The 121,896-nt window shown below is 37.4% G+C and overlaps 2 protein-coding genes across 7 annotated transcripts; both read left to right on the top strand.

The window, feature by feature from the left end:
• The first annotated feature begins 45,578 nt into the window (after positions 1 to 45,578).
• On the top strand, positions 45,579 to 87,473 carry tey (teyrha-meyrha). Of its 6 annotated transcripts, none has more exons than XM_073987311.1 (8): positions 45,579 to 46,659; positions 67,332 to 67,595; positions 67,701 to 67,848; positions 81,394 to 81,911; positions 84,315 to 84,915; positions 84,977 to 85,184; positions 85,244 to 85,613; positions 85,739 to 87,473. In XM_073987311.1, exons 1-8 carry the CDS (start codon positions 46,543 to 46,545, stop codon positions 85,742 to 85,744), a joined length of 2,232 nt encoding a protein of 743 aa, XP_073843412.1. In that variant the 5' UTR covers positions 45,579 to 46,542; the 3' UTR covers positions 85,745 to 87,473. The 6 variants fall into 6 exon arrangements, with proteins under 6 accessions (XP_073843412.1, XP_073843410.1, XP_073843413.1 ...); XM_073987309.1 differs by having other exon boundaries at positions 85,244 to 85,550; positions 85,735 to 87,473; XM_073987312.1 differs by having other exon boundaries at positions 67,347 to 67,595.
• A 7,367-nt stretch (positions 87,474 to 94,840) lies between these two features.
• On the top strand, positions 94,841 to 102,694 carry Oat (Ornithine aminotransferase precursor). Its single transcript, XM_073981671.1, has 6 exons — positions 94,841 to 95,151; positions 95,335 to 95,643; positions 96,010 to 96,178; positions 101,619 to 101,759; positions 101,822 to 102,326; positions 102,385 to 102,694. The coding sequence occupies exons 2-6, from the start codon at positions 95,342 to 95,344 to the stop codon at positions 102,543 to 102,545; spliced, it is 1,278 nt and encodes a 425-aa protein (XP_073837772.1). The 5' UTR covers positions 94,841 to 95,151; positions 95,335 to 95,341; the 3' UTR covers positions 102,546 to 102,694.
• The last annotated feature ends 19,202 nt before the right edge of the window (positions 102,695 to 121,896 follow it).

Below are 121,896 nucleotides of genomic sequence, written 5' to 3' on the forward strand. Positions count from 1 at the left end.
GAAAAAAATATTTAAAATCGCTATTTTTTGGTTGGCAATTTTTGGGCTACCCAGATATTGGTGGCTGAGAAGGATTTTTTGGTGAGAATTTTATCAACTCACGCGAAAGAAAACATGGACCGACCATATCAATAAAGCAATAACTTAATGCATTTTTCATTAACCGGGCGAAAACCAAACAACAACAACATTGGTTGGTAAAAAGTCTTTATTCGCCATAACTTCTGTAAGTGGAAATGGAAGATGAGGAAGAAAACAAATATATAAACGATGAATGTATAAATTGTTTGATGACTGTTATTGGCTGATGATGATGATGGTTGAGTTAAGATGACTGTTTGCAGTGAGAGAGAAGAACACGCTTGGTTGGCTGGCATTTGTTTTTCCAGGGATTATGCAAAATATCAAACGCATTATTTTTAGTTCGTTAACTTTTGGAATACATAATAAATTTTGCTCTCGCTTCTATTCCCTATTCCCCACACACAGTCTAACAAAATCTAGCATTTAACACAGGGGGAAAATTGCGGAGAGAATTGGAGGAAGAGAGAAGGTGTAAAATTTGAATATCCATACCAAAGCCGCATTCATTCACCACTGATTTGTAATAGAAATTGCATTCGTGAAATGTTTGGTTTGAGGTAGTGTTTGGCTTTGGTCATCACTTCTTGCACACCCTCTCTTTCGTTCCCCCTCCATTTGCTTGAAATTTAGTTTGTTAGCTTTGCTAATTTAACCAAAGAATTTTAAATTAGTTTTTTGATATGGTCTTTTACACGTTGCCATGTCATCACTCAATTGCAACAAAAACAACTACAGGACTCAAATTTAAATTAATTTAAGTTTTTTTTTCATAGAATAAGTAAAAGAAAAACGCCAGGGAGAAAAAAGTGAAAAACAAAGGAAATTCTTAAAAAAAAATGCCTTAAAAGAGCAACGCAGTTCTTTATGAATCTGATAGAAGGTATGCTAGGAGTGGCAGTTGCTATAAGTATTACTAATTAAGTAAGCGTAACATCACTCTAATTGCCACTAAAAGAAGAAGAAAAAAGCGGCCAAAGCTTTTGAACTTTTTTCATAATTTTTCCTTGAAAAAAATCCTGGTAATCGGCAGCAAAGCGTTTGTTTAAGTTTGATGGAGAAGAAGACACCACTTAACGTTTCACGTCTCAAGGGGGAACGGAGAACAATCAATGTTGATGAAACTTATTCAACCACTTGTCATCAGTTAGCTTATTATCATTATCTCTTTGAGTACCCTACAAAGATGTTCTGAGGATTGGATTGGTTATTTATTTGGTTACAAATGGGAATTAAGAGGAATAAAATTACTTAAAACTTTATTCCGAAAGGTGTATGAAGAAGTGACCCTAAATATTGGGACTTTTCGGGGCCTATATCTCATATATAAAACTTCTCTACAAAAGTGGTGTCTTAGACACGCCATTCGGAATCGGCGATAAACTGTAGGCCCTATAACATTGAGCTAATATGATTCGGGGTGCACTCATTGATATGAGAGAAGTCTGCATTGTCACTTATGGGATGTTTGTGGAACAATTTATATATCTCAGGAAGTATTGGCTTCTCCTAGCAGAAACAAATCAACACAATCCGAGGAGAAGATTTAAACTCAATAGAAGCGCAATGAAGTTGAACTTTTGCTGAGGAGGTGCCTGAAGAAATGGACCGACATAGTCCATCTTGGAACTGGATATATCTTCGTGAGTGGATCATACATATTTATCTGAATCGAAAGGTCTACCTCCAATGAAAATTTCAAAACAATCCTCGATCACCCCTGCACAGAAGCGAATTTCGAACTTTTGTGAGCGATGTACCTGAAGGAATAGTCGGATACAGTCCATCTACAAACTTGATTTAGTTTTGAGATAAACATAAACATGTGCCAAGGTTAGAAAAATGTCAGGCAATCCTTTCAACTGTTATCGTGCCCACCAGTTGGTCACTGTTGGATTTTTAGAGCTTTCGGGATAACTATGTCAAAAAGCATGGACATAGCCACGAAAAAATTATATCGCTTAAATTGCACTTAATCGAAAATTTTGAACTTATAGTTCATGGACTGGCAGACAGGTGAGTGGGTTTAGCTGGGCAGGGTATGTTTTGGGTATTGTGACATCAATTTGATTCAAATACGAATTGGGCGATTGCATCGTCCGGATCTTAACTGATCTAACACCACCCGTGTTTGCCTGGACAGCTGGCGTTCTTGTACTGGAACGGATGGGGAGTGGTCTCCGAGTACGGCATTTACACTGTACATTTGCACTACATCTGTGTGAATGCTATTCAAGCCTTATGGGCTCGTTGATTTAGAGGTTCTCGTCTATACCGTTGAACCTCTCTCTCGATCTTAAAGATCTGTCCTGTCGTGCCTGGGTCAGGGAAGCCTGTCCAGGAGATTGTAACATCTTGTTGTACTGATGCAAGGGTAAAACCTTCTTCTGTTCATGAGGAAGGTCCACTGATGACATGAGGAGTTGTGGTCCTCAGTACGGTATTCCGGAAGGTTTGAATATTCTTCCACTGCGTAGCGCTAACATTTGCACACCACACTGGTGTCGCGTAGCTTACCACAGACCGGCCTATTGTTTTGTAAGAGGCCAACAAGGTTTCGTTGTCAGCACCTCCAGTGCTGCCGTCCAAAGACTTGAGAACCTTGTTCTTATTTCTGCTAGTAAATAGATGTGGCTCTAATGGACTACTTAAACATTCTGTCGAATATCACGCCCAATATCTTGGGTTAGATAGTGGTCGGAATCAGGACACAATCGACTCATACGTTCAGGGGCCTCATTTTAGTGTGGCAATGGATTTAGCAGCGTTTTTTTTTTTCATATTCCTCAGATGGACGAACTGCACTAAGTAAGCTATCTAGACCTTTAACATGTCATTGTCGATAGAACCTGAGGCCAATATCGTAGAATTATCCACATACATTACGACCTCTACGCAATCTTGAGGGTGTGGAATTTAAGAAAAATAGATATTAAGCACTTCCGGAGATATCATCCCTCTTTGGGAAACGCCCAGTTTTACTCTACGGGTCTTAGACTTCTTATTTCTGAATTCCACAAACAACTGGCGTCCACACATATACATATGTAGTTGTCTATTTAACGTTTTAAACACGGCTGGAGGGATAGCTTCTCTATATCCTCGAACAGCTTGGCATGGTTGACGGCATCGAAAGCCTTCGATAGGTCAAGAGCCATGACTATTAGGTCGCACGGCCTGTTCTAGTTCAGTCCTCGACTGTTATGCGTGGATATGACGTGTAATAATGTTGTGGTACTGTGAATTTTCCCGAATTTCTTGCTGATGTTGGGATGCTGTTTCTCATCATGAGGAGAAATAGTGCCTCTAGAGTCTTCGCTACTGGCAACGGGAGACAGATCGGCCTGCCTCTATCCTTGCGTGGCTTCAGTAACGGGGCCACTCTATCAACTTTACAGGCTTCAAATACAACATGGATGGGTAACGATAGATTGTGGACAATTGTCAAGTACTCAACTTCGGGTTCATCCAGTTGCTTAAGCATTATCATTGAGATTATGCGTGGGCACAACGCTTTGGATGATTTCGCGTTTCGGATGGCATCGCTCATCGTAATTTGTGGCGGTATCTCCTCAGCTGACTGGGCTCTTATACGGCGTAGTTCACTCCTCTTCGCCATGTCACTCTCGGAGTGCTCTATAAATTGCCGGTTAAAATAACCTGCGAGTTAAAATCACTGTCACGCCGTTTAAAGTAAGAGCCGTTCTATCATCCTTCATTCCCGAATTCGAGAGTGATTTTACTGTTACCCACAATTTAATTAGTCCTGTACCAATGTTGCATTGCTTCAAGCGGTCTAGCCATTTTTTCGTTTATGTTCGTCCACTAGACTGTTGACTTCAAGTGTATGTTCCGTACCTTTTGGGTCTTCAGGGTTCATACAAGAAAGCTAGTCACGCTCATTTGCTATTCAGGTCGCCTTAGGTCGGTTATTCGACTAGCTGGTGGCTGTAGCTGTGATGATGTTCTCTCAGCTACCCGAGGATCTGAGGGAATTTAGAGCTGTTTGAAGTGGAGATTATTGAATTCTCTGAACTTTTGCCAATCAGTTTCCATGGTTTCTTTCTGTTAACGGAGGCGATGATGGTCTGAACCAAGGGAAATTTCGGGTAACCACGATACTTCATTTATCAGACCGGGTGCCACAATGGTGATATCTGGCTCGCTGTGGCAGTCCCATGTTAACCCAGTAGGAACGTCTTCGTTCACCGTGCAAAATGTGGAGCTATCTTCTGGTCATTGCCAAGGACGGAATGCCAAAGCTCATGATAGGCATTGAAGTCCCACAGCACCAGACCGTTATTGCTCCTCCCAATGCGAACTAAAATCAGGCATATAACACAGGGCACAACTATTCATCGGCGGTTTGTAGAACTTCTGACCTTTATCTGAAGAAGTATGGATTAGAACCCGACATCGTAATAGGCAAAATTTTGATCTGTGTTTGGAAAAAATATTACAATGTTCAAAGATTAAAACAAATGGGTTAATCCGTTCGAGATTTATCCCGCAGACCTCGTTAGCTTAAAGACTTATATGCACACAGAAAAATAAATGCCGTAAATGCTTTTTTTCTCCGTGTGGGTAGTGGTAGTGTACCCTCTAGTCTACCAAAGTCATTATCGTAATTACCAAGCATCTCACAATATCAAGTGTAAATTTCTTGAAAAAAAATTACACAAAAAACACAACAAATCCAATTTGAATTTAACCTAAAATGTTTACAATATCAAATGGCCAATTCCCTCTCCCCACTAGAAGAAAAGAAGTGCTTTGGCAGGACATCAAGCATTTAAAGATTCTCTGTTCATTTACAATTAACGATGTTTAAGGCGACTCAGCAGCATGGCAACACCTGTGGGATTTTTTTCAACAGATTTTATTGGAATCATTCATCCACCCAACCGGCAATTACGCGGCAAACTTGGCAAAGGAAACGGAAATTATTTTACGGATCAAACTTCAAAGTGTGAAATTAACACGAATCTTGTTAATCTACTAAGTGAGAGAGCGCCGAAAAAAATATTCAATCCTCTACAAATAAAAAAGCAAAAAAGCTGTGAAAATTAAGAACAAAATGTAATTGAAAATGCCAGAAAAAAACTTCAAAACATTTTACGCTTTACCAACAAAAAACAGATAAAAAGTGAAAAAAGAAAGCAAAAATTGTATCTGTTACAATTTCAGAAAAAAGGAAGAAAAGGGTGGCAAACATAATCCTTAAACTGTTCGAAATGGAATTTGAGTACCCTCTCATTCTCAATGAAGGGTGAGGGTTGTTTTAAGTTGGCAATATTTTATAAGTAAAAAGGAAATTCCTTGCAAGTTGTAAATTATGAATCAATACTACATTTTTCTCTGCTGCTTCTGCTTCTTCATGTTTATCAGTTATTGCTCTCGTAGTTGTTGTTGCTGCTGTTCATTCTTATTGAGAAAAATTTGCATAAAAAATGTTCAAAATGCAAATATTTTTATTGTCATTGTTGAAGTATTTGTTGACCAGCGTAAGCTTAACGCTTTATTCCCAGCTCTCAATGAAGAAGCCAAGCAGCAAGCAGTAGCACCAGCTAAGAAAAAGGGATTGTTGACTTGCATAAATAACCAAGTACATGAAACCAGACAAACTGGAGCACAATGTTCAAAATCAACCTAAGCTTCTGGTATCAAAGCAAAAAAGAAAAAGAAAACTACAATATTATCTTCCTAGCAGAACAATGGATATTGAAGGAAGTAAGTGCAAAAAGATGATAGCTTAGGCAAACTGGAATCTTAGATACCCTTCATTATGGGAATATCTCTAAACTTAAGTTGCCTAGATATTTCACAGAACGAAGGTCTCACCCGAAATTCTTGCAAAAGAAATAACAATTTTCAATTTTTCCTATAGAAGATCAAAAGGTCAAGGGTCTATAGAAGCATCCTTTCTTTCAAAAAAGCTCCTCTAGAAAGGGTGTATAGAAGGACCATTTCTTCTAGAAAGGGCGTATAGAAGCACCCTTCCTTCTAGAAAGGGTGTATAAAATCACTCTTTCTTCTAGAAAGGGTGTATAGAAGCACCCTTTCTTCTAGAAGTGGTGTATAGAAGCACCCTTTCTTCTAGAAAGGGTCTATAGAAGCATCCTTTCTTTCAGAAAGCGTGCAGAAAAGCTCTATAGAAGCGCATTTTCTTTCAAAAAGGGCCTATCTAAGCACCCTTTCTTTTAGAAGGGAGACCAATAGGACACCTTGCAGGTCATGGAAAGTTCTGTTTATTGCGGACCAATAGGTCTTCTGATGGATGTCCTACAGATCGTTGGATAGAGGTCCCGTATAAAAAAGAACTACTCAAAGAAGACCTAGTAGGTCTTCCTCCCACGGAAGAAGATTTACCTAGAGTTATTCTCTGATTTATAATCTATCAGAATTGCAATTCTTTGTGGTGTTACACACAGACCAACAAGCTCAACATACCCTTCATATTCTTTCTGATGGTAAGGTCTATAATAACCCCTCCCCCCAGCTCCTTTCATATTTGGTTACTCGAATAAAAATGTATTTTCTCTCAATTCCAGTGTAAAGTCGGTTTGGGATGAAAGATGTTAGTAAGAAATTGTTTCCTACTGAGGCAATGGCTACTGTCTGACCAACTACCAAACAAGCAGCAACAACTACTGTGTTGCTGGTACTTAAGTTACAAGCTACCATGTTACCGCAAGCAAGCAAAACAACACCCCAAACTGTGCGGCAGGCAAATAGACGTGGCAACAACATCATGTTGAAATTGTTGCTCCTACCTACTCCTCTTTCAATGGCTGGCTGTTGGTTTGAAAAATTATTATCGAACACCTGTATAGGATCATGACCAGCTCCAGTTGAACAATCGATCGATTGATCGAGCCATCTTCGGCCATAGAAAGCCTTGCCTTCTCGTCGTTGTTGTTTGAACGTTTCCAAGAATAATTCAAATGGATTTGCATATAAATAGCTTTTGATGCTCTGAAGACAAGGCGAACTTACAAACACTCACACAGACACACACTGTTTTGGAACGTATGAACTTACAATAAATACGACCACCATATATTTTACCGGTTAAAAGAATTTTCCTTGTTGTTTGCCACTGAAACTTGTCACTTCTTTGGTTTTTTTCTTTGAGTCCACAAGACAATAAGAAAAGCCTAGCCAAGCAGTCAGAGGAACTACATAGTACTAGAAAACAAGAAGAAGACAACGAAGAAGTAGCCGTTTACTGACCACAGACAACATGGACGATTTTTACATACAATGGACTACAAAGTGACAGTGGTAACATGTCTAAACACACCAAAAATATTCCCTTTTTCTACTTCGACTTCTTCCTTTCCCTTATACCACCTTTTGAAGGAGATGCTATAGTTGCCAATGTGTGTGCGTGTGTGTGTGTGCAATATGTAAAAATTTATTAAGATTTGCTTCCTTGTGTGATCATCAAAAAACATGAGAAAATATTTGGATTTCCATTGCTGCAGAACAGTAGATATCCCCAGTTGGTTTAAAGGAACTTCAGCAGTTCCTGGTAACGTTTTTCGGTGTTCCTTTCTTCATCATCATCACACAAAATGTGAGACATCAAAAAGTGTCGACCATGGGGAATTAATTATTTTAAATAACAAAAACAACGACGACAACCACATGTCATTGTTGCCTACTAGTTTGAAAATTTAAAGACTATCGGTTACTATAACTCATTTGAATAGCTGGAAAGTTCAGACGAAAAATAAATGGAAATAAGAACAAAAAAGATGAGAGAAAAAAGGTGGCACAAGAAGAGACGATTTTGTGGTCTTCCATGAGAAGACAATGTAATTTTCCTATGTGAAAGCTTTGTGGTCCTCCATGAGAAGAGTCTTTCAGTAAGGGTCTATAGAGTCACCCATTCTTTCAGAAAAGGTCTATAGAGGCACCATTTCCTTCAGAAAGGGTCCATGAAGGCACCATCTCTTTCGGAAAGAGTTCATAAAGGCACCCTTTCGTTCAGAAAGGGCTTGTAGAAGCACCCTTTCTTTCAGATCCCTTCTTTTCGAAAGTGTCTTTAGAGGCAGACTTTCTTTCACAAAGGGTCCATAGAGACACCCTTTAAGAAGGGTCTATATAAGCACCCTTGTTTTCAGATAGAATCTATAGAAGCACCCTTTCAGAAAGGGAGTCTTATATATGCATCCTTGTTTTTAGAAAGGGTCTATAGGACACCCTCTCCTTCAGAAAGGGCCTACAGAGGCACCATTTCTCTCAGAAAGTGTCTATAGAGGCACCATTTCTTCTGGAAGGATCTATACAAGCACCATTTCTTTCAAAAAGGGTCTATAGAGGCACCCTTTCTTTCAGAAAAGGTCTATCGTAGCACTGTTTCATTGAGAAAGGGTCTATAGAGGCACCATTTTTTTCAAAAAGGGTCTATCGTAGCACACATTCATTGAGAAAGGGAATATCGAAGCACCCTTTCTTTGAGAAAGGGTCTATAGAAGCACCCTTTCATTCAGAAAGGGCCTATAGAGGCCCAATTTTTTCAGAAAGGGTCTATAGAGGCATATTTTCTTTAAGAAAGGGTCTATAGAGGTACCATTTCTTTCAGAAAGGGTCTATAGAGGCACTATTTCGTTTAGAGGGGGTCTATAAAGACACCATTTCTTTCAGAGAGCCTTTATAGAGGTTCCCCTTCTTTCAGAAAGGATTTTTAGAGGCATCCTTTCTTTCAGAAAGGGCGTATAGAGGCACCATGTCTTTCAGAAAGGGTCTATCGAAGCACCCTTTCATTGAGAAAGGGTCTATCGAAGCACCCTTTCATTGAGAAAGGGTCTATCGAAGCACCCTTTCATTGAGAAAGGGTCTATAGAAGCATCCTTTCATTCAAAAAGGGCGTATAAAGGCACAATTTTTTCAGAAAGGGTCTATAGAGGCACCTTTTCTTTCAGAAATTGTCTATACCGGCACCATTTCTTTCCGAAAGGGTGTATAGAGGTACCCTTTCTCTCAGAAAGGGTCTATAGAGGCACCATTTCGTTCAGAAAGGCTATATATCGAAGCACCCTTTCATTGAGAAAGGGTCAAAGGAAGCACCTTTTCATTGAGAAAGGGTCTATAGAAGCACCCTTTCATTGAGAAAGGGTCTATAAAAGCACCCTTTCATTGAGAAAGGGTCTATAGAAGCACCCTTTCTTTGAGAAAGGTCCATCGAAGCATCCCTTCTTTTAGAAAGGGTCTATCGAAGCACCCTTTCATTGAGAAAGGGTCTATAGAGGCACCTTTTCTTTCAGAAATTGTCTATACCGGCACCATTTCTTTCCGAAAGGGTCTATAGAGGTACCCTTTCTCTCAGAAAGGGTCTAAAGAGGCACCATTTCTTTCAGAAAGGGTCTAAAGAGGCACCATTTCTTTCTGGAAGGCTCTATGGAGGCACCATTTCTTTCAGGAAGGCTCTAGAGAGGCATCCTTTCTTACAGAAAGGGGCTATAGAGGAACCATTTCTTTCAGAAAGGGTCTAAAGATGCACCATTTCTTTCAGAAAGGGTCTAAAGAGGCACCATTTCTTTCAGGAAGGCTCTATAGAGGCACCATTTCTTTCAGGAAGGCTCTAGAGAGGCACCCTTTCTTACAGAAAGGGGCTATAGAGGCACCCTTTCATTGAGAAAGGGTCTATAAAAGCACCCTTTCATTGAGAAAGGGTCTATAGAAGCACCCTTTCTTTGAGAAAGGTCCATCGAAGCATCCCTTCTTTTAGAAAGGGTCTATCGAAGCACCCTTTCCTCGAGAAAGGGTCTATCGAAGCACCCTTTCCTAGAGAAAGGGTCTATCTAAGCACCCTTACCTAGATAAAGGGTCTATCGAAGCACCCTTTCCTAGAGAAAGGGTCTATCGAAGCACCCTTTCCTAGAGAAAGGGTCTATCGAAGCACCCTTTCCTAGAGAAAGGGTCTATCGAAGCACCCTTTCCTAGAGAAAGGGTCTATCGAAGCACCCTTTCCTAGAGAAAGGGTCTATCGAAGCAACCTTTCCTAGAGAAAGGGTATATCGAAGCACCCTTTCCTCGAGAAAGGGTCTATCGGAGCACCCTTTCATTGAGAAAGGGTCTATAGAAGCATCCTTCCTTTTAGAAAGGGTCTGCCGAAGCATCCTTTCTTTTAGAAAGGGTCTATCGAAGCACACTTTCATTCTGAAAGTGCCTATTGAGGCGCCATTTCTTTCAGAAAGGGTCTAAAGAGGCACCATTTCTTTCAGAAAGGGTCTAAAGAGGCACCATTTCTTTCAGGAAGGCTTTATAGAGGCACCATTTCTTTCAGGAAGGCTCTAGAGAGGCACCCTTTCTTACAGAAAGGGGCTATAGAGGCACCATTTCTTTCAGAAAGGGTCTAAAGAGGCACCATTTCTTTCAGAAAGGGTCTAAAGAGGCACCATTTCTTTCAGAAAGGGTCTAAAGAGGCAACATTTCTTTAAGAAAGGGTCTAAAGAGGCACCATTTCTTTCAGTAGTAGGATTCTGTAACTCATTTTTGCTCTTACCGACAAAAATCGGCAAAATTAAATCGCAAAATTATGACTAAAACCATAAAGAAAAATTGGCATCACTGTTTGTGTCGGTAGAGGCTAGCGACTACTTTTTATTCATCGTTAACTTACCGAAAAATTTCGTTAATTATCGAAATTATAAGCATTTTAATTTTACCGACAATTATCGATAACAGCAAAAATGAGTTACAGAATCCCACTACAGGAAGGCTCTAGAGAGGCACCCTTTCAGAAAGGGTCTATAGAGGCACCATTTCTTTCAGAAAGGGTCTATAGAGGCACCATTTCTTTCAGAAAGGGTCCATAGAGGCACCATTTCTTGCAGAAAAGGTCTATAGAGGCACCATTTCTTTCTAAAAGGGTCTATCGAAGCACCCCTTCATTGAGAAAGGGTCTATTGATGCACCATTTCTTTCAGAAAGGGCTTATAGAGACACCATTTCATTCAAAAAAGATCTATAGAGCCACTTTTTCTTTCAGAAAGCGTCTATAGAAGCACCCTTTCTTCCAGAAAGGGTCAATAGGAGCACCTTTTTTCTAAAAAGGGCCTATAGAAGCGCTATTTCGTTCAGAAATACCGGAAAATACCTTGTTGTATTGAAGAAAAAGACCATCTGGTCTTCTACTTGTGGTTTTTTATGAGAAAACTTTGTGGTCTTCTATGAGAAGATCTTGTTGTCTTTTAGGAGAATACCTTGTTGTCTTCTGGGAGAACAACTTGAGCTCTTCAATGAGAAGACCTTGCTGTCGTTCGTAAATTGTGTTTAATTACGACCATCATATCTGCCAAATGTAAATCTCAATTTTTGGTTTACAAAATAGTTTATGGTGGTCTTAAAAACCACCATGGGAGAATGTCACTTAAGCCCTTTCCTCCAGAAAAAATAACCCCCCCACAAACTGAAGATTCTTTTCTTGTCCTTTCGACCACAACCACATTGTTTGGTATTAGAAAAAAAATGTGTAAATTTTGGCAAGTAACCACACCAACAACAATAGACAACGTTAAGAAGAAGACGATAGTTTAATGATAAGCATAGTTTTGGGCAATTTGCAAGGATAGTGTGTGAAGCCAAGATAGGATGGCAAGTGCGGGCATTGTTTGCATTTTTCTTCTTGTGTAACCTAAGTAAGTTTATTGAGGTCGAACTAATCGAGATGACTTCGATAAATACTTTTCGACCACAAATGATTATAAATTGCCAAAACACACGGTTGTACAGGACAACAAGGATATAAGAAGAGATAATTTGGCGTTAAATTGCTTTACCAAAAACAAAGAAATGATAAATAACCCAAAAGTGACAGAAGAATGGCGAGATGTGGCAAAGGATAAACTGGGATAATATCATGTCAATTAGTAAGTCATTTAGTTAATTTTAAAGGATTTGCAAAATCCTTACAAAGGGCATAGAATGATATTTGCGAGGGAAAACAATGAGAGGAGGGCAGAAAACAAGTCACAAAATCCCCATCAATGACATGTGTCGGAATGAGTGTGAGTTTTGAACTGTTTAATAAACAAAACATGTGTTGTGTTGTTTTGTTTTGGCCAATACATTTCCCTCATTCTAATGCAATCGACTAACCGAACAACTAAACTTTGTTAGTATTTTTGTAACATGTTTGGGAGAAAAAACACAAACATAAAGTTTTATAATAAAGTGTAAATGAGTGATATGTAAAACTTTGCAATGACGAAAATCAAAAAATATGATGTTCTTCACATGTCACCACCACCAACTTCAATGATGTTGACGACGATGATGATGAGGTGATGTATTTCACCCATAGTTTTGAAAACACATCTAGACAATGTGTCTCAAACATTGTTTTTGCAAAATTAAGGATAATGACCCTCACATGGTGACACTATTCCTTGTTTTTGTGGGAAGTAGATGTGCAACACAAAGCTGAGAATGTATTGAGCGGCCAGCGTCACATGTGTTTACAATGACAACTGCTCGCTCTTCTGTATTGTAGCAATGTCAATGATGTTGTTTCTCAACTAACTTTATTAATATATTTTTAATAGGTCTTTGACGCGTGGCACAGTGGAGGGGAAGGTAGCAAAAATTGCCACTATTCTCCCCACAAAAAAAAAAAAAACAGGTACATAGAAGGGACTATGACAGAGACTATATTTCTGCATGCCGCGGGAACACTGCCCTAAATTAAATCATCGTCGTCAGTGTTATCAGAATAGGAGACTCCAACCCAGTCCCCCAACAGCGAAATCATCATTTTTGCAATTTAATCACAATGGACTCCGAGGAAAGATCGAGGAAATGGTGGACAAGAAACCAAGCTCAACAACAACTGCATATGTTTGTATTTGTTTCGTTTTTCTGTGTTGGGAGCAGCATATCACGGAATGCTTGCTCCGAATTCTTTTGGTCCCTGCCGGGACGTAGGGAAACCCAGGACCAATATATCTGTGCTCAGTTTGTCACATCCGCATCTTCTCCCACATCCAACCTTCGGTGAGATGCAGTAGATGTCAGGAGTGGGTGCATCTAAGGGGTTGCTCTGCACTTGTCCACGTGAGGGACTACGACAGGGACTATGTTGCTGCATGCTGCGTGAACACAGTCCCCAGTGAGTCGTCGGATTACGAAACTCCCTCGTCGTCTGACTACGAAATTCCCTTGCAGTCCCCTCGACAACAACCGCACGCGCAGCCTCTAACACCAGCCGTTGTTGTCCCAATCCCAGAGAATGCATCCTTTTTGCAATTTAATTGCAATGGACTCCGAGGTAAGATCGAGGAAATAGTAGATTTCATGAGTCGGAAGAACATCAAGGTCGCTGCGGTGCAACAAATCAAGCTCAACAATAACTGTAGCTTACAACATTGTGATGGTTTCAATGTGCTAAAGAAAGATCGCACTAGAAGTGGTGGTGGGGGATTAGCTTTCCTATTTCACCAATCTGTCCAATACAGACCTATCTCGCTTGATCGTGTCTCTAATGACCCGTACATGGAATGTATGGGGGTAGCAGTCAGGTGTGAAACTGCCAAGATAGAGTTGCTGAACGTATACATCCCGCCGAAAAATAGCTGTATCTCGGATTACGTGCCTAACATTAGCCCGCTTTTGGAAGGTCATAATCGTCTGGTCCTGGGGGACTTAAATGCGCACCATGAGATGTGGCATTCGGCCCTCGGAAACTACCAGAGAGGTACAGCGCTGGCTGAGCAGATTGACAGCTCTACGTTTTGCACGGTCAATGAGGACGCCCCTACCAGAATTAGAGGAGAGTGCCACAGCTCGCCAGACATAACCATCGCGTCACCTGGTCTGACAAATGACGTTACCTGGCAACCTGTCATTTCCCGTGGATCAGACCATCTGCCCATAATTGTCTCCATTAGCAGACCACCCGATTTCATTACCTCCGAATGCCGCACATGCGTCAATCATAAGAAAGCTGATTGGCCGGGTTTCAGAGAGTTCACCAATCACCGCTTCAGAGAACTGCCCAATACTTCTGATGTTCGGGTAGCGGAACGGACGTTCCGAGACATCATCACTGCTGCAGCCGCTCGCCATATCCCTGCTGGTCGAATACCCGAAGTAAGACCAAACTTCCCAGCAGAGGCGACGGCATTAGCAAATGAGCGTGATGAGCTTCGCCGAACCAACCCCAATGACCCCAGAGTCAGGGAGCTGACACTGGAAGTTAACAGGCCGGTCGGCGAGCACAAGCGGAACAAGTGGTTAAATCATCTGAAGAGTTGCAACATTGGAGCCGGTATAGGTGAATTGTGGGCAACGGTTAAGTCACTCTCGAACCCTGGAAGAAGGGAAGGTAGGACCTCAGTCACGTTTGTCGACGTTACGTTGACTGACCCGAAGAGGTGCGCAAGTTATTTCAATCGACAGTTTGTCGAGCACCCCGAGAGAGACAGGGCGAAGAGAAGAGTATTACGTCGCATCAGATCTCTTCCTGCCGAGGAGGAACCACCACAGTTTACAATGGATGATGTTTCCAATGCCATCAGGAACGCTAAAACATCCAAAGCGTTGGGCCCTGATGGAATCTCCATGGTAATGCTGAAGCAGCTGGATGAGTCGGGAGTGGAGTATCTCACTAAAGTTCTCAACTTGTCGCTATCCACCCTCATTGTTCCCGAAGTCTGGAAAATGGGCAGGGTGGTCCCACTACGGAAACCCGGCAAGGATGCCAGCAAAAGTGAATCGTACAGGCCGATTTCGCTTTTGTCGCCCGTAGCAAAGACCCTTGAGGCCTTAGTCCTCCCCAGTATCAGAACTAGCTATCGAGTTGCCGATCATCAGCATGGATTCCGTAAGCAGCACAGCACGACAACTGCTCTGCACGCCATTACCACACATATTTGTCAAGGACTAAACCAGATACGGCCGTGCGATAGAACAGTGATGGTGGCGCTTGACTTATCAAAAGCCTTTGATACAGTCAGGCACTCCACGCTGTTTGAGCACATTGAGCAGACAACCCTCCGGCCAAGCTTGAAACGTTGGATAGTCAACTATATGTGTGGACGCCAGTCGTACGTGGAATTCAGGAACAAGAAGTCCAAACCCCGTAGAGTGAAACAGGGAGTTCCCCAAGGTGGGGTGAAATCTCCGGAACTGTTTAACCTCTACCTCTCCTGTATTCCGCCCCCTCCAGATGGCATCGAGATCGTAACGTATGCGGATGATTGCACGATCCTGGCGTCGGGTACCTATCCTGATGACATCTGTGAGAGACTGAACAACTATTTAACCGATCTTACCACATTTTTCCATTCGAGGAATATGCAGATTTCCGCCACAAAATCAACATCACTCCGTTCACGGCTATCTATAGCAAGCTGAGATGTAGGAACAAGCACCTATTCGATAGCACTTGCGGTGCTGATATAGAAATCTTGTTGAGCACACATAAAACGATAGGTCCATCTGTGGTAAGGTATGCGGCGCCAGGTACCACCTCTCTGAGCAATATTCCGAATATTCCTCAAGTACGGCAACACAATGACATGCCCTCCTCATGTCAGCAAGCCTATCAAGCAGCATTCACACATCCCCCATCTATCGAAGCTGCAGAATGTCATCTGTCATGACAAACACGAGTAGTTTTGGCTCAACTACGTTCCAGCTTGCGATACAGGTCTCCAGTAACATATTCCTAAAATCCTCGATTTATAATCAAAAAATCCAGGATCAAGGTTAATCGATAACATATTTTGTTTTCTTGGATTTTACAATTTCCCCCACTGTTGCAAACAAGGACTTCCTACTACACGAAATGGTTCCCGTACACCCACAATGAAAGATGTGTGAATGACCACTACATCATTGGCATATCAGCACAGAAGGAGTGACCTAATGTCTTGTTGACAGATTATCATCTTTATTATCAGTTAAAGGACAATGGATGATTAACATTTGTCAGGGTACGTGTGGGTGTGCGTGTGTGTTTATAAGGAACGTGTGCGTATTCTAGGGACATTTCAACTTCGAATCGTGTTCAATATTACCACAACCTCTACTAATTGTTATGCAAGTGCAAACGTCTTGTGCAAAAATAAAGATTCATTATTAAAATTCTACTCCGAGCGTTGGCATGGACGGATGGATGATGTGGCATGTCAATTGATGACAAGAGGCAGCAATCTCACAACTTTTAGTAGGCAACAAAAAAGTTATGCTTCCTTCATGTGTGTGGTGCATAACTCAAAATGACAAAGTGACCACCACACGAGGAGTTGGCGTGACAAAATAGAAAAACCAACAAAACAAAAACACACTTATGGCCAGGCCAGGATGTTTTGAATGAGCACAGCAAGTGTGACCAAAGTCAAAATCACAAATATTATGCATGACAAGATAAGCCCGTTTAAGTCCAACAACAGAGTTTTTAGTATTAGAAAGATGAAACCATGACCCAACCACCGCATAACACAAACATTGGTTAGGGGTTGCTGTGTGTTTTGTCTACAAAAATACTCATCTTAACCTCAACTCATTTCACCTAACTTTCCTGGAACAGTCGTCATTCATTCATACACCCAATGTGACAGTGTTAAAAAATAAGTGTAAATCCCGTTAAAATTGCATTTTGTGTAACTTGTCATACATACTGTCATATGTTGTAAAACACAAAAGCGAACAAACATACCAGCCCTCCGCCACCACCATCAATTCAGCAAATCAAGGAAGTCCAATCCATTTCATTGAAATTGTTTTACTGTCCTTCGTTCCACCCAGCCTCCCTCCTGGCGTTCACCGTCGTAAAAACAATGAAGAAATCATCGACGATGTTCATTCTTCATTGCCAAAAAGCGTTTTGTTGGTGGTTTTGTCGATGAATTGTGGTTTTCCGAATTGCTGTTTTTTGTGGTAGTAATTTCCTCTTTGTTACTTTCTTTGTTGCCTTTCACAGTTTAGCAGCGGTAATTCATTTTATTTTCGGTTCGGTTTATTGTCCTTTTTTGTGTGTTCGCTTTGTTTTCCATTTGTTGTGGATTATGTGGGTATTTGGTTGTTGTTGTTGTGTTCGTGTGTTTTTTAGCAAATTGTTGCCATTGTTTGGCAATTATTCATATATTGGCATAAAAGCCCAAATAATACCCAAAGATCAGGAGAAGGAAGGTTCGGGGGAGTGGTAGTGGTGTTAATTTAACACATGATGTTATTTTCGAACAACTACACTTGTTTTACAAGAACATTACAAGTGTTGGGCATTCTTTACTACTTCGCATAATTTTTTATGGAATTGACAGAAATTTTATGCGAAAAAATGAGAAAAATGAGGGGGAAATATATTCGGATGGATTGTTTTGTGTGCATAGCTTGACTGTCAGTTTTTCGGTGACTTGCAATTATTTAAAGCTATAATATGATAATGATACTATGAAGCTATAAAATAATGTTCTTTAAACGGGTTTATATAAAAATGAACTTCAAATGGGTTCAAAAATGTGGTGCAAGTCTTCTTAAAATTGGCCAAAATATCATCATATCATAAAACGAAATCGAAAATATTGTTGTGGATAGAGTTGCGTCGTTCATGAACGAACCGGCTCAAAGGAACGATTCCGTGAAAAGAACGAACGGATCCGTATCCAGCTCATTCTTTTATATCGTACATTTAGAATCTAAATTTTAGATCCACGGACGAGTCATTGCTGCTTACAAAATTAGCAGCATTGGTTTTGCAGTCAAACTCTAAACAAACGCTGCGTTAGCGCAAGCAGCACACATTTCCACACAAAACAAACAATGATTCAGAGAGCTACTCCCGCTCAGTAACTCACCTCATTCAGTAGCACATCTCGGTCATATCTTTCTTTTGCATCATTCGTTCATCTGGTTCTTTCATATCAAACCACCACGACTACGTTCAGAAACAAAACCACCCCCATTAGCACACAATCAAGCAAGTAACACAACAGTTGTGTCATTCGTGAACGAACATTTTCAAAAGAACGATTCGGTGAAAAGAACGACGGAGTCGTATGCAGCAGAGAACGAACGACTTCAAAAGAAAATAATACAGTCAAATGTATTGTTGAACGAAAAAGAGCCAACGAACGAAGTAAACGACCCGGATCTTTTTGGTGAACGGAATGAAAAAGATCGATCAGCTCAATGAACGAGATTGCCCAACACTAGTTGTGGATAGCGACAGCTGGAAAGCATTTATGACGGCTCTATGCTTCAGTCGGAATTAAGATGGTATATAAATATAAGTGTATGCCTAAACCTAATTTTATCATGCGATTTGTACAATCCGGTGACAAGAAATTATGTCCGGATGACTGAGAATGTGACTAAAATCTCAATATGAGGCTGTTGTCAGGCGCCATTTCAAAATTTCTTTGGAAAGTTTGACAGTTTTTAGCTTAGACGTACTCAGGACAGTCTGTCGTAGGACCATGTGATGTGTTGTTTATAGTGACTTAAAAAAATCACTTTGCAAAAAATGGAATTCACTCGTAAACATTTTCGTCCAAGCATTTTTGACAACTTTCAAAGTGGATAATCACGACAAGAATGCATCGATCAAATTAAATCTTTGTATGCCGTGCGTGAACGTATAATGCGATATCGCCTAGTTATATACCGTGAGATAGAGGCATATTTGGGCATTTCCTCCACCAACTAATATTTCATATTGCATAAACACCTGGCCGCAAAAATGGATTTTTCTCGTTAGATCCAGCAAAATGGGACAATCGCTCAAAAAAGGATCTTGTGGATTGTTTCAAAGAAATTGTGCATAAAATCGATCGCGGTGCTTCGAACGACTTTTATAAGATCGTCACAGACGACGAATCTAGGATCTATGCTGAGGAGCCCGAAACCAAGCAGGAATCGGCCGTCTGGGTCTTCGAAAACGAGGCAAATCCAACGAAAGTTGTTCATGTAAGAAGCACTTCGAAGCAAAAAGTCGCCTGTTTCTTCGGCTAAACTGACCGTGTGGCGATAATACGGCTTGAAAAATTTTAGGACGGTTAATTCTGAGTGTTACACTACAATTCGTTTGCCTGAAGTCTCCTGAGAAATTAAAAAAACGAGCAAGAGAAGACGAATCGTTCTGCATCATGACAATGCGAGCTCTCACACATCGATTCAAATCAGCGCATGTTTGACCTTGATGGGCCATTCGCAGTACAACCCTGACTGGGGATCCAATGACTTCATTTGGATTCAGCACATCAAGAAAAACAGGCGGGGTCAACGATTTTTGTCGCCGGAAGATGCTGTAAAAGGGTTCAAAAACCATGTTTTGGAGGTGTCTCAATCCGTGTAGAAAAAGTGCATCGCCAATAGGTTTGAGCGCACTTAAAAGTGTATAAATCATGCTGGAGACTACTTAAGAATCCAATTGTTTTCATTGTTAGGCCAGATAGTTATCGTTCAGCCCGCGTACTCGTTTATACAAGAGAATAAATCGAACACTGCGAACTTACTTACCATCTTTGAAAAGATTCTAGAAGGGATCTGAAAAATAGTTCTTGAAATAAACGGCAGAAAATTGCATGTTTTTTTTTTTGAGCTTTTGTGCCATTATCTCAGGAAGTATGGACCCAGTTAAATTTTTTTCCTAATTCGGCCCGAATCTCTGCACAAGTTTTCGATTCTGATGCCGAATTCTTACCAAATTCTGTATGGGCGTGTCCAACGAAATCGGAAAGTTTTGTCGAAGAAAATTCGAAAAGAACATTCGAGTTTCTTAACGAATTCTGACTCTTTATCGGAAAAAAGGAACAAATTAACTAAGAACGTCTTTATTTAAATCGGTAAATTTTCAGAAAAAAACTGTAATCCGAGCCCTCGGCGAGAATTTCTATCTGGGGACGTACTTCGGAAAAAAATTGTACCGTTGTGGTAGAGACAGTGAAAACAACCTTATGCAAAAAATTTCAAATACCTTTAAAGCACTTTTCCCAAATTTTGTGTGGGAGGTACCTAAAGGACGGGAGCAATATATTTCAACCTGAGACATGACTGGCAACATACAGTGGAAGTCCACAGCTTGTTTGGTATACGCGGATAAAATTTTAAATAAGTTAAATTGTTGCAATATTGGAACCGGATCTAGTAATTTGTGTACAACGTTCAAGTCATTCTCGAACTCTGAGAAAAGATTGATAGGACTTAAGAAATATTTGAATAAATTATATTGACTGATCGGAAAAGGCCCACGAGACGTTTTAATCAACAATTTATCGAACATCAGGGAACAGCAATTCAGTTGCCGATTATATGCATGCACACCATCTCAACACATATTTGTCGGGGACTCAACTAGAACAGACTAGAAAGCTAGAACTAGAAGCCATGCGATAGTACTGTGTTGGTGGTGCATGACATATCAAAACCCTTTTATACTGTCAAGCACACTCTCCGCTGTTTGAGGACATCGACCAGACTATAGAGCTGGCAAACTATCTATAGTCTGACTATCGTGTTGATTGCTGTCGAAAAACAAAGTTGACGTCGGCCACCAAAACATTTTTTTTAATATATTTGTCACGAATTATTTGAAAAATAATTTGTTTGGAATCCGACATAAACGAAGCTTTCCGACAGCGATCCAAACGATAGTCAGACAATCGATAGTTTGCCAGCTCTACCAGACTACCCTTCGGCCAAGTTTGAAACGTTAGATAACACTGCTCAACAAAATTGAAAATGTTGAATGTTTCAACCGAAGTTGTTGTTGTTTCTAAATAAAATTGGCGAGCTATTTTCAAATCCGGTCACGACTTTTCTCCATGAGCTCTTGTTCTTGAGATATAGCTCAAAATCCATTTTTACGAGTTTTACTTAGAATTTCGTTATTTTCGGATACAAACAAATATTTTTTTACGGGCTTTTCGACACTAATATATTAAGAAGATGCTGTACGCTCGATACAAAATGTTTTTTGAAATAATTATGGCTAATATATATCAAAAAATATAGAAAACATACGATGGATCTTGTAAAAATTGCATATTTTGAGTACTTTAAGCTGTAATTACGTCATCGGGGGAAATCATAGGAGCTTCATATGGCACTCCGGATATGCTCAGGGTGTTTACTATATAGTCCTGTATTCAAATATATAATATAAAGTTCATAGCGCCTACGATTCGCCCATAACCTTAAAATCGTATTGAAAACTGCCATTGAAAAGTAAATGGCATATTTGGTAATGATATCACTGGTAAATGATTTTCCTTTAGCAGTCTTCAATACGATTTTAAGGTCATGGGCGAATCGTGGGCGCTATGAACTTTATATTACATATTTGAATACAGGACTATATAGTAGACACCCTGAGCATATCCGGAGTGCCATATGAAGCTTCTATGACTTCCCCCGATAACGTAATTACAGCTTAAAGAACTCAACATATGCAATTTTTACAAGATCCAACGTATGTTTTCTATATTTTTTGATATATATTCGCCATAATTATTTCAAAAAACATTTTGTATCGAGCGTACAATATCTTCTTAATATACTAGCGCCGAAAAAACCGCAAAAAATATTTGTTTGTATCCGAAAATAACGAAATTCTGGATAAAACTCGTAAAAACCGATTTTGAGCTATATCTCAAGAACAAGAGCTGATAGAGGAAAACCGTGACCGGATTTGAAAATAACTCGCCGATATAATTTAGAAACAACAACAACTTCGGTTGAAACAAAAGTCGTGTTGACCAGTGTAATCAATTATATGTTTGGGCGCCAATCATACGTGGATTTCATGACCAAGAAGTCGAAGCCACGTCGAGTGAAACAGGGAGTTCGTCAAAGTGGGGTGATATCTCCGGAACTGTTAAACCTCTACTCCTGTATTCCACTCCCTCCAGACGGCATTGAGATCGTTACGTATGCGGATGATTGTACGATCTTGACGTCCTGATCGATGGTAGTAGAATAGCGACCACCAGCTAAACCAAGATTCAAGAGTAACAATCGACAGCATGTTCACGTCGTTCGCGTAGGCCACAGCTCTCTGCGACAAGCTTAAATGCAGACAAAGAAACCTTGTTGGCAGTAAATATAATGCGATAGGTCGTTCTGTGGTGGATAGGACTCCCCTCACAGGCATGTCATTAGCGATCTTCATGAAGATCCGTGAAGAACGTCAGCTGCCACGACAAACCAGAGTAGTTTTGACTTAAATACGTTCTGAATGATACAGCCGCCTATTTCCTATTGTATAAGGATTGCTGACATCAGCTTACGGTACGGGTCTACTCAACACCCTGCACCTTTTCAACTGCCATATCAAACATTCTCAGCTAACTCCAGTAGCTATGTGGTTATGGATGGTATTGTAAATGACATCAGGAATTCTAAAGCAGTGTCGAATAAGAAAAGAGCAGATCTAAATTTGAATGTGTTGAAAACAATGGCAGCTTATGACACTGTGTTAGAGAGGTAGGGCTATAATAAACCTACAGACCTACATTAGGGTTATGACTTTTTTACAACCTCATATCCCTGTATCATAGCGTGATTAGTTTTGCAATAAGATTACATAAAATCGTATTTATAAGGTGATTCGGTGAAAAAACCTCACGCACAAAATGATTTTAAAATTTGAATTTATCAAAATTATGGAGAATTTTTTGAAGTCACTGAAAACAGATATATAATTGAAAATAAACTTTAGAGCCACATGAGATAATTAAAATTACATAAAATTTATTTCTCACTATTTTTCTTCAATTCTCAGAATCGTAAAAATTTCGTAAACGCTTTAATTCAAAAATATAATTTTTTAATAAAAAACAAAAAATTTAAAAAGTGACTTTTTTCGCGACTTTTTTAATATTTGAATGAAATAAACGTTATTATAGTTATAAGTAGACTTATAATTATTCATTCGTGCAACAAAAAATAATTTTTTGAAAAATTATTTTTTTTCATTTCATATATTTTTTCAAAAAATAATTTTTTTTTTAATTCGATTTGTGCGTGAACTTTTTTTATATTTCAATGGAATAAACGATAGCATACTGATTAATAAGCAAAAGTTCATTCATCCCTGCTACAGGAAATCATTTTTGTGGAAAAATGTCAAAAAGTCATAACCCTAACCTACATATATCCAACATTACAGTCAATTTAGACTGAACAAGTAAAAAAGTATCAGTCGGCTTTGCCGACAGAGATATATCCACAGCCTATGTGAATTGGAACTTTTATCTATGGACAGATCGAATGTATTTAGGGTCTTTTCAGAACTTTGTGGCCTTTTTTGGGACATTTGAACTTGCCGACAAAAATGTGGATTAGGATTAAAGTTCAAAAGTGTTGCGGAGGAGGAAATGAACCGACATAGTGCATTACGGAAGTGGATCTTATTTTCAGAGTCATACCTTTTTGATAGATATCGCGCACACTAGTCATTTCAGTGGGTTACACTGTGCAACACTGAAAATGCAAACAACTTCTAGTATGAATTTTTTGAAAGTACATGTTTAGACTACAAAAACCCTAGTTGGGTTTTGTCCTGTCAGATCCAGTTCGGATTTTATGGCCTCATCTAAACCGGGCTAAATCTACACTTTTTTGCATTTATCAGGCTTTTATCTCAGAAACGGATAGGAATTTGGACTTGCTGTCGTTAGCAATATTGTAGCCCTAAACTAGTAGAACTTATCTTTTGAAGAAACCACATAAGAAAAACTCTATATAGGGCATCAAAATCTATAAAATATAGAAAATTTTACATAATTGCTGAAATTCTGGTCGGTATCGGCTAAACTATTGGGAGTTGAACCAAGTAACCTTTTGCAAAAATTTTCCAAATAAAGTTCTCAACAATTCTTTAGAATATTCTGAAACTCTAAAAGGCATACTTCATGTTGTTTCAGCGGTATTTTGCATCATATCTTTTACAACACGTATTTCAAACACAGTTCACACCAACAGTTTATTCTCGCATTTCGGATTTCACTACATTATTAACATTTTTATTAAATCGTCGTTGAAAAATGTACTGAAAACAACGGCATAGAGGCATTTTACAACAATGGCATGTTCTGAAGAGTTGTGTACTACATTCCAGGGAATAATTTTTCAAAAGAAAATATTCAGAAAAAAGTGACGGTTTTGGAGATACGGTGCGAAATGTATAAAAATTGTGGAATTTTTGCATATATTTTGAAATTTGAGGCAATAAATGTAGTTTTTCGAGTTCATTATTTCTCCATATATTTTATTCTTGCCCTTACCTACAAATTTGCTTCAGAGGTCAGAAGAAGATTCGCATTGGTTTCGGAGATATAGCCCCGAATTTTTTTAAAAACTCAATATTTAACCATGTTTAGATGGGGCCATAAAATCCGAGCTGGATCTGAGACAACAAAACCCAACTAGGGTTTCCTGTCGTTTGGGTCTGTACTTTCAAAAAATCCACAGTTCGAATTGTTTGCACAAGATCACCTTAAAAATGTTGCACAGTGTTATCGTACAACTGTTGCACTAGTATGCCAGGAAGCATGGACTTGTCCAAGGAAACCATAATACGGCTGTAAACAGGACCAAAAAGAACATTATCGGTATAAATTTCCAAAGGATCTTCAAACAGACCCTAAACTGCACTTGGACACAAATGTTGAAGTTTTGGGGGGAGGTATCGTAAGGAGAGGTCCGATATGGGCCATTTTAGAATTTAAACTAAGTTTGGACAAAATATGACGAAGGCCAAATTTTGGACCAAATTCGTTGATCAGTTCGAGAGTTATTTTGCTCTTCAGCTACTATATATGGTGCCATAGGGGTTTCTACAACTTTCGGGCTGTTTTCCCAAGAAGTATGGACTTGCCACTGAAAAAACTTTTACCGTCGTAATTGAGAGGGTGATTGCAAGTTGCTTCAACAGAAATCAAAGTTAGTCAAGAGCAGGTTTTAAAGTGAACTTATCCGAAATTTTGTGTCGGAGGTACCCGAAGGAATGGACAAATATAGTCCATATTCGAACCTGATCTATATCTGGTAGATATATTAGGATGTGTAAAGTATGGACCAGATCGGTCAATCCCATCAAGAGTTATCGTGCGCACAATTTTTCCGAAAATTTTTGAACTATTATGGGGGAGGTACCTGAAGGAGTGGACCGATATGGCTTATCTTCGAACTTAAACTAAGTTTGCACAACATATTACGAAGGCCACATTTTGGACCGAGTCGGCAGATCCGCTCGAGAGTTATCTTGCGCTCCAACCACTACACACGGTGTCATAGGGGTTTTTTTTGCACCTTTCAGGCTATTTTCTCTGGAACTATGGACTTGCGCCTGATGAAACTTGTACCGTCATATGGGGGGGGCAGTGAATACAAGTTCATGCAACAAAAATCAAAGCGATTCGAGAGCAGGTCCTAAACTGAAATTTTCCGAAATTTTGTGTGGGAGGTACCCGAAGGAGTGGACAGATTGAGTCCATATTTGAACCTCATCTAAGTCTGGTAGAAATTTCACGATCGCAAAGTATGGGCCAAGTCGGTTACTCCCTTCAAGAGTTATCGTGCGGACACATTTTCAACTTTTTCCTAGAGAGGAATATATAAATATCCGCCACCAGAATCTGACAAAGAATATACAGATCAAACTAATTCCAGAAGGAGGAACAAGATCTTCAAGTACCTAGGTAGCATCACTTGGGGTCCAGATAAAATACAGCTAATTGACCTCTTAGAAAGGGTCGGTCTTAGCTTAATATCTATGCGACACCAGAGTACTCCGCATAAGGAATAGGGATAGGCAAGTCGACTAATCGATTAGTCGACTTTTTGGTTTGAAAAGTCTAAAAATCGAAGTCGACCATTGGTTATAGAGAAGTCGAAAAGTCGACCTTTCATGGTCGACTTTCGATTTTCTTACCCAACATTTTTTATATGACAAATATTGTAATAACACCCTCTGTTGACAGCGATATGTATCAAAAAAGCTATAAAATCGATTTTAGTCGACTTTGATCATAATCGAAATATCGAAAAGTCGACGTTTTTGTTAAAGTTGAAAATCGAATGATCGAAAAGTCGACTTTTCCGTTGAAGGTAAAAATCGAAAGATCTCAAAGTCGATTTTTGACTTCGATTTCGAATCCCTAATAAGGAAGAAGCTTTGTGAAATTGACATACTGCTACAAAAGCAACAAAAACAGCAATAGCTCGTCTTTAAACCATTATAAAAAGTAAACATAATTCTTGATGCAAACGACATGGCCTATAAACGCGGGCTGTCTGACGACCAATTAATCTATGCCTAGCACTGGTATAGTAGACTATCTTAAAGCACAGCCTCTCTAAAATAGTTTTATTTCAAAAAAGTTATGCAAAACTTACAACAAACTTTTAAATCATATTTATTGTGGCAACTTATTTATGGCTTCCATATGTTTTGGCATTTGACAAATTTCGAAAAATGCACTGCACAAACTTTATTATTTTAAATTATAGCAGGCTATTGTAAAAGTTATAGGTTGTGTTTACCACCAATTAATCAGAAGCGATTTAAACAACATATTGTTTTTAATCACCTCTTACCCTTTCCTTCCGTTCTTCCTTCATCACATGATACAACAAACATACTGTCGAGATCAGTATGTTTGTTGTATTTGTTCTTTATTCGGAAATTTGTCTCCCCACCATGAAAAATTGTAAACTAGTTCTCGAGATTACAACAATTGTATGGAACATTTGTTGCAGGATTAATTGGCCATTTTGAAATTGTGAATAATCACAATTTAATTAGCTTTGAAATGTATTCGTGTACATAAAATTCGGAAGTAGTAGTAATGATAGGTGGTAGGCAGTAGAGTACGATGCTATTAAGTATGACATAAATTGTGAGGTTTTGTTGTAACATTTGCAAGCAGGATTATGAGAGTATGTGGAGTGGAGTTGGTGTAATGAATTGAATGTGTGTGAACGAATGTAGAGAGTTGACAAAAATTGAAAAAAAAATAAAGAAAAAGATTAAATATCATTTTTCCCATTTACATCAAAACTCAATTAAAGACTTCAAAAACATCTTAATAATTGTCTAGGGCCATAAAATATCAACAATTTATTAAACCCCTTTCCAATAACTTTCGCCTTTCACGCAGTTTAAAATTTTGTTGTAACAGCAAATATAAATGTTATCGTTTTCGATTTGCCGCATACTTTAACAAACAGTTACGGATTCTGTTTTAATTAAAAGGGTTAACAATACAAACATTAAACTAAAGAGCGACAGACCGACAGACAAATGGCCAATAAACATTTACCACACTCGGTTTAAATTGAAAGTGTAAAATTCTCTCTCGATGTGTTTACAACAATTTGACACGCAGGATGCTGCCGTCAAATATCGCAATGTAAACCAACAAAACCGGAAGGATGTCAAAGCCAGTAACAAACAGTGTTATACTCTACTGTCATTAAACAGTGTAGCGGACAGACATACATACATACAGAAAAACAGTCACAGTACTTCAAATGCTAACATTTTAATGATGGTAATCAAGTGATATCATTTGAAATTAGGTTAAATTACATTCAGCCAAAACACCACAGCCTGGTACGTGAGCCAGCCAGCCAGACATAGCCTCATCCAAAGCAACAAATTAGTATCATGGATATACAAAAAAAGGGGTATTTTCTTTATACCGACCCGTGCCATATGCTTGGCATCTTGAACTCTGACAATTGCCATTGTAAATGTCACATAAATATTTTGTGTTAAGGAGAATCATTACACCTTTTGGAAACAAACAATACCACCACCAATAAGACCAGCGATTTTGATTTTCCCCCACACAAATACCTCTCCCCATCACTCTTCCATTTATCACACTAAATGTTATACTAAACGAAATGTCTGTTTATGGCTGAACATTTATGTTGAAAATTAAAACATTTTATTGCCGTTTTGCTGCCTAGCACCAACCTCCACCCTTTCCCCCTCTTTAGTTTAGGGAAATTCCACAATATCAATGTCGATGATTATAAATTTCAGCGGGTTATGCAGAGTGAAAGACAAAATCAATTTGTCGGTTGTTTGAAAAAGCCATCATCCAATATGACAGGGCACAGTGGGATGGAAACAACGCACAAAGATTTTTTTTAAGAATATTTTAAAGGACGTAATAACCATAAAACGCGATTTTTTAAAAAATATTTTCAAGTGTTTGAAGATGTTTATAGAAGAATAGCAAGCAGCACCCTTTCTTTCAGAAAAGGTCAATCGAAGCACCCTTTCTTTCAGAAAAGGTCAATCGAAGCACCCTTTCTTTCAGAAAAGGTCAATCGAAGCACCCTTTCTTTTAGAAAAGGTCAATCGAAGCACCCTTTCTTTCAGAAAAGGTCAATCGAAGCACCCTTTCTTTCAGAAAAGGTCACTCGAAGCACCCTTTCTTTCAGAAAAAGGTCAATCGAAGCACCCTTTCTTTCAGAAAAGGTCAATCGAAGTACCCTTTCTTTCAGAAAAGGTCAATCGAAGCACCCTTTCTTTCAGAAAAGGTCAATCGAAGCACCCTTTCTTTCAGAAAAGGTCAATCGAAGCACCCTTTCTTTCAGAAAAGGTCAATCGAAGCACCCTTTCTTTCAGAAAAGGTCAATCGAAGGACTCTTTCTTTCAGAAAAGGTCAATCGAAGCACCCTTTCTTTCAGAAAAGGTCAATCGAAGCACCCTTTCTTTCAGAAAAGGTCAATCGAAGCACCCTTTCTTTCAGAAAAGGTCAATCGAAGCACTCTTTCTTTCAGAAAAGGTCAATCGAAGCACCCTTTCTTTCAGAAAAGGTCAATCGAAGCACCCTTTCTTTTAGAAAAGGTCAATCGAAGCACCCTTTCTTTCAGAAAAGGTCAATCGAAGCACCCTTTCTTTCAGAAAAAGGTCAATCGAAGCACCCTTTCTTTCAGAAAAAGGTCAATCGAAGCACCCTTTCTTTCAGAAAAGGTCAATCGAAGCACCCTTTCTTTTAGAAAAGGTCAATCGAAGCACCATTTCTTTCAGAAAAAGTCAATCGAAGCACCCTTTCGTTTAGAAAAGGTCAATCGAAGCACCCTTTCTTTCAGAAAAGGTCAATCGAAGCACCCTTTCTTTCAGAAAAGGTCAATCGAAACACCCTTTCTTTCAGAAAAGGTCAATCGAAGCACCCTTTCTTTCAGAAAGGTCAATCGAAGCACCCTTTTTTTTCAGAAAAGGTCAATCGAAGCACACTTTCTTTCAGAAAAGGTCAATCGAAGCACCCTTTCTTTCAGAAAAGGTCAATCGAAGCACCCTTTCTTTCAGAAAAGGTCAATTGAAGCACCCTTTCTTTCAGAAAAGGTCAATCGAAGCACCCTTTCTTTCAGAAAAGGTCAATCGAAGCACCCTTCTTTAAGAAAGCGCCTAAAGCAGCAGCCTGTTCTTCAGAAAATGTCTATAGAAACACCCTTTCATCCATAAAGCGACAATAGAAGCACCCTTTCTTTCGTAAAGGGTCTTTACAAAACACCCTTTCTTTCCTAAAGGGTCTTTACAAAACACCCTTTCTTTCCTAAAGGGTCTTTACAAAACACCCTTTCTCCATAAAGGGCCTATAGAAGCGCCCTTTCTTTCACAGAGGGTCTATAGAAGCGCCCTTTCTTTCATAGAGGGTCTATAGAAGCAATCTTTCTTTTAGAAAGGGTCCACATTAGTACACTTACTTTTAGAAAAGGTCCGTAGAAGCACCCTTTCTTTTAGAAAGGGTCCGTAGAAGCACCCTTTCTTTTAGAAAGGGTCCGTAGAATCATCCTTTCTTTTAGAAAGGGTCCGTAGAAGCACCCTTTCTTTTAGAAAGGGTCCGTAGAAGCACCCTTTCTTTGAAAAAGGGCTAAAAGAAGCACCCTTTCTATGAGATAGCGTCAATAAAAGCGCCTTTTCTTTGAGAAAGGGTCTATAGAAGCACCCTTTCTTTGAGAAATGGTCTATAGAAGCACCCTTTCTTTGAGGAAGGGTCTATAGAAGACCCTTTCTTTGAGAAATGTTCTATAGAAGAACCCTTTCTTTAACAAAGGGTCTATAGAAGCACCCTTTCTTTAACAAAGGGTCTATAGAAGCACACTTTCTTTGAGAAATGGTCTATAGAAGCACCCTTTCTTTGAGAAAGGGTCTATAGAAGCACCCTTTCTTTGAGAAATGGTCTATAGAAGCACCCTTTCATTGAGAAAGGGTCTATAGAAACACCCTTTCTTTGAGAAAGGGTCAATATAAGCACCCTTTCTTTGAGAAAGGGTCTATAGAAGCACCCTTTCATTGAGAAAGGGTCTATAGAAGCACCCTTTCTTTGAGAAAGGGTCTATAGAAGCACCCTTTCTTTGAGAAAGGGTCTATAGAAGCACCCTTTCTTTGAGAAAGGGTCTATAGAAGCACCCTTTCTTTGAGAAAGGGTCTATAGAAGCACCCTTTCTTTGAGAAAGGGTCTATAGAAGCACCCTTTCTTTGAGAAAGGGTCTATAGAAGCATCCTTTCTTTGAGAAAGGGTCTATAGAAGCACCCTTTCTTTGAGAAAGGGTCTATAGAAGCACCCTTTCTTTGAGAAAGGGTCTATAGAAGCACCCTTTTATTGAGAAAGGGTCTACAGAAGCACCCTTTCTTTGAGAAAGGGTCTATAGAAGCACCCTTTCTTTGAGAAAGGGTCTATAGAAGCACCCTTTCTTTGAGAAAGGGTCTATAGAAGCACCCTTTCTTTGAGAAAGAGTCTATAGAAGCACCCTTTCTTTGAGAAAGGGTCTATAGAAGCACCCTTTCTTTGAAAAAGGGTCTATAGAAGCACCCTTTCTTTGAAAAAGGGTCTATAGAAGCACCCTTTCTTTGAAAAAGGGTCTATAGAAGCACCATTTCTTTGAAAAAGAGTCTATAGAAGCACCATTTCTTTGAAAAAGAGTCTATAGAAGCACCCTTTCTTTGAAAAAGGGTCTATAGAAGCACCCTTTCTTTGAAAAAGGGTCTATAGAAGCACCCTTTCTTTGAAAAAGGGCCTATAGAAACACCCCTTCTTTGAAAAAGAGTCTATAGAAGCACCCTTTCTTTGAGAAAGGGTCTATAGAAGCACCCTTTCTTAGGGAAAGGGTCTATAGAAGCACCCTTTCTTTGAGAAAGGGTCTATAGGGGCACCCTTTCTTTCAAAAAGGGTCTATAGGAGCACCCTTTCTTTGAAAAAGGGTCTATAGAAGCACCCTTTCTTTTAAAAAGGGTCTATAGAAGCACCCTTTCTTTGAAAAAGGGTCTATAGAAGCACCCTTTCTTTGAAAAAGGGTCTATAGAAGCACCCTTTCTTCCAGAAAGGGTCTATAGAAGCACCCTTTCTTCGAGAAAGTGTCTATAGAAGCACCCTTTCTTTGAGAAAAGGTCAGTAGAAGCACTCTTTCTTTCCGAAATGGTCTATAGAAGCACAATTTGTTTGAGAAAGGATCTCAAATGTCATCTACATGGCATTAGATGAGCTCAAATGTCATCTACCGGGCAGTAGATGAGCTCAAATGGCATCTACTGGGCAGTAGATGAACTCAAATGTCATGTACTGGGAAGTAGATGAACTCAAATGTCATCTACTGGGCAGTAGATGAGCTGAAATGTCATCTACTGGACAATAGATGAGCTGAAAAGTCATCACTGAACAATAGATGAGCTCAAATGTCACCTATGTGGCAGTAGATGAGCTCAAATTGTATCTACTGGGCAGTAGATGAACTCAAATCTCATCTACTGGACAATAGATGAGCTGAAATGTCATCTACTTGGCAGTAGATGAGCTCAAATGTCATCTACTGGGCAGTAGATGAACTCAAATCTCATCTACTGGACAATAGATGAGCTGAAATGTCATCTACTTGGCAGTAGATGAGCTCAAATGCCATCTACTGGGCAGTAGATGAGCTCAAATGCCATCTACTGGGAGGTAGAAGTTATCAAATGTCATCCACTGGCCAGTAGATGATATCAAATGCAGGGATGCCAACTATTCTGAAATCGCTACAGCCACATACGCACCATAGGTCTGTAGCGATTTTTACCTTAAAACAGTTGAAATTCCTGCTTAAACAGTGGTTTTTGTACGTCAAAAATCACCACAAGTAGTGGGAAAACCACCACCTTGGCTCCCCTGATCAAATATCATCCGCTGGGCAGTAAATAAGCTCTTAGGTGACGTATTATGTTTTCATCTATAGAGATGTAGATGATTTCTTAGGTTATCTACTGCAAATTAGACGAGTAATCCTCCAAAGTTGAATATGTTCAACTTATCAGTCCCACTGTGTCTGTTACCATTTATCATAATGCAAACTAAGCGGAGTAAGTGGTTCACTTCGGAAATTACACGCATGTTCTCTGAAGAACATATTCCTTCTATTCAGAAAAAACAGAAGACAAGAAGTAAAAATATTGGATAATAAAGGGGTTAAGCTGTATTCCACTCTTTTCTTTCCTCCTCCATGCTAGCCTTCCTGCCTGCTTGCATCCATCCATGCTTGCCACAACTGTCTGTCTAACCAATTCCGTTGTGTTACGAGGAGTGTGGTTGTTTGGCATCTTAATCTTTCTCTTCTGACTTGCTGAGATATTGGCTGATGTGTGTGTTTTGAAATGTGGAGATGTTATTCTAACATTTTAACATTTGGGGTTAAGCAGCAGAGCGTGTGTGTGGCACGACGACGACGATACTGTTTACATATCAAATCATGGCATTTAGCGAAAAGGGGGAGCGAGCGTATTGTTTATTATTGTGAATTTGAGGCGGAAGGAACAAGGTGTTACCATATGTTGCCAGCCACTTAGTTTCGATTTCATTTAAACCGTAATGATGTTTATAATGACTGTGATATATTTTTATGATTGCTGGCGAGGTTGGATGCTAGCTAGACACAAGGAGTATTTATACATACCACTCCAGATTCGGTGTTTATAAATGTTGTGTGTCAAAAATAAAGCAATCAATAAAACAATACAAAAGCAAAGTGAACTCTTGATTAAAATCGCATCCATGCCCATACTGAATGACCACCAACCACGCGGCTCTGAAGTGAAAAACAAAATTGCCACAGCATCATTGGCAATGATGACTCTGTAAAAAGTCAAGTAAATGTTGTGCAGCAGGCAAATGTTTATAAAGCGTAAAAACGTTCAACTTCAACATTGGCTAATTGGATTGCTGGCTGCGGATAGTTGGAGAGAGGAAGAGCTGACTGACTGACAATTATTGTTGAAAAGTCATCATCGTCATCATGAAGAGCGCATTTGAAATGCAAAATGTTCCATATGGTGTATATTGTTATGACGTTAATTTTAGCTGCTACTAATGTCATGCATTGGGCTTGAAGTTTCATACCTCTCCTGCATTAGTGTTAATATTGTTCGTAGAAGAATTTAGCTGTAACTGTTGTTGCAATGATTCTGTTATTGCTGTCATTTTTTACAATGACTTTAAACGACAAAAGTCAGGTGGAAAAGAAAGAATTATCGTCGTGGGTACGCATTATTAAAAAGAGTGTCGATGCCTGCGTTCTTGAAACATTTTAAATGGAATATTGATGTCCTTCAATCTCATAATTTCTTCAGAATAAATAAGAAATAGTAATAGGTTATTTCAATGATGGCTGCATATTCGAATGTTATATGTTTTTTTCATGGAAACTGTTAACAACCCGCTTATCCAAAATATGTTCTTTTTTGCTAGTCTGTCCAGTGAATAGTCTCATGTGTTCCCTGAGTTTCAATAAATAATATAACTATTTATACTATAAAGGACCTTAATCTGGAAGGATTCCATTTTAAAAAATATATAAAGACTTTCTACTTCGTGGTTTCTAACTCAGCTGAACCAAGAGTTCCGATCACATTTTCCACATCCCGCAAAGCCCCAAATAGTATGACCTACATTGTTTGCTACTTGTATCAACATAATTTCATTTTCTTTAAATAATTTATCATCTCACTTGCTGATGATGAGAATATTGGAATTTGCGGCTATATCACTTTTGTTCAAAAGAATTATCTTCTCTTCTACTTTTGACCAGAATAAAATAACCACTCTATAAATTATCTTTGCTTTGTTATAAACCTTGGATAATACTGTGATGATGATGATGTTGACGAGTGTGTTCGTCTTTACTGTCGGACAGTTTGTTATTTATCAGGAAAAATATAATAAAACCACTTGGCAAAAATATTTTCTTCGATGTTGGTCTTTTTTATTGTTAAGTAGCTAACACCCACTCACTGATGAATGAGCAACCTCATATGTTTTGAGAGTCATGTACATACATATTTACTATATTGTGTTCTATATACACAACAGAGAAATGTCTACTTAAAACATTTTTGCTAAAAAAATAGGGATTTCAATGGCGGAATGAAAACAGTTTCCATTTCAATTAAATTTGGTTTGAACATATGGATCCCATTTGAGGGAAGATGATCTGATAGGAAAACTACCTGAAATAATATCCAAATATTCCTGACGATCGGACTCAACCACCCGAGAAACGTAGCATAACGGTGGGATGTGTGGGACTTCTGTAGACTCCTAATTTTTCAGTGTACCTCTTAAGTCATTACAGCTCGTCTCGAAAGAGATTAAAGCCTTCATTTTTCTAGTTATGAAAATTCCTCTAAATCGCAAGGGCTGCCAAATATTTTGGTTATAATATTGGTAAAAATGAAATTATTTAATATAGATGTATGGATTTCCTTAAACTTTTAGTCACTTTCAACAAATTCGAACAAATGGCCACTAGTGCCAAATTGTAGCCTAGCGCCTGTTGATTTCAAAACTGTATAGACTTTTTGCGGAAATTTGCGGTTTTGGCAGTTAGTGGCCAAAAGTCTAACTCCCTTTTTTAGCTGCTGTATTCATATTTTTTGAATTTTTAAAATTATTTTTATTATCCTTTATTATATTTATATTTATGTTTAATGTAATGTTTTTGTGCTATTAGTGATTTCTTTTACATGGTAACTTGGAGCCGCTCTGAAAACTCGCGATTGAAAAATAAAAGGTTTTGGGGGTATACACTTTAATAAATATTTTTTCTTGCTTGGGACACCCTAATGTTGCAACGCGTCAAAACTTGGAAATTTCCCCGCACTGAGAACCAAAAATACGTTACTACAGGTAATACTGCAGAAAAAAGGAGATTAAATCTTAAAAAGAACAGAAAAATATATGGTAACCCTATGGAGGCTGTGGCCAAAAGTGGACCAATGTCACATTTATTTACAAAATCCTGTTCTAAACTCTGACTTAACTATTAAAGCATAATCCGTTTAGAATCTTTTAAATATCTGTAAAATACATAAAATCGAGATAGAAATCATATATGGGGGTATAGCAAATCATGGACCAATATTGACAGTTTCTCGCGGAGAGGTTTGCTATGCAATAACAACGCCTAGCACCGGATTACAGCGAATTCGGTTAAACAATATGTTGGCAACAGTAAAATACTTCAATTCAGAATGACTCTCTACATGGGAACCACGCGAAATTCTGGACCTAGGACTCCAATATGGACCCTTTCTGAAAGAAAAGGTTCTCCTATGGACCCTTTCTGAAAGAAAAGTTGTTTCCCTTTCTGCAAGAATGAGCGCTTCTATGGACACTTTCTGAAAAAGGTTGCTTCTATGGTCTTTCTGAGAGAAAGGGTGCTTCAATGGACCCCTTCTGAAAAAAGGGCGATTCTATGGACCCCTTCTGAAAAAAGGGCGATTCTATGGACCCTTTCTAAAAGTCAGGGTGCTTCTATGGACCCTTCCTGAAAAAAAAAGGTTCTCATATGGACTTTTTCTGAAAGAAAGGGTGCTTCTTTTGACCCTTTCTGAAAAAGGGTGCTTCTATAGACCCTTTCTGAAAGAAAGGTTGCTTCTATAGATCAGATACACCAAAGAATGCTTCTTTAGACATTTTCTGAAAGAAATGCTTCTTCTATAGACCCTTTGTTAAAGAAAGGGTGCTTCTATGGACCCTTTCTGAAAGAAAGGATTCTTCTATAGACCCTTTCTGAACGAAAGAAGAAAGGGTGCTTCTATACACCCTTTCTGGAAGAAAGGGTGCTTCTATACACCCTTTATAAAAAAAGGGTGCTTCTATACACCCTTTCTGGAAGAAAGGGTGCTTCTATACACCCTTTATAAAAAAGGGTGCTTCTATACACCCTTTATAAAAAAGGGTGCTTCTATACACCCTTTATAAAAAAGGGTGCTTCTATACACCCTTTATAAAAAAGGGTGCTTCTATACACCCTTTATAAAAAAGGGTGCTTCTATACACCCTTTCTGAAAGAAAGAATGCTTCTATACACCCTTTCTGAAAGAAAGAATGCTTCTTTAGACATTTTCTGAAATAAATGATTCTTCTATAGACCCTATCTGAAAGACTGGGTGCTTCTATGGACCCTTTCTGAAAGAAAGAGAGCTTCTATGGACACTTTCTGAAAAAAGGTGCTTTTATGGAACCTTTCTGAAAAAGGGTAATTCTATGGACCCTTTCTGAAAGAAAGGTGCTTCTATGGACCCTTTCTGAAAAAGGTGATTCTATGGACCCTTTCTAAAAGACTGGGTGCTTCTATGAACCCTTTCTGAAAGAAAGAGAGCTTCTATGGACACTTTCTGAAAAAAGGTGCTTTTATGGAACCTTTCTGAAAAAGGGTGATTCTGTGGACCCTTTCTGAAAGAAAGGTGCTTCTATGGACCCTTTCTGAAAAAGGTGATTCTATGGACCCTTTCTAAAAGACAGGGTGCTTCTATGGACCCTTTCTGAAAGAAAGGATGCTTCTATGGACCCTTTCTGAAAGAAAAGGTTCTTCTTAGGATCGTTTATTTAAGGGAATTCTTGTATTCCTGTTTACAGCCATATCGAGTTCTACAAAAGAACTATATGGAACTATCTCGTTCATTTCGCAGTTCCAATGGCCCACATTTTTTCTTTGAACATTTTTTCTTGCGTATACTTACTACCACACGTCACATTTCATGATGTTACTCATACGCTTTGGAACTAGTACAAGGAACTAGATTACCCAACTCTACAGCTATATAATGTTGTTCGTGAGCTAGTCCATGCTACCTGACTTAATGGTCCGAAAGCTCTACAAATCATACAGTGACCAACAAAATGGTTTGTTGGAGCCATAAAGAGTGAGTGATATTGATTCAACCTTTGCACATGGTATAATATAGACAAGGTTTATCGTTCAAATCCTTCCGGTACCACCCTCACAAAGTGCACAAGTTCATGTGCAGTTTACGGGTTGTTTTGTAATTTTCAACGAAGGTAGCCCTTGTGATTCTAATTACAACGATATAATGTTTGTTGAGGGCAAATTTCCTACAGTGACTTAATTGGTTTGTTGGAACGGTAAATATCGAAAATTCAAAAAAAGTACTATATCAGTCCATTCCTTCATGTACCTTCTCCACAACACTTTTGCGCTTAAATCCAAAACAAATTTATAAGCAAAAATTGACTACGGTTATTTTGCCCTTTCAACTAAAAAGAGAAAGTGAGAAAACACACGGGGAATTTCTGTTCAGAATAACCCTCTATATTTTTGTCGGAAAGTTTGTGTGTTTTAAAAAAGCCAACAAATTATGAAAACCCGCTAAATATATCATTTTTGGGGAAAAGGATTTCGTTTGTGTAGCGTTATTCGATCCGACCACACATGAAATAAAAAAATAAATAATAATAACAATATTCATTTGCCTCATATGCAAAATAAATCATTTGAAACGCTATTGAAAGTCACACTTATTTTCTGTCGGCTAAATTCGAATCAGTGCAAATTGTTATTTTGTTTGTGTGTTTCAAAAACCTAAGGTTTCACAATCGATAGTGAAAGGTAACAAAGGGCATTTGGAGATTCTATAGAAATCAAAAAAAGCATGAAATGATTGGAAATTAGAGCTTCCTTACAATAGTTTCCATAAACTATTTTTTTTTTTTTTGCTTGGGATTTTGAAAATTTTGAGGTGCGTATTTTTATCAAATTCTTTGAAAAGTAACATCCACAAGAACCTAAACATCTACAATTCAAAATAAAAAAGAAAGCTTATGCGTTTTATAAAACCTATCCTTTCATTATATTTGCTGAAGGCCTCTTATATTGAGGCGTTGGTTCTACCATGGTTAGGTCAATGTCATCTTTGATATGGTCCAAGGAGTTATAGGAGTTTACATTTTCATTTAAAATATTTCAATTTCATCTTTAATCTCCAATAATTATAGATGTTCAAATTTCTCCCTATTGGATACCCTATAAATATGCCTTCAACATATTTAACCGGAAAAGAACTTAACGAAATAACCAGAATTTATTTTATAATATAGACAAAGAAATAAGAATTTAATTTTGTGGCAAACCAACAACAACAAAATACATTCTTTTGAAGTTGTTGTTGGAAAGTATTTTTCACAAAAAGAAAATGCTACAACAACAACTATGTATTGTTAACAAAAAGTTTATAAATAAAGCATATCTAGTAAAATGCCATGATATTTTGGCTTCAAAGTTCAGTTCAGTCAGTTGAGGCCAGCCAGCAAGTCCAGTACAGTGTAGTAGTAGTCAGTCATCATATACGACCGTGTATGGGACTCACTCACTCACCCAATGGATGTTTCTTAACTCCCTACCGTTTTGCCGTATTCCTCCAACATTTTAGGTACTGTTATTTACTTTTTTACTTATGTACTGCTGAGAAGTAAATAAAGTTCCAACTCAACTCTCCGTTGGTGTATGTTATTGCAACAAAAAGGCAGACATTGTTAGATAGGGCGTAACTTGAAAATGATGATGATGTTGATTATGATTTTGTGTAAGGAAAAAAATGCTCCTAGTCTCCGCTCTTAGGTAAGTCTATACAACAAAGCCTAAACATGCGCAGTTGCCATATGAATGGCAGGCACCTCCCTTCCTACTGCCCACCCATATCAAACACACATCTTATACACATAACAGTTAAAGAGGAAGAAACAATAAATGTTGTTGTTGTAACTTTTCAAACAAAACGGCAAAGAAATGACACCACAACAACAAAGTGAAGTGTAAATCTCACTTCAATTTAGCCAACAATCCGAAACATTATAAATCTTTTTGAGAATGTCGACTTCTAATGAGCAAAAACTTTGCCAAAGAATGTTGTTGTACATTGTTGTAAAATTTACTAACAAACCAATTAAATGGCCACGAAAAAGAAGAAGACTATTACAGCAACTCTGCCCAAAGCAACTGTTTTCTCTGCTGCTGCAGTTGGTACTTGTAAAGCGGCTGTAATAACGACGATGAGACTTTATTCACTTTACTTCGGGAACTTCGATGTGATTTAAGCTTGCTTGTTGTCCTCTTTCTGTTTTTTTTTTTCATTTCTGCCTTCACATTTCAAGATGGCCATCATTTATGGCGTCTTGACAAGTTACAACTCTTTTTTTTGTTTTCCTTTCTCACTACGGACACCAGCATTTCTTTGCCATTTCGAAATGGCTGGCACCATTTTTTGTGTATTTAAGAGAGTTTATGTATGTATATATGAGCATGTATGTGTTTGGAAGAATAATGCTTTATTTACTTTTGAACCATGGACTTGTTAACAAACTAACTAACTCTGTACTAGCATTTCGAATGGTTATGGGGGGCTACCATTTTAGTAAAGACGTTGGCCCAAAAAAACTCATTTCCCAACAAAATCATAAACAGCAAAGACATGATGAACAACAACAACAGCACATAACCTAAACTAGGAGCCCCAAAGATAAATGTTGGTTATTATCGACTGACCAAATAGGACAAGTAGCAGTAGCTGTATTTTCTTGCCACATATGTACATACGTACGAATCTCAAGCTATGTCTTGATTAACTGCGTTCGAAATGATGGTCAATTTAAGTATCGCTTGTTTGGTAGAAACACGATGACTGACCACAGCATTTAAATGGTGTTTCAAGTGGGATAATTGAAAGAAACTGGTTGTAATTGGAAAAGTAAATTAAATCTTTAATATCCTCTTCGAAGTTTTCTTTAAGTAAGTTACATTTTCATAGCGTGAGCGACTTGTGCTCCAATGTATTGCTGTATCCTTGATGAAAATCTCATCTTTATGGAGTAGCCGAATATTTGGTGTTTAATATTAGGGAAATAAAATATAGTTCTTTGGTAAAAGTGGAGTTAGATTACTCTATTGTCTTTTCAGAAATACATTCTACATTCTAGAGAAGTATCGTGTCCTCGGACGCACTCGAAGAAACACTATTCACCATGGCGGACTGAATTCTGTGGATAGCACAAAAGATACACTCATACTAAGAAAAGTTATGTAAAGGGACACTCAAAACCCACTTATATAAAGAGAAATAAAATATAATTCTTTGGTAAAAGTGGAGTTAGATGACTCTATTGTCTTTCTCTGATCAGAAAGATCAAGTTGATACTACGTCAGATATAGAAAAAGCTGTATACTTTCTATAGAAGTATCGGGTCCCCGGACGCGCTCGAAGAAACACTATTCACCATGGCGGACTGTATTCTGTGGATAGCACCAAAGATACACTCATACTATGAAAAGTTATGTAAAGGGACACTCAAAACCCACAAATCTCCCTACAAATCTCCGGGGCCAGATGGTATTATTCCAAAAATGCTACGAAGCGCGGAGAGCATAATTAAACCTTGGCTAGTGCACATCTACATTAGATATCCCTATCCCTTAACTACGTAGCAACGAGTTGGAGAAAGGTAAGGGTTTTTTGTTGTTCTTAGAGCACAAACAATACACCTTAGACGCCTTTCTGGCTGTAGAAGCTGCCTTCAACAAAGGGGTCGATTATGCACTGCCACTAAACTTGAGTTGCGTTGTCAATTGTCAGCACAACTGAGATGAAATGTTGTATTATTGATGTCAACCCAACTGGGTTGTCGATAAACGTGTTATCGATCAGTTTTTTTTTTCAAACTTGTGAACTCTATATTAATCCAAAAGGCACAATTCGCACAAGTCGAATCCATTGGAATTGCCATCTGCACTGTAAGTTGAAGCTCATGTTGGAAAGATCTGTATAATCAGTAAATTATTTTAGGTTTAAGGCGTATTTTCGATTGAAAAGGATGTTAACATTGTGGAAACGTTAAAGGATGACTTCAAAGTAAATTACAGATCAACAGCAATACCCCCACTTTTAAAAATATGCGCTGCGTTGTGATTTTTTGTGGAGGGAAGTTTCCAAAAGTCCCATGACAATGATTACAACAATTGCATTGTTCGATCTATATTGTCGAACGTATTGAAGGAAGTTGTCCACATGATAGAGGACAAATTGCGCCAAATTTAGATCGTTTCGGAGGAGAAACAAAGACAAAACAAAATAATTTTTATTCAAAAACGAAATTCCCTGGTGTTGTCGGCTGTATAGGTGGAACCATCTTCAGTTGAAGGTTGCCATACATAAAGTAATTTTGACAACTGACAACTCCACTCAACGATAATTGCTATCGATAATCGACCCGAATGTTAGCACATCAGCAATAGAAAAAGTTGTAGGTAACTTCGGCAATTCCTCAGTAGCTGGAAAATCACCATGCTGCATAGTAGAGTTACTAATGCCATACTGGGAAATAGCATGCGGTCAGACCACACAAACGAGAAGGGGTGATTTCGCTACTGATTTGGCTCTTTGTCATTAACGAAAACCTAACCAAACTTGACCACATGGGGATTGAGGTGGTTGCTTATGCGGACGATATTTTAACACTTGTCTGTGGGTTGTTTCCGCCCGTGCTGGGTTATATCATGAAGAGAGAGCTGAAATCACTGGAAGAAGTGGCCTGGATTGAATCCAGAGCAAACTGAAATGGTGCTATACTTACAAAATCCAAACATGCAATCCCCAATGTACAAAATACTTAGGCGTTATCCTAGGCACAAAACTGTCATGAAAACGCAACATGGAATATCGTGCTCATAAAGCAATCATTGCATATTACGCATGCATGAAAGCAAATGCGCCTTGTAATGCTACAAGACCACGTGATCTAGGAATGTGGAGAAATAGAGCGTGCTTCACAAAGTACTGAAAGAAATATCAACTAATGCCGATTACTGCACTTTTAATAAGCCTTTTGAAGTTAAATTTCCGAGCAGGAATAACGGATCACCACTGACGAGATGCGCCTTGTAATGCTATAAGACTACGTGCTCTAGGAATGTGGAGAAAAACGGCATACGGGAGTGTATCTCTGCTTCACAAAGTACTGAAAGAAATATCAACTAATGCCGATTACTGCACATTTAATCAGCCTTTTGAATATAAATTTCCGAGCAGGAAAGAATGGAATAACGGATCACCACTGACGAGATGCGAAATCAAGGTATACATAGACGACTCTAATACTATGTTTACATTTGCGAAATCCACTCGATTTCAAATGTCAATTCCATAGCCCTAACGTCAAATGAAATCCAATCGATTTCAAATGAGTTTTCATTTGACGTATAAGCAAAGGAATTGACAGTTGAAATCGAGTGGATTTCATAAATGTAAACATAGCATAAAGTGAATTGTGGAGTCGGCCCTGGTATCTTCTCGGAAGAAGCAAACGTAGCTACATCCACAAAGCAACCTGAGGACTGCAGCGTTTTTCAGGAGGAGATAATGGCTATAAAGGAAACCTGTAATACACTTCAATCTCAAATGGAATTATTGTTGACAGTCAAGCGACGCTCCTACCGTTAAAATCAAACACTGTCACATTAAAGTTAGTGTTGTGTAGTTCCGGAACGAACTAGTTCGACGGAACTATTCTGGAATAGGAACTATTGGAAATACACATATGAAGCTCTTGCATTCATATAGTTCGTTTCATTCTCTTTCTCAATTCCACACTCACTTCGATCTTTCTCGTTCGTTTCGTTCATAATTCAGATGCTGCTACATTGCTACATAAACGTAAATCACTATCGCCGCAATTTGTTCATTTTTATGTCAATTTGTTTATTTCAATTAATCCACCAAACGATAAAAACAAAAGGATCGATGGAAAAGCAAGATTCGTTGAACTATTATGATCTCGAAAAAACTGGAACGAAGAAAGCAAAAAGAACGATGAAAGATATAGATTCCGTGAACTTTATCGCTCTCGGAACTATATTAAGAACTTAGCTCCTTTTGGGAAAAGGAACTAGAAAGATCGATCCACGTCGAAACTAGATTGCTCAACTCTAATTTAAGCTACTGCAGGAACTTGAAGAAGAACTTGCCAAGTTAGGGCTTCTGACCAGACTAGTTCCTACTTGGATCCCAGGTGATAAAGTAACGAAAAAACAGACAAACTAGCCAGTGCAGGATCTAACAAACTTCCAAAGGCATCAGTCAGGCGTCTTCCAATACTATTTAACAAGCAGAGATCAGAGGGGACAAGACTGAAACATGTATGATATCAAAAACTACATGGACACATTACAACATAAAACGTACAAAGTTCCTGATTAGACAAAATCGACGGAAGACTAATTGCGGCGCTAAACGGTGAATGGGCTATTGGTAAGCATGTCCCTACCTACCACGATTACTGCCGCATCTGCGGAAACGAAGAAGGGGAAGAAGCTGTTAAACATCTCCTCTGTTCTTATCCTACACAAATGTAACGATGATAAAAACTACCGTCCCTACACAATCTCGCTGAAGCAACCGATGTAAGTCTGGGAGACCTTCTGAGGTTTCTCAATTCATTGGGCTGGATATAATTGTCAATATACTATAATTGTTATCATTACCCGAGTGGTGTGGTTTTCGAAAACGGTAAACATACTAATTTAGGTATTGAAGGCTATAGCCACCACGTAAACCAACCTTGATTCGAATAATATTCAAATAATTCCTATAATTTTTTTGGATATGGCTCTGGCTTGATCATATTCCAAAATCGATCGGTATGGTATAGTTACAGTTGTCTTTACAGAGATCTACAAGGATATAGAATCCACCACCATGATCAGAACTTGAAAACTAAAACTGTTACCCCAGATTACTTTCTTCTACATAACTCAAAAAACCCTGAACTGCTAAGGGAATATTAATATGGCTTTATTAATATTTTTATTTGCTATATGTGGTTCTAATTTGAACACTATCCCCCATTATTACAAGTCTTCTTTTATTATATTTTGGATTTACCGAACAGATTTAAAGCGTTCTGCTTAACTTAAAGTTAAAAGTGATGATTGAATTTCAAGGAGGAGCTTCTTGACATAAACTTTCAATGTAAAAATTATATTTTTAATGCCTCAAAATTGGTTTATTTTGCGTTTTCAAATGCATCAGATAGTAAAAGAACACATATAATAATGGCCCTATATTCATCAGACGTGAAGATTTTAGAGATTCAAAAAGAATCAATGGAAACAAAAATAGACAATTTAATTTCTCCATTCACCAAAAAGAATGCCTTTGTTTTCGCAGCTGTAAAAATATTTATGAGCTTTAAAGTTCAAAATTGTTGTAGAAATATCCAAAAAGTGTACACCAGGTGGTGACATACATGGCCAACAAAACAGAGAACAGAACAGAAATGGCCTAGGCACAACTATCAACCAACCAAACAGTTAAGGGTATAAACAAAGATTTCGAAACTACAACTGTCAGATAAATGCAGAAGAGCCAACCAACAGAAATGGAAGAAGAAAAAAACGCTACACAAAGAATTACCAACAAAACCATAGTAGATATGGCGATGGACATGAACATGGTAAACGACACGTTTTGTAGTTTACAGCAACAGAAGCAAAAAAAAGCCAACAAGGCAACAATACCAAAAAATGGCAAAGTATTCGCAACAGTAACAACAAAAAATGAACAACGACGACAACAACCATCTGTGCAACCATTTTGGAATAGGACACAAAGAGTTAGTTGTGAACATGTTGTAAATTACTAAAGTGTACTTAACTCACTCGAAGGCAACAACAAACAGCAACAACGACGACTTTCATATACCTACATCTGGTTGCCAGGACTGTCATTTGGTTTAGTCGAAAGAACAACAACCAGCACAATCTACTTTGGACAGAACAAACAACAACAACAACGAAGACAATCAGCCTCAGCCACAGAACCATTTCAATGTACCAGAGTCGAGTCCATAATACAAATGAGTGTGAGTGAGAGTAACTAAGTGATAGCAGTAGCAATCCACTAGTACTGCCTGTGCTGCTGGTAGTCATCAGTAGTAGTCGTCAGTCTATATACCACTTGAGTTTACCAAAAACAAAGCAACAACAACAAAAAGGAAACATAGCAACACACAAACGTATGTTCACACGGGCAATAGCTCACTACTACTCACTCACTTTTCCATCCATAGTGATATACATTAATATAAACCAGCAGCGGCAAGCTACCATATGTTTACAATAAACCGGTTCACTGAGCACCAATCAGCGATACTCACCAGCCATGAGGGGCGTAGACAAAAACACCACACACCAGACCAATGGCCCAAGTCAGTCAGTGTGTGTACATGCTGCTTACTCCTGCTTGCCCTGGCGGCAATGCTGTGCGCAAGTATCTAAAAATGGAACTGGTTTTTTATGTACTGACTCAATAACAAGTCCTACTCGTGCCATACACAAGGCTGGCTGCTGCTGACTGACTGACTGGGCAGCAAAATACAAAAGTCAATTTAGTTCCAAGCAGATTTTACGTACGTGCGGGTGTATCACTCTGTGTCGGAGTCAATGAAAAATTAATCACACTCAACAACAAAAAAAAGAGATTCATAATTACAACTGAAGCTCACTCACGCACATACACAAACGAACGAATACGAGTTGAAAAAAACAACAGCGATTAAAGTAATTGCAAATTTAATTAACTTAACTAGACAACGAACGAACGACACTGTCAGTCGTCAGTCAGTTAATGGCAGTAGCTTCAAATAGTGAGCGGTAGCAGCAACAGTAGTAGTCAGTGAGTGATAGGAAACTACAGGCAGTGTAACCCAACCAAGTGCTTAACAAATTGAATGAATGAAGTGAAGTTAAGTGTGATGCAGTGTGACTGAACGTCCCAACCAACCAGCCAACAACTACTACCAATCGACGGTATAATTATTGTTTGGTAGTTAAGTAATTACATGCATTGTTGGTTACATTCATATGTGCAGTAATTTGAGTTTGTGAATGTGCGCGGCGGTTCGTATTATTGTGACAGGTCACGTGAATACAAAACAACAACAACAAATAATTAGCAATAAATTAAAACAAGAAACATAATTAGTGCCAGTGTTTAAATTTAAGTATTTTGTGCAATAATAGCAAATTTGCAAAAACAAACAAATGCCTCCTAGCCTAACCTTGTGATTAGTTTACATGTTTGAGGTCACAGTTCAGCCTTAAACTTATCCCCGTAAAAGTTCTTTTGAAACCACGTTCCCTTGAATTGGAACATTTTGGTTTTTGTTCTGTATTATGGAAAGTAACGCCTTTGGAAGCAGTCACATACCGTCACAAGCATTGGTCGTTTTATCGGAGGCTGCTTCCGGTTTGCATGAAGCACTAAGAGGACAACGTCCATTTCCTTCACGGGTAAGTTCGCAAAATACAAACAATGATAAGCCTAGAATTTTTGTTATGATGCCGTCGGTTGAGGAAAGATATTCTTATCAACGACTATTATGGAATTTCCCATCACAGATTTACACCGAAGGTATAAGCGTTTTGAGACTAATGGTTCTAGGTTTAATGCGACTTGGACAATCGCTTATAACGACATACTGATAATAACGGCGAAATTGAAACGTCAAAATTTCTGTCCGCCCTATAAAATTTAAACGAATGTCAACTACAGAGATGATCGCTTATACCGACCGAATTTCGTGGATTTTTGACCGTTATTATAGACGAAGTCTACTGTAGGTTAAAAACCAAAATGAAACAGAAACGTGTTTTTCGCCTTAAAATTAAAATTTATTAATGCTATCATTCTGGTGCTTTCGTCTTAACTTTAGGTTCAACCAACATCTATGTATGTGAATAAGTTTATTGCAATTAACATGAAACAGATGTTATCTGCATTTAAACATGAACGAATCAGCGTGAATTTGGCTTTTTCTAAAAACTTTGACCGTAACTCTTCTTCTCTTTCTTCATGGCGCCGCGACCATTATTTCTGAAATTTTTCTCCTCTCGCCAATACGGTACCAATTATATGCGCCATTCTACATTAAGACGCTTGCACGTAAGCAGTTCTTGTTTCATTGCAACGCATTTACACTTACGTAGAATACACTGGACTTTCACTCGAAGAGTTTATTCAACTTAGTTTTATAACAAGTAGGAAATGCGTTAAGTTCGGTCACGCCGAAGTTTTTATACTCTCCAATACAAATTTCAGCCATTTCGGTGGATGAATGTGGCCACAACCTTCAAAATACCGAAAATCGGAAGGTACCGTTCTATGGGGGCTATATGATGGCGTGGACCTATACCTACAAATTTCTGGAGGAAAGTTTTATAACCCCAACGAAGACTTAATACCAAATTTCAGCCATCTCTGTGTGATAAAGAGGCCAAAACCTTCAAAATACGGAAAATCGGGAGATATTGTCCTATGGGGGCTATATCAAAACGTGGACCTATATAAAAATGTTATGATAGAAATGTTTCTTAGCCTCTGGAAACACAAAATACAAAGTTACAACCGATTCTGTTGTCAAATGGGACTAATACATTCAAAATATATTAAAATGACGCGTACTTTATATGGGACGTTATATGGGGGCTATACCAAAACGTGGACCTATATAAACCAACTTTGGTAGGAATATTTTTTGGCCTCCGGAGACACAAAATATCAAATTACAACCAATTCGGTGGTAAAATGGGACAAATATCTTAAAAATTCCTTAAAACAACGATGCGTCACGCGTCATTTTTTATGGGGGCTATACGAAAGCGTGGACCTACATAGCCCGCTTTCAATACCAAAAGTCCTACGTACATACATATAATAGAGTTTTCCAAAATTTCATCCACCTGTATATCGTATCGTGTATCGATGTATAATTGCACGCTGATCAAGAATATATAGTTTGTGGGGTCTACAATGATTATTTCGAGTAGTTACAAACGGAATGACGAACTTAATATACTCCCATCCTATGGTGGAGGGTATAAAACTGCGTAATTTTCGTGGGATATACGTTTTTTTATATTTTTCATTTCTTCATTTTTGACAACAACAATTTCCAGAGATACCATTTTAAAATATTTATTTTTGCTAGTATTTTAACATAAGTTACTGAATAACACCATCGTTAGTGCAAACCCCAAAACCTGGCGATAAAAATAACAACTCGACTGTCGTTAAAAAGTTACAGAATAGGCCCACTGAGCTATATCTCGAAAACAAGAGCTGATAGAGAAAAAATGCTTCCGAAATTAAAAATAAATCGACAATTTGAGTTAGAAACATGACACTTTTTCATACAACTGGCAAATGTTAAGCCATATATCGTCACCTGAAATGCCCAAAGACGTAACCCTCAAAGGGTTACGTCTTTGAGCATTTCAGGGGACAATTTGTATTTCTAAGTACACACGAATTAAAAATGAAATGACAAACGGCTCATTAAATCCTTCGATCGCTAATAGTTACTAGGATAACTGTGGTAATACATGCATTAAAACTACGGACCTTTTCATGTATTGACTTCAAAGCGGGGATCTTTATCATCCCAGCAAAATGTTCGATGCCAAAGATGCCATTCAATCATGTGTGCAACTGGTCTGGCATGTCATCTTTTTAGCATCGATGAATTTTATATGAGCGTGGACCCCAAAAGATGCTATTCATTTTTGAATCCAAAGCATGTCATTCGCACCAATGCTTTGACATGCCATTTTCACCAATGCTTTGGCATGTCATTTTCACGAATGCTTTGGCATGTCATTTTCACCAACCCTTTCCAATGACATTATCTTTACGGCAAGAGTTTTAACAACGTTGGTTGTGATTTCGAGTCTCCGACAACATCAAGCCTATTGTAAATAATTAACCTTATATATTTGGAAAAATGTGTATAAATAAAAACACAAAATTCATCTCTATTGGATCGATGGAATGGGTCCAAATGCTGATGAAAAGATCGGATCTTTCACGACTTCCTTTGCATGGGTTCAAATGCTGCTGAAAAGATCGGATCGTTCACGACTTCGTTTGAACCAACGCAAAAGATGCCATGAAATCACATCATCGCATGGAACCCCTTCCTTCAAATTTTGCTGGGATCTTGTGGTAAAGGTATTATTCATCGACAATGCTACAAATTCGATTGCTGGAATTATTTGTACTTACTTTAATGATGGAATGGGTGGACCAAAATATCTACAATTATTTGTAAACATAGCTTTCTGTGTATGGCTTCGTTACATTAAACGCTGAGCAAAAAGTCTATATAAATAACTTTTCGATTTGTAAATATCACCATTTTCAAAAAGCACGTTTTTATATTAAATTCCATGAAATGCCAGTTCAGATCCCAAAAGAAATATGGGGTTGTTACAGTTATTAGAATAAATACCTGAAATAAAGAAGAAATATGTTATTATTCAATACTAAACTTTTTCCTTAAAATAAAAAAAAAATAGTTCGCAATATAATTAAATCAAGTCCACGTTAAAACGGATATCTTTAATAGTCATTGTTGTTTTATTGTACAGTATAAAATTCGACTCAAAAACGCTACTGAATCTTCCAATATAAGTAAAACTGAGTCCCTAATTTTGAATCCTAAATATTTCGGGAAAAGGAAATATGAAAATATATTAGATTTTGACTACAAAAAAATTAATATTTATTACCAGAATACTGCTTTCCTATTGAATATAGTCCGTCATCTACGTAAAAAGTGGACACATATGGAAACCCGATATCAATTTTCGTAATATGAAAATGAAACGAAAATTCTTGTAAAAGAAGCAAATGTGAAATGAATTTTTTTAATTTCAAATTATCATAGAAACAGAAACCAGCCCCAGCTCTATTTGAAGTAAAAAGAAAAATGTTGAGCTCCTAAAGATAGTACGACATAGCATGTGGCGAGGTTTTGTGTAGTGGAAATACTCAGGAAATGTATTCAACAATGGTAGATTTAACGATCGTTGATTTTGAACTTGCCTGGGAGTATTTTGAAATCCCAGACTGTCTGCGTTCAAAGTAGGCATTCTAAAATCTGCACTATGACCTAAACTGGCAAATTATTCAGTAAGAGAAGTCTTCAAAATATAGACCGATACGGAAAATTGCGTTGTGTTGTTTAAACTTCATCAAAATATTTCAGTTGCACACTCATAAATTGTTCCTCGAAAATGCATCTAAATGTATCAGAAATAAAAATGATACATGTTTGCTTTTTACCTGCGCTAAAAATGCGTATTTTTAACGTTTCGAAACACGTAGCTTCGCAGTTGTTAAGTACAACGGCGTTAAGAAACATAATACTTCGCAGATTTTCAGTAATTTGTAAAGCAACTCAAATTCCCTTCAATGACATACAAACTTCGTATTTAGTATTCCACGATTTCCTTCCAAGTGGGTTCCGACTTATCATACGCTGAAGGCCCAATCAATCGGAAGTTGTTCAAATTTGTAAAAATTAATTAATACTAAAATACCGCCAGATGAATAACAAATTATCTGTAAATCATAAATTATCCATAGATGGAGTTTAAGTTATCTATAAAACGTTGATAAATTATTTCCAAATGGATGTCAACTTATATCAAAACGAAGAACTGGTCCTCTGCTAATTTCGTCATTGCCACAACTTATATATCCATTGATGAGTTCATAACAAATGCTTAGCGTCGGCGGCATTATTTTTTAAAGTAAGAAACTCAAATATTCTGAACATTTGCCACCAAATCAACTCTTCTTCATACCTTTAAGTAAATTTCCAAAACAACGGCGGAGTTAATTCAATTTAAGGCAAAACAATCGAAAACATTTTGTCTACCACAAGAGAGGAACTGACACAACTTTGACAAAGTTCCAATGAAATTGGTCAAACAAACAGATGTACCAAGCCGCAGATACACTAAGCTTAGCTTATAAAATAAACTGAACTGGCTGGTATTTTGTATTTATGATAACTCTACAAATTTCACCTTGCAATGGACAATCAATAGGTTAGCAGCCACCACCAGCAAGTCTTTGTTATGGGGGCCATAAACTCAGTCGGTTGAATACTAAAAAGAACAACGGAGTTAACAACAATGCTTGTTGACTGAGTTCTACACTCAATCGATGGTCCGATGGATGGGATAGATGGATGAATGTATTTTAGTTTTGAATTTAAAATTTCGCGCTTATGGTAGCAGTTTATTTGACCGCAATAAATCAGCACACCCAAAGAGGTTGGCTGATATGTTCCTCTAAACAAAGCCACTGGATTTGTATAACCCACATTCTTGTGTACACACGGCAATAGCAACGCCAGCCACTAAGCACTTTCAAGTTGAAGTCTTGCCACAGATCTGACAGTAAACGGTTTCACAATCAATAGTCTGCGGTGATCCCCAATATTCCTGTATTCTACATCCACAGTTTAGTATGTTTGGTTGCACCATCCATCCGTTGTTTTCTTCGTCTGTCCACTACTGGCCGTCTATTGTGTGTAGATTTTTGTATTGACAATTTATGATTGTGTCCAAGTTTGCCACATGAATGTGTGATTGTTTTTGATACTCTAAAACTGTTTCCCCCTCAACTCCTCTGAATTGCTTCCAAAAGCAGCAATGGCATTGTGGCTCTTCCAAGTCTGTCATCATAAACATGAGCAATGATCATGACGCTGATGCTACAAATGATGAAAAATATTTTAAAACTTTGATCAGATTCGGATGGCCATGATCTCTTTTAAAGGACTAGCAGCAGCAACAACAACAAAGAAACAAACAAGTTTCGCGCCACAATTTGTTGTTGGAAATTTAAAATACGATCTTAAATAGCGGAGTATGTTAAACAACGAATCAATATGTCCACCAAAAGTGTAGATGGAAGCGAGATATTCGACAAACAACAATAAGTTTATCACACATTACATTTTGTTGCCAGCATGATATCCTGTAGGGATTTGCCAAGAAAATCAACAAAAGTTATCTCAGCATGTCTTCTGCCAATTAGCTTTCCTTAATGAGCCCTGCTAAGGAGAAGTACTTTTGTTTCCACTAAATAGTTAAAATGTGTCAACAATTAAAAATATTGAGTTGTTAACCATTTTATGGTCCTCCTCTGTTCTTCTGTACTTAATTGTCTCCTTTAGCGTAGTTGTTAATAGGATTGACGTTTGTTTTTATTTTCTAGAGAACCTAGGCAAACACTAACTTTAAATGGGAAATAAGCAGGAATATCTTAACACCTCAGACTAAACACAAATCGAAAGTTTGCGAATTCAAGAGAGAATACACAACTCTATTAACACCAAAGTGGATAAAGACAATACCAAATTGCGATATGCAGTTGCAATCATTTAAGTTTATACAGTTCTGTAATTACATTACTAGTAATTATTTTTCTTAATTATAAAATCTGTGTTGTGAAGTCCCGTTTTTACATATTAAGAATAATATTTATTGGAAATGCGATAGAAAACTAATTGTAACTAAACATAAACGCAGAATCAAAAAGCTGTATAACACAAATATTGTATTTTTGTCCTTAGAATTTTCAAATAAAAACTCCTGAAAAATACATCATGAACTTGCCAAGATTAGCACTTATCCCATAAAAATATTATCCGAAGCACTCCAATATTGTATACATGATATCCAAGTTCCCTAAATGACGTGGATAGTCATCCATCGAATGTTGTCTAGGTCCAGGGCTGCCAGATTATTTTTATGAAAAATCGTCAAAATTACGATATTTAAAATAAAAATCGTCAAATCTTTTTTATAAAACTATGTAGATATTTTATTCAACATTCTCAATCTTGTAGATAAGATAACTGGATCATCTAAATGACGTCCATTTCTTTCCCGAATAAGTGTCTACTCTGGTGGACTAATTGATTGCTTACTTCATTTGTATCAATCATAACCCGAATAGAATTGCTTGTCCGCTTTTCTTTTTTCGCTTTTAGTAGCAGAACATTGCTTTTTGCTGTTGTAAAAGCAAACATGATGAATATAAAGAGAATTCATAAACTGCAACACAATTGCAACCATATATAAACAGTGTTTTTGACACACATGTTACCGCGAATAAGGCAACATTTACATGCCATAATTTTAACAAACCATTTGAACGGTTTTGATGGACAACATTTGCTTATAAAACCATTCAATAAATCAAAATGAATCATAAGAATATGAGAGGAAATTGAATGCAGTAAATAATTTACAGGTTTGTGGGAAGGAAGCAATATACAAATTGACCTGATTTTTCAATATTGGCAAATATTATTGTTTCTTAGGCTCTGAATGATGCTGAATAGTTATTTGAGAAATGCAGATAACTTTGGCTAAACAACTGAGGCAAATTTATTAATTGGAAAAGTGAATCTAGTCATCTCAATAACGGGTATATGATCTTTGGTTAATTATTTGAGGGATTGGAGTGTTATAGATAAGTGATCTGAGGCACTCAATACGTTATTTAATTATCTGAGCCATTTAATTAAAGTGAATAATTTATCAGATTAGTTTAATTGACGTGGATAAGTTGTATAAGTGGTTTGACTTGGATAATTTATCTGAGTAGTCCAATTGAAGTGGATAAGTTATTTGAGTTGTAGAAATGGAGTGGATAAGTTATCTGAGCCGTAGAAATGACGTGGATAATTTATCTTAGTATAAATAACATATATATGTAGTCCAATTGACGTGGATAAGTTATCTGAGTCTTCTAATGAACGTGGATAAGTTATCTGAGTCTTCTATTTGAAATGAATAATTTATCTGAGTCTTCTTATTGACATGAGTTATTTATCTGAGTCTTCTAATTGATGTTTATTGAGCCGTAGAAATGACGTGGATAATTTATCTTAGTATAAATAACATATATATGTAGTCCAATTGACGTGGATAAGTTATCTGAGTCTTGTAATGAACGTGGATAAGTTATCTGAGTCTTCTATTTGAAATGAATAATTTATCTGAGTCTTCTTATTGACATGAGTTATTTATCTGAGTCTTCTAATTGATGTTTATAAGATACCTGAGTAGTCCAATTGACTTGAATAAGTTATCTGAGTCTTCTAATTGGCATGGATAATTTATTTGAGTCTTCTAATTGGCGTGGATAAGTTGTATAAGTGATTTAGTTGACGCGGATAATTAATCTGAGTAGTTTAAATGAAGTGAATAAGTTATCTAAGTTGTAGAAATGACATGGATAAGTTATCTGAGTTGTAGAAATGACGTGGATAAGTTATCTGAGTATACATAACATATATATGTAGTCCAATTGATGTGGATAAGTTATCTGAGTCTTCTAATTGACATGAATAAGTTATCTGAGTCTTCTAATTGACATGAATAATTTATCTGAGTCTTCTAATTGACATTGATAAGATACCTGAGTTGTCCAATTGACTTGAATAATTTATCTTAGTCTTCTAATTGGCGTGGATAATTTATCTGAGTCTTCTAATTGGCGTTGATCACTTATTTGAGTCTTATAATTGACGTGGATAAGTAGTATAAGCGGTCTAATTGACTTGGATAATTTATGTGAGTAGTCATAACAAAAACCAAAAAACTGAAAGTCATCGAGGTCTATTTTGTCAATACCAAAGTCTAGCTGAATAATTACTTCCTAACCTCTTTACATATTTTGTATTTTTAGTTGCCAGAAAATTGTCTTGTCTGTCAGTTTTGAATGATGGTGTGTACCCCGCTTAAGTTATCTGAGTCTCCTGATTGGCGTGAATTAGTTATCTGAGTAGTATAATTGGCGTGGATAACTTATCAGAGTCTTCTAATTAAGGTGGACAAGCTATTAAATCTTCTAATAGATGTGGATAAGCTGTTGAAGTCGTCTAAGTAACGTGGATAAGTTATCTTAGTCTCACAATTTACGTGAATATGTTATCTAAGTCTTCTAATTGAAGTGAATAAGTTATCTGAGTCTTCTAATTGACAAGGATAAGTTATCTCAGCCATCTAGTTGACGTAGATAGGTTATCTGAGCCATGTAAATGACGAGGAGAAGTTATAAGTTATCTGAGTCTTCTAATTACAGTGGATAAGTTATTGAATCTACTAATTGCGGTGGATAAGTTATCGGAGTCTTTTAATTGACGTGGATAACTTCTCTGAGTAGTCCAACAGACGTAGACAAGTTATCTGAGTCTTTCAATTGACGTGAATAAGTTATCTGAGACTTTTAATTGACATTGCAAAGTCAACAAGACTGAAATAATCTAAGTTATCTGGGTCATAGAAATGACTAGGAGAAGTTATAAAAGTTTTCAATGATGCGAATTGATTATTCAAGCCACACAATAGGTCTGTACGATAACCCAAAAAAATTTTATAAATTCGTACAAAGTTTTACTGAAGGCTGTTGGATAACAAAATTGTCCACTAAAAGAGAACGAGTTGAGAGAGATTTTTTTGACAGTTGTGTGATAGGGATAGGCAAGTCGATTTTCGATTTATCGATTATCGGATATATGCAGTCAAAATTCTAAAAATCGTAGCCGACTTTTGTCTGGAGGGAAAATATTGTAATCGATTATCTTGTGCTCGATTTTCCAGTTTGCCCATAGATTGTTAACTTGGCGGTTTTACAGTTTTGGCGGATTTACAGTTTCGAAAGAAAACTCAAAAATCGAGGAATAATCGATTATAATCGATTTGTGAGCGGTTATGAAAGGACGAATGTCGAGTTTTAGGCCAACTGAAATAACTGCCAGACCATTTTTAGTTTTAAACCAAAATCGAAAAGTAGAAAATCGATTACTGCTTTCCATTACGTATTCCGTATTCTGTGACTGAGAACTTGCAAATTTTTTCTGGGAAAATGTGTCCCGTAAAAATTTTTAAGTTTGGTAAATCATGATATTTGGAATTATTTACCATAGTTTTAATTTCAACATTGCCCGGAATTGATTTCACTTTTCCTTCAGGATCTATGATTCTGCACCGTTTCATGCATTAGAACGCTTCAATAAAGCTAAATAAGCTATTTGAGTTCTTCGATTAACCTAGATAAGCGATCATTATCATCCACGTATCGTGAATAATATACCCGAGCTTTTTATTCCCCTGTATAAAATATCTTATTATTCCTAATAGCGAGGATAATCTACCAGATTTCTCAGAACGGCCTCTAAGAATTGTACAAAGCTTCCAAATAACCCGAAAAAGTCATCCTTATTATGAAAATATAATTCGAATTAAAAAGTAGATTTTATAACCACCAGCTGCACAATCTCTCTCCTCCTCTCCCTTCCGTGATAATTTGTCCAAATTCAATTTACATCAATATTTTCGAGGATAATTCAAATTGTCTCTTTGTTTTTCTGCAATGTTACGAAATATTAGAGTCATAATTCATTTGTGGAATAATTCATAAAAGTTAACAGAAAGAAAAAACAGGGCAACAATAATATGGTGGTTAGCAGGTGTCCTTACAAAGGGCTTTCCCTCTCTAAATCTAATTTGGCCGCTCCTCCTCTTCCTTTTTTCGTACGCTTAGACCTGTTCAGTTTCAGTGATTTAGCTACGGTGTGCGTGTTTGTTCGCCACATCGTTATGTTTGCCTATCTATTTAGTGTTAAATTGTCAACACTTGGGAGTTGAGGAATTGGCGAAGCCCGGGGTGGTTTTATCACCCCAAGGCAATTGGAAATATTTGCATTATTATCTGTGTTCATCGTTTTTATGACAAATATTTGGCTATTGTTTACTTTTGCTATTATTAGTTGTCTCAATAATACCAACTGTGTCTGTCTGTCTGTCGGTCTGTCGCTTGTTACTTGTCTTTGCCATTGACTGAGGGTTGTTTGATTTTATGTGACGGTGATATGCATCATTTGTAATGAAAAACCGCTAAAACAAACTGCTGATCCTTGCGAGCCAAGTGTTAAACCACTTGCTCTCTTCCATTAGAACAAGTGTGATTTGCATATTATTCATTTCAAATTTAAGCTTTACACAAATAATCCTCATTGCATTGTCGTCTACTAATGGAAGGCACACCAACCAGCCAAGCCAGCCCAACCCAGCTGTGTTTGGCTATCATTAGCCATGTAAATTTTGCAAACTTATCTTAAAACTGGGGTAAGTTTTTTTGTTCGCCTTTTACTGAAATCAGATTAAAATCAATTTGGAATCAAGACATTGTTGTCATTTTTTATTAGCATTTTTTGTATGGACAGACTTGAACGACCATTCGATCAATGCTTGTTTGCTGGGTAGCAGCATGAAGCGGTAACGTTTGTTGTTAGAGGAATTTATTAGCAATGAATGCTTGTAAATCTATTTGCTATTCAATGGATTTGTAATAATTGAATGGAACTTGTAGTTGGGTTTCAATTGTCTCTTGTCGACCGGAGCGGCAGAGCGTAACAAAGTTTGTTTTAACAAGATTTATGGCTTTTTATTATTACAAAAGACATTTTAAATTAAAAGACAGTAAAAAACATGCTTTTAATTTATATTTTTTAATTCAATAAAACAATTGAGGGGTTTCGTTTTAAATAGCTGTGGATCTTGTTAAGTCATGTTATATTAGTAATGAGGTCTCGGAGGGTATTTTTTCTATTGAATCTGAACGTTAAAGAAACATGAAGTATCAAGTTTAATTGAAGACCTTGTCAAAGGTGAGCAGATTCAAGATTTTACACATACGGGGATTTATAAGTTTGTACATAAGTAAATCCTAAAGTGCCTAGATAATTTATTATAAGCGGTGAATATATAAAGGAACAGCAACGAATAACTTGTACCCAAAGCTTATGAAATAACCTGTTACAAATTGTTGTCCAGTTAAAATTATGTTTACATTGATGAATGAATTTACTCAAAGTTTTAGTTACATTCTGAAGGTTGAAAAACGTTAAGTTATTTTAAATGAATATCACCATTTCAAAAAGTACGTTTTTTCATAGAGAAATGTAATACGAAAATCCCAGAAATAACATCTCCATACGAAATTTCTTATAACAGTCCAGATCTATAAAAAAGTATAGAATTTTAATTACTTAAATTAATTGATCTATAAAAAAGTATAATTTTTTTTATATATATGTTGTCTGTTCCTTTACTTTTGAAAATGGTAAAACCGACAAAAGTAGTAAAAATTGTAAACTGCTCTCATATGAATTATATGGTGTCTAAAGGAACGCTTTTCGAATAAAAAGTGGTAAAACTGGAAAATTCTTGCACGTAAAGGAACAGACCTATTGAAAATAAGATATAAATAATTTTTGAACACAGCCCTATATATAATTATTAAAAAAAAATAATAATACCGGTTCGGAGTCGGTGGTCGTAACTTTTAAAGCAATAACTCCAAAAAGCTCATTTTTTGCTGACGAAGCTCATTTTTGGTTCAATGAGTTCGTCAGTAAGCAAAATACACTTCACTAGAGTTGTGTAGTTCCGGAACGAACTATTTCCAAGGAACTATTCCGGACAAGGAACTATTGGAACTATATCCAGCTCTTGCATTCACATAGTCCCTTTAGTTCATATAGTTCCTTTCGTTTTTCTCGTTCCTTCAGTTTAACGCCTACGTCGATCTTTCGTTGTTGCTGTTTGTTCGCTGCAATTTATTTTTATGTCAATTCATCCACCAAACAATGAAAACATTTCGGTCTCGGAACTATTTGGAACGAAAAAAAAAAAACAAAAAGAGCGACGATGAGAAAGATTCGTGGAACTATTTAGATCTCGGAACTATTTGGAGCGAAAAGATCGATGAAAGAGAAAGTTTAGTTGAACTATTTCGGTCTCGGAACTATTTGGAATGAAAAGAACGATGAAAGAGAAAAATTCGTTGAACTATATCGATGTCGGAACTATGGAACTACTTTAAGGAACTAGTTCCTTTTGGGAAAATGAACTAGAAAGATCGATCCCCTCCGGGAACTAGATTGCCCAACTCTACACTTCACCCCGGTTATCTACCTCTCTACTTAACTACCTTTCCCGTTTAATTGCCTCACAACCTAAATCCCCAAAGTTTTTCATATATGAGTTCAAACTGTCCCGGTTAACTACTTTTCTATAAGTACCCAATTCGGATATTTGCCCGTCAAATATTTTATCCAAAATGAACATTTAATAACACTTTTATCGGTTTATTACCCGCACTGGTGTACCTGAATTGTGATGAAGATGTCCAATGCTATGTTATGCTCACTGATGGTATTGGTCAGATGAAAGTCCACCTGTGTTTCATGAATTAACACCTAATGCAAAAAATAACTGTTTATGCAGTTGACATGCCGCCGACGCTACCTGCATGGGAAGCTATGGACCTGGACGACATGTGTGGACGTTGCCACAAGCCACACAGCACACGTTACAATTGATTTATTGAAGAGTAAGTTTGATGAGAGTACTATCTCAAGAAATGGCCCAATCGATTGGCGGACTCATTAGAGCGATTTGACGCCTCTAAACTATTTTCTTGGGGATAAGTTAAGTCATTAGTCTTTGCCGACAAGCCGATGACGCTGGAAGAACTCAGAGCCAACATTGAATGGGAAACAACGACAGCTCCTGCTGGATGTGTGGCCGGGTCATCGAAAATTGGGTCCAACGTATTGACAAATGTAAACGTGTTTGTGGCGTCAGTCGAGTTCCTTTCATAAATGTTTCAATTGTACTTCAAGGCTAAAAAATGTTGTAGAAATATCTCGAATGGTTGGCGTTGTACTTAAGTAAACGAGCCGTCATGTCCTTTTTAGAAACCCTGTATTATAACAATAAATCTGTTACAAAAAAGGGCACTGTTATCGTTTTGCCGTATTTATAACCCAACTGTTCCGCTAACGAAGTAGCGGGCACTTGCTAATTCTCTTTTATTTTCGACCTGGTCTCAGAACTTTTTCTACATAAAGTTTCCCTAAAGATGTATAATTGAATTTGCAGTATACGTTCCAACGGACACCTGTTCGATTCCAATACTGTTATCGTTTTGCCGTATTTAAACCCCAACTGTTTCCGCTAACGAAGTAGCGGACACTTGCTAATTCTCTTTTATTTTCGAATAATGGAAAAGTATCTGATCTCAGAACTTTTTCTACATAGATGTATAATTGAATTTGCAGAATACGTTCTAACGGACACCTGTACCCAACCATGGATATCCACATATTATAAACATTTATCATATTTATTATTTTCCTAATGCTCTTCTTTCCAATGGGTAGAGAGAGAGGGTAGATTTTCCCGTATAATAGATGCTTTCATGCCAAATTATGGGGACATTTATTGTGTGACCATACAAAATAATTGTGCTCAGGTTGAAGAATATTAAAAGCCATAACTTTGTTGTTATGGCTTAAATGAATAATGTTGTCCATACAGAATGGAAATTTAGGAGAAAATATACCGGAGCAATTGAATTAGAGCCAATGAGAATTATTTCTAACAATTTGGTAAGCCTTAACAGTTCCGTATAAATGGAAATGGGGAGAACAAAAGAAGGAGAATTTTAAAAAAAAATTTAGGATCTGTATGAAAGTTAGATAAGTTCAAAATATGTCCAGTTTTGTTAGCAATTTCTTTCCAGATTGCTTTGGATTTATATTTCAAGAAATTAGAGTGCAAGTATTTTGCAGAAGTTTATATTGGAAAATTTTATACATTTATGAATATTGTAACCTTGAGTTTGTATCCAATATCGATGTTTGTTTGATAACAAATCCAATGAAATACTATCAGCCCAAATATGAATATAACTCTCTGTGAGATTTCTCACTTTCTCATTTAAGTTAAAGGGCCTGCTTCACTATGTCGAAAAAAAAAATGAATTCGAACGAAAAAGACCTAAACTTTGACTTTGTTTTTGCTTCGAAACAACTACAAAATTTATAAATCATACACAAGTTAAGTAGTTTTTCTTTCGATTTCATTTTCGTTAGACATTGTGAAACAGGCTGTAAACGGCAGAATGAAAAAACTCACGGGTAGTTTACATTCGTATGCATCCACCTCTATACAATGAGTTTTAAGATTTTAACTCTGTTTCCTCACCCTTACCCACCCGCAACAACCCATAGTCGATTTTTAAACATCATTGTAATTTTCAGTTAAATATTTTATGGTCTAAAAAACTAGCTAAAATATTTTGCACATGTTTAAGTACAATTGTGTTATTTATGGCAAAGGATTTAAATATTGTCATTATTTCAAACGACCCATCACCAAACGATTATCATCATCATCGTCGTCATCATCACGACATGAGTAAATCGTTTAAAACTGGAAAAAATCACAAATTTCCTCAAACAATCCAAGTTACAGAAGATGTTGTTTATGCCTATATGGTGGGTAAAAGTGTTGTTGTTTTCATTAAAAATGACAGCAAGGGGGTTGTTATTGCTCCGTGTGTGTGTGTTTTTGTTACAAACTTGTAATGGGTGTTATCCTTAAAAGGATGTAACTGATGATGTTTGGAAAGTAATTTCTTACGGATATGTGGGTATGACAATAACCCACTAAACATATCGTTTACAAGTTAAACATACATACATATGTATCTATATACGATATTGGTATGCTACATATATGGGGTGAGGAGAGAAGTGTGCCTTGGCAGGGTGGCAAAGGAAGTTGTTTTTTTTTTGCGAATTTCCCTTTGTAGTGAAATTGCTTTTCTTTCATGCATGAATGACACTTGATGTGCTGCTGGAAGATGTTGATGGGAAAAGTCTGTTATGTGGAAAATTTGCATAAAAAAACTACTTGTGTTATAGCTTTTGGTGTTTTTCTTTCGTTTCCCATTTTCACATCCTCCCCTTCTATCGATTACAATTTATGTGTGTGTTTTATTTAAGAAACTCATAAAAATCGTGACATAATTTATTTTAAACATCATATTAAAATGATTTTACGCTTTACCCACAATAACCAATTTCCCGACTTTATTGTAAATGCAAAGTGTTATAATTTTATTAAAGTCTTCAGTAGAAACACAAAGTGAGGCGACTTACGATGTGTAAATTTATGGCAACAAATTAACACTTATCAAATCTGTATCAGCAGCAGGCTCCGCAATGTCAATGTTCGTCCCCAACCTCCTCGGTATTATACGTTGTGAATGTACATATCACCAACATAGACATCAATTACTCTCAGTTGGTGGGGATTTTTGTGTTGACAAACATACTGGTCCTGTGATTTAGATGAGTAGAAGTTTAACTGCTTTGTAAAGCCTTGGTAGCATGGTTGGCATGACTTGTCACAACCAAACAACATACACAACAACACTTCCCCAACTCGTAACCACCTCTAATGAAAAGTATTTAAATGATAACCATTAACACTTGGCTTTGTTTTCGTCATTCCAGGAATACCCGTATGAAGCCAAAGACTTAAAACCACAAAATAAATGGGGTTTTAGTCGAACTGTCGTCTGGATGCGATATACCGTTGTATCCTTCGGATTGTATTAACTCATTATCAGAGGGGGTTTGAGCTATAATTACCGAGTATTTGTCACTGTTAACGTGGCTTAGGAATTCAGTTACCAAGTGGTCAACCACTTGGAGAATTATTTTCATTCTCCTCTAGCAAGACCAAATGCATGGTATGAACATCCGAGAAAATATATGTTGGAGGTAGAGAAACGACAAAAAATCCAGGATTGTGGCTCTGTATGTCCTTTATTATTTGAAAATTTTATTATTATCGATCGTCGGATTTTTGTAGATATTTCCTTAAAAATTTATATAATACGTTCTAAAGAGACTATTTTGGGTGAAAATTCCTATTTTTGGTCTATTAGACAATACGCTGTAGAGAATTATTCCTTATAAGGATGTTCTTTGTAAAGAAGGTCCAATGTACTTCTAGGTCTCCCCTGGATTAATATATGTCCCTAGGACCTTTGCCGATATTTTCCTCCCTTATATCAACCTAATCTTAGCAAAACGATTGCATCAGAATTTTTACCTAAGTTTTGTGTAGCAAGAAAGCTAAGGCCTTGTAATGTTTCAGCCCCTTTCTTCAAAAAATCTAGTCTAAACTACTCTGTCTTATGTATATGTATGTCCACCAGGACATATTGTGATTCCTCTACACTCTTTTTAACCTAGTCTACAAAAAATTCAAGTCCTATCAAGAGGCAATGACCTATCATCTCAGTCTTGGATCACTCTCTATAATCTTCCACAATAAATAAGGAGTTTTTCAATAGGAACTTGACAACTTTGAATTTAATTCACACCTTACACTAATCATTGAACTGTCGCTGTCAATTAAACTCAATATTTTCATCGTAAACTCAATATTTTCATCGTGGTAAAGTACACGAACGAACAACATCAGCAAATTATAAAAATTTACTACATAAATTTAGAGTTCGTGACCGCGCTACTTTATGAGCATTAACTCCAAATCTCATTTTTAGCTCAATGGGTTCGCGAATAAGCAAATAATGCGCTATAGATCTGATGAAAATCCACATTTCATCCACAAAAAAAACTGTTGGGTGCAGTTTGCATGCCGGCGGCCTCATTGGGCCATACTTCTTCGCCACCGATGTCAGTAGTCACGTTACCGTGAATTGACAACGCTACTGCACCATGCTCACTTTGGCCTGAATTGGAAGATATGGACCTGGACGACATGTGGTTTCAAGTAGACGGTTTCGCAAACCACACAGCATACATTACAATAACATACATTACAATAATTGAAGATAACCTGTGATGAGCTTGTTTTCTCAAGAAATGACCCTGCAGATTTTCCGCTTCGTTTGTGAGATTTGTTGCCTCTAGACTATTTTATTTGGGGCTACATCAAGTCATTGGTCTGTGGCAAGAAGCCAACGTCGATGGAAGAGCTCATAGCTAATATTGAACGGAAACTAGCCACAGTTTCGCTTGAAAAGTGAGGCCGAGTCATCGAAAATTGGGTCAAAAATATTGACAGATGGAAAGCAGCCCGCGGCGTACGTATGAAGGAAGTCGAGTTCCATTCGTAAAAGTTTTTATTGTACTTCAAGTCGATAATAAAGGTTTTGAAATATCTTTATTATTGTAAATTAATAAAATGTCTCAAATTGTTTCTGTATTACACTATGCAACACTGAAAATGCAAACAACTTTTAGTATGAATTTTTTGAAAGTACATATTTAGACTACAAAAACCCTAGTAGGGTTTTGTCCTGTCAGATCCAGTTCCGATTTGATGGCCTCATCTAAACCGGGCTAAATCTACGCTTTTTTGAATTTATCAGGCCTTTATCTCAGAAACGAATAGGAATTTGTCCTTATTGTCTTTAGTAATATTGTAGACCTAAACTAGTAGAACTTATCTCTTGAAAACACCATATAAGAAAAACTCCATCTAGGGCATCAAAATCTATAAAATATAGAAAATTTTACGTAATTGCTGAAATTCTGGTCAGTATCGGCTAAACTATTGGGAGTTGAACCAAGTAACTTATTCTCGCATTTCGGATTTCACTACATTATTGACAATTTTTTAAATCGTCGTTGAAAAATGTACTGAAAACAACGGGATAGAGGCATTCTACGGCATGTTCTGAAGAGTTGTGTATTACATTCCAGGGAATATTTTTGCAAAAGAAAATATTCAGAAAAAATTAACGGTTTTGGAGATACGATGCGAGATATATAAAAATTGTGGAATTTTTGCATATATTTTGAAATTTGAGGCAATAAATGCAGTTTTTCGAGTTCATTATTTCTCCAAATATTTTATTCTTGTCCTTATCTAAAAATTTGCTTCAGAGGTCAGAAGAAGATTCGCATTGGTTTCAGAGATAAAGCCCCGAATTTATTAAAAAACTCAATATTTAACCATGTTTAGATAGGGCCATAAAATCCAAGCTGGATCTGACACAACAAAACCCAACTAGTGTTTCTTGTCGTTTGGGTCTGTACTTTCAAAAAATCCTCAGTTCGAATTGTTTGCACAAGATCACCTTAAAAATGTTGCACAGTGTTATTAATAAAGTTGCCAAGTTTAATGAGCGTTAACTCAGGAAATAGTCCATTCGATTGGCCGCCTCGTTCGTGCGATTTGAGATTTGATGCCTCTAGACTATTTTTTTTTTTTGGCTACGTCAAGTCATTGGTCTATGCCAACAAGCCGACAAGGATGGGAGTGCTCAGCGCCCCACATTGAACTTGAAAAAGGTTTCATAGGGCCCGCGGTGGCCATATGAAGCAAGTCGAATTCAATTCATAACGTTTTGATTGCACCTCAAGCCGATAATAAAGGTTTTGAAATGTCTCAAATGGTTTGCATTTTATAAAAAAAAGTTCGCCAGTCCTTGTTGGCAATGAGAAGCATGCAGAAAGAGAATCCTCACAGTTTCTGTTTCAAACGATTTATAGAAGAGAAAGTTTGGTGAGCGTATTTTCTCAAAGAACGGCCCCAGTCGGTTTGCCGCCTCTAGACTTTTTTTATTGGGGCTTAGTCCTGTCATTGGTCCATGCAAACAAGCCAATCACGTTGGAGAAACTCAGAGTCAAGATTGAACGAAAAATAGCGCGGTTTCGGCTTAAATGTGAGGCCTAGTTATCGAAAATTGGGTTCAACGTACCTCGACTTCGTACATTCCATTCATATGTAAATGTTTTGGCAATACTTCAAGCCGATAATAAAGTTATTGAAATATCTCAAATGGTTTGCGTTATACTAACAAAAGATGTCAAGTCCTTATTGGAAACCCCTATAATCTTCTTCAAAAATGATGATCAGTAATATGTAGAAGTAGAATTGTCACATTTTCGGTATATAAACACATCATTTTAGCAGTCACTTTTCTAGAAATTCTTTACCTTTCCGCCGTACACAGGATGGAAGTTGGTTCTGGGACCTAATAACTTTACTCCAAGTTTGAAGTATCGTATTGAGATTCGAAATCACTGAATATATTTTGTACGATTATCACAGTACGTTTTCACATTTCATTTTGGTTGAGCAGCTGATAATGCTTAATCCTACATTTCATAGATGGCTTTTAATGTGAAGATGGATATGAGTACTTGAAATTAATATCACCATTTCAACAAGTACGTTTTTAACAAACTTTTTGTCATCAATTCGAAAGTACGTCTTCACACATTCCTAGTAAAAGTTATTTTTCCGCATTCAGGGCATTCTCATAGCAAAGTTTCAGCGACAACAATTTACTGAGGATATACATAAGTATGTATGTATAATGAGTTGCAAGACATCTCCATCTGAAAATTCGTATCGGCAGTGCTACAAAAGGAAATTAATAAATTATTTCAGTAAAATTTTGGTTGTAGTAAATTTTACAAATATTAAGGTTTGAATTTTTTTTTTTTTTGCATTTTTTTGGTTCTTATTCGATCTTGTTCCTTATTCAAAACATGTAAAGTAAAGTTTTATTAGACATATAAGTCAATTGAATTGACAATTTAAATGACGTGTTCTAATAAAAACCCATTTGATATAAGTATGTCCTTATTGGCAAAATTACAGGCTGTAGATACTCCAAAAAATATTCATGCCTTCCTCGAACACTAAAACATTCTCGTTCAGTGGCACCAAAAAATATTTCAGATAGTCTTTAGGAACTTGTGTTGAAACTAAAGACGAGATTATCCGTGAAAAAATCATTAGACCGATTATTGCATGGTCATCTTTTAGATGAAGGGAGGGTGAGGCAGATTGGATGTGGTCATAGAAGTAAAGGGATATATTTTTTATTATGTAACACATCTCAAATCGACACCCTTTTTATCTCCCCTTCAACAACAATGTATTAATGATTATTGCCAATATTTACTTTTTTATTATTTTTCAACCCCTTACCCTTATCAACAGTCCGAAGAAGGGGATTATCTTCAAACTGACCATATGAATATTTTGCTATAGTTTTAGTCTTTTGCATAATTTACCATTTTTCATCTTTACATCACACTTGACCCATGGCTTATGTTGTCAATTGAACTACAAACCAATCAATATCACACGAAAAAAGTATAAAAGTGATGGTGAGGGGAAATTCCTAATAATTCTTGTAATCTTTGCCTCAACATAGAAATTCGCCCAACTCTACTCATTTACAGTACCCTTTTTTGCAGTTACCTGACGCCAAAGATCTCCACAACATGTCACTAGTCGGCAGTTATGGCTCCCACTTGCTGCACAGTTTCCATCCACATCTCCTGCAAACCCTCAATCACAATATGCTGGCGGCAAATGGTACAGCGGCGGCGGCCAGTTATTTTGCCAGTGAAAGAGCCGCTTTGGGCAAGCCGTCGGTTTTGGGTAATTTTCAATTACCATCGGCATTTTCACCACCCAAATACATAGGAATTTCATTGGATCAGGTGAGTGAGTGGTGTTTGTTAACGAGCAGAGACTTTTTCTCAAATTGTTATTTTATATAAATTTAATTTTAACTTTGATTTTCTCTTTTCATTTTTTTCTTGTAGAATCTTTTTAATGGCAGCGATTCTTTTCGCACTGATTCTGCCAGTCCCACATGCACATCCCACGAGTCGCTGGAAGGTTCGAATGATTATGATGGCGAAAAGGGTGAAAGTCCACGCAGCAATACATCCGATCCCAGGGATTTAAGGCGTAAGTGAAATGTACATGAAACCAATTTGACAGTTTTAGACAGTAAATACTTTTAGGAGGTGGGGAAGAGCACACCCCCTTTAGAAATTTGCATGTTGCCAAATATTTGCTGATAAATATTATTTAAATCTCTTGCAAAAAAGTGGCTCGTGTGGAAGGATAGATAAAAATCTTTGATAAAAATGTTTTTATTTATATAAGCAATTTTGTTTTCTATTTTTCGCAAAAAACAAAATTAAACGCTTCACTTGTTAGCCATCATCAGTCGGTCTTTAAAAGCCAACCAACCAACCAGCCACTTGTCTGCTGAGGACTCTTTAAATTGTTTCGTGATTTGCAAATTTAATGAAATGTTGTTCTGCAATACTTTGGCTTCTGCCTGTCAGACCTTCCATCTCGCCTTTTTGCATATCGAAGATAAGGTTGGCGTTTTGGCTGATTTTTTAAACGAAATTTTAATAAAAACTTCTGATGGAAATCTTGACTGAAATTGTGACAAAGTACTCATGCCTGACTTGAAGACGGCTGGGAAGGCAAGTGCATGATATTTCGTGACAAATTGGCATTATGTTTTCTTCAACTACAATTTTTTGTTAAGACATAATCAAGAATATCAAGAAAACAGCCAATACGGGGTGTGGGAAATTTAATTTTTAAGAGGAGGTGATAGTTTTCGGCTAGTAGATCAAAACGGCTGAGGTTTTGGATCCTCAGACCAAACTTTTTTATTACCCATTATATAAACTAAGGGTGGCCCTATAGACATACCCTTTCCGCATGAACGGGAGGTTCTGCAGAATCTTTCTGAAAGAAAGGCTGCTTCTGTGGACCCTTTCTGAAAGAAAGTCTGCTTCCATGGACCCTCTCTGAAAGAAAGGGTGCTTCTATAGACACTTTCTGAAAGAAAGGAATTTCCCATAGATAATTTCTGAAAGAAAGGATGCTTCTGCAGACCCTTTCTGAAAGAATGGATGCTTCTATAGACCCTTTCTGTAGAAAGGGTGCTTATGCATACCCTTTTTGTAAGAAAGGGTGCTTATACAGTCCCTTTTTGTAAGAAAGGGTGCTTATAAAGTCCCTTTTTGTAAGAAAGGGTGCTTATACAGTCCCTTTTTGTAAGAAAGGGTGCTTATACAGTCCCTTTTTGTAAGAAAGGTGCTTCTATAGAACCTTTCTGAAAGATAGGAAAGACGGATGCTTCTGCAGACCCTTCCTGAAAGAAATAGTGCTTCTAAAGGCCCTTTCAGAAAGAAAGGTTGCTTCCATAGCCCCTTTCTGAAAAAGGGTGCTTCTATAGACCCTTTCCGTAAGAAAGGGTTCTTCTACAGACCCTTTTCTAAAAGAAAGGGTGCTTCTATAGACTCTTTCTGTATGAAAGGGTACTTATATAGACCCTTTATGCAAGAAAGGGTGCTTCTATAGTCCCATTCTCCAAAAAAGAGTGCTTCTGCGGACCCCTTCTGCAAGAAAGGGTGCTTCTGTAGTCCCCTTCTGCAAGAAAGGGTGCTTCTGCAGACCCTTTCTGCAAGAAAGTGTGCTTCTATAGTCCCTTTCTACAAAAAGGGTGCTACTAAAATCTCTTTCTACAAAAAAGGTGCTTCTATAGTCCCTTTCTGAAACAAAGGGTGCTTCTAAAATCTCTTTCTAAAAAAAAGGGTGCTTCTATAGTCCCTTTCTTGAAGAAAGGGTGCTTCTATAGTCCCTTTCTTGAAGAAAAGGTGCTTCTATAGTCCCTTTCTTGAAGAAAGGGTGCTTCTATAGTCCCTTTCTTGAAGAAAGGGTGCTTCTATAGTCCCTTTCTTAAAGAAAGGGTGCTTCTATAGTCCCTTTCTTGAAGAAAGGGTGCTTCTATAGTCCCTTTCTTGAAGAAAGGGTGCTTCTATAGTCCCTTTCTTGAAGAAAGGGTGCTTCTATAGTCCCTTTCTTGAAGAAAGGGTGCTTCTATAGTCCCTTTCTTGAAGAAAGGGTGCTTCTATAATCCCTTTCTTGAAGAAAGGGTGCTTCTATAGTCCCTTTCTTGAAGAAAGGGTGCTTCTATAGTCCCTTTCTTGAAGAAAGGGTGCTTCTATAGTCTCTTTCTTGAAGAAAGGGTGCTTCTATAGTCCCTTTCTTGAAGAAAGGGTGCTTCTATAGTCCCTTTCTTGAAGAAAGGTTGCTTCTATAGTCCCTTTTTGTAAGAAAGGGTGCTTCTATAGTCCCTTTCTTGAAGAAAGGGTGCTTCTATAGTCCCTTTCTTGAAGAAAGGGTGCTTCTATAGTCCCTTTCTTGAAGAAAGGGTGCCTCTATAGTCCCTTTCTTGAAGAAAGGGTGCTTCTATAGTCCCTTTCTTGAAGAAAGGGTGCTTCTATAGTCCTCTTCTTGAAGAAAGGGTACTTCTATAGTCCCTTTCTTGAAGAAAGGGTGCTTCTATAGTCCCTTTCTTGAAGAAAGGGCGCTTCTATAGTCCCTTTCTTGAAGAAAGGGTGCTTCTATATTCCCTTTCTTCAAGAAAGGGTGCTTCTATAGTCCTCTTCTTGAAGAAAGGGTGCTTCTATAGTCCCTTTCTTGAAGAAAGGGTGCTTCTATAGTCCCTTTCTTGAAGAAAGGGTGCTTCTATAGTCCCTTTCTTGAAGAAAGGGTGCTTCTATAGTCCCTTTCTTGAAGAAAGGGTGCTTTTATATTCCCTTTCTTGAAGAAAGGGTGCTTCTATAGTCCTCTTCTTGAAGAAAGGGTGCTTCTATAGTCCCTTTCTTGAAGAAAGGGTGCTTCTATAGTCCCTTTCTTGAAGAAAGGGTGCTTCTATAGTCCCTTTCTTGAAGAAAGGGCGCTTCTATAGTCCCTTTCTTGAAGAAAGGGTGCTTCTATATTCCCTTTCTTCAAGAAAGGGTGCTTCTATAGTCCTCTTCTTGAAGAAAGGGTGCTTCTATAGTCCCTTTCTTGAAGAAAGGGTGCTTCTATAGTCCCTTTCTTGAAGAAAGGGTGCTTCTATAGTCCCTTTCTTGAAGAAAGGGTGCTTCTATAGTCCCTTTCTTGAAGAAAGGGTGCTTCTATATTCCCTTTCTTCAAGAAAGGGTGCTTCTATAGTCCTCTTCTTGAAGAAAGGGTGCTTCTATAGTCCCTTTCTTGAAGAAAGGGTGCTTCTATAGTCCCTTTCTTGAAGAAAGGGTGCTTCTATAGTCCCTTTCTTGAAGAAAGGGTGCTTCTATAGTCCCTTTCTTGAAGAAAGGGTGCTTTTATATTCCCTTTCTTGAAGAAAGGGTGCTTCTATAGTCCTCTTCTTGAAGAAAGGGTGCTTCTATAGTCCCTTTCTTGAAGAAAGGGTGCTTCTATAGTCCCTTTCTTGAAGAAAGGGTGCTTCTACAGTCCCTTTCTTGAAGAAAGGGCGCTTCTATAGTCCCTTTCTTGAAGAAAGGGTGCTTCTATATTCCCTTTCTTCAAGAAAGGGTGCTTCTATAGTCCTCTTCTTGAAGAAAGGGTGCTTCTATAGTCCCTTTTTTGAAGAAAGGGTACTTCTATAGTCCCTTTCTTGAAGAAAGGGTGCTTCTATAGTCCCTTTCTTGAAGAAAGGGCGCTTCTATAGTCCCTTTCTTGAAGAAAGGGTGCTTCTATATTCCCTTTCTTCAAGAAAGGGTGCTTCTATAGTCCTCTTCTTGAAGAAAGGGTGCTTCTATAGTCCCTTTCTTGAAGAAAGGGTGCTTCTATAGTCCCTTTCTTGAAGAAAGGGTGCTTCTATAGTCCCTTTCTTGAAGAAAGGGTGCTTCTATAGTCCCTTTCTTAAAGAAAGGGTGCTTCTATAGTCCCTTTCTTGAAGAAAGGGTGCTTCTATAGTCCCTTTCTTGAAGAAAGGGTGCTTCTATAGTCCCTTTCTTCTAGAAAGGGTGCTTCTATAGTCCCTTTCTTCTAGAAAGGGTGCTTCTATAGTCCCTTTCTTGAAGAAAGGGTGCTTCTATAGTCCCTTTCTTGAAGAAAGGGTGCTTCTATAGTCCCTTTCTTGAAGAAAAGGTGCTTCTATAGTCCCTTTCTTGAAGAAAGGGTGCTTCTATAGTCCCTTTCTTGAAGAAAGGGTGCTTCTATAGTCCCTTTCTTGAAGAAATTGTGCTTCTATAGTCCCTTTCTTGAAGAAAGGGTGCTTCTATAGTCCCTTTCTTGAAGAAAGGGTGCTTCTATAGTCCCTTTCTTGAAGAAAGGGTGCTTCTATAGTCCCTTTCTTGAAGAAAGGGTGCTTCTATAGTCCCTTTCTTGAAGAAAGGGTGCTTCTATAATCCCTTTCTTGAAGAAAGGGTGCTTCTATAGTCCCTTTCTTGAAGAAAGGGTGCTTCTATAGTCTCTTTCTTGAAGAAAGGGTGCTTCTATAGTCCCTTTCTTGAAGAAAGGGTGCTTCTATAGTCCCTTCTTGAAGAAAGGGTGCTTCTATAGTCCCTTTTTGTAAGAAAGGGTGCTTCTATAGTCCTCTTCTTGAAGAAAGGGTACTTCTATAGTCCCTTTCTTGAAGAAAGGGTGCTTCTATAGTCCCTTTCTTGAAGAAAGGGTGCTTCTATAGTCCCTTTCTTGAAGAAAGGGTGCTTCTATAGTCCCTTTCTTGAAGAAAGGGTGCTTCTATAGTCCCTTTCTTGAAGAAAGGGTGCTTCTATAGTCCCTTTCTTGAAGAAAGGGTGCTTCATAGTCCTCTTCTTGAAGAAAGGGTGCTTCTATAGTCCCTTTCTTGAAGAAAGGGTGCTTCTATAGTCCCTTTCTTCTAGAAAGGGTGCTTCTATAGTCCCTTTCTTCTAGAAAGGGTGCTTCTATAGTCCCTTTCTTCTAGAAAGGGTGCTTCTATAGTCCCTTTCTTCTAGAAAGGGTGCTTCTATAGTCCATTTCTTCTAGAAAGGGTGCTTCTATAGTCCCTTTCTTCTAGAAAGGGTGCTTCTATAGTCCCTTTCTTCTAGATCCTTCCTGCAAGAAAGGGTGCTTCTTTAGATCCTTTCTAGAAGAAAGGGTGCTTCTATAGACCCTTTCTGCAGAAAGGGTGCTTCTATAGACCCTGTCTGCACGAAAGGGTGCTTCTATGGGCCCATTCTGAAAAAAAGTGTGCTTCTATGGGCCCATTCTGAAAGAAAGTGTGCTTCTATGGACCCTTTCTGAAAGAACATGGAAGCCATTTTTTGGGCTTGGAAGTTGAGAAGTCTATTTAGCCTACTTAAAATTACAGCTAATTAAATGAGAATAGCCAGACGAGGTCACTACAAAAAGTAAACACTCGATTGGCAACATTTGTATTTGAATTATTTGCTGTAATTAATATTGAAAACTTATTTCAGTAGTTGTTTTTGTTGTCGACGATTACAACTAATAACAAACTCAAACTAGCAAAGGAACATTTGCTCTACGTCCTTTCGTACTCTTAAAATAACAACATAATTCATAAGATTTACACAACAACAATCATAAACCGCGCTGAGTGGGTGGAGGTGGTGTGATGCCTGCGAACATATGGAGGGTGCTGTGAATGAATGGGTTGAATGGAAAATCGAAACTCCCTCTCGAACTGAACACACAAACAGAACATGAGAAGCAATAAACAAAAAATGTTGCCAAAGCTGCTGCCATACAGGCAGTCAGTCAGCCAGTAACAACAACAAATGTACAAAACCACCAAAGAGTGGTTGTTGTTGGTTGGTTGTTTGGTCGGCCGGCCGGGTTTACTCACACTGTTCCCACTGGCATAGAATTCAGAGGATAAAGACACTTCAACAAAGTGCGATGATGATGATGACGGCGTCTATTATTGTTGTTTTGTTGTTGTTTGTGTGTGGCATGGCATGGAATGCACAAATATCCATACAAAGCGCCAAAAGTCAAAAGTCTTTGACGCCACACAAGGCACAAGTAGCAGCATACTCGGGGAAAATGAAATTGTTTCAATGTAACCCTTTACCAATGGGAGAATGGGGAAGGGGCCCAGCATAATACCTTTAATGTATCAGTAGAAGTTGTGGAGAACTAGAGAAAGGTATGGTTACATTTGTCAGGAGAAGTGTGGGGTATATGGTTTAGAATTGGCTTAAGAATTGTTGGTCGAGAAAGGGTTAGAAACAATATTTTTTATTGCCTCCCCTCTCCCCAAACATTTTATCATTGCGTTGTTATTGTTTTGTTGTAGCAAAGTGTTTTAAATGTCGCGTGCTGGCTTTGCTGTAATGAATTTATGAAATTTTCAAAAGGATTTTCGAAAAATACTCAACAAGCAGTTTGTTTTTTTATTATTAGACCATCAGCAACAACATGCAACATGTTGCAAGTACGTGCAGAACAGATATCCCACCAAGAAAAAGCTGAAAAGCTGGCGCTGACATCAATGACGTCAAAGACAAAAACATTGTACGCTTACTTAATTACGTTATAATTGCAATTGTTCGCCACAAGAAGCGAGCGAGTGAAGATGTTCTTTTCTTTTGCTGGGACAAAACCACTTCATCACATTATCCCCGTTTGACAAGAGAGCCAATTTGTGTTCTTAAGTGGCATAAATATGAATATTTCAAAGCATATTTACCGGCGGCATTTCTTTTTTGTTTTTGGAGGATGTATCAAGGCAAAGAAAGATACAGACATGATTGTTAATTAGCTAGACATTAGGGAGGTATAATCCAACAACAAATGACAAAGTTCCAAATTTTGCATTGAAAAGGGAATATGTGTACTAAACAAGGATACATTGAAGATGAAGGCGAATTCACCTTATGTCTATTTGGAATAATTTATATCACATTGTCCCTATGTTATCTATCTTTCCCCAACATCAAATAACACTATTTCTGTTGGCCCTAAACGTTGTGGTAATCACATTTGGTCAATGAAAACGCCTAAAACAAACATGTAAAACGTTGTATTGTACCAATTTGTTGTAATATTATACACCTCCTTGGCAGCTAATTGTGAAACGTTCACCCTGGACATACTGCACCCTCCTTCCATATATGTTAGAGTATGCCAATCTGTCTAAGTCCAATAATAATTTGATGGATGATGGGTTTGTGGAATTTTTATATTAAAATTCATGCATACACCAACCAACCAACCCACCAGCAAACAGCCGCAACAACAACAAAATAACTTTAATATGTAATCGCATAGAAGTTAGACTAGCAGTCGTTGTTGGTATCCGCAGCAGCTTCAGCGATGTATGAAATTATTATGATTTCTAAACATGTAATCTAAAATCGCATTCCAGCCATGGTGTGTTGTATTGTGTTCTGTTCTGTTTCGTTTTTTGGTTGGTATATCCATTGCAATTTCGAACAAGTTTATCGCCCACATTCCCCTGAGGGTAGGGGTGGTGACATGCCATTCATTGCCTTTGTTTTTATTTTTGCGGCCATTTAACCAACAATAAACGGCCAATCAGTCGGGCAGTCATGTGTGTAAACAACAAATTGCCATTTCAGTTTCCACAACAACAGCAGCAACAACAGTGATGATGTTTGTTGTTGTTCTTCTTGTTGCATTTTTAATGCACCGGGGTGTTGCCATTGTCAACAACGACAACAATTTATTTATTTTTATATATAAAAAATATTGGTTTGTTTAAATGGTTAACCAAATGAAATAAACGGTCACAGACAATGTCATGGTCCAAATACAAAAAATATTAGGGTGGTCGAAAGAAATATTACAATAATAAATGTGATCGAAAATAAAAAAGACGATTAAATTCAAGCTCAGATGTGCGAAACTTTTTGTTCACTTTTGTCTTCTCCGATGAACTTGAAACAGTTCCTTTTTTGGCTGCTCTGTGAGAACTACGTTCAAAGCCAGACCCGTATAAAACAGGACAAGCCTAGACCTTCACATCCATTTTGGTGGCGACAGAATTGAGAACGTTCCCCAAGACTTTCTAGGTTTTAATAGGACGGATGCAGGTGCAGTATAAGCCTAAAAGTCATATAAAAAAAAATCCACTTACCCAGGTTCCAAACAACAACTGTCAGGCCAGGGAATCAATAAATAAAAAGTATCGATCTTATTGCTAATAAGGGCGAAAAAAAACTGGAGTCAAAATAGGATTTTTACTATGGCATGGGTAATTACAAAAGCAGACGGGAAGAGTTATCCTGAGGTTTTACATGTTTATCGTCTTGGCGGCTCAAACCATGGTGCACCATTGTGATTACTGAGAGAGCTCCTAGAGGGTGGTTGCCCTCCATAGAACTTACAGGTGTGTGTTGCAGATACACATTTAAATATTCACTGCATGCGCTTCACTTACCTCGTAATAGGGGAGATGATGACCTCTATCTTTCACCAGAAAAAAATCTCCGGTCAGACTTCGTAGTTGACACTACTACCAGTTTTAGTTTCTTACAATTCGTGACTTGTCGCCCAGTGCATGACCAGTTGTTGTTGTTGTTGTAACAGTGTTTGCTATTATGTTTGTATGTTCGTTCTTTTGTTCAATCTTGCTCTGGGTCTATCTCCAGTTCCAGGAAAGTGGCTGCTTCGATGGTATGTAACCACAGATCCACTGGAGTTAGATGAGTAGGGTTGGCTGGGCAATTGAAAAGGTGTTTTGTGTCGTGCGGGCCCATGCCACATACTGGGCAGATGGCTTGCACGGCGCGGTCGATTTCCGCTTAATAAGAACTTAGGCGACTGCAATATCCCGAGCGTAGTTGAGCCAAAACTACTCTAGTTTGTCGTGGCAGCTGACGCTCCTCAGCTGCAACAGATGGGGGATGTATTTCGAGGACTTTATTCACACTATAACTACTTAAGGCCTTGGCAACTGCATCCGTGTGAATCCTATTTAAACCTGCTTGATACGCTTCTCTCCTGTATCGTTGGACTTCTCCCTCTAGAGCATGGATATCCATCCTGATCTGCCTGTATCTGCCGGGCCTATCCACAGGATGGTGATTGGGATGGCTCACACGGTAACATCCAAGCAGGTACTGCAACGAAAGCATCTCATTGTGTTGCTTTACTGGAAGAATCTTTGCCTCCTCATGTAGATGGTCCACTGAAGATTTGAGGAGGCACCCTGTTGCTGTTCTCAGGGCGGCATTCTGGCAAGTTTGAATCTTTTTCCAATTCGTATCACATAATCTCGGGGACCAGAGTGGCGCCGCATAGCTTACCACAGACCGACCTATCGCGTTATATGTGATCAACAAGGTTTCTTTATCTGCACTCCAAGTGCTGCCGGCTAGGGACTTGAGGACCTTGTTCCTACTTTTCAAATTGTCGCAGATAGCTGTGGCGTGCGCGCACGACGTGAAAGTAGTGTCGAATGTGACCCCTAAAATTTTGGGGCAGTTTGTGGTCGGAATTCTACGGGGTTTAGACTTCTTGTTCCTGAATTCCACGTACGAATGGCGTCCACACATATAATTGACTATTCAACGTTTCAAGCTTGACCGGAGGGTTGTCTGCTCAATGTCTTCAAACAACGTGGAGTGCCTGACTGTATCAAAGGCTTTTGATAAGTCAAGCGCCACCATCACTGTTCTATCACACGGCCGCTCCTGGTTGAGTCCTCGACAAATATGTGTGGAGATGGCGTGCTGTGCTGCTTACGGAATCCATGCTGATGATCGGCAACTTGATAGCTATTTCCGATGCTGGGGAGGACTAAGGCCTCAAGGGTCTTTGCTACAGGCGACAAAAGCGAAATCAGCCTGTACGATTCACTTTTGCTGGCACCCTTGCCGGGCTTCCGTAGTGGGACCACCCTCCCCATTTTCCAGGCTTCGGGAATAATGAGTGGTGGAACAATGAGTGGTGGATAGCGACAGGTTGAGAACTTTAGTGAGATGCTCCACTCCCAGCTCATCCAGCTGTTTCAACATTGCCATGGAAATTCCGTCAGGGCCCAACGCTTTGGTTGATTTAGCGTTCCTGATGGCATTCGCAACATCATCCATTGTAAACTGTGGTGGTTCATCCTCGGCAGGAAGAGATCTAATGCGACGTAACACTCTTCTCTTCGCCCTGTCACTCTCGGGGTGCTCGACAAACAGTCGATTGAAGTAACTTGCACACCTCTTCGGGTCAGTCAACGTAACGTCGCCAAACGTGACTGATGTCCTGTCATCCCTCCTTCCGGGGTTCGAGAGTGACTTAACCGTTGTCCACAATTTGCTTATACCGGCTCCAATGTTGCAACTCTTCAGATGATTTAACCACTTGTTCCGCTTATATTCGCCGACCAGCCTGTTAACAGTGTCAGCTCCCTGACTCTGGGGTCGTCGGGGTTGGTTCGTCGAAACCCATCACGCTCATTTGCTAATCCCGTTGCCTCTGCTAGGAAATTTGGTCTTACTTCGGGTATTCGACCAGCAGGTATATGGCGAGCGGCTGCAGCATTGATGATGTCTCGGAACGTCCTTTCCGCTACCCGAACATCAAAAGGATTGGATAGGTCTTACTTCGGGTATTCGACCAGCAGGTATATGACGAGCGTCTGCAGCATTGATGATGTCTCGGAACGTCCTTTCCGCTACCCGGACATCGGAAGGATTGGGCAATTCTCTAAATCGGTGATTGGTGAACTCTCTGAAACTCAGCCAATCAGCTTTCCCATGATTGACGAATGTGCGGCGTTCAGAGGTGATGAAATCGGGTGGTCTGCTGATGGAGAAAATTATGGGGAGATGGTCTGATCCAAGAGAAATGACGGGTTGCCAGGTAACGTCATTTGTCAGACCAGGTGACACGATGGTTATGTCTGGCGAACTGTGACACGCTCCTCTAATTCTGGTAGGGGAGTCCTCAGTGACCGAGCAAAACGTAGAGCTATCAATCTGCTCAGCCAGCGCTATACCTCTCTGATCGTTTCCGAGGGCCGAATGCCACATCACATGATGCGCATTAAAGTCCCCCAGGACCAGACGATTATGACCTTCCAAAAGCGGGCTAATGTCAGGCTTATAATCTGAGATACAGCTATTTCTCGGCGGGATGTATACGTTCAGTATACTCTATCTCGGCAGTTCCACACCTGACTGCTACCCCCATACTTTCCATGTACGGGTCATTAAAGGCAGGCTCAAGCGAGATAGGTCTGTATTGAACAGACTGGTGCAAAAGGAAAGCTAATCCCCCACCTCCTCATCTGGTGCGATCCTTCTTTATTACGTTGTAACCATCACAACTTACTGAGCTGTGGTCGTTCAGCATGGTTTCCTCCACCGCCGCGGCCTTGGTTTTCTTCCGATTCATAAAGTCCACTATTTCATCGATCTTACCTCGGAGCCCATTGCAATTAAATTGCAGAAAGGATGAATTTTCTGGGATTGGAACAACAACGGCTGGTGTTAAATGCTGCGCGTGCGGCTGCTGTTGGGGAGACTGCGGGGGAGTTTCGCAATCCGACGACGAAGGAGTTTCGTAATCTGACGACGACTCACTGGGGCTGTGTTCGAGCAGCATGCAGCAACATAGTCCCTATCGTAGTCCCTCGCGTGGGCAAGTCCAGAGCAACCCCTTAAATGCACCCACTCCTGACATCTATTGCATCTCACCGAAGATTGGATATGGGTAAAGATGCGGATGTGACAAACCGAACACAAATATATTGGTCCTGGGTTTTCCACCGTCCCGGCACGGACTAAAAAAATCCGGAGCAGACATTCCGGGATATGCCGCTCCCAGCACAGAAAAACGAAACAAATACAAACACATGTACACTGAGGTGGCAGCCGCTGGCCGGAACGCTGATGTTGTGTGGTCGCGGGTCAATCCGGTACAGAGAAACCGCTGCCGTGGGATTGAGTGCTGATATCCTCTGTTGTAATAAGGGCGGTGTATCAAATATTACAGTAACATGCATTAAAATATCTTTAACGGGTTATGGCCACTAGCGAATTTTACGAAATTGAAAAAAGTACAGGTGGAATAGAATATGCTGCAAAAGATTTCGAGTCGATCCCACAAAAATTGGCTGAGATATGAGCGTTAGAAATGAAAATTGTGATTTGAATGTAATATCGAAGTTTTAAACACACTTTTCTCGAAATGGAAATTTTGACAGCGGTGCCCACAATATTCCACAAATATTTTAATTTATATTTCAATAACAATATCCCTAATATTTCTGACGAGTCCATTTAACTTTGTTACCCATCATTACAGACATGTACATATGTATATAATAATTGTCCTGCATAATAATATGAAATAAATATTAAAGCTTAAAACCCAAATGGATTAACTCACATTTTTTGGCCAAACGATCAAGGAGATTCTACGTACAACGAACAAGTCCTATAAAAATATTTTATTGGCCATATAATATTGTCTTCTATTGATCATGGACAAAATCTGGTGGTTTTCTACTGATCAAAGAAGTCCTCTGATTATCTCCCTTTGATCTCAATAGACCTCTGAAGGATCTATTATTGTCCATAAAAGAGATCTGATCATCTTCTATTTAAAAACAGAGTTTTTTCGGAAAAATGTCCCCCAAAAGAATAAAAATTCATATGGCTATGTATCACTGGATTTGAGGTTCTAAGTTTCAGCGGTCATGTGCAAAGAAAATTGACAAAATTAAGGGGTTTTAACACTAAAATTGATTTTTCCTTATGGGAAAAATTCAAATACTTGAATTTTCAAATGTTTGAATTTTAAACAAGTGACAGTTAACCCCTTTCTCTTAACAAAGTCTTTAAATTAATATCTGGTAATGCCATGAATATTCGTGTAACTGTCTGTCTGGCTGAATGATTGTGGTTGTTGTTGGTTTTGGCATACGTGTTGACTGCTACTCTGTTTCGTTTTTTTTTTTTTTCTTTACATCGTGGTGTTGAAATCACGTCTATGACAAGCTATATGGCTGGATGACTGGTCTATTTTTTAACTGACCTTTTAGCCTGTCCTCCTGCCACACTGTGGTCATTGTTGGCAGGGGCGCGAAAGCGTAACAACAAACAAAATAAGTTTTTTTGACTGCAAATGTCAGTTGTCAGTTGCCAATTATATAATTTGGATGTGCAACAGTAACAACAACAACAACGGCAATAACCTATCCTGCTGTGATTTATTTTAAAACAAAATTAAATCATGGCATTCCCTTGGAATTTTAAAGTTGCCGTTAAGCCATCATGAGTTATCACACATTTACACAACTGATAGAAAAGGAGAAATGGGGGGAGGGAGAGCGTGCAAAACAGTCTCTTATAGAAAATACGTGTTGAAAATATTTAGAAAGCAATTAAAATTGTAATATTTTTTGTTCGCATTCAAAAACAAAAACATAAAAATCCATTCAAAATTCTTGCATAAATTCGAACAAAATTTATGGTCATTGCACACAGAGACAGACAAATCGTTATTCGGTGATATGTGGCATAGAAAATGTTACATTCCCCCCGCACCCTTAATTTGTGTTACAAACATTTGAAATATTTATTTCATTTGAATGCCGCCACACCAGAAGAAGAAGAAGAAGAAGAAGGTCGTTTCAATTTGTAAAACATTAATTTAAAGATTTATTATTTTTGTTGTTGTTGTAGTTATTGTACAGATCAAACCTAAACTCACCTTTCGAATTTTTGTTTTGTTTTGTTTTCTTTTGCTTTCCCTCAATAGATAACCATCGCAGCGACAAACCCTCTACATCATGTGCCTCTTCGATGGCCGCTGTATCGGCAGCAGCAGCCGCAGCTGTGGCCTCCATAGCATCATCACAAGCAGCAGCGGCCGCTTCATCAGCCACCGTATCATCGCACATGGCCGCCCATCACCCTCATCATCCCCATGCCCCACCGCCACATCATGTCCCCCACCATTTACCGCCCTTAAGTGCTCATCATCATCACCATCATCCGAATAGCAGTTTGTTGGCAGCCGCAAGTATGAGCCATAGTTTGGGTTTAGGCGGTCCACCGGGCCTAAGGCCACCACCTGGCCATGTACCCGATATGTGTCCCGTTTGTGGTATTAAGTTATCGGCTGATGAATGGAATTCACATTTTCTCACGGAATTGGATCGTTTGTATAAGTTGAGTTCTGGTATGGAGAGGACGAATTTACAGGCCACTTATATGTTTGCCCAACCCTGCCCATCACAAGAGAATGCCATAAGGACCAGCCATAATCGCTGGGAGGTAAGTGAAAATATGTGATAGATATGATTTAACCTTGCAAAATGTTTCAAATTTTTGATTCAACATTCTAAAATATTGTTCAACATTTGAAAAGTGGATTCAACATTCGAAAATTTTGTATCAACATTCCAAAAAGCGGATTCAACATTGAAAAATGTCGATTCAAAATTGAAAATTGTCGATTCAGCATACTAAAATGTTGATTCAACATTCCAAACGGTTGATTCAACATTTTAAAAATTGGATTCAACATTTTGAAGTTTAAACATACGAAAATGTTGATTCAACATACCGAAATCTTGATTCAACATTCCAAAAACTTGATTCAACATTCCCAAATGTTGATTCAACATTGACACATTTTTAATCAACATACCAAAATTTTGGTTCAACATTCCAAAAGGTGTATCCAACATTCCAAAACATTAATGCATTACAAAATGGTATTTCAACATTCTTAAATGTTGATTTTACATTCCAATGTGGACTCGACTTTTAATAATGTTGAATAGTCAAATATATTGGCTCTACTGTACAAAATTTAGACTTCAGGCCTAACATTACAGAAATGCATGATATACATTACTAAATTTGTTCAACGTTCAAACTTTAATTCAACATTTAAAAATTTTGATTCAACATACCAAAATGTTGATTCAACATTCCAAAATGTGGTTCAAGATTCGAAAAGTGGATTCACTATTCCAAAATGTTGATCCAACATTGAAAAATGTTGACTCTACATATCAAAATGTTGGTTCAACATTCCAAAAGCTTATTCAACATTCCGAAGTTTAACGTTCCGAAATCTTGATTCAACATTCCACAAATATGATTTAACATTCCCAATTGTTGATTCAACATTGAAATACAGTGAAAAATGTTGATTCATAATATCAAAATGTTGGTTCAACATTCCAAAAAGTTGATTCAACATTCCGAAGTTTAAAAATTCGAAAATGTTGATTCAACGTTCCGAAATCTTGATTCAACATTCCACAAATATGATTTAACATTCCCAATTGTTGATTCAACATTGAAATACAGTGAAAAATGTTGATTCATAATATCAAAATCTTGATTCAACATTCCACAAAGATGATTGAACATTCCCAAATGTTGATTTAACATTGAAATACAGTGAAAAATGTTGATTCATCATATCAAAATGTTGGTTCCAAAAAGTTGATTCAACATTCCGAAGTTTAAACATTCGATAATGTTGATTCAACATTCCGAAATCTCGATTCAACATTCCACAAAATTTAGACTTCCCAGGCCTAACATTACACAAATGCATGATATACATTACTAAACTTTGTGCAATGTTCAAACTTTAATTCAACATTTCAAAATTTTGATTCAACATGCCAAAATGTTGATTCAAGATTCCAAAATGTTGTTCAAGATTCGAAAAGTGGATTCAATATTCCAAAATTTTGATCCAACATTGAAAAATGTTGACTCTACATATCAAAATGTTGATTCAACATTCCAAAAGGTTGTTTCAACATTCCGAAGTTTAAACATTCAAAAATGTTGATTCAACATTCCGAAATCTCGATTCAACATTCCACAAAGATGATTGAACATTCCTAAATGTTGATTCAACATTGAAATACAGTGAAAAATGTTGATTCATAATATCAAAATGTTGGTTCAACATTCCAAAAAGTTGATTCAACATTCCGAAGTTTAAACATTCGATAATGTTGATTCACCATTCCGAAATCTCGATTCAACATTCCACAAAGTCGATTTAACATTCTCAAATGTTGATTCAACACTGAAATATGTTGATTCAACTTACCAAAATGTTGGTTCAACATTCCAAATGGTTGATTCAACATTCCAAGTGTGTACTAAACATTACAAAATGTCATTTCAACATTCCAAGGTTGACACGCTTTTGGAAAATTTTGGACAGTCCAATATATTGGTTGGTTCTACTGTACAACATTTTGACTTCCCAAGCCTTAATGTTGACTCAAACATTACAGAAATGGATGATATATGTGCACTAAACTTTGTTCAATATTCAATCGACATTGGAGAATGTTGCCTCAACATTCAAATATGTTGACTCTACATTACAAAATGTTGACTTCCCACGTCATTATGTTCTACATTTGACTCTACACTGCAAAATGTTGGTCGACATTACTAAATGTTGATTCAAAATTACAAAATGTTTAATGAACATTACAACGTGTTGACCAAATGTTTAATCAACATTCAAAACTGTTGCCTCAACATAGGAAATGTTCCTCAACATAAAATCCATCGGCTCAAATTTAATGAAAGAGAATCTATCTTCTTCGCTCTCATTTATTTTAATTAAATTCTAAAGTAAATCCAATCAAATTAATCCTTTTTCTTCCCACATTTCTCTGCCCCACACAGACCTTCCAAAGAATCCGCAATAATCGCCAAAATCGCTTACGCATTAAGGTGCGCAAGCGTAAATACGGCGATATGTATTTCATGGAGAATATGTTCTGCAATTCTTGTCCGATTTGCAAAAGGAAATACGCCTTGGAGACTGGAGGCAAGCTACCGGATGAGGATAACAAACAACAGGATGAAATTGAAACCGTCGATGTGGAATCTTGCAATGATGATGTACCTGATTCAAATTCGGAAATGTCACAGGTACATCATGCCCACATGCCGGCGCTTAGTGGGAGTAGCAGCCATAGTAGTAGCCATAGCAGTTCAAATGGAGGTGGTTCCAATACTCCTGGGGGAGCAAATCTACACAACAGCAATAGCCAGCCTGGGAAATTGGATGGTATATTGTATAGGACTGCAAATTGTGTCATAAGTAAGGATAATGTTCACCAGGCGGCAGAGGAGGATGTTAGCACAAATGTGGCCACAACCACTACGGCCAGTGGTAGTAACAGCAGTAATAGCAGCAGTGCTGGTAGTACCACCAACTGGACCGAGGTTCATAATCAAGGCAATAATAATCATGGAAATGCAAGTCAGGGTCACATATCAGGTAACTAAACTTTGAGGAAATTTTCTCAACAATTTTCTAAACAAACTTCTTTGGGTTTTAGTGAAAAATGTCAGCGAGTTATCCTCGACCACCCATCATTACTACAATGCCGATTCTTGTAATGAGGAGAGGACCGCCAAGGACATGTCCATGGATACATGCAATAATGATAGTGATGAAGATGTTATTGTGGATGATGATGACTCCATTAAAATGTCGAGTTATAACAAGAAACGGAAATATGAAGAGGCCATGGTGGGCAGCAGCAGGTGGGTAAATAAAACAGAAATGTAAAAAATGGAAGATTATGACAATAAATAAAATTTAGAATTTCAGATAATCCCTCGCCGGTGGAAGAAAGACCACGTTCTGAGCCTCAAGTTACCAGTACCGAATCGTCTGTGGAAAATCCCCATAATAATAACAACAACACAAAATACACAGCATTTGAAGATTTGAGAAGTAAACATCTGTCACATCACAGCCAACAGCAGCAACAACATCAGATGACAACTCACCATCAACTTGAAAGAGATTCCCCCAATGGCCATGGCCAGGGAGTGCCACCGCCTTTGCCGCCATCTTCACATGCCGGTTTGATGCCAGGTCTAACACAACAACATCTGGACTCAAAGGTGGGAAATAGTTCCGATATTAAACCGGACATTGATGATGATAACAAATGTTTCATTTGTAAGGTAATTTTTTCAGTTTTGTTAGGGCCCTCCTACTTTGTATTTTTTTTATTTGAAATCGTTTTTAACAAAAAATATTGTCAATATAGTTGTTTTAACTTGTAAACCGTTTTTTATCTTCAAGACAGGTATAAAGGATTTCGCCTCGGATACATTGTTAAGGGGACGTAATTTTTATTTCCATCAAAGTTGTGCCAATGTCATGAGTAGCTATCGTTTAAATAAGGAGATGCAACAACAACAACAGCAGCAGCAACATCAGCAACAAACCGAGGTGGGTAGTACAGATAAATCACCATCATCCCAAAACCAACAGCCGCAGCCAACTTCCCAGCAACAGCAACATGTTGACAATAGCATGGCAACACATAAGGAAAGTTAAGGTATCGATGCTGCAGTGAAGTCTATAATGTGGAAACCAAATCTCTGAATTTAATCACTATCTCAATCTGAGATAAAATACTAAAGCCTATAGCAAAAGGTTACCAGAATATTCACCATACATGCAACATTCACACTGAGTCTATAAACGTAATAACAGCAACAGCTCACTTGATAAAATCGGCAACATGTTGATTACAATGGCAACACACAAGGAAAGTGAAGGTAACACTAATTAGTCCATCAAAGTTACTTATTGGAGAAGATAGGCGGGTGATCACCGCCAATTGTAGAACGGCAACATGTTGTTAAAGCCTTAGCAATACACGTGGGGAAGTTAAGGTAACAATAGCATTATGCCAATATCTCAGCAGTTTTAGCTAATAAGTGTGTCCACCCGATATTTTTAATAATTATTAAAAAAATGTTACTGAATGTTGTCTCTTTACTCAAATTTTGACAATTGTATAATTGAAAAGTTGCCAGGGGTTACGGAGGAAATGTTTCAGCAACATTTAGTCAGAACGCCGACGCACTTAATTGGTGTGTCTTTTTACTTACTAAATGTTGCTGAAACAAAATTTTCAGCAACTTTTCCTTTATACAACTGTCAAAATCTGCAACAGAAGTAATAATTATTACAAATTATTACGTAAAAAGACACAGCTAATATCAACATAGCAGCATGTTGCCAGATTAGATATCATACCTGCAACATTCAAAACGATTCTGTACACTTTTCTAATTTATAAGCAAAATGGTTGATGATGTATGAGAATGGGTTCTCCACGTGAGAACACAAAGTGCAACATGTTGCCAAAGACGAATGTTGCTGACATTTTTATCGAAATGTTATCTTCAAAATGGCCATAAAAAGAAGAATTATAAACATAAGAATTTATTCATTTATGTAATGCCACAAAACCCCCTAGAATCCCCTTATCCCAACCAACACAGAAAAAAATTAAGAATTTATTAGAAGAAGAAAAACAAAGCAAGAATAAACAAATAAATTAAATGTAGTTAAACAAAGAATTAAGTTAAGAAATCACACCCATTTTAAACATGACAACAATATTAATTTAGTGTATAAAGTTAAAAAAAAACTCCCTAAAAAATCAATGTAAATTTTGTTTTTGCCTAGTGACTAAGTATAGATTGGATTGTAAAATAATTTGAATAGATTCTCTCCCCTTTTTTAACTTTATTGTGTAGTTTTTTTTATATAATAATTTTGTATGTTTCCTGACATTTTTGTTAGATAAATTTTCTCTTTAAAAAATGCTTAAAATCAATTATAAACGTATTTAATAATGTATGTGTAATTGTTATTTATATAATTTTAAATTTATCTACAATAAGTGTAATTAAAAAAACATTTTAAATTAATGCAAAAAAAAAACAAAATCATTAGAAATACACGTATTTTAAAACAAACAAACAAAAAAATAAATAACAAAATACTAACGATGAAAAAAGAAATCCAAATTGTCCTGTTTTATTTATTGGGGTTCTGATGTGGTAAGTAATAACCCAGCAAAAAAAGTCCTCCCAAAATCATGGGTTTTGTAGTTATTTTATGACCACTAGAATAACTAGTTATTCTGTGGCCACTAGAAGTTGAAAAGTAAGTTGAAAAAAATTCTATTTTTAGAACAGTTGATGTAGAGATTTTTTTTAATTTCATCACACTTCTTATTTTTATTTTACTTTATTTTATTTCGCTCGCTGTGCGAGTTGAACACACGAACCCTCTGATTTCTAGCCAATACACTACATACTATGCCACGCACACGAACATTAAGGGTTGCTTAAGAACTTAAATGTGCAGTGCACATGTGCACCACGAACTGTTATTTTTTAATTAAAAAAACTTGCGTGCCGACAGTGAGCGTTGAGCACACAACCCTAGGATTTATAGTCGGACACACACTCACTGTGCCACCGTCCTCATTACTTAGTGAGGAGTAAAGTAAGTAGGTTTGCCTTGTAATTTTTTTAAGAAGTATCCCATTATTTTTCAGATTACTTGTAATGGGAAAAGAAGCTTGTTTACATTACTTTGTAATGGGTTACGTAATGACTAATGGATCCGAATTTTTGCTGGGAAGTAGTTTAATAAATGGTTACTGCTGCCATTTATAAAGGCTCTCCATATTCATTCACTTGTTTTTTGTTTTAATATATAAAGCAAGGGTCTTCTGCTGACCCAAAGGGGTTCTTTGGGTCTTTTTTGCCTTCCTTTGACCAAAACCTTCAAAGTGTTTGAATTCAAGGGTAAAGCTTCCAAATACCGTAAATTGTAGCGTATCTATTTATGGGAACTGCGACGAAAGCTCAATTACCCATTACGAAGCTATGGCACCTTCCTGTAGCAGCAAAGATTTAGATATTGTCTGGCGGACATTGAAAAAATATCTCCATTCGTCAAAAAGCCACTAAAACGATTCGTGTTGGGAAGCATAGGCTTGGTAATCTTCGGGTAAATTCACCGCGGAATTAGGGACACAAATGACTGACTTTATTTTACAATATAATTCAAGAATATGTACCCCTATTACATACTCCAACTTTCAAAACAGATTAAGGGGTAAGTAATCGATATAATCCTCGCCAACACGGATGACTCTGATATGAAGAATTGGAGGGTTTCTGAAAAGTTTTCCTTCTCGAATCACAGAAAGATCATTTTCCAAATCTTTATACTTGAAGTTTATCACTTCTCGTAGATATCCTGGAAGAACGGATCGGGGTAAATGCAGAGGCCTGACGGCTTAAAAATTTTGCGAAAAAAATAGTTCTTACATGGTCGAGGGTGCTGTGTTTTCCCTAACCAATACTACCCAGACTTGTTAAGAGAAATTCGGTCCAATCATCTATTTTGGGAAGAAATCCCAACCGGTTTGGTGGAATAAACAGTTAGCCAATTTACGTAAATCAGCTTGGAGAACCTACAATAAAACCAGTAAGGCGAAACTCAGTACTGATTAGGAAGCCTACAAAATTAATTTCAATAAGTAAAAGAGTGAAATCAAGAGAGCTATGCGGTCAGTTTTAGGGAGTCTATGAAGCGGCTTGGTTTTGCGAGAAATTATCTAATTATCTAAATCCATAGATAATATTAAGCGGAACGATGGTTCCGGGACTAACTCTGAAGTAGAGACCTTCAACGCTATAAGAAGTTCACTTCCTGGCGGCGCGGACTTTGACTTGGTCCTGCCAGAATAACTAGTCTCTCAAGACCTCAATGGACGTTTAAAGGGTTATGTCCACTTACAAATTTTACAAAATCGAAAACATTTTTATTGGCTCATTTTAAAGAACAGGTAGAAAATAATATGTGGCAAAAAATCGAGTCGATCGGACAAAAATTATATTTATATCCTCAGCATTTAGCATAAATGGTATATACACTTTCATACGGGCAAAATGTGTCTCATCGAAATAATGGTTTTAGACCCCAAGTATGTTTGGACGAAATGTGTTTCAGACAATTTGGAGTTGATTTAGCACAGTCAATCCGTCTGTCTGTCTGGCTGGCTGGAACGCCCGATAACTTTCGAACGGATCAACCGATTCGGTCCAATGTTTGGGTTTCGTAATATTTTGTCCAAACTTAGTTTAAGTTCGAAGATGGGTTATATCGGTCCACTCCTTCCGGTACCTCCCCCACAAAAGTTCAGAAAAGTGCGGAAAATTTGTGCGCACGATAACTCTTGAAAGAAGTAACCAATTTGGTCCATACTTTGCAAATCGTGAAATTTCTACCAGCCTTAGATGATATTCCAATATGGACTCAATCGGTCTACTCCTTCGGGTACCTCCGGAAATGTTCAGTTTAGGACCTGCTCTCGAATCGCTTTGATTTTTGTTGTAGCAACCTGTATTCACCGCCCCTTATACGGCGGTATATGTTTCATCAGGGGCAAGTCCATACTTGCTGAGAAAAAGGCCTGAAAGGTACAAAAAACCACCCGTGTGTAGTGGTTGGAGCGCAAGATAACTCTCGAACGGATCCGCCGATTTGGTCCAAAATGTGGCCTTCGTAATATTTTGTGCAAACTAAGTTTAAGCTTGAAGATAAGCCATATCGGTCCACTCCTTCAGGTACCTCCCCCACAAAAGTTCAAAAATGTTCGGAAAAATTTTACACACGATAACTCTTGAAGGGAGTAATCGATGTGGTCCATATTTGTGGTCCAAATTTCTACCAGACTTAGATGAGGTTCCAATATGGATTCAATCGGACCACTCCTTCAGGTACCTCCCACACAAAATTTCGGAAAAGTTCAGTTTAGGACCTGGTCTCGAATCACTTTGATTTTTGTTGTAATAACTTGTATTAGCGCCCCCCATACGACGGTACAAGTTTCATCTGGGACAAGTGCATACTTCCTGAGAAAATAGCCTGAAAGTTGCAAAAAAAACCCTATGACACCGTGTGTAGTGGTTGGAGCGCAAGATAACTCTCGAACGGATCTGCCGATTCGGTCCAAAATTTGGTTTAAGTTCGAATATAAGCCATATCGGTCCACTTTTTCAGGTACCTCCCCCACAAAAGCTCAAAAATGTTCGAAAAAATTGTGCCCACGACAACTCTTGAAGGGAGTGACCGATTTGGTCCATACTTTACACATCCTAATATATCTACCAGATATACTGGTATGTTCTGAGACACACTTCACCTCTCACTTCACGCCTCAAGCATTTTATTCACCCCATTTACTCCTATTTTTTGATGGACTAGTATGTACTCTTCTTTTTAAATACCCTAATGCATCTTAGCCCACAGAAATTCGCAAAAAATAGGAGTAAACGGGGTAACAAACCGCTTGAGGTGTGAAGTGAGAAGTGAAGTGTGTCTCAGAACATACCCGATAGATTAGGTTAGAATATGGACTATATTCGTTCACTCCTTCGGGTACCTCCCACACAAAATTTCGGATAAGTTCGCTTTAAAACCTGCTCTCGAATCACTATGATTTTTGTTGATACAACTTGCATTCGCCGCCGCAATTACGACTGTAAAAGCTTTTTCAGGGGCAAGTCCATACATCTTGAGAAAGCAGCCCAAAAGGTGTAGAAACCCCTATAGCACCATATGTAGTCGCTGGAGAGCACTATAACTCTTGAACTGATCAACCGATTTGGTCCAAAATATGGCATTCGTCATATTTTGACCAAACTTAGTTTCAGTTCGAAGATGGGCAACAACTTCCGGTACTCCTAATATGTTGTCCAAATTTAGTTTAACTTCTAAAATGACCAATATCGATCTTCTCCTTATGGTACCTCGCCCACAAAAGTTCAACAATTGTGTCGATCTGTCGGTAGATTAAAGTTTAAATTGACATAGGCTGAGGGTATATCTCTGTCGGCAAAGCCGACTGATAGTTTTAAACTTGTTTTAATTCCATTTCGCTTAAGGACAAGATTACTTAGTTCTTAATGATCCCACACAAACATACGCTGATCGGTTTATTCATTTTCGAGCTACAGTGGGCACCGCAAACTGCTTTAGTAAAAACAGTGTTTCGTAGGCGCCTATTTGCCAGAACACTATGCAATATTTATCAACAAAAAATTTCGGCAAGTAGCTCAATGACAAAAGAAACAAAATTTTCTAAAAAAAATTTGGGTAAATTTCTTTTAAAAAGTTAATGAATAATGTTTTTTCATGCTCAATAAGTGGTCATAACCCGTTAACAGCTTTCAGCTTTACAAATCACATAATTAAGTTCCAAAAAGATCAGTAGATCTCAGCATGCTTACATCAAGGGCAAATCAGTAGAAACCACCTTGTATGAGGTGGTCGGACACGTTGAGAAGAAAATAGAGAATTAAACTTCACTTTAGCGGCCTTTCTCGATATAGTTAATAATGTAAAGCTTGAATTCATCCATAGCACTCTCTGCAACACAGGAATTTCCTCTACCCTAGTGCAATGGAGAGTGTGTATGTTGTCTATAGAAGACGTCTTCTTGCGGTGTATACAAGACCTTATGAAATCTTCTGTTGTTTGCAGAAGACCCAAGAGGTATTCAGTTATGTATGGAAGACCTCAAGAAACCTTTTTTGTCTTTAGAATGCCTCAAGAGGTTATTTTTTCTATAGAAGAAACCCAGTAGTCTTCTGTTGTCGATAGAGGACTTCAAGAGGTCTTTTGTTGTTTGAAGAAGACCTCAAGAAGTCTTTTGTTTTCTAATGAAGGATTTGTTTTGTCTAAAGAATACCTCAAGAGGTCTTCTGCTATCTATGGAAGACATCAAGAGGGCTTTTGTTAACTATTGGAGATCTCATGGAGTCTTCTCTTGTCTACAGAAAAACTGATTCTTCTTTTGTCTATAAAAGATTTCAAGGAGTTTTGTTTTGTCAAAAGATATCCTCAAGAGGTCTTACATTGTTCGTAGAAGACCTCAGGAGTTTTTCTAAAAATCTTCTGTTCTCTATAGGATACCTCAAGATATTGGCTTATATTGTTTATAGAAGACTTCAATAAGTAATTTGTTGGTCCACGATCTCATCCGCTGTCTATCGATCGATCGATGAGATGCTGCAAAGTAGGATCATTGATTCATGCATAGGAAAACTGTAAACAGAGGCATCTAATGGTAACAGAGACATCTTGTATGTTTCGACCAGCTGAAAACCAGGGTAGTGGCCTATACTGATGATGTAGTAGTGGTAATAAGTGGTAAAGTTTTGCCAACCGTAACTAACCTAATGCAAGGTGGTCTTGGAATCGACCCAGAGAACTTGTACTATTCACTAGAAAACGCAAAATTGGCAATTTTCAGCCTCAGCCTCCATTTTGATTTTAAATCATTGTACCCTGCTATCGTTACTGCATGCCCAGACATTTGTAGTGCAATTGTAATGAATCGGACAGATCTGTATTGGAATTCTGTAACACACTTTTTGAGTTACCAACAAAATATCAACAAAAGCTGAAAACAATGTTGCTATTAGTAGGACATAGCGACAGCTTTATTTTGGTTGCTCACTTACCGAAATTATTAGCATTTTAATTTTAGCGATTTTTGTCGGTAAATCGAAAAATGAGTTACAGAATTCCACTACTGATCTAAAGAATGTTCATGGGGTCGTCCATGGTTTTAAAAATATCGCCGACATCTTAAACCAATATTCTAAGGAAAAATTTGACGTGGATATAGGCCTCAAACAACTTCTGAGAAATACTACTACTGTAAAGAAGACATCAATGAGCTTCTACTGATTTAAAGAAAACCCCAACCTCTGCTTTTAACCTAAAGACAACTTCTGTTTTATTGACGACGAGATTTTGCGATCAAATAATAATTATGGGCTTGTCCATGGTTGTAAAGAAATATCCAAAAAGCTTCTGCGTATTTCCGAGTTTTATGAAATTTTTAATGACCTAAAGAAGTCTTCTGAAAACTTCCACTGACGTCAGAACTACCTCTGGGAACATCTGCTGACCAGAACATGACCTCAGCCCCATGTTTCCATTTATTGGCCTAAGAAGACCTACCTAATGACTTTAAGATTTTACAGAATTTAGGCTATAGAAGACTTTTGAAATATTTTAATGTCTCAGAGAATAGAAGAATCCTTTAAAGACCTTAAAGGATATTAGTAGTCCTAAAGAAAGCATCAGGCGTCCTTTGAAGTACTCTGAATTATATGAAATCTTTTAAGGGTCTAAAGAATCTATCTGCAGATTTATATTGTCATAAAGAAGGTTCCAGGTCACTTTATCTAATCTAATAAAAGACAATATCAGAGGTTTCTGATTTAGTATAGAATACCTATGACTTAAACCTCTGGTTTATAAAAGACGTTCCACGCTGTTAGACTTTTTAAAAGCCCTATCGGATTGTTAACAATTAAAATAAACAAATTCTGATTGAACAAAACTTCAGTTTTTTAATAGAATTGGAAGCCCCTGTTTATAGTTTCGCTTAGACTAATATGAGATCTATGAATGAAGACATCTGACGGTTTCTATAGTCCCTATGGAGAACTGTAACAAACTCTAGTCTAAAGAAAACCTCTGACCACCTGACCCAAGAAGTCCTCTGAAGTTAGTGGACTAAATAAAGCCCACAGGCGCATGTGCAGAACCTACAAACCTCTATTGAGATATTTTTTAGAGAAGTTCTAATGACTTGTTGTAACCGACAAATGTTGGTTTTGTTGCTATGTGGGACTTTCGAGGTCCCCTCCTGATATGTTGAAACTCTGAAGGTTTAACGCCACACTTAAAAATGTTCGATGCTGTCTTACCCGATTCCGAGTCCAGACATTCAACGTGCAGGGCGGGCATACAAACTACTGCGGAGAAACTTCGGCAATCTCTAGGGACTCTGGGGCCTTCTACTTGAAGCGAAAACAGTTTTTATATTGATGTCTGGAATACCTCCGTATAGTTCAACTGATTAAATTAATGTATTCGTTTCCCCTATCAGACGCCTTATGTATTATATAAACATAAAACACATTTCTGAAGTCTTACTGAAAATTTCTGAGGTATTCCAGGGATATCAATGGATATTACAATCTTATGCTAATGCTAAGATCGTAGATAATATATCTTAAGAGATTTCAATTTTCCACACATTGTAGCTCATAATAACATTTTACTTTGAGTAGATTATTAATAGAACAACAAATAGGGAATCTCTTACTTAAATTATTATCAGAGGTTATTAAAGTCTCTTTGGAAAAACAAACAACATAATTATTTATGGAATTCCAAATCTCTTCTCTTCCATACAAGAGAATGTTAGGTAGCATTGAGGTTTATTCTTAATCTCTTTGTAGATTCTCCAACTGATAAGAAAAATCAAACAAGCACTTTAATGTTAATTACTATGTTTCGCAGATTGTTGGCGTCTGTCCAACCGGCTGATTACTGGCTGAGTGGCAGCGATCAATTGCCTTAACGCTCTGAGCGGTTCTATCCAGTTGTCGATTGAATTAGTCTTGAGCAAGCAGTCACTTCGAACACTACAAATTGCATTGGCCCGCTGATATCGCACGCTAAGAGAATTATTAGTGACGTCAAGTTTTATTAATTTCATTCAGTTCGCCCCGAGATTGTTTTCAAACGATTGCCGCCGCATCGTAAATTTTGCGTTATTGAAAATTATTTGTTGTCTGTTAAATTTCTGTTAAGGTAAGCATAAACAAATAAGTGTCAAGTGTTTTCCATTTCGGATATTTTTCCTATTAAAAAGTTCCCAGGTGAAGAAGGAATCAATGTCAAGTTTAAAGTGAAGCTGAAATAAAGAATTCATTTTAGCTATGCAAATGACACTAATGAACGCATTTTTTCTTTCTATGTTTTCTATTGTCGCAGTCGCAATATGTTTTCAAAATTAACAACCAGATTGGCACCCCGCCTCTGCACACCCGGCACAACAATTGCTGCCAGTCGTCAATTGACTTCGCAACAAGTTTTTGAACGTGAAGATAAATACGGCGCTCACAATTATCATCCCCTACCCGTGGCACTCACCAAAGCCAAGGGAGTCTTTGTTTGGGATGTGGAGGGTAAGCGGTATTTTGATTACTTGAGCGCTTATTCGGCTGTCAATCAAGGCCATGGTCATCCTAAAATTATAAAAGCGCTCACAGAACAAGCCCAAGTATTGGCCTTGACTTCACGGTAAGTTAAAATAAAAAGAAGAAGAAAAAACCAGGAGCAATGGAAAGTTTCCTATGGAAGCCAAGCAAGAAGTGGAGATAAGCAAATAATTACTAACTGAATTTCTAAATTTAAAAATACAATTATCAATCCGATGGAGTATTATTGACGAGCATTACAGTCTTATCAGAGTAGTACACCATAAAATCATTGAACTACAGCTGATAGTGTTTTTTTCGGATGAATGGTGTGGGCCAACAATATTCCAGCAATCACATAGGTCAGGCCTTATCTCACTTCTTGCTGTTGTTTTTGATTTGAAATTTTAAGCATATTACTTGCAACTTGTTGTGATTATTATTTGTGCCGTATTTTTTCATTTAACAGAGCTTTCTATTCGGATGTTTTGGGAGAATACGAGGAATATGTCACCAAATTGTTCGGCTATGACAAGGTTTTGCCCATGAATACTGGTGTGGAAGGTGGAGAAACTGCCTGCAAATTGGCCAGAAAATGGGCCTACACTAAGAAGAATATACCCAAGAATCAAGCTAAGGTAAGAAAGTTAAGATATTCAAAATGCAAAGATAACAAGATATAATTTAAAAGAAGATTTCGGAAGCAGCGTCTGTAGAATTCTACTAACTTCCGGAAGGTCTAAAAATGTTCAGGAGATTTGAATTACAGCTAAATTACAGCTACAGACCTAAATAATACTTCTCTTTTTCGATACTAAGCAGAGGCAAAGTTATAGGATGTTACACTGACCTAAAGAAACGCTCTTTGATATTCTGCGAACCTTAAAGGTCCTCTACTATGGTCTTCTACAAATCTCTGAGGTCTTTGATATTCTACGAAACTAAAAATATGGTCTTCTACAGATTTAGAACAAAATCTGAGGTCTTTATCTGACATATATAACGCTTCCAACCTCTCCTTAAGGCCTACGGAAACTTTAAGGTGGTTTTTGTCAAAGTTTAGCGCTTAAAAATCTACCTGGAAATTGGTAAAAATAAGCCAAAACTCTGAAGAAGACTATCAAGAATCAGAAGAAGCCAAGAAACTGCCATCCTTTGAATCGGAAGAACTACAGAACATAAATTGCTTAAAAGAAGGCCTCTGAGGACTTTTAAAATCTTTACTGATCCCTAGAAGGCATATCTAGACTTCTACACCTTTTTCAAACATTTTAGTTGTAATTCGTAACATTCCATTTGTACTTCGAATTACTCAATTTGTAATTCGAATTATTCCATTTGTATAATAATTCCAATTATTCCCTTTGTATAATGATTCGAATTATTACATTTATAATTCGAAATATTCCATTTGTAATTCGAATTATTTTATTTGAAATTGCATATAAAATGATTCGAACTACAAATGGAATAATTCGAATTTCAAATAGAATAATTCGAATTACAAATGGAATAGTTCGAATTACAAATGGAATAATTCGAATTACGAGTGGAATAATTCGAATTACCAATGAATGATATGAATTAAGAATACAATTCTCGAATTACAATTAAAATAATTCGAATTACAACTGAAAAAGGTGTACAGATCAAGAAGAATTTAAAGTTGTTCCGCCGAGGAATACCACTGGTAAAAATTATTTAAAGGACCTTTACCGACCACCAAGGATTTCTACTGACTTCAATTTTTTCCGCTGATCACAGGTATTATTTCTATTGCAAGTCTATATAGCACCTTTGAGTTTTGGTAATGACCTATGTCTTCTAATGACCTAAAGAAAGATTCTTAGGCCTTCGACTTCCCTAAAGAATACAGCTAAGCAAATTGATCAGGTTGAGTCATATCCGATAAATTTTTGCAAAGTTCTGATTATTAAAGGGCTCCCACTGACCTATACAATATCTCAAAGGATTTCTACTGATCTATGAAAAACCTTTGAGGTTTTCACATTGTCTTTGGGTAGTTGTCAGGGACCTTCCACTGATCTCAATTGCAGCCATTAGTTCTTCCACGGCCCTAAATAGCACCTTTGAGGATTACTAATAACCTATGAAAAGTAAAGAAGGTCATTTTGCCATTCTAAAAAATCTTGAGGTCATCTGCAAATCTAAAGAAAGATTTTTGTACCTTGTACTGAATTTGGAAAAATAATCCAAGATTTCTTCTGACCTTTAAAGGACTCACACTGACCTACATAATATCCCAGAGGATTTTTGCTGTTCTTTGTAAGATTTATAGACTTTGATTGATCTATGAAAGGACTTTTAGGACTTGTTATAGAGCTGCGGAACATTTGTAAGCCTGTATAACAACTTTTGGGTTTTCCACCGGCTTAAACAATATTTCTGAAATTTTGTATTTATTGTGTAAGGTCTCCACAGCCCTATAGAGAACTTCCAATATATCCTACTGAACATAACAAGACCTGTGAGGTCTCCTATTAACTTTTGGCAGTACATAAAGGCGACCTCTTAGGACTTTTAGTGATCTATGAAAGGTCTCCTAGGTTTCCTAGGACTTCTTACAGAGCTACGAAACATTTGTAAAAACGATTTTTAGCCTGCAGAACATCTTTTGGAGTTACCACTGGCGTCCACAGTCTTATAGAGGACTTCTAAGCTCTCCTACTGAACCGTAGTAGATCTGTGATGAGGTTTTCCGTTTACTTTTAGAAGTAAAGACAAGCTCTTGGGATTTTGATTGATTTTTAAAGGTCTCCTAGGACTTCTTAAAGTGGTACGGAACATTTCTAAGAACTATTTGAAGCCTTTAGAACATATTTTGGAGTTTCCTTTGATACCGATATGAAACGCTTCCTATGACTTCTTACAGAGCTACGGAACACTTGTAGAACTACTTGTAGCCTGAAGAACATATTTTGGGGTTTCCACTCGCTTAAGGCCGTATAAGACTGGTAAAGGCTTCTATTGAATTTTAGAAGTAAAGACAACCTTTTGGGATTTCGATTGAACTACGGAACATTTGTAAGATCTACTTGTAGCCTTAGAGCAACTTTTGGGTTTTACACTGGCTTATAGAAGGTTTCTGAGATTTCCTATTGACTTATGAAGTCTCCGCAGTTATACAGATGACTACTATATTCTCCTACTAAACGGTAAGTGGCAAATGAGGCCTTTACGGAGGTACGGAACATTTGTAAGAACTACTTGTAGTTTATAGAACATCCTTTGTGGTTTCCGCTTGCTTATAGAAAATTCTTACGGTGGACTTCTGAGCTCTCCTACTGAACCGTGAAAGTAAAGACGACTTCTTAGGATTTTGAGTGGTTTACGAAAGGTCTCCTAGGACTTCTTACAGCGCCACGGAAAGTATGTAAGGACCTGTATAACATCATTTCGGGTTTCTATTGGTTCATAGATGATTTCTGAGATTTTCTATTGAATTATGGGATTACCAAACTCTTATAAAGGACTTCTAAGCTCTCCCACTAAACTGTAGAAGACCTATGAGGCCATCCATTGAGTTTTGGAAATAAAGACGACTTCTTGGGATTTTGATTGAACTACCACTGGCTTATAAAAGATTTCTGAGATTTTCTATTGATTTTTCGGTCTCCACAGTGCTACCATAGAAGGCGTTTGAGGCCCCCCATTGACTGTTAGAAGTAAAGACAACTTCTTATAACATTGATTGATCTATGAAAGGCCTCCTAGGATTTCTTTCTGAGATTTTCTATTGATTTATGAGCTCTCCACAGCCCTATAGAAGACTTCTAAGAACTCTTACTGAACCGCAGAAGGACATAGAAACATTATGCAGAAATTAAAACTCTTAAGACATTTTACTTATCTGTTTTTTAAAAATAGTCTGGCTTAATCCCATTGTTGTTGTTTTAATATTTTAAAACAACTATTTTATTAGTGGAAACGATTTGGCATTGTTCGCCAAGGGGTAAGGCAGGGAATACTATAGTTTCGATCCACGCCACTGGATCTCATCAGTTCCCTTGTTTCTTGTTTGTGGATATTCTCCACCGAAGTTATTTTTCAATAACTTCTTCAACAAGAAACGTTTTATACCCAAACATCAATCGTCAGCTCGAAGTATAAAGGTAAGCAAAGAAAAAAGTTCAATGAGAAGTTTTTCCTTGGCAACCTCATACAACTCCGACGAAAGTGTCTGCGAAACAATTCAAATCTCTTCCACTTGTGTGTGTTGTCGAATTTCGACAAATGCACACACCAAAATTTGGTTGGTCTGCTTTACAGCAAAAACAACACACGTCGTGCCAGTGTCTTCAATTTGAAGCATTGTGGCGTTTTTTTTTTTTTTATTGGGATAGCGTTTGCAATTTTGTTTTTTAAAAATAGTCTGGCTTAATCCCATTGTTGTTGTTTTAATATTTTAAAACAACTATTTTATTAGTGGAAACGATTTGGCATTGTTCGCCAAGGGGTAAGGCAGGGAATACTATAGTTTCGATCCACGCCACTGGATCTCATCAGTTCCCTTGTTTCTTGTTTGTGGATATTCTCCACCGAAGTTATTTTTCAATAACTTCTTCAACAAGAAACGTTTTATACCCAAACATCAATCGTCAGCTCGAAGTATAAAGGTAAGCAAAGAAAAAAGTTCAATGAGAAGTTTTTCCTTGGCAACCTCATACAACTCCGACGAAAGTGTCTGCGAAACAATTCAAATCTCTTCCACTTGTGTGTGTTGTCGAATTTCGACAAATGCACACACCAAAATTTGGTTGGTCTGCTTTACAGCAAAAACAACACACGTCGTGCCAGTGTCTTCAATTTGAAGCATTGTGGCGTTTTTTTTTTTTTTTTTTTTTTTTTTTTTTTTTTTTTTTTTTTTTTATTGGGATAGCGTTTGCAATTTTGTTTTTTAAAAATAGTCTGGCTTAATCCCATTGTTGTTGTTTTAATATTTTAAAACAACTATTTTATTAGTGGAAACGATTTGGCATTGTTCGCCAAGGGGTAAGGCAGGGAATACTATAGTTTCGATCCACGCCACTGGATCTCATCAGTTCCCTTGTTTCTTGTTTGTGGATATTCTCCACCGAAGTTATTTTTCAATAACTTCTTCAACAAGAAACGTTTTATACCCAAACATCAATCGTCAGCTCGAAGTATAAAGGTAAGCAAAGAAAAAAGTTCAATGAGAAGTTTTTCCTTGGCAACCTCATACAACTCCGACGAAAGTGTCTGCGAAACAATTCAAATCTCTTCCACTTGTGTGTGTTGTCGAATTTCGACAAATGCACACACCAAAATTTGGTTGGTCTGCTTTACAGCAAAAACAACACACGTCGTGCCAGTGTCTTCAATTTGAAGCATTGTGGCGTTTTTTTTTTTTTTTTTTTTTTTTTTTCTTTTTCTTTGCTTACCTTTATACTTCGAGCTGACGATTGATGTTTGGGTATAAAACGTTTCTTGTTGAAGAAGTTATTGAAAAATAACTTCGGTGGAGAATATCCACAAACAAGAAACAAGGGAACTGATGAGATCCAGTGGCGTGGATCGAAACTATAGTATTCCCTGCCTTACCCCTTGGCGAACAATGCCAAATCGTTTCCACTAATAAAATAGTTGTTTTAAAATATTAAAACAACAACAATGGGATTAAGCCAGACTATTTTTAAAAAACAAAATTGCAAACGCTATCCCAATAAAAAAAAAAAAAAAAAAAAAAAAAAAAAAAACGCCACAATGCTTCATTTTACTTATCTATAGAAGGCATGTGAAAAATATATGGGGCCTCCATCATATTTAACCGACTTCCAAGAACGTCTATTTATTAACCCATAGTGAAGTCGTTTACAGGTTAATGAAGACCTCTGGTAGGTTATTAAGAAGAAATATGAGGAATCTCAGTATCCTTCTATGATACAAAACGCTTCCTTAATATGTAACGGAAATATTTAGGAAATGTCGCCTACATCACTGAGGGGTATTTTGCCACCGTTGAAAAATTTTGATGTTTCCTGGCCTGGGAATCGAACCCAAAATATACAAACATTTATTCCTTTATTTTGTTTTTAGATTGTCTTTGCCGAAAATAACTTCTGGGGCAGAACACTATCAGCCGTTTCAGCTTCTACTGATCCAAGCAGTTACGAAGGCTTTGGACCATTTATGCCTGGTTTTGAAATAATCAAATACAATGATGTGCAAGCTTTAGAGGTATAGTTACATAACAACTACTTTATGTGAAGTGTGAAAATAAAAATGGTTTTTACTTTCAGAAAGCTCTTCAAGACCCCCACGTTTGTGCCTTTATGGTTGAACCCATTCAAGGTGAAGCTGGCGTTGTGGTGCCCGATGATGGCTACCTAAAACAAGTACGTGATTTATGTACCAAAAACAATGTTTTGTGGATTGCTGATGAGGTACAGACAGGCTTGGCCCGTACCGGTCGCATGTTAGCTGTTGACCATGAAGGCGTAAAGCCCGACATTTTAATCTTGGGCAAAGCCTTGTCTGGTGGTATGTACCCTGTATCGGCTGTCTTGGCCAATGATGATATTATGTTGTGCATTAAACCCGGCGAGCATGGTTCAACATATGGTGGTAATCCCTTGGGTTGTAAAGTGGCCATGGCTGCCTTGGAAGTGTTGCAAGAAGAGAAATTGGCAGAAAATGCCGAGAAAATGGGTCAATTGTTGAGAAGCGAATTGAATAAGTTGCCCAAGGAGGTGGTGTCAGTTGTGAGAGGAAAGGGTCTACTCAATGCCATTGTTATCAATTCAAGTAAGTTGCAAGAGCAATGATGTTTGAACAAACATAAATTTTATGTTTTTTTTTATAGAACACGATGCCTGGGATGTTTGCTTGAAGTTAAAGGAAAATGGTTTATTGGCCAAGCCCACCCATGGTGATATCATACGCTTTGCTCCTCCCTTGGTGATCAACGAAGAGCAAATGTTGGAAAGTGTAGATATTATTAAGAAGACCATCATGTCGATGTAAAATGAAGCCTCGCCCAAAGACAATATCAATACCCTAACTGAATCCATGAATCTGAAGTCTGAATATTAAGTAAAAAACGCATTTAAATGTAGATATCTAAGTGCATCTTTTTGTACAATAAAAAAACGTCTATATTTTTTAATAAAAAACCTAATTTCCCTTTTGTTGGAAAGTAAAAAAACGAAAGAACGCATTACGGCAATGACAAAAGTGTGTCAAACAAAGCCATTGACAGACGTCGTTGGACCATCAAAACCCAAAAAATAATTGAATCATAAAATTACCACTCATTTAGTTGCGGCCTTGAAGGAAATGGCCAAAAACATTAAGATAAAAAACGCCTCAAATAATATAAAACGAAATTATTACCAAAAAACCGCGCTGTGAAAAAATCTCTCAATTTTTAATAAAAATTGTCATATTCTTCGTCGCTTTTTTTCAGGCGAAAAAATGTTTTAATTAAATCACGGCTACTTCATTTAAATGATGGGGATGGTCTTGAGACAAATCAAGTGACATGCGGTCGTTAAGCAATAAATTGGCTACAAGAAAGGACATTTTGTGACAACACAATGGCAGTGGCAGCAACGGCAACAGCAAGGATACATGAAAATGTCAAAGTTGTCTTCTTGCATTGTGTTCTTTCTGTCGCATTATCTCTTGGCCAAGTAGTTAAGAAAACAAATACTTTCATTTATTTTCTGTCAGGAATTTCGAGGCAGTAAAAACCGTTAACAAGAGAATCTTAAAAAAAGGTAATTATTGTTCTGTAAAAAAAAAAATACCAAAAAAGATTTGGAGTGGGGGACTTTTTTCGGGGTGATGAAATGAATGGTGGTGGTGGTGGAGGAAAGGTGCTAGAAATTCTATTCAAATTACAACCAGCCAAATATAAACAAAGATTGTCGCTACAAAAGGATTACAAACATTTGGCAATAAAGACAAATAATGAGTTTCGCGATCCAGAATGGTGGGAAACAATGGTCATAAAAATTGCAACAAGACTCGTCAAGGTATTTAAGCAAATATTCATTTTGAGACTTTGAATATGAAATTGATATTAAAAAATTATGTATCAAATATATGAGAAGGTGTATATGTATATATACAGCATAAATAATATAAAGTTAACAAGTTGAAGGCGAAACATTTTTATTGGTTTTAAATATCACACATGTCGAACAAGCTTTTGATTTTGTAATTGAATATGACCATTTCAAAAGTACGTTTTTAAAAAAATCGTAGAAATTCCAGTTCAATAGCCAATCAAAATGTGGAAATCATGTTTCAGCTATAGTAATTAGATTCTCTGGGAAATAAATGCTAAATTTTAATACAAAACATAAAAATGGTAAGGGAGGTGCTACAATGCAACCTTTCTAAAAGAAGGGTTACTTCTGTAGACCCTTTCTGATAGAAAGTGTGCTTCTATAGATCCTTTCTAAAAGAAAGGAAAGTGTTCTTCTATTGACCCATTTTCAGAGAAAGGGTGCATCTATAGATCCATCCTGAAAGAGAGGGTGCTTCTATAGATCCATCCTGAAAGAGAGGGTGCTTCTATAGACCTTTTCTGAAAGAAAGGGTGCTTTTACAGACCCTGTTTTGAAAGAAAGGGTGCTTCTATAGACCATTTTTTGAAAGAAAGAGTGCTTCTATTGACCATTTCATAAAGAAAGGGGTGCTTCTATAGACCCTTTCATAAAGAAAGGGTGCTTCTATAGACCCTTTCATAAGGAAAGGGTGCTTCTATAGAGCCTTTCATAAAGAAAGGGGTGCTTCTATAGACCCTTTCATAAAGAAAGGGTGCTTCTATAGACCCTTTCATAAAGAAAGGGTGCTTCTATAGACCCTTTCATAAAGAAAGGGTGCTTCTATAGACCCTTTCATAAAGAAATGGTGCTTCTATAGACCCTTTCATAAAGAAAGGGTGCTCCTATAGACCCTTTCATAAAGAAAGGGTTCTTCTATAGACCCTTTCATAAAGAAAGGGTGCTTCTATAGACCCTTTCATAAAGAAAGGGTGCTCCTATAGACCCTTTCATAAAGAAAGGGTGCTTCGATAGACCCTTTCATAAAGAAAGGGTGCTTCTATAGACCCTTTCATAAAGAAAGGGTGCTCCTATAGACCCTTTCTTAAAGGAAGGGTGCTTCTATAGACCCTTTCTTAAAAGAAGGGTGCTTCTATAGGCCCTTTCTTAAAGGAAAGGTGCTTCTATAGACCCTTTCATAAAGAAAGGGTGCTTCTATGGACACTTTCTGAAAGAAAAGGTGCTTCAATGGACACTTTCTGAAAAAAAAGGTCCTTCTATGGACACTTTCTGAAAGAAAAGGTCCTTCTATGGACACTTTCTGAAAGAAAAGGTCCTTCTATGGACACTTTCTGAAAGAAAAGGTCATTCTATTGACCATTTCATAAAGAAATGGTGCTTCTACAGACACTTTCATAAAGGAAAGGTGCTTCTATAGACCCTTTCATAAAGGAAGGGTGCTTCTATAGACCCTTTCTTAAAGGAAGGGTGCTTCTATAGGCCCTCATAAGCTCGAAATTATATAAACCCACAAAGAGAAACTTCCATAAAATTTAATGGAAAATTTCGAACTTGAAATGAAGGTGTTGCCCGCTTCCTTGAAAACTTGAAGGAATGGTTATTGGCTTCAAGATAGCTAACATACATTGGCTAGCTAACATTGATAGGTCAAAACGCAATTTGTTGCTCCATAAGAATCAGAGATGTGAGCTCTGCTTAGACTTCCAACAGCTTTGGCTTTCTGATTCAAAACAAGTTGGATGAATGGGTTACACCGGTGCTAGGCATTAACATATTCAAGTACGATTAAAGTGGCTAGACAAAGCTTATTAAATGTAATTTCCTGTCAAAAGAAATATTCAAATCTTTTCTTAACCTCCCAAAAAGAAAAAAAATTGAGAATTGAAACCTTTTTTCTAGGCATTGTTCAACTTACAAATAAAGACATTTTAAGGTTATTACCGACGACTTAGAGTAAAGTTCAAGCAAGTGGCGATAAAACCATCAGATTATGTGTGGCCTCTAACGCCCTTTGTTCTACTCAGTAGCAGCAGCAAACAACAGTAGCAAGATTTGCAACAACTTCCACCCACCCTCAGTGGTCAGCAAGGCGGCAACAGCTAAGTATCTTAACATGGACTTGACTTTAGTTCAAAAGGACTCTAAGAATGTTTTTTCTTGGTGATTTTCCTGTGTGTCCTTTTCTGCCTTTTTAAGGAAGATTTTTTTGTTTCGTAACGAGATGGCGTGTGTTGATAAACAACACAGCTTGGTAAAATTTCTATGAAAATGAGCGAAAAAATCTAATAAAAAACCAGTCAAGACATCCTGTTGCAATAAAGTCATCAGGCAGGCAGGCAACAGGACACAACAATACAACCTTTGCAAGTGTTGAAGTGTTAAAGACTTTTTTAAGGATTTTATTACTTTACAGATAAGATTTGAATGACCCATCTGAACACCAAGAAGAAAAAAGATACCAAAATTCCCCAAAAAAAGTCGACGAATTTATGGAAAATATGTCTAGAAAAAGAAATTAAGAGGGTGTTAAAACGGAACACACAAAAAAGTTAATTAAAAAAATGACCAAATATTGCCCTGTCTTCCCCAGCAAAAAAAATTGGAGAAGAAACATTTAAGAATTACATTTAACTGCTTTAAGATTATCCAATAAAAACTGAAATAAGAATTCAATAACAATCAATACCGTCTCTTTCCAGGAGATTTTTATCAATAACTGATTTTCCATTACCGAAATTGATATTGGTAAATTGTTTACAAATTCATAACAAGTACTAATTTCAGGGAGATAACATTTAAAAGAAGTTTGCCGAAGTTGTTAAACCTCAACCCCCTAAACAAATCCCCTTGTCAAGTATTTACACAGAAAATAACCGTGTTAAATTTTTAAGCATCTTTTACAGGTAAGTTGGCACAGCAAACACACACACCATCATCACTGCTCTTGGGAAAAACATTTACAAAGGCGAAAGAGAATCACCGGAATACAAATATTTGTGCTAACTGTTGATGGTTCTCCGGCCTCTGTTCCAGTCAACAACAAAGGAAGTGAAGTGTAAATATTAGCAATTAAAGAAACAGAGTCTAAAATTCTGGAGCCAAATGATGCTTGTTTATTGATAGATAGATATATTGCAATAAATATGTTCGTGATGAAGGCAGATATGGTTATGGCTGAAAGAAGATTGTGCTAAATCAGATTGTGCTTGGGGTTTGGTGAATATATTTTTATGGGCAAAATCATTGCAAACAAATAAAATAAGTTAGGTTAGGTTGAAGAACGCGAAACCACTAAAAACCTGGAACAGAGCAAAGTGTCTAATGAAACACCCTTTCTTTCAGAAAGGGTCGAAAGGAGCATCCTTTCGTTCTGAAATGGTCTACGGCAGCACCCTTTCTTTCAGAAAGGGGCTCAGGCAGCAATCTTTCATTCAGAAAGGGTCTAAAGCAGTTCCCTTACTTTCAAAAATTATCCATAGAAGCATCCTTTCTATCAGAAATTGTCTAAAGAAACACCCTTTCATTCAGAAAGGATCTATAGAATCACCCCTTTCTATCAGAATGGAACTAAGGCAGCATCATTTCTTTTAAAAAGAGTCTAGGACAGCACCCTCTCTTTCAGAAAGGGTCTATAGAAGCATCCTTTCTTTCGAACCTCCCTTTGTTTCAGAAATGATCTACAGCAGCACCATTTCTTTCAGAAAGGGTCTAAAGCAGCATCCTTACCTTCAAAAATGGTCTATAGAAGCACCCTTTCTTTCAGAAAGGATCTTTAGAACCACCATTTTCTATCAGAAAGGAACTAAGGCAGCACCATTTTTTTTCAAAAAGGATATAGGACAGCACTCTCTGTTTCAGAAAGGGTTCATAGAAGCATCCTTTCTTTCAGGCAGCAATCTTTCTTTCAGAAAGGGTCTAAAGCAGCAATCTTCCTTTCAGAGAGGGTCTTTAGAAGCACCCTTCCTTACAGAAAGTGTCTAATGAAACACCCTTTCTTTCAGAAAGGGTCTAAAGCAGCACCCTTACTTTCAAAAATGGTCTATAGAAGCACCCTTTCTTTCAGAAAATGTCTAAAGAAACCCCTTTTCTTTCAGAAAGGATCTATAGAACCACCCCGTTCTATCAGAAAGGATCTAAAGCAGAACAATTTCTTGCAAAAAGGGTCTAGGACAGCACCCTCTCTTTGAGAAAGGGTCTAGAACAGCACCCTCTCTTTGAGAAAGGGTCTAGAACAGCACCCTCTCTTTGAGAAATGGTCTAGAACAGCACTTTTTCTTCAAAAAAGGGTCTAAGGCAGCACCCTTCCTTTCAGAAAGGGTCCAAAGCCGCACCCTTCCTTTCAGAAAGTGTCCAAAGCAGCACCCTTCCTTTCAGAAAGGGTCTAAGGCAGCACCCTTTCTTTCAGAAAGGGTCAAAGGCAGCACCCTCTCTTTCAGAAAGGGTCAAAGGCAGCACCCTCTCTTTCAGAAAGGGTCAAAGGCAGCACCCTTTCTTTCATAAATTTTGTAAGGCAGCACCTTTTCTTTCAGAATGCGTTTAGGGCAGCACCCTCTTTTTCAGAAAGTGTCTAAGGCAGTACCCTTTCTTTCAGAAAGGTTCTAAGCCAGCATCCTTTCTTTTAGAAAGTGTCTAAAGTACCCATTCTTTTAGAAAGGGTCTATAAAGGCATTCTTTCTCTCAGAAAGGCAGGTTAACTTCGAAAATGGGCTGTATTGATCCACGTTTTGGTATAGCTCCATAGAACGATAACTCCGAATTTCGGGTATTTTCACAATTTTAGCTGCATTTTTGTCCGAACTAGCTGTAATTTGTCATTTGAGGTTTACCGTGGTCAAGAAGCTTCTCCAACAAAAACTTTTTAGGATAGGTCCACGTTTTGTTATGTCCCCATAAAACGATACCCCCGATTTCAGATGTTTCGGGGCGGACGATTACTCGATATTCTCTTCAGGCGTTAATTTAGGAATTTAGACGACTGCACTATCCTGAACATAGTTGAGCCAAAACTACTCTGGTTTGTCCGGGCAGCTACCTTTCTCCAGCTGCGATAGATGGGGTTGTACTCTTCGACTCCTGATGCGGATGGTTCATTGATGACATGAGAAGTCGCCCTGTTGCAGCATTCTGACAGGTTTCAATATTGTTCAAGCGCGTTGCACTTATGTTCGGACAGCATAGATTACCACAGACCGACCTATCGCGTTATATGTGGTCAACATGCTTTCTTTGTCTGTGCTACCGGCGATGTACTTGAAGACATTGTTCCTACATCTCAGCTTGTCGCAGATAGCTGTGGTAGGTGCGAACGATGCGACCATGTAGTTGAATGTTATCCTTGGGTCAGACCACCTCTCATAATCGTCTCCATCAGCAGATCGCCCGATTTCATCTCCTCTGATTGTCGCACTTTGATCAATCATGGGAGAACAACTTTTCCAATTTTCAGAGAGTTCACTAATCACCGCGTTCCGGGACATCACAGCTGCAGTCACTCGCGATATACCCGAAATCAGACCAAATTTCCCAGCAGAGACGGCGGGACGCAATCCTACTGACACCAGAGTTGGGATTCTGACACTAGGGGTTAATAGGCTGATCGGTGAAGGCGAGCGAAACAAGTGGTGGGTAGATCATGTAAAGATTTGTAACATTTGTGCCGGAATTAGTGAATTGTGGATAATGGTTTAGTCACTCTCAAACCCTGGTAAGAAGGACGATAGTACCATAGTCACGTTTGGCGACGTTACCCTGACCGATCCGAAAAGGTGTGCAAGTTATTCTAATCGACAATTTGTCGAGCACCCCGGTAGTGACAGGGCGAAGAGGAAGAGATCTCTTCCTACCGAGGAGGAACAATCTCAATTTACAATAGATGGTGTTACAAATGCTATCAGGAACGTTAGGTCCTGGTTGAGCCGAGAGTTGAATATCTTCCGAAAGTTCTTAACCTGTCGCTAGCCACTCACATCGTGCCAGAAGCATGGAAAATTTCAAGGTGATCCCGCTACTGAAACCATGCAAGTATGCCAGCAAAGGTGAATCGTGCATGCCGATTTCGACTTTCGACTCTTGAGCCTTTATACCTCCCCAGAGTCAGAAATAGCTATCCAGTTATGGATCATCAGGTTTCCGTAAGCTGCACTGCAGGCAGACAGTGGTGGTAGCTTTCGTCTCATCAAAAGCTTTTGATACTGTAAAACACACTCCCCGCTGTTAGAAGACATCGAGCCAAGTTTGAAAAGTGGGATAATTAATTGTGGGGGTTATTCTGAACGTAAATTCCCGTGAGTTTTCTCACTTACTTCTTAAAGTTGAATCGACGGCGAATTTTCGTTCAGCATTTTGTTTGAACGCCAGTCGTACGTGGAATTCAGTTGAAACCACGTTGAGTGAAACAGGGATACCTAAGATGGACTGATGTCTTTGGAACTGTATAACCTCTATCTTTCATGTAGTCCACCCCTCCAGATGGCATTGAAATCGTTACGTATGGGGATGATTGTACGATCTTAGCGTAAGAAAACTTTGGGAGGAGCTATGCTCGCCCATGCAATGGGTGCCACCGTGGTGCAATGGTATGCACGTCCGCCTTGCACGCAGAAGGTCGGGGGTTCGATTCCCCGGCCAGCCAACATCAAACATTTTTCAACGGTGGCAAAATACCCCTCAGTAATGTTGGCGACATTGCCTGAGTATTTCAGCCTTGAAAAACTTCTCCACAAGTGGTGTCTTATGACACGCCGTTCGGACTCGGCGATAAACAGTAGGTCCCATGTCATTGAGCTAAATATGAATCGGGGTGCACTCATTGATATGAGAGAAGTCTCCCTTGTCCCGTATGGGATGTTGTGGAACAATGTTTTGTGTTATGCTCGCCCATATATGTTATCGGATCTACAACAAAATGCGCTCTCTTTATTCTCATCTGCCGTTGTTTAGCAAAGGAAAGATTCTCTCAGAGATGCTAATGCAGTGTCAGCAACGGCCGAATGGTGTTTTAAAGCGATAAACAGGAAAACGACAAACTTTCAACGCATTTAAAATTGCAGTGGGTTGTGTCAAAATTAGGCCGAGGCGATTTAAAATCCTTAATGAGCCCTTCGCGTTTCTTATTCCTAGGATTGAACTGAGCAAAAAAGTCTACTAGACCATAGGTCTATCGTGAAAATCGAGCCTCCAGATTTTCACTTTAAGTTTTTTATCCACGTTTTTTGGACATTTTGGCATATAACAACCAAACCATTGAGATTTTCGATCGAACACTAGGACAACAATTGTAGCCAAGACAGTAGTTAAGAGCTCTCTAATACATCGCAAAAGCATTGGAACGCTCCTTCAGGCAGTTTTGGCTTTGAGAAGGTGCAAACTTTTCAAAAAATTTCGATAAATGGCACTGTGCTACAAAAGATGACCAGAAAAATATTCAAGCATTCTGATGCAAAATTATATCGTGTTGGGATCCATGGACAACGACAATGCCTTTAGTTCGTTTGTATCACTTCGTTTAATTTTTTTATAACGGTACTAGTAGTAAAAATCTGGGTTTCTTACATTTTCATATTTAAACGGACATATCTTCTTTTTTTCACAACGGATTTCTATTGATTCCACTTCCTTTTAAAGGGGCGAATAATGTCTTTCGAACAAGTTATTATTTTTTTTAAATCGGTTAACAAATGGCTAAGATATAGTGGCTTATGTCTGAAAACCCCAACAAAAAATTTATAACAATTTTCAAAATAAATATTGAACACAACAAAAAAACATTATATTTTTAAAAATTATGAGAAATTCAGTTATAGTTTATTTGTGGGGGTTTTCAGACATAAAGCACTATATCTTAGCCATTTGTTAACCGATTTAAAAAAAATAATAATTTGTTCGAAAGACATTATTCGCCCCTTTAAAAGGAAGAAGGATCAATAGAAGTCCGTTGTGAAAAAAGAAGATATGTCCGTTTAAATTTGAAAATGTAAGAAACCCAGATTTTCACTACTATTACCGTTATAAAAAATAAAACGAAGTGATACAAACGAACTAAAGGCATTGTCGTTGTCCATGGATCCCAACACGATATAATTTTGCATTAGAAAGCTTGATTATTTTCTGGTCAACTTTTGTAGCACAGTGCCATTTATCAAAATTTTTCGAAAAGTTTGCACCTTCTCAAGGCCAAAACTGCCTGAAGGAGCGTTCCAATGCTTTTGCGATGTATTAGAGAGTTGTTAACTACTGTCTTGGCTACAATTGTTGTCCTTGTATTCGATCGAAAATCTCAATGGTTTGGCTGTTATATACCTAAATGTCCAAAAAACGTGGATAAAAAATTTAAAGTCAAAATCGGGAGGCTCGATTTTTACGATAGACCTATGGTCTAATGCACTTTTTTGCTGAGTTCAATCCTAGGAATAAGAAACGCGAAGGGCCCATTAAGGTTTTTTCCTTCTATACAAATCGCCCCGTCCTAATCAAAATACCAAAAGTCGATGCCCTCCACGAGCAACATTCAGCATGAATATTGTTTTACTGACTAGAATGTCCCCGTTGGCATGTTACCCTCCCTAACATCTCCGTAATCACTCAGTTGTACAAGGACCTCCTTTACGACACATCAGACAAATCATGTGATATAGTGAAAGTTCATATATATACGTAATACCATCTATAATCAAAAGTATATCACCATTTTGAAAAGTACGTTTTCCTTACAAAATATCAGCTCCAAGCCACGAAATTGTTTATTCCATCTTAAATATTAAAATGTCATCGAATGTTAAACTAAGTTCGTCGCACAGTGTAATAATTTTATTTAAATCTCAGCAGTGATGTATGCAACCGAAGAAATCTCTTTTTGATAATGACGATTTGTTTGAGTTTCGCATCATCTTTCAGTTAAATAACATTTCATTACATCCAATAGATTTTTTTCCTTTCTTTAAAAATATAAAAAAATATTATTTCCTTTACTTGGTTAAGGACTGTCTAGAAAAAAAAAACTAAAATAACCACATCAACAAACTAGACGATATCTACAACTATCACTGCCTTAATGCTCGGGGTAACAGACATTTCTCAAATTATGTTTCACCCAATTTCCAACCAAGATTGCATTACTTACTGCAGTTTACACAGTGTTTATCAACCTGTCATCAAGAGACACTTTTATCACTTGGCACTTGCCGGTTTACACTCCCTGACTCCCGAATGTTATCCTGCAGCTAACATGTGCAAAATAAATAGAAAACATATTTCATGGCCCATGATTTTGCAGCAAAGCACAAATTCGCATTAAACAACAAATTGACGGCGGCTCAAGACGAAAGTCATAACGCGAAAGAGAAAAAACGAAATGAAATCATGTAAATTTATGCAGCGGATTAGCACACGAATATTGCACGCAAAAAATAACAAATCACTGCCAAAATGAAGAAGGCAAGCCAAACACATATACGCAAATCCATGAAAACGCCCCCTTTTACTGCCAACCCATATGTGGAGGTTTTTTTAGCAGGGATGTACTCGTATATGTATGTGAGAATATAGGCAAATACTAATTGTGTCCTATATGCGTATGGGTGGTATTGCCTCAAAAAAAGGCACAAAGCCGCCTTAAGCGTTTATTGCCAGGATTTGCAAACAATCTTTAATAAAATTACGGAAAAAAACAACAGAACAAAACACATGATGATAATCAGGACATTGCCAGGTCTGTGTAAGGGGGGAAACGACAACGTTAAAAAAAAAACATTGTAAATACCAGGGTTAGATAGGTGTTGCCTTTGCTTTAACGAAATTATAATTTCTTGCCATTTGTTTTTTAGCCCAGACTTGTAGACTTTGTCTGTTGCATCCCCCTGTTCTTGCTCCCTTTTTTTGTAACAAGGTGGTGTGGAACGAATAACCACAAAATGTACATTTCAGTAGCTAATAAACATTTTTTGATCTTTTTGTTGTTCTTTTTTGCCACTTCTGTTGTCATAATTATAAGTATCTATTGCAAGCATCATCGTTGTCTTGGTGCTTACTTTGTGCCATAATCTCATTACAATGACTTGGGTTTGTTTTTTAGGGTAATTTTTACCACTTTATGATTTTCGTTTTGTTATGCTGGTGTCCTTTGCTGATAGGTATTAATGTTTTTTTTTTTTTTTTTTTTTTTTAATGGGAGGAAATAACAAGAATGAAGAATGGAAAATTATAAGATTTCTTAAAAAAAATAAATTTACAGGATAGGAGGACTTGTGAGCAGAAGATATTCTATAGAATTATCTGCAATTATCCAGGATATTGCGAAGAACGTCCCAAAAAACCAAATACATGCTGAAAGATACTAAATATGATCAAGTTCCGAATCCAGGAAATCATCTATTAGCCAGACAAACATCGTGGCCTTTATTCTGGCTGGAGCATCATTGATCAGATAGGTAAATCGTATGATAAACGGCCACAGTAGTAGTTAGACCTACTACAACCTTTCGGATTTTCCGAAGAGACGTACACATGGAGAGATCTATATATATGTACATAACTATTTTTTAGGAGTAAGATTAAAAACCGTAATACCCGAAGACAGACTTACATATCGACACCTCCAAATAATAGTATGCTAAGTCTAAAAAGTGAGTTTTGCAGGAGAAGCTCTCAAAGTTTGGATTTTTTTTTTTTTTTGAACTTCAGTACTATGCTAAGTCAATATTTGTTTATAATTTCTGTTCGGATTGACCGATCATTACCAAAATTAGACAGAATTTAATTTAAAGGACGTTCGATACCTCCAAATAATAGTTTGCTAATTCTGAAAAGCGAGTTTTGCAGGACAAGCTCTAAAAGTTTGGAAATTTCTTTGACCTTCAGTACTATGCTAAGGAAATATTTGTTTATAACTTTTGTTCGGATTATCCGATCATTACCAAAATTTGACAGAATTTAAGTTAAAGGACGTTAAATATAAAAATGTAAAGAACTTGAAAACATGCTAAGTCGACTTAGCATACTATTGTTTGGAGGCGTCGATATGTACTTCGAGTTAAGTTCGTATAAATCCAATGCTCCACTAATTATTTTGCTTTCTGCAATTCGCAGCGAGGTTTAAAAGGACAAAATGGAAGTTTCCACTATATAAAAATGGAATTTGCAATCTAGAATCAAAAACACCATGATACGTGGAATCACGTTTGACAATCTATATCATTAAAACCAGAACGAAATTCCAAAGACATTTTTGTCAACAACAGGCAACAACAACATGGGCCAAAAAATCAAGGAGATTAAATTCAACATCAATCGATTCTTCCTTGAAAAGTTTATTGGTAACAGTAAGCTATATATAAAGAGGTAAACGTGGATTTTATTCAAAATGCAAGCATGTAACGTCAGAAATTCCGGAATATGGAACGTCACTTTTGACAAGCTAAAATACAAATACGATTGTGACAACTTTTCAGACTCCTTATCGACTTTGTAGATCAAGTTAGGTTCCAAACCACTGTCTTCCAAATCCGCTCTAATTATAACTTAAAGGCCGTAAAAATCTAAATGTTGTGGGTCATATCAACGAATTGGTCTAAGAGCGTTAACCTATCTTAGCTTAACAAAACCTTTCTCAAATTCAGGTTGGAGCACAGTAAATATCTTTTGATCGAATACCTGAAGTGACATAAAATTTCCCTGTAGAGCTTTGACAATTCCAACAAAGTGATCTCATCTCATACAAAATTTTGAAAAAAAGCAATTCTTCTCTTGCAACAACTTTTATTCGCTGCCCCCATTACGAAGGTACAATTTTTTTCAGAGGCAAGTCCATATTTCCGGAGAAAATGACCCGAAAGCTGTGAAAAGCGCTACGACACCAAGTGTTGTGGCTGTAGCGCACGGCAACTCTGGAAAGGGTCAACCGATTCGTAATAGTTTGTCTAAACTTAGTTTAAGTTCGAAGAAGAACCAAAATTGGTATCAAAAGTGCAAAAAATTCACTAAAATAGTACGCACGATTATCTTGAAAGGAGCAACTGATTTGGTCCCAACTTTGGATCTCCTAATATTTTGTTCAAAATTAGTTTAACTTCGGAAATAGTCCATATCGGTCTTCTCTATACCGATGCTACTCCTTGTGGTCCTGATTATAGCGATAGTATTTTTTTCGTCGGCAAGTCCATGCTTCCTAACATAGATAGTGGTCTAAAATCTCTAAGTTATACGGTGACCAACTACACCTTTTTCAGATGTAATTCTACACCTTTTCAGATTCGTAATTCGTAACATTTCATTTGTAATTCGAGAATTCCGTTTGAAGTTCGAATTATTCTATTTGTAATTCGAACTATTACATTTGTAATTCGAATTATTCCATTTGTAATTCAAATTATTCCATTTGTAATTCGAATTATTCCATTTGTAATCACAATGATTCGAATTGAAAATGTAATTCAAATTATTCCATTTGAAATTCGATTTTTTTTTTTGAAATTACAAATAAAACGCTTCAAATTACAAATAAAATGATTCGAATTACAAATGAAATAATTCGAATTACAAATAGAATAATTTGAATTACAAATGGAATAATTCGATTTAGAGGTGGAATAATTCGAATTACAAATGAAATGTTACGAATTACAAATAAAATTCTCGAATTGCAATTAATTCGAATTACATCTGACAAAGGTGTAAAAAGACTGGTGGCAGCGATATCTATCGAAAAGAAATGCCTCCCAAAATAAGATCCACTTCCAAATTGGACTCTGTCGATCCATACCTTCTTCGCAACACTTTAGAGCTTTAATCCAAATATATATTTTTGTCGTCATATACCCAAAACGGCCGCAAAGTCTGAAAATCACCTGAATACATAATTTTTGGGGAAAAGTATTTTGGTTGCGTAGTCGGATTTCGATATTGTTAATAGATGAAAGTTTCAATTAACCGGCTGAGGGCATATCTCTGTCGGCAAAACAAGTTACGATGATTGATGTTGTAAATGTCATCCAAACCGCTAGGTCATTAAAATTATTGAAAATGGAATGAAATCTATGATAGTATTGAATCAACTGGTATGACAACGAAGCACTCATATTACGAATGTCCTAAATGGTGAAACCATTTCCGCCACTTAAGCCAGCGAAGGATAAAGTCGATGTAGAGGTGATGTGTATTTCTGTTTTTTCGCCACTAGCAAAAAAATCGGAAAAAACGCCCTCAATTGGTTTTGAAAATCTATAGGACGTAGATTTGTTGGGATAGATGTGAGGGATTTGAAGGCAACAAGGACGCCTGCAATAATTAAGAATGGCTCACTTCCGAAACGTATTTTAAAATGCACACAATTGTAAAATCTACGTAATGCTTACGTTTTTTACCTGCTGCTTATTTTGAATGTGTTATGCGTTTCAAATGGGCAACAGCGACGTTTTGGATTACAATACTTCGCATTAATTCTGTATCACTGCGATATGGAACAGGATGATTAAGGAGTCGATTATCGACAGCAATTATCGTTGAGTGGGGTTGCCAGTTGTCAAAATTACTTTATGTGTGGCAACCTTCAACTGAAGTTGCGAATGTCAGTTGACGAACCGGCTATTTTTCAGCAACTAGTTATTTTCAGTTGTAGTGAATATTTTCGAAGAAACAAGAAGTAAAATTGAAAGGGAAAAACATTTTCTTAACAATTGTTGATTATTTGAATGATTTTGTGTATCAAAAATATGGTGAAAATAACAACAAAACAACAGTTTGAAATATTAATTGATAAATTGAGTGCAAATCCAATGTGCATATGGGTTCCACCTATACAGCCGAATTTCGTTTTTGAATAAAAATTATTTTTGTTTTGTCTTTTTTCCTCCTACGTCAGCTTCGAGACGATTCAATTTGTCCTCTATCAAGTGGACAACTTCCTTCAATACGTTCGACAATGTAGATTGAGCCATGCAATTGTTGTAATCATTGCCATGGGACTTTTGGAAACTTCCCTCCGCAAAAAATCTCAACGCAGCGCACACTTTTAAAAGCGGGAGTATTGATGTTGATCTGTAACTTATGTAACTTACTTTGAAGTCATCCTTTAACGTTTCCACAATGTAAACTGCAGCATCCTTTGGCAATCGAAAATACGCCTTAACCTAAAATAATTTACTGATTATACAGATCTTTCCAACATGAGCTTCAACTTACAGTACAGATGGCAATTCTAATGGATTCGACTTGTCCCTCAAATTTCTTCTAATAGATGTCATGTCCTGTACATTTTCTTAATTATCAAAAAATAATTCCACTGTACTTATCATTTTAAAATAGTTTTTTTTTGAGAATTGTGCCTTTTGAATTTAATAGTGTTCACAAGTTTGAAAAACACTGATCGATAACACGTTTATCGACAACCTTGTTGGGTTGACACCAATAATACAACATATCATCTTAGTTGTGCTGGCAATTGACAACGCAACTCAAGTTTAGTGACAATGCATAATCGCCCCTAAGACATTTACAAAGCATCGGAAGCTAGGATCGAAATTGTTACGCAATGTGAGTTGTTGGGCTGGAAAGTTTTCGCTCACTGTCCGAAATTGCAGAAAGATGTTGATTTAGGACTTTATTGTATCGGAGATAGCCCGTTAAATCACGGTTTTCGTGGAGTTTGTTATCGACAATCGGTTGATGTCTGATGGAATGACGTCTAGGATGCCTTTACAATAGTACAGAACACGGCTGAAGCGATTAATGGGTCAATCAAAATCATTGAATCTATCTAACCACACTGTAGGAAGTACAGAAAATTATACCCTCCTGCCTGGTCTAAAGTTTTGCAACTCCGTTTATTATAGCTGCGGACGTGGGTCACTGGGAGAAACCTGGCGAGAAGAAGTCTATGATATGAAACAGAAATTACATAAGGGCGTAATTATATATCCGAAGCCGTTAACGTTCTAGTTTCCCGCTATATGCGGCATAGAGTTCACTACGTATTTGGATTACTTGGCAGTAATATTATTTGGAACAAGTGTCTTAATTTAATATCACCATTTCAAAAGTACGTTTTTAAAGCTACTTAAATCGCCAAGCACCTACTTAAACCCCCCGCATATCTTCCAGAATTGTTCATTAGTTTCCACTCTTCTGCAAAATATATAGACGCATTAGTCAACACAAATGTTTACAAAGATATTTTTACAAATTATTGAATATTATGGGTTATTTTTTCTTCCGTTTTATATAGTTTTCAAAATTTTGGGATGGGTCAATTTTTTGAACAAATTATTCCCATTCGAAGGTAGCAAAGTAATACTTTCAACAACCCGATCTGATTTTAAACTCAATGGCATGGCACTTTTGTGTTGCTATCGACATAGAAATACTCAGGAAATGTAAATGGTTTTGACCACATGGAAACAAATCTGATGTTGCTGCCCGGAGCATTGTAACCCAAGGTTTAAAAGCCAGCATCTAAAAACATTAGCATTAGCTGTACACTTCAACTGCTACACAATATTGACACAAACGGCTAAATAAGCAACCGAACGCATATTTATTTTTGTACATTTTTGCTTATTTCGTTTTTTTACGCCTAATCTTTTTTTCGTTAGGCAAAATCGACAACCACACTACATGTTTAGCAGTCGGCTGACCATTCGTCGCAGCGAATTAGCCACAGAGGGTGTTTTTTGCGATTAGAGTTGCCAACGCAGTAATAAAGAAGATGTCATTTAATGTAAAAATGCTCCTATCATATGGTAGAACATAAAGAATGCTTCACCAAAAATTCACATGCCCTTGGAACGAAAAAGTGGAATTAATTATATCGTGATTTTTAATGCATTACACTGGTAACCCTGATCTCAAAAACAATCGAAGAAATTTTAGCAGGCAAAGCTGCAAATATTCGGTGCTTTTGCTAATATGTCGTTAGCATTTTAAACCCTGTTGTAACCCGATCAGTGACAGCCACTCTACTTGAAATAGAAACTCGTAACATATGACAAATGGATAACATCATCCATAGTGGTTGAGGTTAACAGTTACGATATCACCCCACCGTGTACTAATTTAACATTACATTTCTCGATATTGATTTCTGCAAACATTGCACACACGTTTCCTGTTTCAACATTGCAACCTTATTTTTTATTTTACCATTTCCTGTTTTGCAGACAAAATTATGGAAAACATAATTTTTCTTAAACACACTTTTGCTAACCAATAATTCTATGAATTAAACCATAATGTTGCAAAGAAACAGAAAACGATTAATAAGCTATTTTAATTTTCAATTCTGTTATTTACTATTAATAAGCTATTTTATTGTATTCAATTTAGTTATAAGAACGGAATGTAATTATTTACCTCTCAGTCATATTTTTGATTCGCAATAATAAAGTTATAGGTAGCAGAAGCTACGAAAAACAAAAAATAATTTTTGTTTTTTTTAATAACTCGGAAGAGTAAAACTAAAACTGGCGACGAGGATGGGATACCGCGGAAAGGATCGTAATTAAAGAATTAATTATCCCTTTTGAACATTTCAATGTTATAACGCGGTATCGGAAAAGAAAAGTGATTTGTTAGAAAACAAAACCAACCAAACAAAAAATAATTTTTGTAAAAAGTGATTTGTTAGAAAACAAAAACAACCAAACAAAAAATAATTTTTGTGAATAAAGATCTTCGTCAAATCTTTTGACAATTATATAAATTAAAATATCGTTAAAAATAAAAAGAATTTTAAAACTTTTAAATAAAAAACATCGTTAAGAAACTGTGAAAAAAAATATTTTATCCTAAAAAAAAGGATTGTCAACATTTTTGTGAAAATTTTTGTGAACCTGTGAAAAAAAATGTAAAGATTGTGAAAACTCTAAATAAAATTACTGTAATAAAATTGTCTGAGAATCTGTGAAAAAATAAAAGGATTTTCAACATTTTAAGTAAAATATTGTGAAAAATTTGTGTGAACATTCTAAATAAAATCACTGTAATAACATTGGCTGATAAACTGTGAAAAAATAAAAGAATTGTCAACCCTTAAACAAAATATTGTGAAAATTTTTCGTGAACCAGTAAAAAAAAAAAAAACCAAAAGTATAAAAATAAAATCACTGTAATAAAATTGTCTGAGAAACTGTGAAAAATATAAGAATTGTGAATATTCTAAATAAAAATATTGTGATAACATTTTTGCGAACCTAATAATTAGTACCGTAAAATAAAAGAAAATTAGAAAAAACAATCTAAATAAACTTATTGAAGAAAATCTTGTGAATCCTATAAGAGAAAACCAAAATAAAAAAAACCAACAAAAGTGCCTTAAAAAGAAGAAAGCCAAGTTAATCCAGAAGAAGAAAGCCAATCCAAAGGAGACGAAAGCCAAGTCAAGCCAAGCCAAATAAAGAAGGACGTATTTATCCACCACTGAAGCAAAGCATAACAGATATATACAGATTAACAGTAAGCTATAGTTTTTAAGATTATTATTTCATAATTTTTAGATATACACGTTTAAACTATTAATTTCAATAAATACAATAGAAAAGAAAACTTAAAACAAAAAAATCAAAATGGCTCAACCTAACCAAATTCAATTAGACCCCATTAAATATCTGAACACAATTCCCCAATATAATGGAAACCGGAACGACCTTACAAACTTTACGAGACTTATAGATAGAATACACCCTATGTTAAGGACATATGACGAACTTTCGCAGCTATTATTTTCAGACATAATAAAAAGTAGGTTAATAGGTAGTGCCAAAGAAATCATAGAAATCAATACACAAGCTCAATCATGGACAGAAATTAAGAACATATTAGAAAACAATTTTGGTGAAAAGAAGAATTGTGAACAATTATTCGACGAATTAAGATCCGTCACTTTCGAGAATACTACGGTTGATTTCTATAATGAAATAAAGCACCGTCTAAGACGACTCAATAATAAAGCCCTTCAAGTCTTAGGAGAGGGCGAGGCCGCCAATCAGGTAGCCTTAAACAATAGGAGATCTGCTTTGCATATCTTCAAGAATAAGATGCCAGAACCTATGAAGACCGTATTAACTTGCAGGAATCCCGACAGCCTGGAATCGGCAATGGATATATTGTTCGAGAATGGATACGCATACATGGGAAAAGATGGTCGCATAGTCAAAAAGAACCGAAACAATAAAGGACAAGATGGACACAAAGAATACTCAGGAAACAAGACAAATACAAATAAAAAACATAATTATAATAATCGTAATAATTATCAGCGTGATAACAATTATAGACAAAACAACCAAAATTATAATTATGATTGGAATCAACAAGGA

This window comes from Musca autumnalis, unplaced genomic scaffold, assembly GCF_047663935.1.
Source record: "Musca autumnalis isolate F117 unplaced genomic scaffold, ASM4766393v1 scaffold_4, whole genome shotgun sequence".
Lineage (NCBI taxonomy): Eukaryota > Metazoa > Arthropoda > Insecta > Diptera > Muscidae > Musca > Musca autumnalis.

Bases quoted from the DNA above. Each gene is read 5' to 3' on its own strand.
- tey (XM_073987307.1), top strand. From the start codon at position 46,543: ATGGAAAGTAACGCCTTTGGAAGCAGTCACATACCGTCACAAGCATTG. The intron at 67,849-81,393 runs GTAAGTGAAATG...TTCCCTCAATAG, and splicing joins CGATCCCAGGGATTTAAGGC to ATAACCATCGCAGCGACAAA. The intron at 85,614-85,734 runs GTAATTTTTTCA...TTTATCTTCAAG, and splicing joins ACAAATGTTTCATTTGTAAG to ACAGGTATAAAGGATTTCGC.
- Oat (XM_073981671.1), top strand. From the start codon at position 95,342: ATGTTTTCAAAATTAACAACCAGATTGGCACCCCGCCTCTGCACACCC. The intron at 95,644-96,009 runs GTAAGTTAAAAT...TTCATTTAACAG, and splicing joins GTATTGGCCTTGACTTCACG to AGCTTTCTATTCGGATGTTT. The intron at 101,760-101,821 runs GTATAGTTACAT...TTTTACTTTCAG, and splicing joins ATGATGTGCAAGCTTTAGAG to AAAGCTCTTCAAGACCCCCA.